Source organism: Myzus persicae, unplaced genomic scaffold, assembly GCF_001856785.1.
Source record: "Myzus persicae strain clone G006 unplaced genomic scaffold, MPER_G0061.0, whole genome shotgun sequence".
Taxonomy (NCBI): Eukaryota; Metazoa; Arthropoda; class Insecta; order Hemiptera; family Aphididae; genus Myzus; species Myzus persicae.
This window is the reverse complement of record NW_019102320.1, coordinates 1-144,179: the sequence shown is the minus strand read 5'-3', so window position 1 is coordinate 144,179 and position 144,179 is coordinate 1. Positions and strand designations below refer to the sequence as shown.

Below are 144,179 nucleotides of genomic sequence, written 5' to 3'. Positions count from 1 at the left end.
ATATCGTATGCGTAATATAGTTGTAATTGAAAGTGCTTATATTATACTTCACAGTGTACATTAGGCTTATTGCAAAATAAAAAATAGTGATTACATTAAAATATTAACTAAGGTATTTGTTTATTGTGCATACAGTGTTATTGTACACTACAATGTTCAATGTATTTATTTCATCTTAAATTCGTTATAGTACGTAATATCTGTATAAAATCAAACACCTTTTGTAAGAACTACTGAATTTTTTTTCTAAAATCTGTATGTTCCCATTATTATATACAATGGGACTTATTAGTTATTCGAAAATGTAATCTCATGGAACAGTTAAAATAATATTTATTTTTTTTTTAATATTATATTTCGTATAAGTACATTTAAATCATTGCAATAGAGATAGATCAATATTATAGAACTGATTTTTGTAGATATAATATAATTCAGTGCTCTTCTACCTCCGTGGCTCCGTCCACGCAACATCACGGAAAGTATACCTCCGTGTAGAATAAGCAATTGTTATATATTTTTTTAGTCGAAACGTATCGTCGTCGTCGTCGGCGTTGCCGCCGTCCAGTGGGCATTGACACGCACAAGCGAATCGTTTTGAGATACCCTGGTTATCGGCGGCGGCAGACTCATGACCTAGGGCAGCCGAGCGCATGTTAACCCGGTGTTTTTTCTCTCATTTTTTATTATTATTATTATTATTATTATTGGTTCGACGTGGAAACAACAACCGGTCCACAAAAGTTGTTTTCGTCGTTGAGCAATCCCCCTAGCCAGGCCAACACCGTGCGCATACGCACACGCTGCCGTTAATTTTTTTTCTTCTTCTTCCTGCAGCTCCTCATCCCCTCTTGCGCCAAACGATGCACTCCACTTCTCCCTCTTTACCACTCTCTCTATCACTCTCTCTCTCTCTCTCTCTCTCTCTCTCTCTCTCTCTCTCTCTCTCTCTCCCTCTTTCATTATTATTTCATTCTTTGGTCTAAAACAAAACTATGTATATATACGTCGCCGTCGCCATCGTCGTCGTCGTCGTCGTAGTTGTCGGCGAAAAAAACCGTATAAAAAAACCAGTCCCATTGTACGAGAGGGCATAAACCCGACCGACTGTCGTTCTCTTTTTCTTCCCGTGTGTCAAACCCTCCAACGGCCACCGGTGGTATTTGTCCAGTTTTTCGAGAAACCGGATTCGAATGCGTGTGTTCGTATGCTAGCTGATACGGACAAACGCTTTTTTTTATAAATACTTAAGCAGCTTTAAGTGTCATTGTCCCCTCTCATGGTGCGATTATTATTATTATTACCCAAAACCCAAAGGGGTATTATCGATGTGTACATTATGTAGGAGGTACCAGCTACTCTTCACACGACTTGGAACGACCTTAAGCATGTCATTAAATTACACACACACATAATATTTTTTAAAACAATTTGCGTATATAATTTAATATTTTTGAATATTAAACTGGCAGCCTTAGATTTTTGCAATTTTCTCGTAGATAATATTATGCAATATTATTATTTTAGTTTAACGAAATCATATAAAGTAGAAGCAGTTTTCCAAATAAAAAGTACCACAATACGTATTTATACAAATATAATTTTATCCAATATAAGAACCTTCCAATACATTAATTATAATTATTACCTGTGTATTCAGTTATAAATTATAATCAATAATTTTACAATAATTTTACAATAATCTAATTAAAAACCTAGTGTCAGTGTAATGTTTTTAAATATAAATTGGTTTATTGCGTAAGCAAATTTGCAATGTTACAACATTATATTATTCAAACAATTAATTAACTAAAACAATATATTAATTATTTCTTATACAGGAAATAATTAAAATGTTCAATACATGCCTCATATCTACATTTTTTAATTTGAACGATATTCAATACCTAATGCAAAAAAAATCTGAGTAATTTGAATTACTACAGTTAAAAAATCTATCATTTCACTATTTTTAATTTTTAGTGCTTACTATACTTTATTTGGACTTAATTTGTACCTATATAATAAGTATACTATATCTATTTTGATATATTTACTTATATGGTTTCGAAAAGAAGATTAAGATACGTAGGAAATATTATTTTTAAATAGGTAAGTAGGTATCTATACAAATATATTATTTAAAATCACTTATGCTAGAAAACAGAAGTAGTGGAATACTAGGAAAAAGTTTATTTTTAATTTTTACATAAACTATTTTATAACAATGACCGTCAGTTTTTTCCTTATTTATTACATTTATTATATTTATTAAAATAATTGTATATAGTTTAAAATGTAAACACCCAATTAAATATTTTTATTGATTTTAGAAAAATGTAAAATTATTACGTATACATTATATTATAATAATATAATTGATGAGAAAATGGCAGGAAAGTGAGTACCGTTCTGTAGCTGTATAATATTTGTCAAGTGGGTCATTGTAATGGATGTGTTAAGTTTGAATTCAATGATAAATCATTGCATACAAAAAACGATTCTGAGCGAAGATGGTCTGTCAGTCTATATATGGTACCTAATGTACCAAGGCAAGTATTTTTATGATATATTTATATTGTGATTAAATTAACTTATTTCATTATTAGTAATACGAGGTAGATTGAAAAAATGTTGCCTTATTATTTTGAAAAGTACTGTTCATTTTCAATTTTACTCCTCAATACTAGATTCAATTTTCTTCAAGAAAGCTTCTTCAAAGTTGAAAATCAAAGTATTATTTTAACTACTTTTGTGTATAATGACACACATATCATTGTAAAATCAATGAACTCATCGATCCCCTCTGAATCTAAAATGCAAGTAAGAAATAAGCATAGGCAATAAGTTAGTAATATTTACTTTGGCTATGCTTACTAAGTATTTATTGGTAAATATATATTATAATATTAGTTTGTTTTTCAAATTACCAAAATTATTTTAATAAAATCATATAAAAATAATTAAGCTAAAAATACAAAATTTATTGATTAAATTTCATAACTATCATTGTTCTTAAAGTACTCTGGAAGATAAGTAGAAAGAATGTATCAAAGATGTTTTCAATATTTCTATTTTCAGAGGAAAAATATTTTCAATTATAATATTAATTATGTATTTATGAGTATTTATCATGTATACAATGTACTTTGCACCTATTACCAATATTTTTGACAATAATTGTTATTTAAATGTATGAAAAGTCACACAAATGACTACAAAGAAACTAAAAGAAAAATAGAAAAAACTAAGCTCAACATTTATTTTTATACTTTATACACATTGTTAGCTGTATTTTAAAATAAAGTTTTCGTTGGAATATTCAACATTTCCCAAATAATAAAGCTGAAAACTGTAAAGATGATTAGGTACACTCGGAAACGGTTTAACGGTTTTCAATGCGATGGCAATTGCTTATAAATGTAATATGAAAGCCCACTCTACTCTAACATACCCTCAAAAGTAGCCTACCCAACGAATAAAGAACCCTCTACTTATCACGTATGAAATAGGTCTACCCTTTTAGTATTTACCTTATTTTCCTCACATGGATAATAATATATTAAATATTTATGACCTGTTTTTTTTAACCCAAGATCATAGTTATGACGTTCTTGTTACTTTAATGTTGATTTGAAAGTTATTCGATATTTTTTTTTTATTAAATCAGTTTAGATATTTTTTTGTACAAATTATTTATGAAGAACACGATATTATATTTGTATTACAATATTGATTACACTTCTTATCTATGTTTTTCAATATTAATAACGCATCTTAGTTTAATACTTTTTTTTAGATAGTTAATAACGTATTATATCGTTTTATGTACTGATATATATAAATGGTAAAAAAATGAGTTGTACCTTTTGTATAATATATAAGTACACCATTTATGATAGCTAATTTGTTTTCTTTAAATTTCTACATCATAAAAACTAATTTCTGTATTATTTTTCTACTTACAACTAGGTTAACTAATTCTATAATTAGCAAAAATATATAAGATAATAGATTAAAATAATAGCATAAGCTAATTAAATGTTTAGTGCTAAACAGCAATATAATAATACATTAATTCTCAACAGTTTTCATACAACAAATGGTGATATTTATAACGCAAAAAAGTGTATCAACCGGTATACAGAGTAAATATTTGTACCTACCTATATGAAATGAGAACAAAAACTCTATGCAAGTCTTTAGACTATCGAGTTTGGAACACTATTTTTATTATAATTGATATGTGTTATAAATCGTGTATTTTGCATGTATGTAAATTCGTGCATTTCGTTTCGTAATCACACTGCGTTTACTTTATAGTTTATACATCATTTTCCATTAGATATAACATATATTATATATACCTACATGCTTATGCTAATACACAATTGACATTCGAACGTGTACGGTATACGTATAATATAAAAAAAAAATGTAATATGGTTTATCCTCATTCGTATAAGAGTGTTTTTGAACATCTCACCTGACTCGTGAAAAGTGTTGGTGAACGCGAATCGACTGAAATATTCACAAACAACCGAGCGTAGGCCTACCCGAATCCGACCCCTCTTTGTGCCGGACGAACCCCACGAGGGTTTAACACACGGTTCCCCTGTGGCGTTCTGCTGTGTGTGTGCCGCTGTTGAAAGAAGATTGTTTGCACAATGCCAGCAATTTGTGCCAGAGGGGCACGCAATAGTCCCTTCAATTTTCAGTAGGTATTCATAATTTCACAGCTATGGGAAGGAAACATTAAAAAAGAAGCGGGAAAAAAAATTGTTGTTCATCCCCCTCAAGTTCGACGAACTCTGCGCCTATGAAGTTTACTTGCGTATACACATGTACAAAGATAAATATATATATATATAATATATATATATACGCGTGTGAGCAGGTTTTCATATGTTTTCGTTCTTGTAAGATATCAAGGAACAAAAAATTGTTTTATTCACTTTTTTGAAATTGAAATGTAAAAGCAATTAACAACATAAAATTCACAGGACAGTGAACTTCCTCGTTTAAGCTACTAGATTAATATTAATATTAACTTAACCCATAAAACTAGTTATAATGAAACTTCATCAATTTTCTGCCTGTTTTGGATACAGACGAATACGTCGGAATGATTTGTAAAACTTTTTAATTGAATATTCTTATATTAAAAAATAATGCTATTACAGAAGTTATATTGTATAGTACACGGGTATAACTAATGTCAGAAATTCATATGAATCAATATCTATTGACCTGGTTTTGTTTTAACAAATTTTATAAAAAAAATTGTTTTTATAAAATTTCTATTTGGTAAAATCTTTTAAACATTTATACACTACATGCACCATTATTCATGATTCTCCGAAGGTCATAACTTGAACGCATATTTCTGATGATTATAATTTATAAATTATTTTCTGCTTTCTTTAAACCTATTATAGACCTACTAACTTCTAAAAACTTATCGGTCATCACAACTTTTAAACAAATATTAATAATGTTTTTGAAAAATCCTTATTTGCAGCATAATAATGATAAATTGATATAAGTATCATGACATTTGTATAATAATCTCTCCTTTATCAGAAACAATTTAAAACTTTTAAGATGAATGATCGTTTGAAAAATATTTTATGACTTTTTTGATCCATACTATAACTAATTACATGATCATATATCAATACGATGTCTTACTTTACTTTTACCGAAACACTAAAATTACTGGAATATGTTTTCCTACACATGAGCTTAAATTAAACCTTTATATCATTTTTATATATTATTTATAAAATTATATATAATGCTGGATCAATACATCAAAATAGGTCACATTTTATACTGGGTCTGTTGAACTTTTAAAATATCGTTGTAGTAAAAAAAAATAAAGCTACCAGTACTGACAGGATATACGCAGACTAGTTGATGAGCGTTCGTACTTCTTTTCGTTAGCCAGCCCGGAGCAAAGTATAATAATAATAATAATCGTTATATTATTTTCAGTTTTTATGAAAATACGAACAGAATAATATGTCTTTGAAATGGTCAAGATTCTAAAGATCTTTTTATGTACTATCGGTTTATTGGCTTCAATAAAAATCGGTTAAAATGTCGAGTTATTTCTTGTATATGAGTCATTGGTCATTATTTTCCGAATTAAAATACAACTGCAGAACTATCAAAATCAATATTGATAACGAAAATGATGCGAGTTCCGATCGTGTTATGTCAGGTTAACCAATGATTTTATAAAATTTTCATGAAAAATATTGGAAGACTTTTAATAAGAAACTAATGATCGGGATTACTCTAGCAACGATAAAATAAACATGTGATTGCAAAACAAGCCCAGCTCGCAATCGTACAGCAACCATGTAATAAAAAAGTATAGAAGCTATGCCGACATACAACCATCTACTAAGCACATTTAATACTATACATTAATTAATCAATGAAACGACCAATAATTGGATTCTAAAATAGTTTTTAAAAACACCAGCAACGCTTACTATTTTCTAAGTCGTTTTACTTGTTATTTTTTCGAATCAGTATTTAGCTAAAGAACTTGGAATTTTTCATATTTTATTGCTCAGACAGAATTCCACATTTCCATCCACAACTATATTATATCATACGTATTTGTATTTTGTACTTAATTTTCCGGGGAATACGGGAATTCTAGTTTTCTAGTTTTTAATAACGTGCAGTTTATTACATCTATTTTGTCGGCGCACTGAACTAAAAATAAATATATTTTTAAATTCTTTACCAGCAGTTGTGTGTGCTTTTAATACTATAATGTACATTATTATACTCGCAGCTGTGACGGCACCTTAAATCGCTCGTTATCTAGGTAGGTAGGTACGTATAAATAGCTCGTACTTTTATAGTACCTATATATTATTACAATGCGTTTAGGTATATATTATAATAATATAGGTCCCGCGATAAATTTTTTTCTCGCATTTTTCGCCGTACTCCGTGTAACCCTACACTGACCGTTCATAATTTTCCCTGACCCCTCGCTTCATCCGATATAGACTTCCCAAAGCGATTACGTGGTAATTGAATACTCCACCGCTTCGCACTGTCCGCACGCCACTCCGGCACAGTGGAACGAATTTTTTTTTTTTCATATATTTTTCGCACGTCACATTAGATTACCCACTTAGACTTATTAATTAACGACGACAAAATGCGAAAGAAACGTTAATTAAAGAAACGACATTTATTTTTATTTTCTCAAAAAAACAATAAAATATTATCCATGGTATACTTAGCCAAGAATTATATTATGTTTAAAAGGAATCGATAATAATTATTTTTACCGTCTGCGCCTGTATTTACTTTATAATACTACATCGTTATGATTCAATCAATAATTTTAGGTAAACAAAAAAAATGTGTATTATATTTTTTTTTTTCCCCCAGCAATTCCCAAGGTTTAGTATAAAAGTTCGATTACTAGGAATAAACTAAATAATACGTTTATAAAAGCCTAAAAATTAAAACTCTTATAAACATATCCAAATAGATAATCAATGCCATACAAGAGTGTGTATTTTAAATATTTATCAAAGTAAGTATATTCATATGTACTTAAATACTTTTAAAAATTCTTTTTTAACAGACCGATACTACCTACCTAGGTATATCTATTTTGTATGCGGTATCGCAGGTAAGGGGAGCACTGCCTTAGCGTTACTTCCCCTCAGCCACTTAGAATGGTTTACTATTTACTATCACTTACATATTATAAAATAATTACAAAAGTGACATTTGCATATAAAAGAAATTAGAACTGATATTCAACTACTTACTGCTTTAAAAATATTTAAAACGTATCTACAAATAGATATAGAAATCCTTTGGTACGATTGAATTTCTCACCGTAATTATTGTGAACTATATACAATTATCATCTATCAATAAGTGCAATATCACATATTGTTACGATTTTTATTTGTTTTTGAAATCAAAGCTATACGCGTAACGCACACCAAACGTATTTTACAATAATTAATAGACGTTCCTAATTGTTTCCATCGTATTTTATGTTCTCCGCTATACATACGATTTGTACCTATATAGAATCCTAAACTAACTGCAGCACGGTTAACCAGTAATAGGCACAGACGATTTTTTTTCACCGTAATATAAGAATGCGGTTTCCTGCGATTCTAAATCGAACCGAGCACATCAAATGAAAAGTATTATTGCGTTAAATAAAATAAAAACTGCACTATTTTGCCATTGAATACAGGATTTTATTTTCTCAGCTGCATGTAATATCATTATATCCGTTTGATCGTATCGAATTTAATCAGAAAACCACAATTTAAGTGGTTCCCAGTTTATTTGTCGGACGTTTACGACAAAAATGTATAGAAACGATTTCGTTAGCCAGTCGTGTAGCTTATACAATTTTTTTTTTCAAATAAAACGAAAAAACTAAATTACCACAAAATGTTCTATAACGAAATTCATATAGGTAGGTATAATGTATATTTAACGTCATAAAAATAGTTTATTGCATGCGCATGCAGTCTCACTTCGTATGTATATATATAAGAATACATTAAGAACGATAAAACGTAACATTAGCTGATGAATTTATTATAGCCTGTAGCCTGTAGGTATATGTATTTAATATGTGGCACATAGGACAAAGTATAGAAACGTCAAATGCGATAAATCATTATTTTAAAATGCATTACGAAAATCGCACTAAAAAACCACGAACGCGCACAATAGTGCATCGTATATCACGGTGTTATAGGTACGAGGTACCTATATCGCCAGAGTACTCGACATACTCGAGTACAACAACGATATACGTTTACCTTATATCTTATACTCTATATTACATAATATTATGTTTTTTATCGGTTGAGTCTTGACCAAAAAGAAATCTGATGAATTTATACATAATTTTTTCCAACGAATAATTACATAGGTGCCACATTATTACAGTATTATACGCAGTTCATAATGTACAGAGCCGCACTGCAACAGACGTTTATTATTATAATCTATGTGTGATTTTTTTGTTTTTTTTTGTTCATACAAACAATACATATACCCTGGCGCAGTTATGTTATTATATATCAGATGGAAACAAGTTCGGATCATTTTCCGCGAACGACTTGTACGGTCGATTTGCCGCTTATTTTTTTTCCCTCGCACGAAATCAACTATAATGGCCGGCGGATTATTTAAGCGCGCATACGTAGTCGTAAAAAACGTTTACATAATTTTCCATACCCGTTATTTGCGATCAAACGTTTGAGCTGTCGTGTTTAACATTTTCCAACAAAAAAAAAACAAACGTCGTACCTACTTACCTACTTAGTTAGTAACTACCAACTATTTTTATTTGAAATGGTATGAATTTTATTTGCAAAATAATTATAGATTGATGATGATGAGTTTCGAGGAAGTACATAAGCATAAAAAATGTTTCACAGAAACCAAGAAGTTAGTTTTATTATTATTATATTAATACTATAAATTCAAGCTATTTTGAAATTAAGTCATCATAATTAATTATTCACACCATTATGTATAGGTATTTATTATGATTAATTATGTACCCATATAATTTTAAATTTAATAGATGAATGCGTCGCTGATGAGTAACTTTTTTTCAAAATTTCATGTGAAAATTTAAAAACTAATAAAAATATTCTTATTTTACGAAAAAACATGATGTACCTATAAAGTATAGATCGTATATGACAATTAAAAAAAAAATAATAACTTTTAATACGTGTACTACACACTATGTTATGTACTGTGTCTATAACGCGTTTGAATCTACATTATATAATATTATAATATTAAGGAGATTTTATTTTCGCGTATTTGCAATTGTTTTGAAATACTTGAGCTATACAGATTGCATTTTGTCTTACAAATCTAAATTATTTACGATGTAAACGTTGTTCACTTAAAATCGTATTTTTACAGTCATAAACCGATAACGACCACCGACAATGGAGAGGGAAGTATTATTATTTATTATGTTTATGCATATATACACGTCATGTACATTATACCGGAAAGCGTATCAAACTAGAAACTTTGATTTTTACAATGCACAGCGAACGAGCAATAAGAAAAACTATCGGACGTTTTACGATTTAATACAATAATATATTATATTAGAGCGAGGTCGAGTAAAATTCGAACTGACATCGCATGATGAATAGGAGAGTGGTGTTATTTGACAAATCTCATTAAAGTTGCCAAAAGAAAAAAGAAAAACGGAGATACGTATACAGTGTTCTTCAGCGAGTGTTGTAAGTCGCGTACTTAAGGATTTTTTTGAGGACGGTGTAATCATAATCAACCCCTATAAAATACTAAAAATAAATATTAATTTACAGCATATCGTGTATGATTTTGTAACACACAATTTTTCTTTTATGTTGGTACCAAACAACAAAATATGAGGAACATATTTTTATGTTCAAGAAAATATGTAGTATAAATACGTATTGAAAATATCATAAATTCCTTGTGGGGTAGAAATTATCTACACAACCCCCACACAACTTACAACTATAAACAACACACAGTGTTGCACATAGTGAAATAGCTGTACATTAATAATAGACAATATTTTTCTTCTTTAAATATCAATTTATTTGAAAGTAGAATATTTTTAATACCTATTATATATGTTTATGTATCCTCAATAAATGTATCTATTAAAAGAACAAAGTGCCATTGATGATGCAAAAAAAAACTAGTGAAGAAAGTCTTACTTTAATGTTATAAATCTTCAGATGGAATGGTTTGAGCGGAAATTGAATTTTGAATAAAATCTTAGGCAGGTGTATCATTAATTTTTGGCATTATCTCCTATTGTTTTTAGATTTAGATTTGGATGGGCAGATACAATTGGAACAAACCACAGCCTTTTGGTGATGATATGGAGGCATATTGACTGAAAATATCTTGTAATATCATATTTTGTTGGAGGGTTTATTTAACGAAGCCCCGTGGGCCATAATGCAATTATTCAGACAAACATATAACACGATTACATACATACAAAACCGGCGTGCAAACTATGTACAGGTTTGACGTTTTGAGATTAAACGTTGTCAGGGGTAGTGTGCCAAAATGTTTTTGTTCGTAAAATATTATATTATGCTCGCCAAAACCAAAATATTAATTAATGTTTGTCCTTATTTGCAAGGACGATAGAAACTGGTTGATGCCTATCACACATACCTACCTATAAATTTTGCAATGAAAAACTAAACGTTTTTTATAATACGTATGCAATATATTAACGTGGAAAATAAGAGCAGGTATAATATATTATAACGCGTTAGTAATTTAATGTTTATTACAACTTTCGTTAAATTTATTTGCCAAATCAATTACACAATATTACATACATTATTATAAGAATACTATTTATAAGCTGCAGTGCCGTCCTCATTGTTTTAAACGATGTCCAGTGGTGATAAAAAAATGTATAGTGGCCTGCAGTTGTATTTTTATACTTATATCCTGTGTCTATATAATATATATAATATATTATATAGGTACTTATATAGAATTCCGACGGTTCGAGTATGAAGTAATATTGAAATAATAACAAAATAACAGCGCAACTACAAGCAAGCACAAAACGTCCAATTAAATTTTCAAATTGTATTCATCGATATCAATAGGAAAATCACTGCTCGTCGAACTCATTTTAATAAAGTATTCGTTTATTGATACTCCATTCTGACTGTACCGAAGGTACGGTGTTTATTATATTATGTTGACATAATAGTATATATAATACATTTACATCGTGTAATTGATTTAATTTATTCGCATAATATAGATTAATAATATTATATTTTATACTTATAAGTTAATAATAAGTTATATTTATATGTTAAACAGGAGGTGCTGTAAGCGAGTAAATTGTTTTGAATCATACACCATCGCTTGTTAAATAGAGTATTTCGCCGTGGTATTTTGTCCCCTTCACTATAATATAATATCAGCTATGATGCTAAATGTTAAGCTGTTAATGGGTTTACATTTTGACATTTTGGAATTTTTTTTTCACATTCAGCTTGCATGCATTTCGTTTCCGTCACTGCAGCCAAGCCTTTTTCTGGGGATTGGTGTAATCATAAAGAATAATTATATAAACACCTATACAATGTACACAATGACAAAATTTAAAGAACATACTTTTATGTTCGAGAAACTAAGAATAAGAATTAATATTATTAATTCCCTACTGGGTAGAAATGTCCATTTGTTTTTATTATTCCAACTCAAATTATCATTAAATTATATCAAGTAACAGAATATTTTTAAATAGTTTGAATAGATCCACTTCGCTATAGCTACAGTAGAGTAATATAACAATAATTATTTTTCGTTACCCACAAGGTCTAATATTCTGTGGCATTTGATCTCACTCATTCATTGTACCACATATTTATGATTTTTGTTAAATGTTTGTGTTATAAATACTATATATATTATTCTGTGTGCACGTCGAAATTAATATTGATTATAATATTAATAACTATTAAATTTAAGATACCTGTTTTGCACTTGATAGATTTTTATATTTTTAAATTTCAACTCTTTAGTCTTTACTATAATTTAGTGCATTTTCTAAGGTTTCTTATGCATTCAATCTAGAGCCCTACTCATGACTTAATATGATAAATATCATGTCAAAAACAAAAATAATCTTAATTATTATAATATATATTGATGTATAAAAGTTTTTCGAAACGGCGAGAGTGACGATTTGGCCGTTGGACGATTTTGCACATTAATATATATAACCGTAAAAACTAAATAAGAATATTATCAAGACCGTCGAGACCGATGTACACATAAATGGCCGCCGCTCGATATTCTCGGTGTGATAAAACTTTGCGAGAGACCTACTCCGCGGTAGTGGCGGTGGCGGACCCGAAAGCGAATAAAACCGATTCCGATTTCGAATTCGAATTTTACGACGAAAAATTTGGTTTCTCATCGTAAATACGAACCCGCAGTTCGATTTAAAAGCGAAATATAATCGGGCACACACGCGAATATAATAATATAAACGCATTTACGTATGTCTGTCCGTATAGTGTTTTTATCGGGTCAGCCGTAAAACTCGGGTGGCGTATATACAACGTACACGTGTGCAGTATAAAACAACCGACAATAGTTATGCAGGGTCCGGCGGCGGGGTGCGCGTGTTTACGGTATCGAAGAGCAAAAAAAAAAAATTGCGTGAACCGAAACGATCGAGCCCTTACACGATAATAATAATAATACTATACCGATCGACCTAGTGCAAACAATATTGTTGAAAAATAATAATAATTATTGCAAGTCTGTAACTAGAAAACGGAAATAGACGAATAATAATTATATACGTTAACAGAGAAAAACACACATATAATTATACTATCGTGATTATCGCGTGACACAAAACTTGCAAAGTAAGTAGCTGTATAATTATTAAAGTATAGTACAAGATATTTTTGGAGAGGAGATTCTTTTGGGTGTATGGGAAATTTTTAACTGTAATAGTTGCAAAATCAGAAGGGAAATGTTTTAAAAAAAAAATTTAATATGGTTGCATTTTTTTTATTACTGAAAGGTGTCGTTTATCTTTTTTTTCTTTAACTAACTAACTTACGTTTTGTTCAACATTTTTGAAAACATATTCATGCATATATTCAGAAGAGATATTTAAAAACAGACCCTTAAAATTATTTTTTTTTAAATATTTAGTATTACAATTTTTTTTTATACCTACTCATGTTAACTAAATGTATATTAACTATAGTAGGTAAAAATATATTAGATACAATACATAAGTCATGGAATGTAACCAATATAAAGTCCATGGAATATTAAATGCGAGCATATACTTATGTATATTAGAACCACGTGATCTGCAGCCATGATCTGAAGTTATTTTATTTTTATTTTTTACATACATACAATTATGACAAGGGCGTCCGCAGAGGGGGAAGTAGGAAAAGTTTGCCCCCTTGGCCTTTTTTTTTTTGGTCAATTATCATATAAAATATCACAAATTTTTTTTTTTAATTCTTTATTTTAAAAATATTATCATTTTATGATAAGGCTACTACTAGCTACTAGTTGCAGCTGTTTACAGATATAATAATTAATATTAAATAACTGGAACCGGCTGATATATAAACCTATTAATAAGTATTGTATAATGGTATCGTAATAAGTTGTTAATAATAAAAACTAATTTTGTTTATATTTAACGTTTTATATCTAATAATACTAAAATAATTTAGTGGTTTTTGCTTCCACATCTAAGTATCATATTTGTTTTATAGGACCTTGACACATTTAGTTGAATAAATATTAATATGAATTGAGTGTTGAACAAAAAAATGACTCTATGTTGGTTCCCAGTTTCCACAATATTCAAATATTTCATTTTCGTATTAGTTATCGCATTGCGTTTTCATTCTTTGAGAATATTTGACGGGATCCGATTTTTTTTTTTACTTTTTGCCCTCATGCAATCTTCTCCAAAGCAGCACGGCCGTGTATAGATGTATAGGTAGGTACCTCTCAAGATCCAATGTGATAATGTGAACTAAAATATATACGCGACTAAGCCCCCAACAACTGTTGTAGTGTTGTAACACCATTATTATTAATATTTTTAATCATAAATGAATAAGCACAGATGCTTCTACACATATGCACGTCATATTGCATACTGTAATATACTAACTGTAGCGTTATTGGCAGAAAAAAAGAGCTCTATATAATATGGTAACATATAAACCTAATAATATTACCATTTTGAATCTTGTTTAGACTTTTCGTTTGTGTAAAGGAGTGCGGATGGAAGATTAGAAGCACATAGTCAAAATGAGATCGGACTTATGAATTATATACGATTATTAATGTACATTTATCTCTAAAATGTCTACAAGAGGGTTTTAAAAAACCTAATTTAACAAAAGCATTATGTTTAATACAATTTAAAATGATCATTGATTGAAAGTTTTGAATCATATTTTGCCCGAGATCATGTACTGTAGTCACTTTTAACAAATTATTATTTCCTAGAGGATAATGAAATTGAATGCGGTTTTTTTAAGAAAAAGTGATTGTAGAGCATTTATTCACATGTATATGCAAATCATTCTCTTGACACGGCTTATAAATATTATTTAAATCAAGCTGTAGTTTAATAGCAACATCGTATTCATAATACATGTAATATTTTTGTAAATGTTTGAACATAACAATAAACTATTCTGATGTCAAATTACTTTTGGATTATTGTTGATAGACAAAACAATAATTGCAGATAAGATATGATCTCCATGAAGGATTTGATAAGAAGGTAGTTTGCATACTTTGCTATCTGCGTATGACCGATAACAATGAACAAAACCACATGAAATATCAAATAAGTGAATCACCAAATCCATAATCCTTAAGTTTATTGATTAATAGAGTACGGTAAGTTCACTCAAATGCATTTTTCATATTTATATAAATAAGGTCTCTTTATGATTAATTATAAAAAGATTCCAAATAAAATTAGAACATCAAACTACAACCTACCTTTATTATATATTACTATAGGGTGCATATATACATTTTATCTAATAATATGATCCGATATGCTTTTGTAAGGTATTATAATAGTATATACATATTATTCCAAGCTTTAATTAGGCGTACGAATATAATTCTGTTTATTTTAGCTTACATATTTTTAAAATGTAAAAAAAATCTCACCCCTCTTCACAATCAATACATATTGGGGACGCTTCTGCTGACGAGACATGTAAATGAAAATCGTTTATTTAATAAATACATGAAGTAAATTCCATGAATAAATATACAATAAACGTATTGGATTTATTGTATAATGTTAAATTGGGTAAAGCAAAATATTCTACTAATAGGATTAAAGTGATGAAAATTATTCTATATTTCTTAAAACTCACATGTAACAAAAACATGTATAATATATATATATATAAATAGAAAAATACAATTTTAATAATAATAATAAGAACCGATTGGTGACAAAAACCTTAAGCTAAATAAATATTGTACTTGAAATCATTTCTTGACACAAAAAAAAATCAATTTAGTTAACAATTTATTCGCTATTGAGATAATTCTGTAGAAAAAAATGCATAACCAAAGTTATTATTGTAAAATAAAACGTGAAATAGATTTGTGAATCTTGTACAGCAGAGTTATTAGCTATATATTAAAGGCAATTATTGAAGGTAATTCTGGTGAATCAACGATGCTATACCTATCGTACATGTAAATAGTACAGAAGACGTAAGAAGAATATATCAGCAACTTTCCTTCTAGATCCACATGATGGCATCCCCTACAGAAATATGTTAATTTTTATAATGTAAATTTTATAATTTTAAATCTGACATCCAAACAGTTGTCGAGTAATATATGAGAATACTTACATACTTATCGCAAAGCGATTATTATATTTATATACTATTTTACAGCAACCAAGTAAAAAAATATTATTGCATATAAACTTTCATTGTTACTCACAAATGCATTCACAAATATGAATAATTAAAAATTACACCAACAAAATTTCTTAAAATTATAATACTGCCCCTTCGTGTCTTATAACTCATAAACGAATTTCTCGGTATCATATACAAGGTAGTATTTCTTATTTTAAATAAAAATACGTGTTTTCGATTGCATTTACTGGCAGACCTTTTTCTAACATTCTTTGAATTCAATATAGAATATTCAACATTGCACTTTGATACCATCGAATGTAGTTTTCCTTGCAGCGGAACAGTTTGAATTATTATTATAATACTCTTATAGTACCTATGTATACCTACTCTGAAGTAGAATAAAATTTCAAACGACCGCGAGAAATCGTGTTTAATAATAATAAAATAATATTTTTGTAGCGCTAACAGCCAAGACGGTGAAGTGAAATAAAGATCAATTAAAATAATAATAATAATAATAATAATAGTAATAATATTCAAGCCAAACTCATATTTGTTATGAATTTCTTATTATTATCAAGTTTACCAGATTCACTTGCGTTTTCGTGAATATTTTTAAAGAACTCATCGTGCATGGCATAATAAATATGTACTATATAGCAATAAACTTTAGATTCACGAGGCTGACATTAAATCGGTAAACGAACTTTTTAAATTTAAGTTCTTGAAACTTTTCTTTTTTGATAATTAAAACAAAAACTTTTTATACTTATATATATTATCAGGGGGAACGTGAAAGGCAATAACAGCATATTGTTAAGCAGTGGCATTCACCAAACACGCTCATCATAATTTTATCTTTTAATTATGCATATTTATTCAAATTCTGATTTTTCTGAATTTGTTAAGAATGTATTTTTTTAAGGGTGGAAGAACTTGGAGCCATTTTAAGTTTTGAAAGGCTGAATGAAATATTAAAGTAAAAAATCATGTAGGACTTCTGTTGTTAATGTTTTAGGGCCGGTGATCACAAAAGCCTCTCACAAATGCATTTAAAATACGTACATTGAAATTTAATTTTAATATATTTATGTATTGTTGAATGTCGATATTATAACTATATGTGGTGATTAAGTCTCACTCCAGATAACACTGACTATTTGTATCCATATAATATGAGATGTGACATATTACCGGAACATCTTATTCCCACATTATAATACTACCAAATTATGAGCTGTAAGCTTCATATACCTAACTTTATACATTATAAATACCTTGTAATAAGTTATTTCGAAATTGGTACATTTTTTTGAAAATATTACAAAACTATGACAACTGAGAAGTACAACAATAATACACACCAGCAGTATTATACTACACACATCGTATGGGGGAGTAGTGGACCAACATTATTCGGCAGGGTAGGTACAATAACTCTTGGAGTGGCACTCCACTTCACTCATCTAAATCTTATCTTTTAAGTGCTCATAACTAAATAACTGATGGTTTGAAATTCGATTTAAATATAGTGTGATTATTAGGAACATATATTTTGAAATTTGTACTTTGAGATTAAACTTGATAAATTACATATATTACAAGACTATGACGTGGAATATAGCGTGGAAAGATAACTAAAAGAAAAATCATTGATGGAAGAAGCCACTAATTAGTGACATTTCAATTTGATAACATAATAATAGGTATTAACTTCCAATTTGGTTTTCGTGCAAATCATTCTACAACCCACCAGCTACACCGAGTCGCCGACACAATCTCTACTGCTTTGGAAACAAAAAAATACTGCGCTGGAGTATTCTTGGACGTTGCCAAAGCCTTCGACACCGTCTGGCACGATGGATTACTCTTCAAATTAAAAACTTTATTTCCCGCCCCTTACTATCTCCTCTTAAAATCGTACTTGGACAACCGCACGTTCAAGGTTCGCCACTACCTCCAACATTCAAAACAATTTCGCATTGCTGCTGTGGTCCCGCAAGGCAGTGACATAGCACCTTTTCTGTACATAATTTACACATCAGATCTACCCACCTCAGAAAAAACAACCATTGGAACTTATGCAGACGATACTGCGCTCTTATCTACGGCTGCTGATCATATTACTGCAAGCCTTCAACTACAATTCCACATTGATACTCTTTCCCAATGGTTCACTAAATGGAAAATTAAAGTCAACGAATCGAAGTCTTCCTTCGTCACATTTGCTCTCAGGCCCCATAACTGCCCTCCTATATCAATGAATAACACCATTATTCCTCACTCAAACGAAGTGAAATACCTCGGCTTAATATTCGACAGACGTCTCACATGGTCTTCTCATCTAAAAGACAAACGTAAAAAGCTAAACTCAAGACTTCATCTGCTAAGGCCACTCCTACGCTCAAATCTAGCACTACCACTTAAACTCATACTATATAAAACTCTTCTGCAACCTCTCTGGGTGTATGGGGTAGTAATCTGGGGTTCTGCTAAACAATCTAATAAGAGAACTATCCAAGCCTTCCAGAATATCTGCTGTCGTTTAATAACTGGAGCACCCTGGTATATCTCCAACAATGCAATTAACTCCGACCTAAGAATCTGCTCTGTTAACGAAACTGCTACCATATACTACAAACGCTTCCACGCAAAACTCCAATCCAACTCCAACCAGCTCATCAGAGACCTTGCTACACCAGCACTACCCGGAAATCCAACCAGACGACTCAAGCGGAACTGGTGCCGCGACTTAAAAATTTTATAAATTGTTTAAATTAAATGTTATTGTATAAATTGTAAATGTTATTGTAAAGCCACTAGGTATCCCTAATGAGGGATTTCCTACCTTGTCATTAGTTCATAGTTTTTCTTTCACTCACCATAATTATTACTTATTGTACACCCCTGTATAGATTGTAATATTCAAAATAAAGTCATTTTTATAAAAAAAAAAAAAAATAATAATAGGTATTCAATGGATATTCAGGAACGGTATTATAGACACCAAGCTCTTTTTAACCTGCGTCGGGGGTTGCAGGAGATGGTTGGTATGTTCATTTTTTTTATGAGTGGGTTGTAGTGGGAGGCGAGTTTATTAAAGAATCGACTATAGAAAAACTTTCTTCTAACTAAGGAATCAAAAATGTATACAGTCATTCAAAAGAGTAAATAAATTATTTAAAAAAACTTTAGCTTAAACATTTATTGATATAACTTTTTTTCATCAAAATTGTTGTTTTATAATGACATCAAATTACGAAATAATAATGTCCCAAATGGCTAAATTGTTAATATTATGTAATTTCTTTGAAAATGAGTTAAATGAGCTTTAAAAGAATCCCCTTATATACCTACCTAACAATATTATAATAATATTCTATCAGAATTCCACGTCGTGTCGATGTTATTCGCGAAGAATTTCACGTTCACGAATATTAACGATCATAATATATATATTTATAATACCTTCGCGATAACGGGAATCGCATAGTTTTTCGTCATTTTATAATTCAGAAGCGAAGAACGGTCCAGACGAAATTCGCGGAAATCAGATTACAATATCGTACCGCATAATCCACAAGCATAATAATATATCATTATACGAAATCACGGCTTTCGTCCACAATAACAGTCAAACAGCTTTTCAATCTAACCACCCAGTTAAACCGGAAACGTATAATAATTATAAAAATATGCAATAAAGTCCATTATAATATGTGCTTCATTCGTTCATACAAAATAAAAATATTATTATCGCAAGCCATCCGAAATTTTTATCATTACCTAATCGAAATAGAACCTATACCGCATGTGATTGTATAAAATAAAATACGACGTCCATAAGCATACAGTTCTGAGCACGGTGGAAATTAATATTTTCTATTTCCCGAATACTTGCTCATCATTTATAAAATATTTGTTTCAGAACGTGCTTAGATTCGTTGAATTTAATGATTTTTAGTATATTAAAATGTATCTTATTGATATTTTTTTCTACATTTTTTTATCGTGATGGAACTAAAAGTTTACAAGGTTCTGGGTAAATGTTCAGTGTATCAAAAAATAGACGATGGTAGCGACGTCCATATTACTATATATCCATATATTATATTCTGTTATTTTTTAGGCAATTATTTTTTGATTGACTATCCGTGTTTTTAATATTATTATTAGTTGTGACTTGCAAATTGATCTATTCGCATGTCTTGTATTTTACATGTTTACAATGTATATTAAATTTTTTTTTTTTTGGTATTTTACTATCTTGTAATCGAAGTGCAGTATTCTGACATAATGCAGGAAAAAATTTTCGTTTTAAGGTCATAAATGGATTTTTTATTGAGCATTTTCAAATAATTTATTTGGTGTCATTATAATCTTCGCACCATAATAAACCATAACACTCGAAATAGCTTTATGTGGGCAAAAATAATGTTCGTAATAAAAATGTCTATTACACACGCCTTTCCGATTTTGGCACTTCTTTTGACGATCGTATCTTAAGCCATCCCCGCAATGGCACAGTACCTATACCTAATTATATACATATCGACATTATACATTCGTTAACATATTCCATGCACTGGATATCACCCTGTATGCGCCAGTTCTGAATACGTATAGGTATGCGTACATATAATTTTTTCGAAAAAAATTCACAGGTGGCTGACATTATATGAATATTAATATTTGAGTAGGGTTAACGATTGACATTATATACGAATTGCATACAAACAAAAAAAACCACGGCGAATGGCGGATGGAGTGCTGGGTGAAAATCTGCAGTTTCAGCAGCAATGCCAATGGCCCCCTCCCTCCAAATAACACCGGATATGCGCCAAAGTCAGGCGTGAGAAAGCGCGGTGTTTATAGGCTTACCATGACAAATTTGGCCTCCAACCAAATTGTTAAAAAATTCTTTCTTGTATTTTCCGTTGTAATAACATTGCAATAGTTCTCCGACATTAATAATATTCATCGATATTTTTTACCCACATCTTCGAGCAAAGTGTTTCCGCGTATTACATAATATTCATAAGTTCCTAAATCTAAATCATTTCGGTGCATGCAATGATGCAAATAAAAAAAACCAACCCCATAATATGGGCATAATATATAAAATGAAAATGCCATACCTACTTTTGTTTATTTTCTGTATACAGAAAGGGTATACCTAACAATTGTGTATTCCAAATAAAATTCAAAGTGTTGAGTTGTTACTATTAGTCCGTATGTATTATGATATACCATGTACGTCTGCAAGACTAGGAAGGGCATTGTTATAGATACTTGAATTTTCGTCTTATAAAATAATTAAAAATATATCATAACTAAAATTAACAATTCAGGCAGTGTATACTGTAAATATATCTTTTTTTTGGGGGGGGGGGGGGTGCCCACTATTTAGCCAGTATGATCATCCACACTTACGAATAGTTCTCCAGCTATCTTTATATAATATCTAGATACAAAATCTTTAAATTTGGACCACTTTCTCGAGCTTGTAACATTACCGATTTCGCAGCGCTAACTCCTCAGCAAGAGAACTTAACAAATCATTTTAATCATTCTCACATACTATCACTATTTACTTAAATCTGTTCTTCTTGTCACATCCATATCGATCCAAATCAATATCGCCTGCCAGCTGATAGCCTATACCTGCACACCCACTCCTGTACTCAATACACAACATACATATACACATTACACATAGACTAATAAATCATAAATATGTTATAACTCAGTACATATACAACGCTGCCGATGATTTCGTTTACTTGTTCCTATACCTATACCAGAACCAGCATGGTTTCACAGTGTAATTTCGTATATATATATATTTTATTAAGTGTGTTAAATAAATAATGCAAGGTTAGATTACAATCGAAGCCCCAGGTAAGAAGTCACGAGAAGTGAGCAAGTTGTGGCATTGGAATCGTGGTAAATTGTAATTACATATTATATTATTTAATAGAAAATACATACTATGTCATATATAGTCATATTTATAAATGTTGCCATCCTATATCCAAATCCAAAATCCTAAAATGTACGTATAATGTTCCATACAGTATAACCTATTCATGACAGTTGCATCAGAATGTCAGATCATCACTTACACATCAAATATCAAAGGAAAATTTAAAAATATAACAGCAGCGATGCTGTGGTTGAAATTAAAATGCAAAGGTCGTTTTCATAAAACGGTACCCAATCAATTATTTCAATATTAAAACTACATCTTATCAAACAAGTCCCATCGCCATACACTTCAGAATAATTTCCCAATTCGTTCTTATTTCCAATATGTTTTTATTTTTTTTTTTATTAGCTAATAGCTTTTTCCAATTTCTGATGATAAACTAATCGAATAAACTTTAATCAAACAATAAATACCCAGGTAGCATATACTATCACAAATCACTCAATGTCAACGTCTTATACTCGTATATTATGAACTCTTCATATCTGTCACAAATTCACAATATTTGTAAATGTTATTATTCCACGTAATACAACATCCACCACCCTCCAAAAAATATGCTCAGTACGGCACTCGATAATACACAGAATTACTTAACACATTCAGTGGCCAGCATTTACATATGTATATAATAGATATAGAAATATATTATAACAACATGAAGCATATTTTTAATTATGATACAATACACAAATAAGTATAACGTATTACGTAACGACTGCTGCATCAAGTACACTTCCCTCTGTGATTTTGACAAGTATTTATTGAAGGTGAACGGCTGCAGCGAGCGAGTTTGGACTTTGTGCAATTATTATCATTACTATTACATCGTGTTTAATGAGCAATAACTAATAACAAATTAATAACACTGTTAGTTAGTACACACACACACACACATACAGTGGTTTGTTATTAAATGTATATGCCTGAGATTATTAAAATATCATTAACGCCCGTAAAATCTAACCGAATAGGGTCATCCAAGGCTTTTTCGATCCTCATAATAATAATATGTGCATTATTATTTCAATCGATGGCACACTGGCACTCGTTAAAATAAAAAAAACGCTACGGCCCGTCTTATGAAATAATATTATTGATTATTCCATGGGATTGTACATAACCGGCGGGTTGGGAGGGGGTTATTTTAATATAATTTAATGGTAAAGTCTTATATATACAGTGTGATTCACCAAGCCCTCTCAACCCTCTAGTAAAAATATTTTTAAATACCTAGATTTTTACCATTTAAAGCATATTATTCCTGTGGTTTTTCAAATGAAAACCAATCTTATTTTATGGTAAATTATTAAGTGGATGATTTTTTAAATTTTTTTTTTTTTTTGATACATTTAATATAGGTATCCATGCAATTTTAACAAGTAATTTTCGAGTTAAAATGTTAAAATGTATTTACTAACATTAGGTTAATGGCCTTGATAAATATTTTAAATAAAATATAAAATATAGGTATTGCGTAGTTGAATAATCTTACCTACTAACTATTTGGCACATATTATACTCAGACAATTTTCACAAATTTTAAAATGTTTCCAGATTAATTTTAATTACTATATAGTTTTCGAACATTCATAGCCCCCATTTTATATTCCAACCCTATTGTCATGATCATGAATATATTACGCTCAGTAATCAGATTTAAGCAATTCAAAGATGATGGTTAGTTTAAATTTCGATCTGGATACATCAACATTTTCAATAAAATTGTTGAAACATTTTTAGCAAGAAAGAGCTCTTAAATGTTTATATCTCCTGAGAACGAAATGGAATAGATCCTAAATTTTAAGTTTTGGACGATCTATATTCGAGAATATAGTTCTCGCGTAAGCTTAAGAAATCGGAAAATTCAGAAACTGAAAAAAATATGAGTTATGAGAAGAAAAAATGGCGGTGAGCATGCTTGGCGAATCACACTGTATATTATGTATATGTGTATAATATATTATATATGTATATCATTTTCGTACGAGTGGCCCGCGCCCGCACTAAATACACGCGCCAGAGTGTCTAGACGAGACTTAAAAAAAAAATCGCAACTACGACGGCGATATATTTATATGTATATGTTTACCTATAGGTATACCTATATGTGCATCATGCCATCATATATCAATTTCATACTCACATTTATATGCGAACATAATATTATAATATGTGGGGACGGTTCTCGTAAGTTTATATTATAGAATAATATATATGTTTTACGCCAAACGACGGGATTTCATATTCCTGCATTGGCGTCGACGGTGATTGGTAGGTAGTTACAGACCTACATCGCCTTTTCAATAACACACTCAACATCACTCACCACTGTTTAATAATAATCGTGTGATATAATTAATAATTATTTTTTAATTATATTAATGTATAATATAGGCGTATTTATGCCTGCAGCTACTACGGATTTAACGCCAACTTAAGCATTTTCAATGTGACGCGGAATCTTGATTATATAACATAATAATTCAGGGTTCGGTACTCGTAGGGTGTAGCACTGAAAATAACGTAGATAATTTTCACTTGCCTGTGCACGAAAAAAAACGTAGAAATAAGCTCAATAAGTTGTTAAAACTAAGACATTTTTAGTCATTACTTCACGAGAAAAACTAATACACAACATTATAGATTCATATGGCTACGGGGTAAAAGGATAATAATTTAAAAATGTAATTAATATTAAAGTTAATATTACAACCCAAGGCTAATATGAACTTGCTTATGGATATTACATTCTCACAGCATAGTATAAAATGAGTATCAAATTCTGGACGGAGCGAACAATGTAATTTTTTTTCATAGCACATCAATGTTATTTTAACATGTCAGTATAAAAATTAGGTTTTTTTATGCTTAAAAAGTAAAAATAAATATTTTAAAAAGCAAGTAAGTGGTATAAAGCTCTGTTATGCATTAGGAATCTAGAGAGTCATTGTAAAGGATGTGTTAAATTTTAAATCAATGATATAAACATTTTATGAACATTTTAAGTACTAAGAATTACTAGTTTTTGAATAACGACAAAGTAAAAAATTCGTTGTGTGAAAATATTTGTTCATTCACCCGTGAATATCCAATGTCTAACTTCGAACATTCGTCAAAAAATATATTTTTTTCTTGTTTAACTGTAAGAAGACTTAAGAGAAATCTTACATTACATTTGCAAAGCTTAGATATAAATAAAAAATTGTTTATGAATTTTTAACTCAAAACAATTAGCCGAATTTTGTGATTTTGATGAATTTTGTCAACATTTTAAACTCAGACGCTCATAAAAAAATTATTGTGGATTTACACTTAACTTTTTTGAATGTTATGGAGTATAGAAATTACAATCAGTGAACATTTTATCTACATAAATGGTAGTTTTTTTAAATTACATCGATCTTTTTCAAAAACTGATTTTTCGTAAAAATGTCAATTTTCCCAAATTTTGTTTATTTTTCCTGCCGTTTTTGAAAACTATTGGAAAACTTTTACTTTTGACCCCCAAGGCCCAAAGTACCAACTAGATTCACTTTCCTACCAGAAAATATGCTGCTGAAGAAAGATCGAAGCATTTTTACTACCCCAAAAGGTGAAGACAGAAACAAAAATAAAAAAAACACTCATCATTTTAATAAATTTTTATAAATTCAATGCATTCATCGCTCTGCTCAGATTCTAAAATATTTTAAAAGACAATACTATTCCTTAAAATTGACTGAGTAAGAGTAACTATATAAAAATAAATTTAATGAAATTAGAATGGGAAAAAAAATTTGAAAAAGGTTTTTTTTCAATAGATAGGTCATAGCAAGGTTGTAGGTTATACCTCATAAAAAGTACCCATAAAACACGAATAATCACAATAAATTGAAAAAATATTTTTGAATTATCTGACCAAACTTATACTAATTGAGACCTTCTATTTTATCTAATCTCTATAACTCGTCAATAACATTTTAAATTGATAAATTGTTCAACCTCTATTCATCATGAAAAACACGACGGTGAATGTGAAAAAAAATAATTGAATATAAAAAACGCATAGGTAGAGCACGAAATGTATATATTTTAGAAACTTCATAAACGTGCAAAATGGATTTTATAATATCACGTATTTATTGTATTACATTATATTTTTATTTTCTAACAAATGTTATTACACTATCTTATATGGATATGCAATAAAAGATATTATATAGTAAGAATATTATATATATATTATATTTATATACATCTATCGCGGTTATTATTTTTTCCAAACCGTTCAATTGAATCGCGTTTAAGGCGTTAATTATTATTATTGTTATTAAACTAAAACTTTTATTTTAACTATTATACTATCGTCCATGACTGGCGCTTATATGGTTAATCGATATCGACTAGTTGAAATATTTCAGTAATTCTCACATACGTCGAGGCCCATTAATGGTCGGTTGTAAGTAGCCATTTTTTTTTTAAAGAGACGTCTCCTTTCTCAGAATTTTCTCAGGATTAATTTTCTGCAATAATAATTGTTTTTGGTTTTTAATTGTTATCGGTAAAAATAGTATAATCGATATCGAACAGGATTTTCAAATTGAGTAAATAAAAAAAGGTATACTTTGGTATTGGTAAATCACAATAAAAAAATTGTATATTACACGTGATTGTTAAAAATATCATCGGCTCTGAAAGGGTTAAAAAAATCAAGTGAACAAAAAATTATACACGAGTTTCGCGACAAACCTTTTACTCTCTAACATTGTATTGTTACTAAGTATCGGAAGTTTCAGATAGTTGAAATGCCGATACAAATCATTTAGAAGTATAAATGTACATATTATTATAATGACGGTATTATATATTGTAATAGTTATTCGATAATATAGGTACAGGATACTACAGGTACTTCCTACATACAAATACAGTGTGTTGTACTTGATGTTTACCATATATGTTTTAATGTTATAGTCTTTTAATTATTATGATTTATTAATACGTATGGAATTTTGATGTTTTTTAATGTACTTCTGGATGTATAGCTTTTCAATTAAGTGCAATATGTATGATATCAATAAGATCAATGAATTAAAATATGCAATTTATATTTGCCTATACTATTTCACTTACTCTGTTAGTTGAATGTCATTTTAAAACATGAAATCTGAAACTTTTCAAAACATTGCTTTGCTTGGTCGGAGCCACCAAATTTTTCTGACCATACCTATAGTTTTTACGAACATGGCTAGGTGACATGACCTCTCCCCTCTATTTTAGTTGATATTAATTTTTTTATCACTTGTAAAAACATAATAATCGTATGGGGTGATTTGTTCGACTTTTTTTACTGTGCCTCCCCCCCCCCATCCCCCGTTTTAGATGTCTGCTTCCACCCTTAGGTAAAAATCGTTTAGTCATACATTATAGTATTATTAGATTTAGTGGACATACATCATATGATCTTATTATTGGTAAAGAGTAATTACAAAACAGCGACATCGTGAGTACTTGTACGTCCGAACTAGTGTCCATTTCATTTTTATAATGTTTAATCATTTTTGTAGATGATGGATTTGTATTTTACAGTAAATTAAATGTAATACAGTTTTCAGGTACCTAATGAACATTTTCATTTTATTTTAGAAGCCAAGGTTTATCAATTCGTATATTATTATAAGTGGAATGTAATAACTTGTCGATATCATCGTACGATTACGGTAGCGCGGCGTCGTGGATAGGCGACTTGTAGCGCTTCAATCATGACTGTTGGAGGATCTGAGTAAGCTATTTGTCTTCATTTTTCCTAAAAAGTGACTGACCCGTGGAGCTTTGACACCACTCCCTAATCATTATCTATTTTTATTATAAAATAAAAAACTAACTAAAATAACTTTCAAATGATTCAATTTTAAAAACCGCGAAAGCCACTCTGATTTATTGTACTTTTACAGATTTCTAACGTAACTCGTCATTGAGTAAGTCACTATCATGACAGATTCTGGCATACAAAATTATTCTGAGCAGAGACAACATACCTATCACACTTATAACTTACAAGTGTACTTATCTCCAAAAAAAATTGTATTATTAATTTATAGAAATATTCGTAGTTTATTTTTGGATTAGTAATATGTTAGGTTGAATAATTTTAAGACTCGAGGAAAAACACCCTTTCTCTCGTTCAACAGAGTATAGCATTAAAACATAATGGTTATTTAGATTTGGTTAGACTAAATTATCATTAATGACAATAATTATTTTTGGATCATTTGCATTAAATAAAATAATAATAGTGTATTGTTACGCTATTCTACGTAATTCTTGTTAACGTTACCTACGTTGATGCTCAACTTATGTCTCGTCTATGAATACTTATATTCATCTTGGTACACTACTTGCTGGAGTTTAATCTATAATACATATACCATAAGCGTATGTTGAAGAGGGAGAGAGAAAAATATCGAGGTCGACTTGATGCTGCGAGTCCGATCACTGCAATATAATGTAATTATGGCGCGAATGTTTATGCATATCATTTTTTTTTTTATAAAACCCAGTAGAATAAGATAGATATTCATTTCATTAACTAAACAATTCAAATTAACAATTTAGTATGGCATAGTCTTGCATATTTGTTCAATTTGTACTTGCTTGATCATATTTTTATATATTTTATTATGATTTTATTGCATAAAAATGCATAAATATGCACTGTATTATGGTATTTATATTACGTCATATACAATCCGTAAATTTTTTTCTCAATGCCTCAAGGGCTAGGAGCACAGATTCAAACAACATGCTAATAATATAAAAGACAAAGAATACAATTTAGAAATACTATTTTCTTAATATAAAAGGGGCAAATAATGTAAAAATTAATCCACATCAGACTTATTATTATTATAGCGTGTAGAATAATCAAGGGGACTTGCAAAACCCAATATTAGTTCAGTGAAATTTAATATTAAAAATAGATTGGTAGAAAGACGGATAAAAGTAGTCGTGATAGCAAATTAGGAGACCCATGCAATAATTTGTAGATAAACGAGTTGTCAAATTATCTTCGTGTATCCGCAAATGATTTAAAAGCCACAGTATCACCACATCGAAATGCAGAGATTCTTATGCATTTATTGCTCATTTTGTTTGATCGTTCAATAAATATCAATCGATGAGGATACCAAACAAAAAATACATACTTACTCAATAATAGAACGTACAAGTGAAAAATAAGTGTATTCATGGTATAGTCTGTATTAATTATTTGTCTGTAAAATTGCATTTGGTACTTGGTATTACGTATTTAGAGTCCAAGTGCTTTTGAAGCTTTATTACAAACATAAACAATGTTCTCAGAGAATAGTAAATTATCTAGAGGAGAAAAGGACACTAAGGTCAATAATTGATTTAACTGATGCGAGCGGGACTCGATTGGTTTCTAATATATATTATAAGTATATTTTTTTCAGATTAGAATTGTTCACAAACTTTAATTTTGAAAATTATTTACTGTTTTAAATTTTTAATGAATAAATTAAAGTGTTAATAGATCAATTTAATTTAATTTTTATAAATAAAATACAGCTTAAATTAATGATTTATTTATTTATTTTTATTGATGCATATTTCATATTAATTGGAATAAATTCCAAGCATATTTTTATTCTTTCACATAAATGCATACCTATCTTTCGATTTTTTAGAGCATAAACATCCTCACTTGCTGGTAATGATATTAGGTTCTGCATCGGTGGGTCCTACGACATCATTTGCAGGGGGGTAAGTTGTTTTATTTTGCTTTAATATTATACTCATAAAATATACCTATATATATATTTATCGTCTTTCTAGCACCCACCCCCGTTGCCCTCTCGTCACGAACTTAAAGACACACCGTAGTCATAGGTTTAAGTAATATTATATATTAACAGAAATCGTTTTTATGCACTTTTTACACTTCGACGAGCAGTGTAAAACAAAAACCCGTTTTTTCGTTCGAATTCTACGCATATGTTATTAGAAGCAGATAATAACTATTATTGTTTTGTCGACAAATCTAATCGTACACCAGCTCTATCATAATAATATGGCCATTAGCCGCAGGAAACTCGAAGATGTTAATTACTTGCATTGGAACCATAAAAAAACTGACAACCAATATACACATAACATTATAAGTATGTATATACATGTTATATATTATGCGAGCTGCACACCATGAACCAAACGCTTAGAATTTTCAAAGTGCATCTATAAAAAATTATATTAAAACATTATCGTAATAACCCTTTTTACATAACTACATTATTTCCTTGATGAGTAGGTATTAACAGGTATTTGCAGCGTTTAAAAATAATAGAGATGATGTACGGTTATAGTTTATAGCTCGTTTCGGTATTGAAAAACATACCTTTTTCGAGCCCAGTGCCTCAGTGGTATCCTTACTCCATTAAACACCCAAATTTAATTTCAGTTACGGCCTTGAACACATAGGTTGACATTTTTGGAAATTTTTTAAAGTGCGGTCATTTATATTTTATAGTAAATAAGACACTTGTACCTAATACAAATTAGAAATACTGTCTAAACGTATAGCATAAAGGCGACATGCACAATACACTTATCATATTATATCAAGCAAGGTTTGAATCGTTGGGAACATACGCATATTATATACCCGTATAGATGCACCTAAACCTTGAAAAACCTTATCAGAAAAGTATAAAAAATAAAATAAGTTTTAAGTCAAATAAGAATTTTCTCCCCATATATAGGGGAAAATATATATATGTATCAAGGATTTTTGCTTATTCATGAGGTTTTTAGAAATAATTTTAAAAACTAAATTAAATTATTATTTTACTGCTTCCTACCTATGTATAGTCATCACTCATCACATATCTTAGGCACATATCTTAGGTTAAGTTCATTCCACTCATATTATAACTGTTTGGAGCTTTGAGTCTCATAAAGCCTCCCCCTTGATTTCCACTAGTGGAAACACACCGGTTAACCACATGCTGCAAATATATGATGTTAAAAAATTAACAATTTTTATTTTAATCATGATTCTTAAACATTATTATGGTCTATATTTTGTAAAACATTTAATTTATAATACGGTTTGCACATATTTATAACTTCCTTATATTGTTCTTATTTTTGGTACCATTTAATTTGTATAATTAATACACACTTTTGGGTAATCATAATTTATGATAAAATTAAATAATAAGGGAGGAGTGATTTAGATGTTTTAAGAATAATAATATAACACCAACCATTATCCCTTACAACAAGAGTGATAAGTATATTTATTTATATTTTATGTTTTTTGGTTTACTTATTAAAATGTTAAATGTATAAATACTACTCAGTACTCATAAGACATAATACGTGGTACTATTAACTATGTAATATGCACATTATAATATTATAGTTGGACGGTAGTTGGAATATAAGTAAAGTCGTCAAGATCATTACTTTTCAGTTTGAGTAAATGGTAAATGTGAATTGTAAAAAAATGTTGTACAAAAATAATTATTTTTCCATTAGAAAACTCAGTACCTACTATATGATGAATAATAACTTGTTCTATGGCACGCACGCGCAGTAAAATAATCAAAATATTATTTTACGATCGGAAATCCAATAAAACTGGTAAATACCCAGTAGGTATATTATAGGTATATCCATATAATTATATATATTCTTAAATTCCGTTAAACTTCGTATGTCTAATAACATCATGTGCATGCGTGAACGTAACATAGGATTTTCAAGGTGGTTCATTTTTAACTATGCAACTATATATCATCTCAAATATCGATGGCGGCATGTTAATTTTATATATTTATCAAGTATACGTGGTACGTCTAAGTTTGATTTAACTTTGGCGTAATATTCGATCGTGGTTGACTTATTCTGCACAAGGCGTTCAACAACGCTACTTCTGCTGCTGCAGTTGGGTGTATTCGAACGAACCATATTTTATAGTCGACTGTTATGATGCACTACGACTTACGAGGAAACTCAGAAATGACAACGACCTCTGTAGAACACGTTACCTAACCCGGGCTAACCATAATCACAGGTTTGTGATGAATTTTTTAAAATATTTTGTTTGAAAATTGTTCGTTATTTAAATATTTAAATTGAACAAAGCATACGGTTCAAGTGTAAAGTCGATATAGATTTGTTTAATGTTTCAGATGGATTCCTAGTTAAAAAAAAAATCAATCTGGATTATCTTGATTTTGCAAAATGTTCATGAACAACAAATAATATGTAACCTTCGCATTTGCTTAAAATCTAAATCGACTGAACAATACTTTTTGATCTGGTTCGTATTTAGATGCAAACACTTTTAAAATATCATTGTTAATAATAATTTATCATTTACTTTATTACCTGGAACAATCGATAACCATGTACATCCAATAATATAATATTATGTAACATACATAATATTTATATAATTATTATTAATTATTATACGCATTGAACGCACGACAAAGGGTTTCATGCAAGAACTAGGTTTAAATGCCAATGGGGGCTAAAAACGTATATTATTTGGAGCTGGGGCAAGTCAAGCAACATAACTACCACTAGGTCTAACTAAGTTTTTTTTAAACAATCAGATATTCAGATATACTCACATAATTTCATTATAGATCCAAGACTAATGTATTGTACCACTATTTACCTACATCAGTTTCATAATAGATTCATTTTCTGCGCTGAAGTGCTGAATAAAAACTTAAAACTATACCAACATAACATGTGCGTGCATTCAACACGTTCACAATCTATGCACACCGAATAATATAATCCAATTAAGTGATGTATTTTTGTTATGATTTTCCAATCAATTTAACATAAAAAAAAACTACATACTTAGTTATTTATTCATTTAATTTTAGACTTACTTCGAGTAACGAAAAAAAATTACTGTACCTACCTTCTTCTGTTTTACTTAATATATTCAATAAAAACTTGTAAATTTACTCGGAATCTGGGAGTCCAGACCCCATATACTGCTCCCCCTGGTAAAACCATCACTATGTACTGACGACGTAGCCAAGTACTTACTTACATATATTGTGATTTATGTTTTTATTGAGGATGGAAAATATTTTTAATATTTACCAACAAAACCGGCTTTGGCGTGACATAAACATATTTTATTATAAGTTAAATATATATGGCTATTGGCTATATACACAATAAACATCGATGATAGATGATTTTTGGCAATTCTGTAAATCACGTGGGGGTCATAAAAATATAGTTTTTATATATTGTTTCGTGATCCAAAAATATCTAGCTAGGCCTGTGTATTATTAAAATATTTTTTGATAAATATATTATTTCTGTTATAAATTTAAAAAATTAGACGTTTGAACTAAAATGTATAATAGACATAATCAATAACTATCAATTGAATTTACTGTTAAACACAATGGATTTATGTAAGGTCGTATGTGGGGGAAGGCTTCAAACGATGGCTAAATACTCGAGGCGATCTCTATGTTCTGAGTATAGTTTTTGCAACCTCTAAAAACAAGCCCACTAAACTTGAAATCAAGCAGCATTAATAAATTAATGTACAGATCAGCAATAAAATAAAATTAGAACTATAAATTAGAACTATGTCATATTAAGAAGATTGCTTCCTGAGTCCAGCTAGCTCATTTGAACAAATTTAAATACACTTGATTAACACTTGCCCTATTGTAGTGAATCGCTTCACTGAATATTATATTATTGGGGATGAATATGAATTTACTATTTAGTTATCATTAATGTGTGTCTATAAATAGATACATTTTATTTCTATTATTTTTCTCATTATAATCTAGATAAAAAATACTTATTTAATCCCAATACAGCTACTGATTAAGAATTTCAACAATACATTTGTTTATATTATATTTTATAACAGATCTGTTTTCTTAACCTACCTCGTTCTAAATAAATATTTATTCGTTTTAACAGACCAGTCCTCACAATTAATGATTAAAATAGCCTTAATACGTAAACAATTTAGGAATACTTATTTTTCATGGAAGTACAAAAAAAATTCACGTCAAATACCTATATAACTAAAGAAATCATATTATAATATGACATTACTGGTTGCAATAAGCGAGAGTTTATCTGGATTTAAAATGCATTATAATAATATTTAATATAATTTATTATATTAATAATTAGCAAGTAACCGCTAACCACATAATATAGCCATATATAGGTCGTGCAGGTTAAACAGTATAAGATATCATATCTAGATATGGGGATGATAAATTTATTGGACCGAAAATTTCTATCGATATTATAATCCACATAAACATAATATATGACACGTGGAACCGTAAAAGTACCTACCTAATTATTATTAAAGAACTGTAAATTAAGAACTTGAATTTGTATACTTGCTAATGTATAAAGCTGAAGAGGAATCAATCTTCTATAGTAATATGTGCTTTTTCTGAAAGATTCAGTATAGTGCTGTTGCCATTTTTATTTATTTTTCAATAACATATAAGACTTATTATTGCATTAATAGGTACCTATCATTATAGGTAGGTACACATAAACATATTTTATTATTCATGTTCGCGTATTATATTTCTCAAAGCATATTTATGTTTAAAAGAAAATATAAATAAATACAATTTAATGCACAATATTACATTTTGATCCCTAAAATCCTTCGGCAAGAAAATAATATATAGGAATAATAAAAAAAAAATTAGTATACAATTGACTTGTAAAAAAAAAAATTGGCTCTTTAAATTGTATAGCATAATTTTAATATACATTCTCATGTTACTACTTACTACGTAGGTATTCATTTTCAAAAGAAATATGTCGAGTTCTAGTCAATGTTGCATTATCGTAAAATATAATATAAAATCTTTTCAAAAATAATAATATTTCATTCGACAGAAAATGCATTTCCTTAAAATGATATAGGTACCTAAAGTTTAAAATATTCTTTAATAACCACTTAAATTGGGTAGGTATGGAATAAATAAATTATATATAGTGCAATTATTATATTGTGATATTTTTCTTTTAGCATTATTATTGTATTTTATTTATAATAAACTTTATTATCATGTCTAGTGTGCATATAAATGATACAAAAACGCATTATATCAAGTAGATCAAGTGAAATGTATATACATACTTAATATCAAATAATTTGACCATTATTATGTAGAAAGGATTTGAAAAAAATACTCCTACCAGCTTTTTTAATGATATATTGTTGTTCAATGGCTGGACGAAATTGCCGGTCACGATTGGGGGTAACTTACAAGGGTCCCAGCTGTCTAAGGAGGCTCAGCCACTTTGAAATATTTTCTTTTTAGAATTATGTTTTTGTACTTATATTCTTGTACCTAATTGAAACGTTAGACTATTGTGATTTGACTGATTTATGATAAGTTTTTTTCCAATACAAAAATGTTTGCCACGATACCGGTAGGTCTATATTATATACCGTAATACAATAATAACAGCTGCGCAATTTTTTTATATTTCTATAATATATGCATATACTATAACGCAGTGCTGAAACTACAATTTTGTTATTGGCATATTTCAAAAACTATACACGAGGTCTATATAAAGCTATAAATCAGAGACCGTGCATGGAAATGGACCGATAATTGAAAATATTTGAAGAGGTCGTTAAATATATTAAATATATAGATAGTTTTAATAAATGCATTCAAAAACTTCTAAAGAATTATAATTTTATAAAAATGAATGTTAGTTTTTACTGCGATAATACTGTTCGTACCGAAAACACTTCATACACATATATAGTATATGAAACATAAAGATTTTACAGATTAACAAGTTAATCCGGTGTACCTACCTATACCTACACAGATTAAAATTCCACAGTCGATAAGCAATAAAAGTTAACATAATGTACGTTTATGTCCATGTATATAGACACATTTTATAGATTTTTTTATAAAACAAAAAGGTTGAAAACCGCTTTAACGACCAATTGGCAATTTATATTTTCTAAAGACTCGAAACAATGATGCATTCAAACACATTTGTTACAAAATACATTGCAGTTAATACATAGGTAATTATAATATAGACTTATTATTTAAAAAATCTCCTCCCCTGTTATATTTTTAGTCTATCTGTCGTATTAGATATGGTGAATATTTTTGCTGTGGATGTAATTCGCTATGTACAATTATATCTATTATCGGCGAGTCGTGTATCATAACTGCTTATGTCCTATAAATTGGCTATGATATTCTTTACTTAAGTATCAAATTTACATGACGTAATAATTTCTTTAACTAATTTTTCTAAACTTTCGAGAAGGCAGCGATAATATCCTAACTGCGACCAGAAGCAGGCAATCTTAATAATCGATTATTGTGGGTTCATTATATAAGCGGCCGCATGTAAATTCCGCCTGAAAATGGTAAATTCCGCCCAAAATGAACTACAGGTAAAATAAGGTACATGTAAATTCCGGCCGAAAAAAAATACAGGTAAAGAAACATACATGTAAATTCCGCCCGAAAAAATGTATTACTGTTAATAAACATATTTCTGAATGTGTCTTATTAATCATATTATTATTACTGACATAACATAGATTAAACATTATAATTTAGAAGTGGGTATTTAAATAAATATATATTTCACAAATTAAGTCAATAATTACAACATAAATCATGTATAATCGTAAGAATAGTAATAATTATAAAAGTAAATATAACAATCATAATATTATAGTAAAATTAAATCATAATCAATAATTAGCACAATATATATAAAAGTATTAAAAATCGTAAAATAGTAAAAATTATAATAATAATAAATACGAGTTAATATAAAATCATCATCAATAATTAGCACATATCATTATAAGTCGTGTGTATTGTATAGCATATAAAATTGTTAAAAATTGTTAAAATAGTAATAATTATAATAATAAATACAAGTCAAAATATCACTTCCATACTATTTATTTTTTGTTCATGTTCGAACATTTTGTGACTTCCCAATACTATAAGTTATAACACGAGCCCGGGTCGCGAAAAGTACGGTCGCATCTTACAGTCACGGAACTCTTAGTTTAAAAATATTTATTTTTCCGGGCGGAACTATTTTTGTACCTGTATATTTTTTCGGGCGGAATTTACATGTACCTTTTTTACTTGGATATTTTTCCAGGCGGAATTTACCATAGACCTTGTTTTTACCTGTTCATTTCGGGTGGAATTTACAATCTCCCATATAAGCATACTTCTTGGGTCCTATACTCCCATAGTTCTATACCCGCATTGCCTTTTTTGTGGGAATGTGTGAGCAAGTGGCATTCCCAAGAGAGGTGTAATATAAACATTAACCTTTAACATAAATAAAATTGCAGTCAGAGGCGCCATTTTAGAAATCACAGACTATGCATTGGTTGCCCTATTTTATATTAGCCCTGTCTTAATTTTATGCAAGCGCCATGTACATCCAAAATTAATGTAACTAATATAATAAAATACATTGTATAAAGTATTAAGTACTGGTGAGTTGGCAGTTTTAATATTTCAAATTTCATTCTGGAAAAGGTCTAAATGAATACAAAAAAAAAAGAATTGCAGTCGCAATTTAAATGAGGAATGGGTATGGTTTATATGGTACTCTAGGTACCTACACTTTTGGTTGGTGGAAAAGTTTGGCCCACCTAAAAATCAACCAGCCTTATTTTAAAACTGAGATGGCCTCTGACCACAGTATTATACTTAAGTGCGTATAGGTGGCAGGTGCACATTGAGTGAGATGTGAAAACATGAAAACGTATAAGAATACTTACCTAAAAATGCTAAAAAGGTTAGTTAAAAGTTTCACTCATGAAGCATGTTAGAGTGTTATAAATGAATGGATTATGTACTTCGAATTCATTGTTCTAGAGTCAAGAACAATGAAATCTAGAGCACCAAAAAAGAATCACTAGGCATTGAATTCCACGCCCTACTCTTTCAATAATTTTTTTGTGTTTCATTTCAAAATTGTATGAAATAATTATATTTACTTAGTCCCTACTTATTTGGTTAAAACTTGAGTTGAGAATCTTAGCAGAGTTTTCTGTGGTCCATGTAACGCCATCCCTCAATCCTATCTTGATTATATTTGAGCCACTGCAGAAAAAATCAGCTGTGCAAGTGCAATAGTATTATCAGGGTAGGCATTATAATATTACTATTATAAGTACCTACTATAATAAAATTATCATCTACAGTGAATATTATTATTAACCGTGCAGTAAAGTGACTGCATTATGGGTACCTCCAGCGACATCTAGACGTACGCCCGCGACCAGTTGTTGTGCATCAAGCCTTCGAGTGTTTGAAAATCTGCTCGACTCGCAGACCCACACTATAGTCACATAGTGAGTGGTGACACGAGAAAATATAATAAAATATAATCTATTCCGATTTTTATTTCGTGATTTCGTATAGATTAAAATACCGTTTTACAGTCGTAAACTCGTAATTATCGAGTCCTCACGCGCTTATACGACTCAAACGTGATTAATTCAAAGCGTACCCATAAGACATAACTTTATATTATCTTTTAATATAATTTTAATATTTTATTCTCGACACCGCTGTTGTAAACGTTGAATTTTTTTTTTATCTATTTACGTAGAAAAATCTCCATTTACAAAAAACTGTGTATGCACATAACATTTTACATTTGTACCAGAAAACATTTGTATATTGTATATTCAGTGTATGAATACACAAATTTGTAAAATGAATGCGTAGGTAATCCTAGGTATATAATATAATACAAAAAAGCAACCTAAATTATAGTAATAATAATCATACATCATTTTATAACATTGGCAAAATAAAATTAACTTAATAATTTCAATCGTCACCATATTTTTTATAGATCCTGTATTACATTTAGTATAGATACATACCTAATAATATATTATACAGGGTGTTTCTGGAGGATTTAACTATTTATCACTCGTTTAAATAATGTCAGATCCTCCAGACACACCCTGTATAGCCACGTTATGGAATTTTGTGAGCCCCAAAACCTGACAATGTACATCGCAGAACATTTACGACGCGGTGGCTCGCGGGACATTCGACTTGGGGTGAAAACAAAACGAAAACGCATGCTCATTATATTATTATGTGTATGTGCCCAGTGTGCGGGGTGACGACGTTCACTAATATTTTCAACGGCCCCCTGTGGACGATGATAATAATAATATTAAGGTGTACACTGCAGTGAAGCCGGAGACGGTTATTTGCCATTCCCAGCACTAATAATCTTTTTTTCTATCCATGGGTAATTTTTTAAGACGTTATTTTTCTTGGCAGTTATATTATGCTTAATTAAAAATGAGTCTCGCTAAAACAGTTTAAATTTATGCTTCATACATCTTTTTTTATAATCATGAAAATGAGACACCAAAAATATACAAATAATAATGACGCATTTAGTGAAATATCAACGGTGGTGCTACCAAAAAACCTGCCAATAAATGAAATAGCCAGAATAATATTAATAAAAATATCCTTTTTTTAACCTAGTTACATAATAATATTTTAATGCAAATAATAATTGTCACTGCCAAAAATGTGATGCTCTAGGAGGCTGCCTATTTTTCCATTCGCTAAATTCGTCACGAGTGCGACGTAGGCGCGTAAAATAACTTATTTATTTTGGGGATTGGTCATTGGTGGCGGACAGTTTTTAAGGAGTTCTAAATAGGCAAATTGAGTGCATACTGGTCTTGTAAATGTGTGCTAAGTACTGTACAGCCGTACAGGCATAGGGTAATCAGATATATTGAGCAAGGGACCGTCGAGCCGTAGCTCTGCCATACATTTTCAATGTAGCGTTTCCTGGTGAGCTCATCCCCCCACCCTTTCTCTGGTTTATGATATAAAAATTCATTTGAAGCAATCCTTATCTATATACCTTTAATATTTTTAAATCGTTATAGAAATACATTTGTAACAAAAAAACTTTTATAGATATAAACTAAATGTCTATAGCTTAAAAGGTGACAAAATACAATATAATAAACGTAAAATGTAATATATTTAATAAAATATAATCATAAATAATTACAAAAGTGATAATATTAGGAAGTATTATTGTCGATCGCCACCTTAAGTTCAATATGATAAGCAGAATTACATTTACTGAACGAAATAGGCAAAAATAATTCTAGGAAGATTAATGTTCACATTGAGGGAAGGGCGAAAATCACGTTTTTCCGTTACCTCGTTTAATCACAACACTGCAAGAAAACGTGAAATCAATTAACCATGGTACACTTTGTTTAACGGAGCATAACTATATTTAAGTTCAGTTACGAATGCGATGCACACTGCCATTGTTTTCGGTTATATAATATATACAAACATCTAGATTTAAAATTATAAGATACCTTTTAAACTTATTTTTTTAAATTTATTTATTGGTCTAAAGTGCAACTCACCAGCAAGGGCCATTAGTTAGATTATTTTTTTGAATGAACTAAACAAGTGTAGTTACTGTCAATTTATAGTCATGAAACTAAAACGATTCTTCGTAATTATCAGGTACCTACTACTTAAATAAGCTAGTGTAAAAGATTTATATAAAACATTATAACTAACATTATAAATGTTAAGGTCAATTTGTTACTCATAATAAAGATTTTTTAAATATTTTTTATAATACATAATTTAATGTTTTATTTTTATACTTAAGCTTATTAAAATGCGATGGAATTAATCTTGCACGATAATTTCAAGCAGGATTTCAAGTCTGTAAACTGCATTAGTCATTAAATAATATCTGTCACTTGATGGTTTACCGATAATTATCTGAATAATGTAATAAAATTTAATGCAACGTGTTATACTGTTATGATATAGTTATTATAAATCCAGATGGTTCATATATTTCGAAATCCAAACAAACCATTTTAGTTATACTTATAAAGTTATTAGATATGTGGTTCACAGATATATGATCAATGAACTTGGTATTCATAGAATACCCTAAATAAAATAATATACCTTACCTTGATTTATCAACATGTTCAAAAAAGCCATCTGATTAATAATTTATAAGAAAAACAAAGAAGTTGGTATCGTCACAGACAGTACATATTAGTTGGGTCCGGATTCAAATGGTATACTAATTGGGTCTCTTGTTAAAAAAACATAGTTACAACATATATTTGTTGAATCCTACAATACTAGTTGGGTCCCAAGAAAAAAGCATTTTCTTTCTCACTTCAACAGACTAAGGATTCTCTATGGCTTATCATCTAGTTATAACAAGTATGGTTTAAAGGTATATTCGGAAAAAAAAGCCCCGGAAATAAAAGCCTCAAAATACGGTAAAAAAGCCCCGTGCCAACTAAATACCTACATAACACTTATTTAATATAGTGTACATTTTATCATTATTAATTTTTAAACAACATATCATTATTTATCTATACATTTTTTATGTAGGGATCTATAACCATACATATATATTTTTCTTTATTTGATATAAACAATCTGTGCCTTTGGAGCACAACAGGCTTATGTGACTAGAGTATACAGATAAATTAATTTTATAATCGCTGACACAGTTACGTTCAATTAATTAATATTTACAGGCTTATCTCGATGTGAGATGTGAGTTTTTAAAATTGTATTATACAAACGACAAATTACAAATTTTTTTCCTTTAAATATTTTTTTAACTGTGTAAAAATGACAAAAGACAGTTGTTGCAGATTACAACTATATGATTTTTAACTGTGATATAATTAGTTCTTGTTTAATGTTATTATTGAATCAAATAAATGTATTACCTATAGTATAATAAATTAGATGATATTTTATAATATTATATTTATGGTTATGACTTATGAATATGTTAAATAAGACGTGTTACGTGGATAAATGTAATGATTTTATTATGATTACATTTGATCATGCAAATCAAAATAAAAAAGAACAGTGTATTTAGTTGGTACGAGGCTTTTTTTTCCGGAGATTTTTTTCCTAGATTCGGTTTAACGTTTGTTTTCTCTTTTGAGTATTTTTTTTAAATTGAATTATTTAATTATTTTTGTGCTTTATCACCATTTATTATCTGATTAAATACTTCCAAAATCATTTGTTAATATAATAATATTGTTATAGCTAATTTTAGCAGTTATGTTAAAAATTATAAGAAACAGATTGAACAAATGCATAATAATTCATTTTTCAGTATTTTTCAACTATGAAATTTATTTTGGATATTATATAGAATAATTTTCTTCTCTCAGGACTTCTCATTTTAATATAAACGTCAATAAATTTGAATCAAAATTAAATGTGTATAAATTGAAAAAATATTTAGCAGAATTAACATAGAGATGAAATGTAATGAAAAGAATATAATAATCAAAGTCAAAGCATTTCTATGCGTTTGTAGTTCTTATTGTTGAAGGTTTAAATTCAGACCATAATTTTGTAGGGAATAATTACCCAAATAATAAAATAGTCAGTACGTTTTGTAATCGTACGTCATCTAGTTGAATCAGTAGGGTGCTCAGAAATTTTATATGGTGTAAGGATGTTATAAAAAAGGGTACCCAGTAAGGTGCTGTTGATTACATAACATAATATTATTATTATCAGAGTAGTGGCTGACCCCATTGGGGGGTTATCCCTCATCACCACCCTCGAGACGCATCTGGGTTGAATGTTTAAAAAAAAGGTTTGTAAAACAATTTTCAACTACTTTAAGCACTTAGTAAGAATGGAAAAAATATTTTAGCTTATAACATTATATATTGACGCATACCTATTTAAAAACATAATTGTATTTAATGGTTTGGATAAGTAACGAAAGTTCGGAACTCATATATTCGTACATCATATTATTACGATAAGATAAATAATTTTATACGCTAGACCCAATTATGACAAAATATTTTATTCACCCAGGCCCAATTCGTACAGAATTTAGAACTGTAATTATTTTCTGATCTAACTCCGGTGCCATCGTTACAGAAAATTCCTTAAATGGTATAAAAATCTAAGTATTTAAAAATAATAAGATCCTTAAATATACAAATTTAACGTAGGTAACACAACTTGAAAATTCTAAGATCATAATTTGGGAGTGAGCATGCTCGGTGGATGTTTATGAACGCATAATGATATTATAAATAATAATGAAATATAACACTTAAGACATACCTACTACGATGTTAGCATGATCTAATCATAACAATTGTACCTAATCAATGAGCATATTATTATGGACTAATATAGCTATTAATATTATTATACTTATTATATAAACTATAGCCAAAGCCCTAAATAGGCACAACAGTTAATTTTACATCGAACCACATTATCACGGACATTCATCGCCTAATCATCTTAGAACATATTATATTCCTAATTATAGGAGGTAAGCATTTAATAATAGGTAATAACTTTTATCGCAACTACTAACTTAATTATAACCTATTTTTATTTGTTCTAAATAGTAAATATGTTTAAGTTCCGAAAATTATTATAGTCCGTTAATTATATAATATAACCATTGGAAGTGGGTACCTGGCTACTAATGCCTGTTTATTTTGGTGCTCTTACCAACCAATTAATTGGTAAAATATTTTTTTTGGTTTTAAGGGGACGCTACACCCGCATGTGTTGTCTCCGTCTTACAAACGTAGAACATAGCAAAAACATATTTTGCGCGGGAAAGAACTGAGAAAGCTACAGTCATAATTAAGAAACGAAATTTTCACCACATAAAAAGGAGAACGTTGGCTGTGCAATGTCGTTTTTATATTTTCGATATCGGAAGTACAAAAAAAGTTATTCAAGTTTGAAAAATACAAAAACAAATGTATTTTGAAACAATAATAACTTTTTTCATATAAGTGATATCGAAAAAATAAAAACGATATTGCACAGCCAACGTTCTCCTTTTTATGTGGTGAAAATTTCGTTTCTTAATTATGACTGTAGCTTTCTCGGTTCTTTCCCGCGCAAAATATGTTTTTGCTATGTTCTACGTTTGTAAGACGGAGACAACACATGCGGGTGTAGCGTCCCCTTAAGACTTGGGAATTTTACAACAAAATTACAAAACTAATTTAATCTTAATTTATAATTATGCGTCTTAAAATTTAAATGATAATGTATTTCGTCATTTCGATAATATCGACGATGAGCCTATTAAATAACAGTTAAATTAATAGGTTCGTTATGATATTATGGACTAACGATTATCATTACGGACCTCAAATTCCAACACCTGTTGACCGGTTCCTACAATATGACACATTGACACTATAACCTGCTATTCGTACAGTTACTATAATTATTAGTAGACTAGGCTCTAAGTAAGGTAATAATTGTATGGCCGTATGGGCATTAATTATTTTTAGGTTACTCGTCTTGTTTAGGTATACCGCACGTGTGTATTATGATGTCCGTGTGCATCTCATTTATTTATTTCATCGCGTCAGTGTTATCAGTACTATATACCTATATATAATCCAGATTTATGGTATAGACTATATAATAGTTACTACACCATTGTGTATTGATATATATAATATATACATTAACACTGTACCTACTATATAAAAAAAAAACACTGTAGTACTATAATGAACAAATACTTAATAATTCTCAAATGTTTTTTTTCATATTATAGAGTATGTATAATACACGCTAAGATAATAGGTAACTGAGTAAGTAAAATAAAATCAATAATACAGGGTGGCCCACGGTGATTTCCCGTTTTCCTATGTTAAAGTTAAGCTATAGAGCTTCAGGCCATCCTGTAGACTTGTGTAAGTACTATATAATATTATAAATAATTGTATTATACAATGTAGAGTTCAGTAACAAACCATCATAGTTGTCAAAAGTACTTTTCAGAAGTATTTCAAATACAAAAATTATTTAAATACTTGAATGAAAAAGTGTTAAGAGGACGCCACACCCGAACGTGTTGTCTCCGTCTTACAAACGCATGGAGACCAACCAACGACTGACACCACATAAAGTTTACTTTGAATTTTTTTCAGCATTTTTAAATGTAGTAGATCAAACATATTTTGAATACGTTTTTATAGACGCATTTCAAAATACAAATAATTATTTAATTACATACCTATTCAACAAGTATGTAACTATTTAGATTATTTTTACTATACTTAACATAAATTGTAGGTATATTATGATGCTCAGAGCCGGCGCTACCTCTGCGAGGCCCTGGGCAAAACTTATTCAACCAATTATAACCATAGCCACCTATAGCTTATAGACTATAGGCCATAACTAATGGCGAAAAATTATCAAAATTGTTTCAATTAACTTTAACATATTATTATGTCTCGAAATGTTGACCCTGTGTATACTCTATGATGTTCATTGAAAATAAAAATACATTAACAACTATCAATTTTCAACTTTTTAATAATTACTATTAAACGTGTCAATAGTTGTCGTACACTTATCAACTAACAAACATAGATCAAATTGATTACTTTCATTTTAAAAAATGTGGTCATTGTTGGTTAGATAATATTATCTATTACACTTAGGACATAATAACACAATTAAAAATTTGAAATTTAAGCAATAAAAAAATTTAATTAATATTTAATATTTCAATTTTTCTTGATCTTTTGGACGCAAGCAATTCTATTACGTTTTTAAAATCCAATGTATTTTCTGTGACGTTTTCCATTGCGGTTTTAGCCAATTCAGTCAATCGTTTTTGAGACACTGTGTTCCTGAGGTAATTTTTGATTATTTAGAGTTTTGAGAAACTTTTTTCTGCTAACGCTGAGGTTATTGGTATGGTTAACGAAATTTGGAGTGAAATAACTAGGTATGTTAGAAAAAGCAATAAAAACACCATGCATTGTTTTAAAAAAAAACTGAGTTTTCCTATAGGTGTAAATTTCCTTTCATTGTATGACGAAAAACTAGTAACTCTTCAAACTATCAGTTAAACAATTTTGCAAATCTAAATAGTTCTTCATAAGTTCGTCAATTCGTCATCAGTTATTTTTCGGAGTTCACCAGTATTGAATATTGTATGAAAACTGAAATTGTTCTTATAAATTTTAAATTGATTAAATCGTTCACTAAATAATGATATAGGCATATAGCTCCATCGACAATTACATTAAAATAAAATATTCGGAAATTTTTTTTAGATCATCATTTATTTCATCAGTATTTTCATGATTAAATTTGTTTTGTGTCTTTCTAATACGCTTCTTTTAAAATGTTTTATCAATATTCATGATATCTGCTATTTTTATTAGCTTAAATTTTTGAAGATTCAAAACCACTCTTCCGAAATAATCCTCAAAATAGGTACCTAAGTTAAATTGTACTTATAGTTATCGTATTGTATAGCCGGCACAATGTTTAATCAGACTCGGCGACAGCAGCTGCTTGCAATATGGGGTAATGACTAATTAAATTGAAGATAAGATACACTTTCTAGGAACCCAGGTTTCCATATCGTGAGGCGTACCATATTATAACCGATCGACTTTGATGTCATATTTGATAAAATATAATAATATAATATTGTTGTTTAGTTTAAACCCGACGGGTTTCTAGAGGAACCGCACTCGCCGGGCGCATTCACACATGTCACGTTTTATTCCATGGGATTTCCGTACAAAATATTCTTTCAATGTAAATTTTAAGCGAGAGGCTCTTGAAGGCGCGACGCCATGGACAAAGGCCCCGGTTTGCCACACTCCCCTCCCTAACGTGGGCCTCATGACGCTAGCAATTATTTATACATCATATTTTTATTAATATTTTTAATATTTGTATTAATACTTACACATTTAGGTATATTGTGATCAACGATCCCATAGAAAATTACAGTCTGTATACCTATTTAAATATTTGAGAACTATTATTTTTTTTTTTTTTTTTTTTTTGAACTTAAGCTTCGGCAACTGAGGCCATTAGCTGTAGTAGGATTTGTATTGTAGTTTGTATTGTATATTTTTTGGAACGGTAGGGGGGAACACGTGTGTGTTTGTTTTTTGGCAGAATTTCGAATGGGGCACCCGTAGGTTTCTGCCATGCCCCGGGGGTGGGGGATGGCAGCACTTGTTCTCCGGTCACCGCGACTTGTCCGGAGAAAAATGCCGCCCGGTAGCCGAGGATCGAACCGCGACCGGCTGCGTCGCAGCGGACGCGTCAGACCACTCGGTCACCTCATCCCCCAAGAACTATTATTATTTTCAAATAAGACGATTATGAGTGAATAATATGAGACGATGTGTAAAAGGTACATGTGTAAGCGTACATATTTACCACTCAGTAATAACAGCAGAGTTGCACCCAACTTGTATATGAACTACAATTATACCTCAATATTAATATGACGGGTATATTATCTGCTGTATAATGTACCTAGACGGATTAGCTAGGTAGGTCATAAAATCCATTCGACAAAACCGAGGCCGACCGAGGCGTAGGTATCATCAATACTCATCGTATAGGATTCATCTGTAGGTATTATGCTATACCTAAATACTATTATTATGTAATATACTGATAGAACACGATTTTAAGTATAAAAAATATGTATGTTTGTATGTTATTAGCATGTATTTTAGTGTCACAATATTAAATAACGTTCCGCTTGCTTATCGTTATATTCATATCAGGCCTAGCCAGCCGGCCCTTATGACTTATAAATTATAATACTATAGCTGTACTTATTATTATTATAAGCATGTATACGAGCAAGGATAACAAGTCATGGAATCAGTGTTACTGGGAAATTTGGACGTTTCCCAGATGGACTGTTTCATAAGTAACAAGCGATTTTCGATTTTTTCCTAATTATCGTTGAATTTATCAAACGATTGATTAATAAGTTTTTTGATAAACGCATATTCAGTGCTATATATACCGTACTATATTATATTTGAATAATCATATCCTAATCAATAAGATATTTAAATATTCAGGTACCTACACACATTTTTTTTTACACTTTGCATCCCACTTCTAATATTTTACCAATTCAAGCATTGGCGCGTATGGGCTAAAAAAAATATTACTATCTAGGTCCCTCTCAAATAGTTATTAAAACTTGAGTTACCTAAATAGTAAATATCTACTTATTTTAACTATGACTCCCGTCTCCTCTGCCGATTATGCGTGAGCACGCTTATGAACTCTGCGTCTCTGCTTACAGAAAGCATATATTATTTTTTAAGTAAAAAGTAAAACTAAAAGCAATTAAGTATATTAAAACTATTTTTGATTTTAGACCATTTCTGAATATGTATAAGTGGAAGCCGGAAAGTATTGATGATAATTATATTACATTAAAATACCTTGAAAATACCTAAAATACTCGATCAAAAACAAATTTCAAAAACGCTTTGATAAATTGTGAACATTATTGTTGTTGTAATCAATTATTAATCACTAATACAATTTATTTGGGTACTGGTTTAGTTGAAGCTCACCACTTATACATCTCTTATGGTTTCCATGTTCTAATTAATATGTTAATATATTTTCATTTATTGAGCATGGCAAGAATATTTACAGTCTGTAATAAATGTATACAATATGTAATATTTGGGTTGGGGCCGTTGGGGGTTACGAGTATACAAAGCTTGATGGTGTTAAAGGGGGGGGGTCGGGGTCCAATGACCCTACTTCATATTTCTAGGCTGTTTGAGTGTTGTAGCTTTTAAGTGTTGAGCAGGTCGGTCTCTGGGCCAATTACGCTTAAGGCGGCATGGAGTGTTGTCTGCAAGAAGTGTTAAGGAATTTATTCGAATTTACTGTTAATATTTTATGCAATTTTTATCCTGCAGATAAAAAAGGTACGAAATACATAGTTAAGTGCGTTAGGTATACGTGTGAAATTAACTTTTAATAGATATTTTAAGTACACCTTAATGTTTGATAAAATCATTATTGCAAAATTATTATTAATGATATAAGATAGGCTAAGTGTGTAATAACGATACCGAATAATTTATGCATATATGTATATATATATACATTACTATAGCCAAGCGTTATCTTAACCAGAATGGGTACGTTTGTTCGTTAGTTTACTTTCATTTTATGTGCATAATATTAAATTAGCCACTAAATATTAGTTTTCATAATACTGTAGTTTACCTAACAATTTTAATGTACAACTTTGTTCTAGTAAAAATTAAAATCAAGTTTTTCTTTGACGAATCAGATAATGAAAACAATATATTATATTTAACAACGGTCAGCGACCATGCGCCGATCTATTTGTACAGTTTTCCTAATCGGCCCCCGTAGATATAAAGAATTCGATACATGTAATAACGCATACCTATTATAAATGTGTATACAATATTATTATTAGTTATTACTATTATTACTATTTACGCTATTTATAATAATTGTATACCTTATAATAAGTTTATTTAAAAAAAAAACATTATTTGTTTTTGTAGACATGATTTTTGATTGTTGAATAAAAATTATAGAATAGGTAGTTTTCACCTATGGTATGGGTATCTCCCGATTCAATAGGATTTAACCAAGTGAATATAATAAAATTAAATTAGGAAGAATAACTATAAACATGCTCCAGTAGTCCCGTCGAATCAAACGATGTACATAATGGGTGATCAAAATAATAAATTATAATAAAATCTAATGGCACAGTGGCCAAATAATAAAGATAATAAATTTGAAAGCAACAAAGATACCTAAGTCATTGAGCATTGCTCAACATAGTACCATTGATTATAAATACTAGTGATTGATACTTATTATATTATAGATTATCAAGTATGTATTATTTGTAGGTCACACCATGTACACCGTTTTTATGTGAACACATTCGCCACCAAAACATATTCACCAACCCTCAGGGGTGAGGGGAGGCTATCTCCCCCCCTTGAGAACCAATGCTGCATACCTTTCAATGTTTTGAGTCAGGGCTTTCAGGACTGCAGCCAGGAAATTCAAAAATAGGTTAGGTAATTTTATAGTCTCGTCGACTCTGTCTCGTGTTCCTGTATTCTGTAATATAATGTGCAAGGTGCGTGATCATAAGTTGCTAGTATATATTATAAACCTACGTTTGATAATTCGTGCTTAAATCTATATTGCTTACAAACATTTTTGTTCCGAAATTAATCAATTTCACATTTTCACGTGACACTGACCAGTGGCCTTCCTATATCTAGGATTTTTATCTAGAGGGTGATATGACCAAAACTATTTTGCATATTAGGAGCCAGGGACACAGATTTCCCCCCCCCCCAGAGTAATCCATGGATTTTATAATTTTATAGCCAGTATTAACAATAATATATATCACCCCCAACTGTGACAGCCACGAGGCCGCAACTTTAAGTGGTAAAAAAATATCAAACGCAATGTTTGTTATTATATATTTTTGTTCTGTATATGACTCGTATAAAAAATGAGACTATCGTTTCTATTTTCAAGAAAAAATAAACCCACATCCTTATAAATGTGATATTGGCCCGGGGCATGGGCATTTCAAAATATCTTTGTACCACGAACTCAAAATTGTAATCACTATTCTGTCTATTTTTTCCCTGTAATTATAACAAATCACTATTTTTTATTTAGGTAATTCAAATGCGTGACATTCTAGATTGGACAAGGTTTATTGAACAAGTTTCGTGAGATATCTCAAAACGTTCAATAGTCGGTTGTTCGGTTTTTAGGCATTAAGACTTTTTTAGAGGATCAGACCGGCAAATTGTGTACTTATATGTATGATGTAGGTTTAGCTATATAGATATAGGTATGCAAAAATGTAAAGTACCTAGTAAACCAAAAAAATAAAACGATCGACGGTTGAGCTTGGTGCCTTGGTACGATGGATGATGGAGGGTTGAGGGGTAAGCGTCGCCGCGACGGTTAATTTTTTTTTTCAAATATTAAAATAGGGAACTATACAAAAAATATAACTATGACGACGAGGGTTTATCAAAAAGACCGTTACGCGTTTTACACCGGTGTGCCAGACGCCGGGCCCGGTGTGTGGCGGCAAACACAATATTACAGTGTGACCACTATGGCGAGCATATACCTGGGCGACGTCGCACTGATGGTTCCCTGACGGGAACCGGCAAACGGTTGCCGCCGAAACGACCAAAATTCAAAATCTTGGTTAAACATAGTCCCATCCACGATTATCAAATTTTATTATATTCGATGTCATCATGAATACAGTTTATATTCTAGTATTTTAAAAAGTCAACTGACAAGAAATGTATACAAATTAAGGCTTACTTTCGACTTAGAGCACAAGGATAAAGTTCCCGCCATTTTCAAAAGATACCTAAAATGTGTATTGCAGAGCATAGATGTTTGCATCTATGGTCTGCAACTCGCGAGTTTTTCTTTGATGTGTGTACTGTTAATCCACATTTTGAACACACAAATAATGTTGTTTTGCTTCAAGATTATATTTTTCAAATTGATTATGATATAATTTTTTGGCGTTTCGTGACTTCGTCGACTATAAACATTTTTAATGGAGCAATAATTGCTTACAGAAGCAGACAATTTTTATGAATATATTTATATTAGTATGGTAAAATAGGTATTATCGTAGTTTGGGATGTACAACATTTGGTTGTACAGTTTGTCAAAAATAAAATAAATATATTATATTGACAAAAGGAATGAAACGAAAATATTCTAAAATAAGCAATTATCCAATATTCCAACATAAAACGATCAAGATACTTATGAGTTAAAGCAGTAGAAGAATTGATCGTGGGCGAGTTGCAGAAGCCAAGAATAAATGTTAATGCACACATTTTACATTTGTAGTAAAATTGTTTGCTTGATTGTTTAATATTTATTTATTCTATTATTCTATAACATACAAGTATTATAGTTGTTCTCTATAATAGTTTATAATGATTGTGTTCTTAACTCTTAATAATATGTATAATGCAAATCGACGGAATTCCTTATCAATAAAATGTATCCATAATCGTTGTCCCGAGCCGAGACGGACATTCAGCCAACATACCTCTGAAAAGGACATAGGTCTTCAATCTCTTTATATAATCTTTAAACTTTATAGCCTTATAGGCATTATTTAGGTTTAGCCGGTTTAGCCCCCAACGATCGGCCGTGAAAAAAAAAAATTAAGAACGCGAAACGAAACGGTCGCCGCATTGCCGGACTGTGGGCGTCCGTGGAGCACCGCATCCCGACGGCCGGTCGCACATGGCAACGTCGCGATTACCGTTTTGCCGCCCCGCACCCCGACAGCCAGCCTACGAGCGCGCGCGCGGCGGCGGCGGCGTCGTCGTCGCCGCCGCCGCCGTTGTCTATACGCTATCGTTCGGCCGCCACCACCTCACCCACCTCACACTCTTCACGCACACACACAGACACTAACACGACTCACCGCCGCCGTTCATTTCGTATATCCGCTCGTCTGTACTTGGTTTTCGTACGCCGAAATTTTCGCGGTCCGCCACTAGTGAATTAACCGTCGAACAACTGCCGGCCAAACGTCTGACACAATTGTTTTATAATCTTTTTTACGTTTTTCACGCAGTTCCGCGAGGCAACTGAAAACCGACCGACGCCGATACAATCATCATGTCCGACGTGTCCAAAGAAACGCTGAAGAAAGAGATCGCCGGTAATTATTGTGCACCAACATTTCTTAATCTGTTCTATGCTTTGCAACGGTTTTTCGCAATTGTTAGTCCTTTAGTTTTTCGTAAGCTCAACTCGCGTCGGTTTCCGTTTGAAACCGCGCGCTCGTGTGGCGGTGTCCGCGATGGTTGACGGCGGCACCGTTTGAATCGTCAATCTCTATGTGTTTTTGTTCAGATGCATTTTTTTGTAACCGGCCGCCGATCACATCCTTTTTTCTGTTAGTTAGCAACGATTTTATTGTCAATCCCGAACGCGGTGCGCCGCCGGCCCGCGTCCGGACGACGTCCTAATGGCGTCGCCGGTGTTTTAGATTTTCAGGCCTCCCGGCCGTTGGCTTGACCGTTTGGACGGCCGTTTTGTGCTAATCCGTTTTTTACAGCCGATTAAAGTCTTGTCATTTTCCGCGCGGGGGACGAATTATTGTTAAAAATGACGTCTGATGTACTTCCAGTGTCCGCTAGATGGCGCTCCGCCCGGCCGTGGTGTAAACAAAAGCGGCGTCCTAAAAAATAAACCGGCGGCGACGCTACCGTTCCTATTCCACGGTCGAATATCGTAATGATATTCGCTTCCACGACTACGGCGCCGCCGTTTTCGTCTTTCGGTTACTCTTGTGATTTTTATCACCGAATTTGCCAATGTTCATTAAAAATTATGTCCTATTCATAATTCATATTCATTTCACTGTCTATTAAAAATATTATTACTACAAAAACGCTGCGATTTTAAATTTTAGTTTGCAATTTATTGTAATTTTTGTATATGCTATAGGTCCCCATCGAGTTGGATTTCTTTTCAATTTATTACTTAAAAGGTATCTATTTGATTATTATAATTTTATTTTTTTTTTCGATATTAGGAAATGTTAAATGTATCCAACCTATGAAAAGTTACTCAATATACTTGTATTATGTAAATCATGAGTATTAGTTTCAAATTCTATTGATTTTATAATATGGTTGGTTGATAAATTAATCATACCATCATACTTATATTGTTATTATTAACTAGGCATCCAAATTTAGTAATTCTAAGTTGTGACTATTAATCATTTCAGTGCTCATAATATACTTTGTCTCTGTTTTAATTTTGAAATTATTTTTATTTTTAGCTCTCCTAAAAGCAGCAGATTTGACAAAAACCTCTGCTAAAAAAATTAGACAGGAACTTGAAAAAAAATTGGACACAGATCTTGATGATCGGTAATATTTTTACTTTTCATTATTAATTAAACTTTTTTACTTATAATTATATGGTATTTATTGTATAGGAAAAAAGAAATTGACACATTAGTAATGGAAGCTATTAAAAAAGCTAAAGCCACCAAAAAGAATGGTAAAGGTGATAGCGATGATGAAAATGATGATGATGATGATGACGCAGAGAATGATGATGATGATGAAGAAGAAGAGGAAGAAGTGAAACCAGTCAAAAAGGCAGCGGCTCCTAAGCGTAAGAAGGCTGATAGCAGTGATGAAAGTGCTGGTTCTGACGATGTAAGTAGTAATTCATCACAATGAATAGTTTTAGTTACTTTAAATAATTCCAACAAATTTAATTTCATGTAGGATGATGGTGACAAAAATGACGGTGACTATAGTCCTAAAAAAGGAACTCCATCTAAAAAGAAGACCCCTGTGGCTAAACGGGGACGCAAGAAGAAAGATGACAGTGATAGTGATGAAGACTGGAAAGGAGCCAAAAAAGGAGCAAAGAAAACTGGGGTACAAATTTAACTAATTAATTAAGAAATTATAAATGTTGTTTTTATTAAATAACAATTAAACTTTTCCAGGCAAAACGAGGAGGTAATAGTGGTTACACTAAATCAGTAGCACTTAGTCCTGAACTTGCTTCTCTCATGGGATCTGAAGCTTTACCACGCCACGAAGTTGTTAAAAAAATGTGGGCAATCATTAAAGAGAGAAATCTTTATGTAAGTTTGTCAATAATTCTAAAATTATTATCAAAATTGTATTCTTAATATGCATTTGTATTTTTAGGATCCATCTAACAAACAATACGCTATTTGCGATGATGATTTGATGAAAGTTATTGGAGTTAAACGTTTCAGAACTTTTGGTATGATGAAGTTCTTAAAAAATCATTTTATATCATAACTGTTTTACGTACTAGAAAAAAATGTTTACTGATATATCCTACTCCCTCCCCTCCCCCAATATCTTCATTTTTCTTAAAATTGTGTTTACCCTTTGTGTTTCTTCAATAATTGTGGAAGTTCATGGTAATTTTTTTTTTTATCAATGAGAAACTGTTTCTCAAGTATTATAATTTTTCATTCCTAAAAAAAAAAATTTTAATTAAAATGGTGGGCATGCAATTTAAGTTGATGTCATTTTTGAGTGAAATATATTTTTTTTTAAACTTTTTTTCATACTTTGCACACTTGCTAGGTATAAATATCTAGCTATAAATGTTTGAATGTATAAACGTATTTGTAAACAATTATAACAAGCATTTTTGTGTTTTTAGAATACTTTTACAATAATTTTAAGACATTAATCTACATCATAATTTTTATTATAATTAATTTATAATTGAATAATAATAATTTAATGCCTATGATGTTGTTTCAGTCTTTCATTTTTGTTAGACAATTGTTAGTGGACCTTATTGTAGTTAAGCACCCTAAACTGTTAACATCATCATACTCTACAGCTGCATAAAACTTGTTTTTGAACCGTACGGAAGTATGAGAAACTGACTGATTTGTGTTGGTGGCTTTTTCACTCATAGTGTTACTGCCAACATCACATAATTTAGTTTGTACTTGAACTGATTTGTAGACATCTATAGTTTGTGCACTTTGAGTTGCTACTTTTGATGTTTTATTGATAGAGTCAATTACTTTCTTTTTCTTACATTTTTTTATTTCCTTTATAATATGAATGTTTTTGTTTATTGCACTTATGTCGTGTGGATAAATTGCTGTTTGCACTTGTGCATCCTTGTACTTATTCTTTTCACCCATTCTATACAAATATAGATTATAAATTTGCATTCTATGAAGGTTACGCAATGTGCTACTTACAGTTCATTGGAATTGTGTTGCATTTCTGTCATTTGTTCGTATAAGTGGAAAATTGATAATAAATGTGGTTTAGACCTCATTAAATTTAAAAAGCGGTTCAAATAGCTGTGAAAATGTTATGTCTATATTAAATATGTAATCTATAATGTAATAAATATTGATATAATTATATATAACTGCCGTTATGGTTTTGAGAATCTCAAAAAGTTTAAATACTTTTAACCATGTTTACAATGGTTGTAAAGAAATTTTAGAACAAGTTTTTTTTTATATCTAGTAGGTATCAATTTAACAAACTACCATTTTATTTTTTTAACCTGTAAAAATTGTTGCAACTTACTATGTTGGTTTAGTACCAAAATGCAGTGCTGCTTGAATACTTGCAAAGCCAAACCATTCATCAGAATACTGTATTACACCTATGCTTTTGTCATGTTGTATTAATATTCCATCGGTTTCAACTATCATAACCACACAATATCCATCTGCCTAAATAAATAATTTTGATCACTATGGTATAATTTTGAATACAATACTAAACATTTACAAATAAGTGCTTATTATTTGCGCTGGTAGGTGGATGCCATTCACACATGGGATGTAATGGATATGTTTCAATAATTGTAAGCAGTTCTTCACTGTCAATTAGAATCGTGTCCATGATTGACGTATTATCTATATCCTCGCTAATATTTATTACCTAAAAATAACATGTTAAGGCAATATTTTTTTTTTATGTTTCACTATAGTAAAAATTACTTCATTTGTCAACTGTTTCATGGATGATATTAAACTACATGTAATGCTCAGATGATTCATAATCCCTCTAATTTCACTCCAAATAACTGTTGCATTGTTGAGCTCTGGCTGTAAATAACATAATATTAACGGCATTTATTTATGTAAAGAAAATTAAAATATTACTAAAGTTGCACATCAATCACAAAAATTAAATCAGAAACTATTACTTACATAGATTGTATCCTGGCCAAAGTCATTAGTATTTTGTAGTTTTTTTATTTCTTTAAATGTTCTGTTGAATTTAATGAGTAATGTGGGTAATTCAATTTTTAATTTACTTAAATCTTCTTTGATTATTCTAAAAATGAAATTATATTAATATTTAAATATTAAATTTGGATAATAATACTTGCGTTGACTTACTCTAGATTTTTCTTATACTGTAGATAAAATACCAGTACAGTTTTATAATCGTTCAGTTTTTTTATTGTAACAGTTGCAAAATTTATCCGTATAACAAATATTGGAGCTAAAATGTCAGTGTACACTTTATAGCATTGAAGTATCCACGAAGTCGTCATCATCACTTTCTTAATACTATCTCTTAACTCGTGTTCAATATTTTGTAGAAGCAACTCAACAGCATTAGGAAGTGTATCTATCACTAAAAAATTCGAAGGTAAGTATTAGTAGATAGTACTATGATAAATATGGAACATTGAAATCTTTGGTGTTCTTTTCGAGTACGAGAAGCTGGAAATATAATTGTATATATATTTTATTACTAACTAAAAATTACACTCGGTGACATAGGCCTGGGGGTTGGGAAATATATTGTTTTAATAGTGATGTGTTTTTCTCTGGAGCATAAAAATTGGTTCAACGTGGTTTCTGATATCATTTTAGATCTAGTTGCTACGGAAACGGATTTCTGCAGGTTTATGTATTTTAAGTTTAAACATCAGTTTTGACAAAATCAATTTTTTTTTCTAATTTCGAAAGAAATAATCGTGAAATCGAAAATTTACTAAATTAACGTATTTGTTGGACATAATATAATATAATTTTCAAAATATTTAGGCTATTTTAAGCTATTTATATACATTTAACATTTTTCAAATTATATAACCTAATAAATGTTTTGTTAATTTCGGTCAAAAATTAAAAAATTTAGGTAATACCTTTGAGTCACGAGGTTCCCCTCACTCTGTTTAAGCTTAATTAAGCCTATACTACTATAGTATCCAACCATAGCTGATATAACACAAAATAGATTGGAATTGATAAATAATTAATATATGGTAAAACATTAATTAATTAAATACTTACCGGCTACATGGATACCTATATCTACTTATAAGTTATATAATATGTTGTACAAAATATTCCTAGAAATATAAGTTTTATCGTTGTTTGTATACTGCTACGACTTATTGGGTATTATACCTATCTATGATTAAATTCAAATTCAGGACATTCTTTGTGGTCTACAGTCTATAGTGATTAGTAGGTAAAGTGGCGTTAATTGGATGGTGCAAATGTAGCACTTACACCACCAGAAAATCATACAAATTTGTATACCTATAATTTTAATTTTCAAAAGTGTATTCTTATTTGTTAAACAAGTAGATATCTATAAAATTATAATTTTAATCGTCAAGCATTTATCGTTTTTTTATTCTAGGTACCTAATTGTTAGTATTGTACTAATGTAAATTGTATATATATGTATCTCTCATCGCATGTACTTATTGTGCCTCATAGGTACAGATTGTATATTTCCAATAAAGTAAAAAAAAGGTGGGCAAGTGGATGTCGCTCTGCTGTACAGTAGGTTACAAGTGGGTCACTGTATAATGGATGGTATTAAATTTGAATTCAATGATATAATATCATTGTATAAGAAAAACGATTCTGAGCGGAGGCGGTATGTCAGTCTAGGTATATGAACATAAATATTTTTAAAAAAAATTGACTTATATAATAAATTCCAAATTAATCATATCAGAACATTCAATATCCACTAGGCATTTGGTAGTTAAATGCGTTATACATCAACAACAAACCGTATTTTGTAGATTTTTTGGTTACAGTATGAACTATTTATGAGAATCTTTGTTTTAAATTTTCAATCCTTAGTTATAAAAACTGAACATTTTATAATTTTTAATTACAGTGATTAATAATTTTCGAGATTTTGATAAATTTTGTCAAAATTCGAATTTTAAATGCTTATTAAAAAAAATTGTGCCTATGTATTTTAAATATTTTACAATTGCTATTGTAAAAATATATCAGGAGCCTTGTATTAAATTTTCAAGCTTTTTCGCCCAATAAATAAAATTTTATTGGTATTTATAGAAAAAAAAACTAAGAAAATTGAAAATTGACAATGTCCGTAAACATCTCAAAAAGAGTCAAATTATTTTCAAAATTTTATCGTGTTTAGAAAATGCTAATATCAACATTCAGTGAAATTTTCAAGTGTCTACAGCCATTCGTTTTTTGCGTAAAAATTCCCGTTTTTCCTTAATTTTTCTTTTGTTTTTCACGTCGCTTTTGAAAACTACTGGGAAATGTTTACTTTTGACCCCCCAAAGTACCAACTAGATTCACTTTCCTATCAGAAAAGTTGCTGTTGAAGAAAATCGAAGCAGTTTTACTGCCCTTAAAGGTGATGACAGACACAAAAAAAAAAAAATAAAAAAAAAAACACACATCATTGTAAAATCAATACATTCATCGCTTCGCTCAGAATCTAAAAAAAAAAAAGGTACCTAATTAATTACTAGGTACAATTAAGACATTAGGTAAACAGTTTTCCAGCGGGAATTTCCAAAGGAAGTCAGAGTATTGGTGGGTTCAAAATTAAAATAATTTTCGGCACCACCAGACATTGAGGTCAGTTTACACCTCTGCTTTGTGGAAACACGATGCGTGGTAGGTCCGCGTTTCACGCAGACGACTATTATACGCGACGTACCGTTCTCGTGCGTTTTTAGTTGACATTAATTAAGTTCGTACGCCTATGAATTTAACCAATGAAAATGCGCTCTTACGTACAATCGAAGGAGTCAAAACCTGAATACCTGGTATTGTTCTGTGGACTGTGATACAGCAGAGCAAGTAACTAGAATTTTTTTTTAATGAGATTTAGGTACTTACTATCCAAAGTTTCTTCTCTTTTATCCTTACGATCCATGTTGTAAAGCCAAATGCCACATACCAAGTTTGATATTTCTTTCAATTGGTTTATTTTTAAAGATGGTAATTGGTTTTCAAATTCTGATGATTTTGTTCGATTTAAAACGTTATGTAATGCATCTGAAAGAATGAAAGGTACTAATATTGGTTTAAAATTTTAAATATCAAATACTTAAAGATTATATTCTAATATTAATATTTTACAAGTTGAAATAAGTATTTTTTGTTCTTAGAGATTTTTTTTATTGGTTAATGGTCATACACCTACTCGTATAAATGTATAATAATTAATAAGGAAGCATAGGTGTATAATTAGATTGTGGATTGTCCCGCAGAAATCGGAACGAAGATTGCAAAACTTGCAGTCTTATACTAGTTAGGTATTATCTAGGACCCCCTCCCCTCCAAAAATTTGCTTAATGCCAATACAAACTTCACTAATATAAATATTAAAAATATTAAACACTATACAAGTACAAATTATAAATACTTATACAAATATGATATACCTAATTAAATAATACAAGTAAAACAAAACGTAACTTATACTTTTTATCTGGTAATATAATATATGTAGTATAATAACAACCTTTCTGCTTTCTCTAAATTATTACGAAAACCTCCGACTCTATATATTAAAATGTCTATTGATGCGCTTGAGCTACTCATGTGAAGAGCTTCAATAAAAACGCGAATGATGATAGTCAATAGATTATATTTCGGGTAAAACCAAAGAACCTATTTTCCAATCTATTATATTTGTCTTATTTATGTGTAACAAAAACAAAAATATATATATGTAGTGATTCAGGTGGGAAATGTTTCTGTCCCGAGGGGGGGAACGTCCAGTACCGCTAAAATTGATGAAAGGGGAAGGCACGGAGAGGAAAACCTCTAAATACCAATTTAAGGGGGTTGGAGAATATCATATATGAGTAAATTTAGGCTGTTCATATTACACGTACATTTGAACTGTGTCGTCATGTAAGTAGTAAATTAACATTAGTGTGAAGTGAATATTTATACTATATAAAAAATGCTTTATCGACCTGCAAGATAATGACTGCATTATGTATTTGATCGTCTAAAATTTCAAGAACAGTCTCACACACGCAAGCAAAGCTCATAAAATTTAGTTTTTGAATTTTTTCTCTTTTTAAATCAATGACATCACAGCTGAAAGAAAAATATTTATTTTGTAACTTCCCGTGACGGAATTTAAATGTTGAAAACATTTTTAAAATGTCTTAGAATTTTATGGATGTGTACAAATTAAAAACACTTTCACGGTTTTTGAAAAAGTTACATTTTCTGTAGCCTAATTGAATGCAAAAATTAAAAATGTATTTTCTGCATAATGTCGGTGCTACAGATGTTTGCACCCCGAGGAAAATAATATCTTTGCCTCTTCCTCTTCCAATAATCAATTACAAATTTGTTGAGGCGGCCAATTTTATAACAGGATCCCTGGTCGCCCACCCATAACGCCAGTCCTGTTCCTTTATAACCTAGAAAGGGATGATGAATTCATACGTATGCTCAAAACAACAATCGGACATGGGCAGGTACTTAACCCTAATCTACCACTTATTAGTTCAAAACCACAACAAATAAGGCTTGTGCTCCAATCATAGACCTTATAATAATATAATACCAATAAATATTTTTCCTCCTATAAAATTAGAAGGACCGCTTACAAGAGGCTACATTAGGTAGGTAAGTACTAGGTATCCATGTGGCCTATGTATTATTACCTATGTATTATTACCTAGGTACTATACCTACTATGTATAATTATATTTTATATTGTGGCCTGTGATCAATTACTTACCCTATGAACCGGATGATATACTTACTATTTACTAACCAGAAATTTCCTGAATGAGTATTGGTGAAGTCGGGTCTCCCATATAGTTGGATAAAATTATGTACTGTATTATTTTTTGATAGTAAGTGCTCATTGTGTTGCCAGTGTCATCCACGTTATCTAAAATGTCGTTTAACAATGGTCTAATTTTTTGATCATTTTCTTCATTAACTTTATTTATAATAAATTCTGTGAATTCAATGTTGTTTAAAGTTTAGATAAGTATTATAGGTATATGGAGGTAATTATACAGTTAATTGTACAGGTACCTCTGTTTTTATAGTCGTGTTCTATGAGTAATTGCATTTTAATGCATAATATAGATGGGTCCTTTTGAACAGACAAACGCTGAATACATTGGTCTATAATTTTGTCCATTATATTCTTTAATGGCTGTTTTTGTAAATTCTTCACGTTGGGACTCAACAGCCAGCATTTAAACTACATTATAATTATTAGAAACAATATAAAAGTGTAATAGGCGGGTAGGTATTTAAATTTGACTTATAAATTGAAATAAGTGGACTGGTAGGTACCTATATAGACACATAACTCTAGGCGATAATGATATAGGAAACTTAATTTGCTCCGATCGTTGTTTATAATAAATAATAACTGTATATTTGTATAAAATAAATAAGCGTGCACAGAGGGCAGTCAAGATGGTCTGTTGACTACTCTGTGAAGACGTGTAACTTTTTTTTTAGGTGTACCCTAGGTACTCGATTATAATATATTTAAATAATAATATTTAGACAAAACAATTTAGCCATATAGGTATTAGGTACGTAAAATAAAAATAAAGCGTTCGGTACCTATGTGGCTATGTTTTATACCGGTATTAAATATTAATCGTTCATTTAAAAATATCATTCCAGTTATAACAAATAGTTGTAGTAATGTGTCTTATTCTAATCTAATAATATTAATCGTATTATATCCTTGCTCCTTAGTATGGAAGGTAGGTACCTACCAATCTAGTGACAAGTTGTGTTTGATAGGGATATTTGAAAAATAGTTGATTCTAGAAAGTGGTAAAAAAAAATTTTCCCCCACCTAAATAGTTGGCTTATTATTAATATTTATATTATTATTTTTCATGACTATAAAGTATAAGCAAATAAAAATAATGAAATAGGGTACCTAACTAATAACTAGTTAGGTAACTACACAGGTCAGGTACCTATTGTATTTGTTCATAATTTAATCCTACTCGAATGAGTTAAATTTAGATAGTTATAGATACGAATAAAAATTATTTGTTCGTCAATTATTTAGTTTTTAAACAATGGTTGCTAATATAAATATTTGTTATTTAATAATTATTGTTGCAAATTGATGTTAAAAAACATTTTAAAAATGTTTAGACAAATAAGATATAACTATAACCCAGTATTAAAAAATAACACCCGTGCGGAAGTGCATCTGTCATTTATTCAGGTACTATGTATGCTATTTGCTTAGTATACATAATATTTATCAGATCGTCAGAGCTACACAACCGTTTTGATCGCCCATTAACGAACATCGATGAAATGACACTTATTGTAAACGTTAGATTAAAATACGAATGTTTAATGATTCAATTATTATTTAATTGCTGATTACAGAGAACACTTACAAATACTGATGCCAGTTCTTCGGAGACTTGCACCCCTAGTTCGAGGCATCCTTGGATCACTTTCCGAATATATTTTTCTTCTGGCAACATAATATACGTTAAATTGTGATGATTGTGTTGCCGAACACGCGCCCGCACACACCGCAATAATACAACACAGGTGATTGAAATTTCAAATGTTATATTATTATTTCCATAGCAACACGATTACCACAAAGAACATAAACAAAAAACAAAAAAAAAACATAACCGATATACGCAACACAAATCAATAGAAAATGACATACTTAGTTCTCTTTCGTTATTGTTAAGAACAAAGTAGGTAAGTAACTCATATTCACTTTTTTCCCTTAGCAAATTAAAAATATGACGGAAACTGCAGACTAAGCACTGTGGTGATCGGACCAATACCTATCGAAAAATGGTGAGTTATAATATTATTTTTATAGTCAACAATTTGGTGTCGTTATTAAAATGTATTTAGTATAATAAATACTATTTATAGTATATATATTATATTTTAATATATTTATATAAATAGTAAGCTATAAACTATAAAGGAATCTAATATGCATATAAATATATAAACACTACCTATACTTTAATACATTGTCTATACATTGTGGCACCGTGAACATGTTAATTTAAAATAATGCACACCAAAAATGGCGTTAAAAAAAATTTCATCATATCGGTTGGGTAAAAGAAGTCACCTCGCATTTAATATATATATATATAATATATTGTATGATAGGTAAAGATATTTATTTAAAATAATGTGTCGTAGTCTTAAATTTGACATTATCCACTAGCACCTAAATTATATATTGTACAGTTAGTGTAAAATTCATTGACTTTAAGTAGGCCTATTTAACAATAAATAAGTAGAAAAACGATTATATAGGTACTTTTTAGATACAATACGTTACAACGATCAGGTTTTAATGTGTTTATTAAATAAACAGAGTTTAACAGAATATCCTGTCCAATATAATATGTATTGTACACCAGGTGATCCATTTAACGTAGGACGCTTATTATTCCAATAACAGCTATTAACGTTATTGAAAATAATTCTTTTTTTACACAGTTATTTTAAGTCATTAAAAAACAAAATGTTTCTGAATAAAACCAATTATTTACTATTTATTAAAGTTGTTATTTTTAAAAATGTTTACTTTTTTGAACGATAACATGCATTTTAATTCCTCATTCCAAAGCACAGTATCGCACTTTTCCGCTCGAAGATACCTACTTTAAATACGGGCGATAATGTATTATGGCATATCATATTATACTTTATTATAACTTATAATTATTAATAATAGCTACTTGTCCGAAACACTTCTGCGAATATTTTGACTCGAAAAACATAAAAACAGTAAAAAATATTTTTTTTTCAAAACTGTTGACTTTTAAAGAATTCGAATTATGCGAGAAAAATATTTTCAAAAACGTTAGTGTTTTTTTTTTTTGGAATAAAGAGTGTCTCATGTTAAATTTAACGTAGTATTTATATTACATGAATGGTGTTGGACGCATGATTATGGGCGTTGTGATTTCATTGTTGTCGATTATTAATTATTATTTATCAGTCTATATTTTAGTACGTAATACACGTGTAACAATATCGTCAATATTATCGAACGACAAAATGATGCAGGGGTTGTTGTCGATGCTGAAGCGGTTGCGTTCGTCGCCGGACAAGGAGCTTCGCATCCTGCTGCTGGGCCTGGACAACGCTGGAAAGACGACGCTGATGAAGAAACTCGCGTCGGAGGACGTGTCGCACATAACGCCCACACAGGGTTTCAACATTAAGTCCGTGCAGGCGGATGGCATGAAACTGAATGTGTGGGACATTGGCGGGCAGCGCAAGATAAGACCGTATTGGCGCAACTATTTCGAATTCACTGACATACTAGTGAGTGCCGATACCAATAAAATACTACATTATCGAGAGTAGCAGGTCACCTTAGCCACCGCATAAGTGTTCAGTTGGCGAGAACTGTTTGTTGAAACTTGTGTCTCCGCGAAATTCGGTGGGTGGGTCCCTTGTGGTCGGAATTGTAGATCAGTGAGTTTGAAGTAATAAACTATAATGAGTAAACCTTATATAACTAATACAAATGCAATACATTTAACTTAGGTATCGTACAGCCAATACAAATGTAGGTTATAGTATATAACTATACTTACTAAGGACATTTAGTCGTAACAAATCTAACAAATAGACAATATTGACTTACGGGTTATATTATGAATCTAAGATATATCCTATTTGACTGCCTGGTAGGTATCTACCTGTATCAATATTGCATTTACTTAAGCATATTTCGTCTAAAGTTGGCACATTCTACAGCTTAGCATTTTTGGGACCATTATAATGTTGATATTTTCATTGTATGTTCAGGTATTGTGCAATTTCTGTAGTCTGAATATGAACGATTGAATGCAACGGAGTATTAAAACTAGTAACAAAAAATAATTATTGTATTTTACTCTACTACAGTCGTGCTTTTTGATCTTTTTTTTACGACTACACTTCAATTCAGATCCATAAAAATAGCGACTTAAAAATAATTAAAGATTTTTTTAAAAAGCAACACTTTTAAACTTAAATGTAAATAGTCAATTCAGAATGTTACTTCACAATTGTTTTTTCTTAATTGTGGTTTTGACTATCACGTTATAACTTCATAATAGAATCATATATTTATACTTTGAACACTTACAATATCTTTTTCTACTAAAGACTTGCCTTGTCGTTGCTTAATTTTTGCGACCATCAATGAAGTGGTTTCCCGTCGCCTTGTACATCGCAGTGATAAATCTTATTTTTTAAGGGGTATTATTCAATTATAAATAAATCTAAACTTGATACAAACAATGCTGTTGCCCGTTGTTTGGTCCATTTTGGTCGCTTCTGATGACAGGAGGTGTATTCTAGTCCTCACGGCCCCACCCACAGAACAATGCGTACAACATAAATAAACATTTTTTTTTGGTGACACGCCGATTGAGAACCACTACTCTTCTAGCGATAATCACCAACTGGGTAAAAGCAACTATGGTATTGTGCAAACGGTTCACCCCCATGTGGCAATACCATAAGAAGAATAGAAATTTTTAAAATAATTGTTGTAATGATCTATAAGTTATTCAAAAATATTCTGTTACTTGAATACAATAGAATTTGAATAATAAATTCAGTTTGATTTAGTAAACAAAATGTTTTACGTGTCCTAGGGTATACTGTTCTGTACTTATGGGTATACTATAAATAACTGTCCAAAATCATTTTCGTGAGCATTTAAAAATGGAGTACTGAAAAATCATTTATTTTTAATAAATACCTATACAATCATTGGGTAAAATATAGATGACCGTATTACACCATCTGTCCATTTAATATACGGAATTGGGACAATAACAGTTATTGTCGAGTTTATTAATGGTTTTAAACAGTATTTTTTTTTTTTTTTTTTTTTTTTTTATTTATCATTCAAACAAAATTACAAAAACATATAACAAATTCGATTAACCTCTCTCCTTTAAGCTAGGCTTGTGATGAAGAGAGGGAGTTATTGTAGTTATAAAATTTAATAATATATAATATAATATAACAAAACGTATACTAATATGATATGTTAATATAATAGACTATGAAATAAAGTAATATAATGAGAATAATGAGAATATATAATATGATCTACAAAAGAAAAGAAAAATACATACATAAACACTCAACAATTATAAAAGCATAATACATAGTAAATAAATTTAATAAAGTTATAACATTTCAAAGTTTTATAAACAAAGAAAAATGAAAATACTTTACATACATAACGCGTTCTTCTCTAATTCCAAAAATAAAAACTTGTATACCACATATTTAATATTAATAGTATCACCCATTATCACATTTTTTTTAAATTCATACGGCATAGAATTAAAAATTGTCGGTCCCAGATAGTCTACAAAAGACTGTCCAAAAGATTTATTGGTGTATATAACAGGAAAGTCATAATTTCTAAATTCTCTTTTTTTATCTAATTTATTGTAGTGATTATCTCGTCTAACATGTTTCAATAAATGCATTATTACTATTTTTTTGTAAAGGTACCTTACCGGTAAAACACCAAATTCCATGTAATTTGCTTTTGTAGATCCCGTAACAGTACATTTATTTAGACAAATTCTGATTATATTATTTTGATTAATTGTTAATGCATTTAGTATGTTATCTTTAAGGCCACCCCATACTAATATACCATATTGGAAATTAGACTGATACAGTGCATAGTAAATTGTTCTTAATGTTTGTTTCGGCACCATACATTTAATTTTTACTAGCTTGTAAGTTATAAAACGTAGTTTACCTAATAAGTTGTTGATGTGTAAATTCCATCTCAAGTTCTTATCGAATATAATACCCAAGTATCGAATTTTTTCCACTTTTTTAATAGATTTACAATTTTGCGAGTCACAGATTTTGTTTATATCACAGTCATGAATTGTAATATTATTGTAATTAATATCATTTTTTATAATTGAGAACTGCATGAAAACAGTTTTTTCAACATTTAAGATAAGATTTCTATCTTTTAATCTGTTACTTATCTGTCTGAAACCTTGGTGAGCTTTTTCATACACACCATCCCAGGTCTTATGAGAAAAAAGCAGACATGTATCGTCAGCATAAGTGATTATAGATCCATCAATATTGACTTCACATATATCATTTATATATATAATAAAGAGTATTGGACCCAAAACACTGCCTTGTGGTACACCAGATTTAATTACACATGTATTACCATTAACTTCATTTATTTTAACTAATTGTTTCCTATTATGCAAATAACTTTTAAACCAGTTTAAACTTGAACATTTTATTCCAAAGCTGGGTAGTATATTCAATAGAATGTCATGGTTGACTGTGTCAAATGCCTTAGCTAAGTCTAAGAAAATTGCCATCGTTTTGTTATTGTTATCTAAATTACCATAAATGTACTGAGTGACTTGATATAGTGCATTATCCGTACTTAATCCCGGTCTAAAGCCGTATTGATTTTTTGACAACAAACTATTTTTTTCTAGAAAATCAATTAATCTAATTTTTATAATTTTCTCGAATATTTTGGAAAAGTTACTTAGCATGGATATCGGTCTATAGTTATTCATAGACGCTTTATCTCCGCTTTTAAATAAAGGTTTAACAACAGCCAATTTTAGGTTATCAGGAAAAATGCTTTGTTCAATACTTAAATTGTAAATGTAAACTAGAGGATCAATTATATTTTTACTTATAGTTTTTAAAATTTTTACTGTAACTCTGTCCGAACCCGCTGCAGTATCTTCTTTGAAATTATTGATTATCTCTAGAATAATTGACGGCTCGATTTTTTTAAGAAAAACATCATCAAATGAGATATTATTATGTTCACAGCTCATTTTCAAAGTAATTGGCTCTTTAGATAAGTTATTAGCAATATTTATAAAAAAGTTATTAAACATATTGGAAGCTACAATTGGATCTTTTTTGACATTTAATTCAATTTCGTTATATTTTAATTTGATTATTTCATCTTTTGATCTACATTTGTCACCAATTACTTCGTTTATTAGTTTCCATGTTAAATTCGGGTTAGAACTTACATTTTTAAATTTTTGTTCATAAAATTTTATCTTTGCTAACCTAACGGAATTCGTAAAGTTATTTTTATATTTTTTGTAGTGTAAAGCTAAACATTGATTGTTAGGATGTTTTTTACATTTAATTGATAGATATTTTTTACGTCGGGCTGAGATTAATAATTCGTTAGTCATCCACTCTTTTAAACGTTTATTTTTGGCGCTAATTAATCTACAGGTTGTAGATGTATCAATTGCAGATTTAATTTTAGAATCGAAAACGGAATAGCATTTATTAACATCACTAATTTCATTATATACTTCAGTCCATTTTTCATTAGCTAATATAGATAACAGAAGATTGTAATTAATTGTACTAAACATTTTATTTTTTTGAACAAATTCAGTATTGATAGGAATTGAGGTACATATAGTACAGTGATCAGTGATATCAGTTAAAATGACACCGGCATTAATTTTAGTCATTAGGTAATCGTTCCCATTAATGAATATATGGTCTAAACACGCATGATTAAAACCAATAGGTAATCTTGTGTAAACATTAATAAAAGAGACATATTGATTTTCCGAAAGCAAATTTAAATAACCGTTATTATTTTCTTTTATACCAATTATGTTAATATTCATATCACCAGTGAGAACTGTTATCGCATTATTTATTTTGGAATCATCAATTACTTTCAATAAAGCATTCAAAAAGTTATTACTATCCGAAATGGGTGACCTATACATACATACTAAATTTATAGGCACTTTTATATTTGATATATAAAGTTTTAAAATATTAACATCTACAAAATCATACTCAAAAAATTCAACAATTAACGTGCTTTTAGCAAAAACTATAACACCGTCATTTTGGTTTCTTTTTATGGAGGAACAATACATACTATAGCCATCTATTAGATAAGCACACGATAAAAGATTATGCCACGTTTCGGTTAGAACAATTACATCAATGTCCCTATATTTAGCATCATTTTCCAAAAACAATAGAAGCTCATCAAAGTTAGCATTTATACTCCTAATGTTACAACATATTATATTAAGATAATTACAAGACGCATTATTATTTATATGTACAAATTCAGAGAAAGATTCATAATAGTTTGTTCTGTAATTTAAATAATCTTCACAGACGTTTTCCATAAGGGAAAATAAAATAATAAATACGTTACAAAATAGAGACAGAAACTAAAAATTAAAAATTATTTTAACTTATTTAGAGATAACTCACTATCAATCACTATCGCTTTTGATAGTTCGTTTTTTTTTAGGAACAATTTATTGTCTTTGAACCAGACAAATTTGTAACTAAAATCACGGGCAAATGATTTTGTTATAAAAAATAGATTTCTGTTGAATGGCGTTAAATTATCGTTGATATAAATAGCTTCATTCTTCCAGGTAACATCGACACTATTACCTGTTGGTTTGATTTTCCTAGCGTTTTCAATCAGCTCTTTCTTGTCTCGTTTTGAAGATAGTTCAGCTACAATTTTCTTAGATTTGGTGTTGAATTTCTATTGAACACGATACGCATTGATGACATCAATTTCCACCTTTAATGATTTTGCAATTTTTTCAACTGTATTTTTACAAACTTCATTAGTTACTTCTGGTACGTTCACAATTTCAACGAAATTGTCAAGCGATTTTTGTTCAAGGATATTCATTTTTTTCTGAAGTATACTAAGATCATTTCCCAAGTTATAATTTTGTTCTTTTAGAATTCTGTTTTCCTCCCAGTATGAATAATAATAGGTACCTGAGTAAATATTTATTTGGACTCGTGTTGCAGATTTACGTAGTAGACAGTGCAGACAGAAAACGTGTGGATGAAACAGGATTTGAATTGAACGAACTGCTCAACGACGACAAATTATTAGGTGTACCAGTGTTGGTATATGCCAACAAACAAGATTTGGCACTGGCAGCGAAAGCTTCGGAAATAGCACAAGAACTGAACTTGCATCTCATTCGTGATCGGCCGTGGCAAATACAGGCGTGTTCAGGTATACGCGGAGAAGGCATCAAAGTAAGTCATTGTGATGTATAGTATATTATGGTTTTATTTCGGTCAAAATAAAGATACGAAAAAGAAACGAATATAAAAAAAAAATTTACTACAAGTAAAGATCAAATATTTCAATTTCTATCTCTGTGCTCGCATAGGCTATATAACATGTAATTGAAATACTACAATTAATATTCTTAATTGTGCAATAATAACTGAAAAATAAGATAAATATGAGAGAGTCAATATATAAATATTAAAATTGGGTGTTAAAGTTAAGAACCTGTATGATTCTCTACATTTATAAGTGATGAAGAACAATATCACTATATCAGTTGCAAATATTAAAATTACACTATAACCTTTCTCTGTTTATTCGAAAGGATCTCGAAGTCAAATATTCAAGAATTAAATCAAATGCAATATATACAGTACAATACAATTTTATGTTAGTTACGTATAATGTGATATAATATGTAATGACTAAATATTATATTTCAAATGTCTTACCTGACTCTCAACTATGCAGTATAGAAGTATTAGGTGACACAAAGTAATTACTCAAACTACGTGAATCTAAATAACAAAACACACTGTTACGCTGCTCATTAAAATGAGTTCAGTTGTCGCTCACAGGATTCGGTATTGGGAGGTCGTAACTGAGACGACTGGTGCTCATGTACTGGCTAAATAGACGATACGGTTGTGATGCTGACCAGAGACTAGAGAGTGGCACGCTGTTTTATCAAAAGGTTTTTGCGTTTCCGGGAACTACCTACATTTCTCTTCGGCTGCAGCAAAGACCTTTTCAACAATTCCATTACTCTGGCGGCACAAAAGAAAACCACACGCCCTCCGTGGCTACGTTTTACCGTTGCAAATATCTGTTGCTTCCTTAATCCGTGATCGAATTATACAGATCGTCCCGTTTTGTTAGTGACAATGGTTTTATTGATGTCCGATTTCCACGAGGGTCTGGCCGTTATTTATTAGTCCGTTACATTTTAGTTTATTTTTTTATTAAGTACTAGCTGGCCCCGTGCAAATTTGTTGCCCCTTAAAAATGCCAATTCTATAATATGAGACACGATGGTGATAATGCGAGCAGTTTATTATGCCTACCTGCTGTGGATTTCGGACCCCGCTTGATGAGTACTTTACATAAATAATATGTTTTATTTTTATTTTGATTACGGACACGCCGATGAGGTGCAACTCGACCACCTTGGTGGGTAATGTGCGGAAATTCAATTGTATGCATGCTTATAGCTTATACCTGATCTGACCGATAGGATACCAAATGCTGAAACCGGCAGTTAATTCCAATAATATAGTAAATATTAAATTAATGGTTAGGACGTTTGTTCAATTTTAGTCCAACTATCTACAATATAAAAACTTTTTATATAATAATATATTATGTTACAATAATATTTTAATAGCGTTGTAAATATGTGTTCTCTAGAGACAAAGTCCTGTTTTTATCTGTGCATTTATATAAAATAATTTGATTTTCAATAGAATATTTCGTCCAATTTTTTTGTCTGTATATGGCGGAAAAACATCTTTTGGGGGAAGTGGCTAATTTAAAGTTTTGGGAGACTAAGCCTCTTTAATCCATCCTCCCTGATTCACATCTACGATTATAGATTATAATGTAATACCTAACGTATAACAATATATTACCTACAATATAATCTGTTTCACTATTATTTTGATAACGATTATTATTTTTTAATTGTTTTTAGGAAGGATTGGAATGGATCAGTCAAAATGTAAAAAAGAAGTAATGATGTTAATTTAATGAATATTTTTTTCACACTAATTACTATAGTTTGTTTCATAGGTATATGTAAGAATTACTAATTAGTGTAATATTTTATTATCATAATATTTTTTTAAACATGTAAAATATATAAAAATAAATAAATAATATATTATATATTTAAAATACGTTTTTGCTTATATCTATCCCTGCTATATTCTATACAGTATAATATTATGTTAGTTTAAGTGTATAATAAACTATTACTATGTGTACTATACTACCTACAACTCTTATAGCTGAATATTTTACTGATGAAAGACTAATGTTTTATGATTAAAATTAAATAATTATTTGACTTCTCTGAAGTCAATAAATCTTGGTAAAACATCAAAACAATAATAAATAATAATTATTACTAGAATTTGATTTATTTTAACATTTCACAAAGACATTGCATCGGTGTAGGTAGGTACCTATTATATGCATTTCCTAAAATAACTTATACGTAGGTAAATACGTGCATTTGTATTGCCTTTTATGTCAGCGTGTTCATTTTTAAAATACATTCAAAATTATAAAGAAATATTTGACTGCGTATATTAGATTGATTTGTAAATCGCTTATGAACAATTAGTATTCATTTAATAGTTTGTGATAAAAATAGTTTGGATCGTCATTGACAAGTGCATCACTATAGAATCGAAAAAAAATTGATTTATTGAGTACATACCTATTATTATTTATCTCGTTGCGTTGTATAATAACATCAAAAACAACGGTACACAAATAATTTAATCATATATTATAGAAAACGAATTACAATATCAATTGAATATTCTATGGAGCTATTAATTGGTGAACCAATATACACTTTATCGATAATAAAATATTGTGTTAGCTTTTTTGCCATTAGGACGGTGTATTATCAACAAACGGTACTTGGAACTAGTCCGAAAGACATAATTATTTTATGAAACTCTGTTATAAAATGTATCATTTGAGTTCCATCTGCACTTCCATAAGGTTCCCTATTAAAATATTTCGGGATGGTAAAATACCTATATAAAGTGAATTGCAGTTTTGTTCTGCAAAAACATTAGCTACCTAATAGAAAATTATATGCTAAAAATAATTTAGTAAATGTAAACATAATACATATATATATAAAAAAAAGATTATAAAACAAAATTAAGGTAGTATATCAATGGTGGCTTAAACTAGGTTTAAGTACCCGAGTACCTAGTGTACACCCCGTTTAGAGTTAAAATACATATTATATGAATTATAAAATGTTCAAAAACCGAAATTGATGAAACAGCCTTTGAAATTATGCATATTATGTATATCCGCAATCATTGATAGTTTTTTTGTTTTTGTTTATTTTAACACTTTTAGAGCTCGTTGTGGAAATATTCAGTCGTTGCTTTCAAATCTTCTTCGTGGAATTCTTGACAATTGGCCGAATATTTAGTCTAAACAACACATACAAATTAATCTTGGTGATGAAAACAAAAATCGTAATTTCACCGGTAAAATAATAACTTACGGAACAGTTGTGGTCTTCGGTTGCAGCGTTGTAAAGTTTCCAGAATGGTGTTCCCGTTTTTCCGGACAGGAACCACGAAGCGATTAAACTATTGAACAAAATAAATAATAATCGTAAATGAGCAATAATTTCAAAGCTATCAATTAATCTATATTAATTTTATTAAGTATCCTAGACACCGAATGCAGATAATTTTAAGTATTCTAAATAACGTTTTATTAGTTGTAGGTACTATCTGTTTCAAATGCAGTCTGAGATTATACACGTGTAACGTATAAATTAATTGTAACGTATTATCTTTAAATCAACAAGTACAACAGCCATAATTAGTTTTATAATTTAATTGCGAATTATATTTCTACCATATTTGACATGGGTCAACACTGCACATACATCGAATCAAACATCATACATTTATAACGTATTATTATTCTATTTATTTGCTCTATAACCCAAATGGGTATTAAATAATACCTACACTGTAGTAGATTGTCCATTGATTATAAACACTGTATTTATATTTTATAATCAATAATATAGGTATGTAAGTATTAGGTATTAGATATATAATAAAATATTTAGATTTTAAATTCGATAGATATATATTGGTAACTTTTTGATTATTCCTTGCATATTTTTAAGCTATAATGCGGGTATAGAAAGTACTTTTAAATTTTAATATTATTCATTAAACATATTATAATTAAGTGTTGTAATAGCTCGATGATAATGGATAATGGATGATCATTTATGGTCCATTTTGTGCTTTAACTATGTGTTTAAAATATAAGTTTCATTAGATAACACATACCTGGACAGTTTTGTGACACCTGGTTTGAGTCCAGTTTTGCTATCTGGATACTGGCCTTTGCGATTGATGCTGCATACTAAGTAACGATCACATTCTGGTTTCTTACCCACGAACCTGTACACCCTCCACACCCTGAGTATCGGGTCAATTAGCTCGTGATTCAACAGCTCCGATAGCTTCTCTTCGATTTCCTTGGAAGTTAAATGCTGCAAGCTCAATCCTTTGCTTTGGCCCAACCTAAACACATCCTACACGAACAAGCGAACATACACATATTTAGATACGTATTGTGACGTCTCATGACATTTTTTTCTAATAGTAACTCCTAAAACGTGTTGTACATACTTGTAAATATGCTATCGCTGGTTTGATGTACGTGGCGGAGTTGACTTTGAGTCCAAACTGTCGTTTAAACACCGCGTCGGCCAGGAAGCTCAGCGATTCTGCTGGTCGTGCTGAGTCGAACTGGGCAGCTTTAGAATAACCTTGAGACTTTAAGAATCCATTCATGATGAATTGAGTCGTCGACAAATATCTGTAAAACATGAAGTATAGTTATATGTAGGTACTTTAACAAGTAACCTGAAGCACCTAATGAAATTTTAAACAAAAACCGTGTTTTATTCTTATACTATATACGTTTAACATTTTCGGATTCTCTGATTTTACATTGTATAATGTATTATACGTAGCTAAGTGGGTATAAGTAGGTAGGCACTATAAAATATTATCATCATATCACAGTATGGATCTGGACTGACGCCATAAATAAAAGGTAGGTATAGTACCTACCTGTGTCTGGAGACATTATCACCGGCGCACATAACAATATCGGTGTTGGGAGTGAATCCAAGATGCTAATCTTATTTTACTTACACACACATAGGTATTGGGTACCTACGCATATTGTCTAATCAACAAAAAAAATCGAGAAAAATATGTACTGCAACCGAGTAGTATAATGTATTATACATAAATAGAGCATATTGTTGGTAAATATATAATCGATCACCTAAAAATATATCTAACTCCCTTAATTTCAGTTTCATGAACCAATGTAATTATAGTGCGTGTAACGTCTATGTAAAAGTATGCTTTCGTCAAGTGTAAAAAAAAAATTGGCCCAGAAAAAAGCCACACTCTATTGCGGGCGACGATAACATTTCCTCTGCAGTGTCGTCGCACTTGCCAGTAAACTCAGCTAACTGTTATTACGTCGGAAAACGCAATTAATTTTCGAATCCTTAAAAATAATGATGTAATAATATATATTACAGCTATGACTTCACCTTGAAAAAAAAAATAGGGACATTGACATATAGTGTCTACATGGGTGTATTTTACAATAAATTCCACAGCGTTTTATTATTATTTTAAAACTACGTATTATAACTCGATACTATATAATGTAATATAGGTCCAATGAAACGAGGAGGTGCAGCTCGTATGTTTATAAAAAAAATAAATAACCAGTTAGTTATTATGGTTATGTATATAACCATACAGCTAAAAAAATACTAAATATAAACTATCTAAGAATAACATACTTTGCAATGATTCAATCTTTAATACAATACGGTATAGTCGCTTGGGGAGGTTGCAACACTACATTAATACATAAATTATCAATAGCATATAATAGTATACAGAGGCATGTTTAGATGTACCGAAGCGAGTGGAGGTGTTGTTAATATATATATATATTATATATTTCATATTATAAAGGTATGAGATAATTTATGTTATTAAATTGTTTGGCCGCGACTAGAACATTACATTATTTTTGGTCGCCATAAGTGTTCAATGAACTGTAATGGGAGTATATAATAATTGTATATATTTTATATTCACGCACGTAGGCACTGCAGAAATCCTGCACGCCTATTCATAATTAAAATGGTGTGCAATAAATAGAGTACATTAACTTAATAGTTGTCTGACTTAAATGTTTAGTAATTCAAAAAACCGTATACTTCAATAAAGCGAGTAGCAGTACTTAAGAGTTTTATTCCATGGCATCACTGTATTGTCAATGTTACGGTAAAATAAAATGTATTACTGAGAGGGTGGTTGTCAGTGATCTGAGTACGATTTTAATGACAATTATTATTTATTCGCATGATTACATGAATAAAAAGGGCTGTATGCTGGTATCTCAATAATGCAGTTTTTAAAATAATTTATATTACATATTTGCGATTAAACCTAAAGTTTAACTGTTCATTATTGCGACAAGTAAAGTATAAAAAGATCAAGTACTTATTTACAAAAATATCAATGTACAGAATAGTACAGTATATTATATTTAAAGCATTACTATAAACTTGACATAATATATTGTTTTTCTATTTATATTTCATGTAATTTAAGGATGAAAATTTATATCATTGTAGGTACTATTATTTTTAAAAGCGTTTCACGTATGACCTTGACCCAAGAATACTAACTATTTTGCGTTGGTTAAGATCAGAACAACTGTTTATTTTACACGGATAACTGTAAACTTCCTACGCGCGGTTAGCACACGTACCTATACCGCATATTTGGAATAATATTATAGTAAGTAAAATACAGCTAATAAAAGCTATCAATGTTAAGGTCGTATACTAAGTAATACTAAGCATACTATTAATTTTTAGTGTTAAATATTTTATTTTAGGAAATGTGAATAAAAGCTTCACTAGGTAAGTTTATTTAGTAGTTGATTTTTATAAGATTAATTAATTAATATTTTAATGCATATTTCATATTGATATTCGATAATTATGTGGTTTGTGAATTTAGATATTATAGTAAAGTAATAACCGACGAATAACCTACATTACATAAAACGATGTACCTACGATGTATTGAATAGGTGTAAAATAGAACTAGTAACGCCGAAGTATATAATTTTAGAAGGATGTAAGGTACATTACCATCCGACGTTACTACATAATTTCTTAGAATAGTCTGATACATCTAATAGATGAATAATATAAACTGTGAATATTTCCAGGATAATATATGTACAGGTAATTCCGTTTTCATAATCAAATTTTACGCTATACTAATATACAAAATACATAGTATACCTATTATACGTATTGGTACCTCGTACCTGCCACGCGTTATCGAGTAAGACGATTTTTTTTGTTGTATTAGGAATATGTACCGCTGTAGTCATATATTATTATAGAGGTAACAGTGGGCAACGAACTCTACGAGCAAAACCAGTTCCGTTCGTTTGAAACAAGGCGTGTTTGTCGAGTTACGATGATATTATTGTATACCCACGCTACGATTATATTACATGTTATATCTATATTTAAACGCATGTGCACAATGTATATTATACAGGCAGTCGGCTGCGTGTACCGGGTATGCGATTATTACCTGGCCTGTGTGTTCGGATCTGATACGTGTTTCATCCATTCGGCGACGAAGCTGGTCAGACTCCTGACCCACCGCCGTCTGAACGTGGAGTTTTCCATGGACTCAAATATCTTGTCTACCTGGAAATGGCCGTCCTTGTCGATGAATAGCTTCAGGATGCTGCCCAGGCCGCTGTTCTTCCACAGGGTCGTGCCCAGCTCACTGTTTTTGAAATGTTCCCAGTACACGTATGCGCTGCTCAGAAAGGGCGGCAGGAAGGTCGAGGCCCTGGCGTGCCGCTCGTGTTCTTCGTAATCCTCCACTTCCGGATCGTCGGAGTGCTTGTGACCACCACTGAATGCGTTCACCAACACCGGAAGTACGTTCATGAAACCCTCGATCGACGAACCTTGTCCGCCCGCGCCACCCGTCGACGACATGAACCCTGAAAATAACCAACGTAAATCGTTTTTTATTTCGTTCGAAATATTATGTACGAATGTGAAGTATAATTACTGTTCGTATTTTATACTCCCAACTTAAAGAAGATGCGCACACGGAACCGCCGGAACATTGCCATTGTATTATATAATATTATGCAAATGTTACAAAGTTCTGCTTCAAGTAAAAATAATTGGATTCAAATTTTTTTATCCATGTTTTTCAGATCACAACTACTTCGGTAAGTTTATATATTTTGATAATATCCTAAAGAATTCAATACCCACGTCCCATAATATACCAATTATTATAATAGTCATGATTTGGTATGATGAAGTAAACAAATAGTACTGATACTATGATGATTTTGTTTTTTTAGTTATTGATCGAAGTACGTATACATTTATAATTATTTTCATATAATAAAGGTTAACAATCCAAGAAATACCTTTGGAAAATTTTCAACACCATCATCCATCGTAATAATATAAATTATAATCGAGTTCCTATCGGCTATCGTATCTGATAAAACAATTATATTATTTTCAATTTTAATTAAAAAACCGGATCAACAGAGTTTTTGTTGTATTATATAATAACTAATATTATAAGATAATAATGATCGACTAAGTTCGTAAAAATAAGATTAGACAAGAGGTTGTGTAGTTTCAAACAGGTTAGTATATTATTATATCGATACGGTTAGTTTACCGTTGGACCGTTCGACTAATGCGGAATTTTTTGCACGTAAACTATGGGTCGTGTACTCGTGTATAGTTGTACTGCTTGCCAACTACGGTGGAATATAAATGCATGGCCTCAACAACCGTTGTGACTAAACGATACACACCACATTTGTAAAATAGAAATAACGACACTATCCGTACACCTAAATACATCAAGTATAATAATATAGAATAATATTTTATCATTCGTCATTGAATCGATAGCGAATTTTTAGATAAATATTGTCTTTGAAACAAAATCATCTTTGTGATTTTGTTACCAATATTGCTTGTACCAGAGTATTATAGTCGTAATCATAAATACTAAAATACCTCTGAATTGGTCAGGGGTCGGAAACCTTTGAGTGTAAATGAGCCATTTACACATTTTTTTGCAAAATCATGATTTTTAAAGAGTCGCAATAGTTAAGATAAACGAACTATATTTGAACCAAAATATCACATCGGGCAGATAATAAAATTGATTAGTAGAGCTAGTTGTCTGCAGTTGCCACGATATTGCAACAATAAATTGTATCTATACGATTGTAATCACGATCACCTATGTATATTATCAGTACAGCACCGACCACCGAATAACATATAGTATATACATAGGTATATATTATGTTTGTATTTAAAGTTAGTTCATTATTGTTATGTTTATTAACATCTTATTTAGGTACTTATATAATTTAAAAATGTTGTGATATTTTTGTTGTAGTTTATATAAATATTTTTTTGAAAATATTAATCAGAGAATTTAATTTATTTTTCTTAATGAACAATCAATAGTAAAATAATTAAAAAACAATACTTTTCACCACATAATTACGATTATATTAGTTGCCATACGTGTGGCGAGGATGTAAAAAAACTAGTCAAAAAAAGTTCGTAAAGTAATAAGTTGTATACAAAAAATGGTAGGCATCTAATTCGATAAAAAACGAAACTATTTTTTTTGCATTTTTAGATATTATTGCCACGATTAAGCATTATCCAAATGTATAATATTAGTATGTATAGCATATTTTCGGTCTAGAAAATTTCAATTTTCACATGTAATGAAATTTACTGGTAGGTAAGTATCAAAAAAACAGGATACGATCTAAAGAATTTATGCAGCGATATTCAAGAACGAATATTTAACAACATAACCATTTGGAAGGATTAAGAAATTATATAAATAGATAGTGTGTTACGAGATTCTCGAAAAAAATAAAAAATAAAAATTTCAATTTGGTCGTATTTAAAATTTCTCAAGCATCCACAGAATAATGCAAAGATGCACAACAATGTATAGGTATTAATGATAAAAAAAAAAATTAAAGAAGTTAAGTTCGAGCAGTAGAGTTGGAGCAATCCGTATCAAGAGTTCTATGAAAAAAATGAAACTCTTCAGACACCTTTTTTTTGGTATTATATTTCATGTTAGTAGTTACAAAAAACTATTAACACAAATCATTTATTTACATCATACAAATACTTAAACAATTGTTGGTTGTTTAAAAAATGCAAGTGTTCATGCATAATGACGTGTAATACTATCTAATTTAACACGCGTAACAAATGAGAAAAAAAGGTCAAGTACCGAAAATTTTAAAATAAGTAACTATATTATATGTAAAATATATGTTTGGTTTTATTTGCAAAGACCGAACGCAAAGTATACAATATTTATTAAAATCATGAAATTAGAATAATAAAATCTTAAACAATAAACTTGTATCATACAGGTACTATTATAAAAAATGTCTAAGGATTTGTATTAATCTAGTTTTGAATTTTTCAATGATATTGTGATTTACGAGATGTGTGTACTAGGTTTTTAATTTTTTGGATAGGTGATATAAAAACGTTTGCCCATGCGCTAATATACTATACATAATTTATAATATCAAATTATAACGTCTATTTCTATAAACTATCGGTTAACGCCGTTATAGAATGTGTGCCAAGTGTTCATAATATATAGTTAAAAAAATAACCGAGTAACCTAGTTGAAAAAATCTAAATGCAGTGTTAAAATAATAGCGTAAACCACAGTTCCACGGTTCGTTGACATCTGCAGTTGGACCGAAAAATTACACGGAATACGAGACGATTAAGTCTAGAATAGGTATACTTTTATGTGTACTAAATACAACACTGTATTCACAGTTATTCATAATGCTCCAGAGCATATTATCATCGTTGACGTAAACTCGACACAGTCCCAACTCCCAAGTAAATAAGAGAATTCTAAGCTTTGATAAACAAAAAATCTGATATATTCTCTTGGAAAAACAATGAATCACAAATATTATGTTGTATAGTCTCATTTATAAAGATGAGTTATAATGTAACTATGTAAGTATTACCTATAGCCCAAAATAAATTTGAACAATAAGAAAAATTGAATTATGTGAATAATAATTTTTAAAAATGTATCAACTGTTGCTTTGATAAAGTAATTTCATTATATTATTCATTGGTGTCGGTTTCAACTTGGTCAGAAAAAAGCACAGCTCAAAAACATATCAATGAAAAAATAAAATAGAATTAACCACATAGGTATCTTAAGAGGACGCCACACCCGCATGTGTTGTCTCAGTCTTACAAACGCGTAACACACCAAATTTACGCTCAGCAGTTCACGTTTTATGCCGTTAGCTTAAACATTTGAGTAAATCGATCTATTATGAAACTTGATGGTAAGAACTTTATCTCAGTTTTTAAGCGAGGTATGCTTGTATAATAAATGTAAATTGAAAATGCTCATAAGTCATAACTCACTTAAAAACTGAATTATTGTAAAAAACTTCCAACAAAACACAGATCAAGTTCTTAACATCAGGTTTCATAATAGGTCGATTAACTCTAATTTTTAAGCTAACGGCAAAAAGCTTGAACTGCTGAGCGTACATTTGGTATGATACTCGTTTGTAAGACGGAGACAACATATGCGGGTGTGGCGTTCTCTTAAACCTATAATATAATATACAAGCTATTATACGATTTACAAGAAATTGTGATCTGGCCCCTTCCACCCACTAGCAACGCCGATGAGATGTAACTATGTAAGTATGTTTACCTATAAAGTGGCTATAGGTTAACTCGACGAGATTTCAAATTGTCCACATATTAAAAGCATATATAATTTATCGATTTTTAAGACGCATTTCAATTTAACTGATTAAATCGTCGATTTAGTATTTTAGTGACTCACCACACACCAGTTACCACAATGATTATACCTCTACGGATAAACATAAAGCGTTATAAAAGACTATTATTAAACTTGTATAGTAACTATACAACTGTTGTATGTCAAGTCCGGTTTACAATTCGAAGCGATCTATTTGACAACTTGTAGACGTCATATTGTTATTTCCGCTGCATTATAAGTAAGAGGTCACCGCTCTCAATATAGGTACTAATAATAAATTTACGTGATGGGTGATCAAGAAATGCCTGTTGTTGCCATCTCCATCATATAGTTAAGATGTCGTAGCCCGTAGGCATACTGCTAGTGTCACACTCGCACAGTAGTATGTTGGTGTTTTTACAGTATTTACCTACTATAAAGTCAATAAAATACATACGTACTACCATTAGTACTAACCATTTATTTTGAAACATGATTAGTGTACAACACACGCAGTACGCACATTTATATAAATATTATTATTCATTTTAATGAGTGAAAATTTTCAACAAAAAACACACTGTTGTGATGGTGTCGTAACTCGTAGCATTGTGGACATTAAATCAAATTAACATTAATAATATTTTTATAATAAATAGGTATTCGTGTATCTTTTGTCATTAACCACTCGAAATTAACATGATTTACATAAGTAAATAGGTATACTATTGTAGATTACGTAAACAAGCGAACTTCATCATTAACTTCGTATTTTACAAAGGTGTTTTAAGATATCAATGGGCCAAACCTCGAGAGAAGCTGACTCACTGTTTTTTCTTTAAGTATTTATTATTATATCTACCTATGTATATTACTAGCTGATCGTGCACGGCGTTGCCCGTGACAAATTAAAAAATATTCGCGTATTTACGACTTACCCTGTCTTAAACTCCATTAAATGAAAACTACACGTCATATTTTTAACACGGCCATTTGGGTGGTTTTGGCTAAATATAAATTACAAGTCTAAAATCATACACAGTTAGGTATAATAGCTATTTTATTTTATGTAACCAAAGGCAGCCCTATAAAAACAATAAAATATTTGATTTTCGAGAGTTAACAAATCCCTATATGAGGAGGGGTTCCTCTTTAAAATGAAAATGAAAAAATTGGCTACGGGAAGCATTCTTCGGGTATAAACGATAGGATTTAATTAGGAACCAAATTTCAGTACCATAAATGCCTATAGACTTAGCTGCGGATCGCTTATACACGCGCGCACACACACACTCACATTGACACATTGCCTCTTATTAATTTAGATAAAACAATATTGTCATATTAGTTTAAATAAAATATAAAAATGATATTACTACTGAAAAAAAGTCGATCAAGGTTTATATTCGCTACTACAGACGTATATATTAAATATTTAGTTCTGAGTGTGTTGGTATTTAGCTATATATTATATATTATAGGAATTAAGGAGTATAATATATTGTAAGTGCGATGGAAAATCCTGTGGTTCCGGTGCTGCATCGCATGATTTATAATATACTAATACCTATACACCAGAGATGGACTTACCAGAAGCCAAGTCGATCATTGAGCTCCAGTCCACGCCGGGCCCGTCGTCGTTGCCGGACGACGACTTGTCCGCAGCCGAACCACCGGCAAACATGCCGACGAGCTGGCCGATCATCTGTGGATCGACGGAACCCTTGGCGGCCGCCAGACCGGAAACGATCGATCCCAGCCCAGACTTGGCGCCCTCCGTCTGCATGAACGACTGGAGCACGGAGCCCAAGCCAGCACCGCCGCCCTGTCCGCTGGCCAGCGAGTCTTGTAGCAGCGACTTGGCCGCTTCCAGGAACGGGTTTTCTTCGCCATCGTCAACGCCGTTGCTGTCCACTGAGGACGTGACCGCGGACCCGGCCAGCAGCAGAGCTAGCAACAGCGCGGCGTTGAACGGTAACCGGATCATGGCGATGTCCGACGATGGATGGTATCGTTCGCGACGAGGGACTGAAAAATATAGTGAAATACACTGCTTGACGGCAGTAAACGCGACGGAATACTACAAATGCAAATTGGTGGTAATGTTATAAACTTATAAAGAACCGTTTTCACATAGTCGGCACGGCGAATATCTATAGCGAGCTGGGCGATGTGGCGGGGAAGACGTCGAATTGAGGACTGTGACGGTGCGATGTGACCGAATGGCTGACGGACGAGTCCATCGTTGCCGGAACCTAATATTCAGCCCCCCTCTACCACCGCCCCCGACACCGCCGCCACCGATGACTGTAGCGGTTACCACTTCGGTAATGGTGACCGTCTGCAAAAAAAAGAGAGGGTACGCAGGACGCGGACGTAGCGGTAAACTCGACCACGCGCGGTTGGGGGCGGCGGAACGAGTATAAACCAGTTATGGTAGGGCCATTGACATACCGCTGGACTACAACAACAGACCAGGTTACTGGTTATAGCTATTATTATTTTTTATGTTCGACTCGTCATTTTCGTAGAAATGTGACGACCACGTAGGTACGTCGTTAAATATTAATACTGTATATACATTTATATATTTCGCCCGAAATACCTTTTCATCGGAATTCGGTCAATTATTATTATAACATTATTACGTCCAAAATGTTATATTTATTCGTACAATACACTCAACTATATAGTCTACATTACAATATTTTAATGTAAACACTTTTTAATGTAAATGGCAGGGGTCCTGGGGGACTCCACGACTTCAATCATAGAACACCTACAATCTACATCTTATTTTTTTATCATCTTACAACTATTGATATGATTACATGAATAATATTTGTTAAATCGTTTTCATATAGTATTATTTTTGTTTGCAAATATATATTTATAATTTATCATATTGTAATAATAAATAATATCTATTATTATTTTATTTTTTTATAATACTTCACAGGGACATTTTTTTAACAGCTTAACACTTCCAAAATGTATAAGTTTTGATCTGTCATCATTATGACATTATTATGTTTGTCTATCGATCGATCTATATATATATCTTTAATTTCAGTTTGAAACGGAACACTTTTCTAAAAACGTTGATTTATAGTTTATACAATATAATATTATCCTTTATCGTACCACCGAAACATTAGTCAAGATTTCTTATGGTGAGACGAATAAAAGTTACATGCTTGACAGTTATTCTCTTATGCATTCGTATTTTTGTATGGTATATCCAAATTGTTGGACTTGATGCTAAATACTTTTTGTGTGAAAACTAAGAAAAAAAATATTTCAAAATGAGACAAAATAAATCATTAAATTTGAAAATATTATTCATAAATATCGTCCGTGGTTGCGTTTGGATAGGATGATGTGATGATGTCAAGGTCGTTCGTTGGCGTCTCCGAGTGACCTTCTCGTTCTTACTTATATATATAACATATTAACATTACCACATTACTACGCGTATAGTTTACGCAGGGCATGTACCTCAGACCGTCGAAATATATCCTGCATGAACGATATCGCAATAGGAAACTATAATTATGTATTATTAATTATTATGATACTTTTTACTTTGTGCGGGAAAACTTTCAACCAAGGAAATTGTAAGAATTATGTAATTAGATCGATATAATATTATACATATTATGAGATGAATTATATTTGCGTCTCGTGAATGTTATAAAAATAAAAATATATAATATCACAATCGGTATACTGCTGTTTGATGCGCAAAATGTAAGGGTTATATTATTATTTATTTATTACCTTTTAATGCTTTGTAATTTGCATATAGAAAATCGTTCCACATTTTCAATTGTGTTATCCAGTAAATGTTCTTGAGGAATACCTTTTAACTTATATTATCTGCAGTAAAATAATAGTGATACTTTCTCATTATTAAATCGATTAGCTTAATCTTAACGTTCAATTTCGAACATTAATACATTGTTCTTACTTATATTTTTGCAATTTTGGCCAAACTATATTTTAATTTTTATTATAAAACCATTAGATACGTTTCTCAAATGAACCTTACATTAAATAGATCTATTATTAATAATGTATAATTAATAATTATATAATGTACCCAGTACCACGAAAAATTCGAAAAATTTTCTGTGTTATTCATTAATAATACAATATTATAATTTTTTAACAATGTTTCATTTCATTGTATCAATTTGTTTAAATATAGTAAACTAGTAAGCTCAAGATACTCAGGATATCTCTATATACACTAGAATACACTAAAATTGTTTAGGTAATATTATAATATAGCTATACATAACCTACAGCTGTTATATTAAAATGGTACAAACATATTGTATTGATTATTGTTAAAATTAATCAGTCTTGTCATAAGAATTAAGGCTCTTATGTAATTTAAATGATTATCAAGATAAATAATTACTGACTGGGTAGGTATGTGGATTTATTTTAGAAAAGATATTAATTCCAGGGGCGTAATGCTGATAGTGTGAATATTTGAATCACTTTTTATGATTTTCCAATAATGTAAGACAGACATGGTCAAACACCGCTAAAAGGAATGACAATGGACATTGAAACAATTTTCCTTTCGTGTCACAACTATATGATAGTGAGACTGTGTGAGAGGTAAACATTATGTTAATTTTTTGTCTTATCTTCTGATTAACTGTGATTGATCAAGTATAGTATAGCAATAAATTGTAAGTAATGAATAAAATTGAAAATTCGCATAAAATGTTATATAAATTAAAAATTTAATGTTGTATATATTATACAATTTTATGTTTGACTCTCACAGTAAACTATTCAATATATTTGGCCCAGTTAATACAGACAGAGTTAGAGTTTGACATAACTACTCTAAGAGGATGATCCAACATTTTGAATTGCATAATCACCAATCACTAATCATTAGTCAAAATACTAATAGAAAAATGTAGGGCTGTAGCAACCCAGTTGCTTTTATTGATATTACGTACCTAAGCTTTATATTCTTATACAAACAATTAAAATACCTCGATGAGAAGTGTCCTGTATTAAATATTTACTAATAAATAGTAAACATCTGTAAATTGTGTTTGATATGTAAGAAATCGTAGTTCCTGTATAAAATACTCATGGAATCTAGGACGTTTCCTCGAGAGGCCAGTTTAGACCTTCTGAGTTATCTAATAAAGATAAAAGTGATCCTAAGATGATTGGAGTTTCAAATTTGGGTGATTTAAGTGACAATATTAATTTTTAAAAAACTGGAGTATGAAAATCTGCGGCACATGTCAATAATTTGTTTGCTACACCCTCACTTGCTACTGATAGTTACATTTAAATACATACATAATTAAATAGTTTGATTGTTTACAATGGTGTGTGTGTTTTTTTGTGTCCTTGTACACGTTAAGTAGTCAAAATAATGATTCGATTTTCAATATCAGTATTTTATCAGGTGCAAAGTGAATCTAGTTGGTACATTTGGGAGGTCAAAATTTGAAATTCCTCCTATAATTTTCAAAAGCGCAGAAAAAAAAAATGTAAATGTTATATACGTGTGTTCACAAAAACAGGATACAAGTTGTTGCGCATGCGCAAAAGACGAAAGTAAAAAAATTGTTAGTTATTGGAATTTATGATCTAACTGTTCATGTACCTGGCTAACCTACTGCAAACATAATTCAAATAATATATCTATATTCTATAAGGTGCTGGGTAAGATAAGTAACTAAATTATAGAGTGTACTCTGTTTCTGTAGACACACGGTACCTATATTATGTAATATTTTTTATTTATTTATGTATTATGTATACATCGACGCATCAAGGGTATACGTACAGACGCACAGTACATATTTTGATGATGTGTTAAGAATACAAGGTAAAATAAAAAAAAGTGACAAAGCTAAAAAAAATAAGTTAAGATAAATATTAATTAATACAATTTTTGAACTATAGATGGAAAATAACCGTTTGAAGAATTCTTGAATAAAAAGAAGTAATTGCTTGATGCATGTTTAAATAAAAATACGTGTATTTATTTAATGTTCTTTAGTTAATGCTATTTAATAACTATTAGATAATATAATTTTTTTAATAATATAATAATAACATTTTTGGTTTTGCAATTTGTATTTTTCGGATTAGCCGTAGAATTCACTAATCAACCGTGAGATTGCCATGCCACTCAGCGGCCAATCAAGAGTTTAGTGTATGATGCCGGGACCCGGATAGACACATTTCACAGTTAATAGTTTAATTCAATTCGTTGCCACGAGAACAAACAAATCATGTATTTAAATACTACGGAAAATAGCTAAAATGTCCGATGGCTTTGTCGATCAAAAATGTGTTGATTCAACATTGTTGAAACTAAATAAGCTCTCTGAAAACTAAACCCTCTGGTGCTAACTGCATTAAGAAGTATGAGCGCTGTTAGAGAGTTAGATTAGGGATCCACATCCCTTTTCACATTTTTTGTTCAGTAAGTTTTGGAAAAAAATGGCTATTTCAATCCGTTTTGAAGCTAGTAGCTTTTTTTATCAACAGATAAACGTCCGTGGTTCGACCCCTGGCAAGTAACATCATTTTTACATTATTTTTGAAATTTATTTTATTTTTTGTTTTTTGATTAACGTTATATTATATTAAATTACTATTACGTGTTATATGGTAACTATTAATACGTTGTTTATCTTTGCAGATACGATGTATCAGTGACATATTAATATCAAATAGAGGAATATGTAGAAGGAATTTGACGTCAATAATATTAGGCACCTTGTTTTACATTTTCAACTCTTATAGCTATAAAAATTAAATATCTTATAAATTTGTAACTACAAAATAATTTGTATATTTTCAGTTTGATAAATTTGAAATTTAGATATTTATAAAAAAATCTTGCCTATGAATTTTTCATATTTTTAAACTAATATTGCAATATTATGTGAGGAGCAAGATTATTTTTTCAAACTTTTCGACCCAACAAATACAATTTTATTGAATTTTAAAGTTAAGCAAAGTAAAAAATTGAAAATTGAAAAAGTCCGTAAACAGCTTAAAAGCAAGTCAAAATATATTGAAAATTTTATCATATTGTATAGAAAATAATAAAATTAACATAAACTATTAATATATACCTACGGTTAATCATTTTTGAATAACGAAAAAATAATAAAATCGCTCCATGAGAAATCAAGTAATATCCAATGTTGTAGAAATTTAACTTGATTTTTGACAAACTTGTGAGGATTCTTATATTAAATTTTCAAATTTCAAACATAAAAATACAAAATTTTATAAATTCCTAAATCAAAATAATTTTCACATTTTCGTGATTTATTAAAATGTTGTCAACACTTGAACTTTAGACGCTCATAAAAAATTGTAGTGGATTTAACCTCAACTTTTTTAAAATTTTCTTTAACAACTTACGAGGAACCTTGTATCTACGGTAATTTTTTTTAGAGTCACACCAAAAACCAAATTCGGTTTAGAGTAATAATTCCCATTGTTCCTTAATATATTTTTTGTTTTTCTGGTATTTTCGGAAATTACTGTACATTTTTAATTTTTATATCATGAATGCACCACCTAGTTTCACTTTCCCATCGGAAGGTTAAAATAGCTATAAAACTTCAAAACAGCTTGGCACAAAATGGCTATTTTTAAAACGGTTAAAATTATTTATTACATAATATGTAAATATATACAATAATATATGTTGGACTATTGGAGGTTGGCCAATAAGATTCCCTCAAAGATACCATTGACTTTATAATTTCATGTGATGTAGGCACTAACGGGTCACGAATGTTTTCAGAACTACCTGGACCGTATGGGTAGAGCTACTATCCTACACTGATTTTAGTGCCCCAGTACCTAGAAGTATACCTAGACAATCTGTTCCAATTATCGAGATGGGATGCAATAAACTGATGTAAACGCGTCTTCCATGATAGATCTGCTTTGTGTACCCCGTTTTTACCGACCTTCAAAATGATATTATCGAAAGCATAAGGCACTGCAAGAGTTTAAAGAACTCTACAGAGTTCTCTATAAGTCAGAAAATGATATCTTGTCCGTCAATGAGGATGAGAGCGTGCTAGACAACTCGTGGAAAGACGGCTTAGGTGAAACATTGAAGCTGAACTCCAGTCATCACGATGCTGTCGGGGGAGCCGTCAACCAAGTCTCTTCATCCTCCGTTCCTATATAATCATGGGTGCAACGGCAATCACGGTAGATCCTTCACGAAATCCGAAAGTGGTGGACTTCGTTCGGGAAAATTGGAAATTTAGTATGAGGCTTCGGGGACGATAGACTCCGTTCGTCCCGCCGAAATATCAAGTCAAATTGATCTCTGGAGACGGCATGCAGTGGGTCTATTCTGTCTACCAATCAACATTTTAAAATGTATTGTAATTTGTAACAATATTTGATATTACCAATATTGCACGTATGATTTGTAGTACAAAAGACCATGCAGCTAAGGTATGGATGTAATGCTTACACAATTGCTCAGTTGCGATAACACAAAAGAGATAATGTTAACAAGATCAATGATCTATAATATTTATTAATCAGACAGAATCAATGTACAGTTTATAAATGTCGACAATACCTAATAACGAATTATTGGGAATGAAATATTAATATCCCGATTAAAAATATAAAAAATAAAATAAATTTGTAATAGAACAACAGCGATAAATTCTACGTTAAAAGTCTCTAGTCGTAGATATTCTATAACATAAATTGTATAGTTGGTTTATCCAATATCAGCGGTATTAGACTTGATGAACGTGACATAAGTTTTAACAGTTATGTGTTCAACCGCAAACTAATAACTATATGAAATAGGTACATATAAATTGTTTAAAATACCTATATCGGGTTGCACGAACAATCACTAAACATTTAACGAACCGATATTGAGCTACTGGTCCCTTAAACATGATTTAGTGGCCCATGATTGGTCCATTAAATTTGATTGAACCATTAAAATATTAATACATTTTTCATACAACCCGGCACTATAGTATGTTATGGTGCTGTTCAATTATTTGAAGTAATTGTTTTTTTAAATGTCATGTCTTTAAAAAATATCAAATTATTTATTTGATTATTTCTCATTCAAAATAAACAACCCTTAAAATACAATATGTATCTAGTACCTAACCCACAATCCAAGCTAAATCTATTAGTTCTAGATGATTTAGGAGGTACACCACAAATATATAAACAGACAAACGCCAGTTGTTACAGAAGTTTATGTTGCTTGATAATTTTGAAACAGGTGTAAGTACAGAACTATAAAAAATCAGATATTGATATTTTACATAGGTAGGTAGCCAGGTAGGTAGGTAGGTATATAATTGAAGAGTGCTAATGGCATAAAAAGTAATAGACTTGAATAATATTTTCGTACGTAGCAATAAATATTGTATAGCTGACTTTTTTAAGTAGCACCTAAGTAGTATATTGTGTAAATAAATAATTCCAGTCATTTTAAAATTTGAACTCATTCAATATTACGTATTTTAGCTAGATATTTTATGCTTAGATATTTTGTCATCGATGTTTTGATGTTCGGTATTTTGGTTTCATAATTATGGTGGTGACTATTGTTTTTTTTTTTATAATTACGAAATAATATTTAATTTTTAAGTATTTTAAACAAATGTCTGACAAAAATATATGATTTTTATTTAAAAAATAATTTTTCCGAATCTCGGGTCTATATGATCTTTCATTCTTTCACTAAAGTCTCTAATTAAAAATTAAATTTTATAAATGTATAACTGTTTAGGTAATGAATATTATTAATATCAAGTATCAACATCTACATAACTATAAAAACGCTGTAACTACAACGTATTGATAATTAATATTATAAATAAAAATAATGTGTATGAGAAAAAAAATGCAATCATAAATAATAACCTTCAACCTTCCAAAAAGTCATTTTATTTACGACATTGTACTTCCAGGTCAATGGACGATTAAAATACCAACAGAGAATTGTAATGAAAAATATGATAAACCGGTCGGGTACTCGGGTAATCACATAATATTTTCTTGAGTAGGAAATCTGGAGTTGGAAGTATGGAGTTTGGAAATCTTTTCTTTTCACACAAGTTATTATATATATACAGGATGATTCACCACTTCACCAGGCATGTTTACTCTATTTTTTTCCTTAAATAGTTGTTAATTTTACTTAAGGACCATATTATTTTAAAATACTTAGATTTTGTAAACCATTTGATAAGTGTCCTGTGGTGGTATTAACTTTTTTTTTTCAAATCAGCCTTTTTCCTGTAAATTGTAAAGTGTATAGCTATACATTTATTAAATGTGTATGTATCGAAATTAAAAGAGTTGCTTTTGAGTTATTTAACTTTGTGTATACTTATGAACTATGATAATAGTTCCATGACAATAAAATGTTCGGAAGACGCTATGAATCTATGATTATTTGAAAAACATAGTAATTGATATTTTGAAATTTGTTTACCTTTTGAGTATCTACAATGAGCACTATATATTATAGTATAAGATCTATCTTATATTTTTGTAAACCATTTTTAAGGGCTATTATTCTTAGTACTTTTATGTACATGGTAATAACTTAAAAACTGCTTGTTCAAATTTTGATTTAGAATATAAATTACAACATTTTCAAAAAAATTGTCTGCTTAATAACTATCAGTAAAAAGTTAAATAAAAATTTTGATTTGAATAAAAGAAGTTTGTACCACCATGACATGGTATTTATTAAATAGCATATATACATTTAAGTATTTGATAATGTGGTAATTATGAGTATACTAAAAGATTCCAAAAATCATAATTTTAATGAAAATTATTATCAAAGGAAAATATGAGGACGTGCATACTCGGCAAATCACTCCGTATAGGTAGCTGTTATCTACATTTAAACAGCTGCTACCTATTGAAATATTTTGCTTTATTTATTATGTTCCATTATTTTTTCAGTAACTTTTTTTATGAAAAACTTGGTCGTGATTTTGATATTGACCTCATTTCAGTTGACAAATTAATAGAAACATCTACGAAACGCGGTGCTGGAGTAATTGTGTGGAAAATTGTGAAGCGTTTACTATGATGAACCATGACTATTTCAAAAAAATCTAAATCGGTGTCGGGATCGATTATCGTTTATATCTATAGTCAACATACATTAAACATACAAGAAGTAGTGTTTTAATATGTACAGTAGAAGTGTAATAATTTGCCTTTAAGGCCATATAAAATATGTAGGTACCTACGTTTTATTTTTTGAAATAAAAACATCAAAAGTCATTCTTTTAAAATATGTAATGAATACAATGAATGCATTTTTCCAATATTTTTAAATTCTTATCAGATCAATAGTATTATATTTTTTAGCTTTTGATCGCAAAAAATTTGAAATCCTAAAAGCGATGTACTAACCCTTTACAGTTGTTTAATTTTAAGAGATTTGTAATTTGTTTCAAGTTCAATATTTATATAAAATTATGTTTATTGTAAATAGATATAACACAATATTTACTTATGGTTGTTTAAATAAATATAAAAGAAAAAGTTTACTAAACCTTTATTTAAAATATCGGTGATCTTTCTGAATAAAATATCTGTTTTCGACTTTGATGAAGCTTATTTTACCTAATGGCTAGTGGTATTATTTAATCTGTGTCATCCTTGTAATTTATTATTATTGATCTATTATGTGACATCAGAAACTATAACCATTACTTAAAAGACTAATATGACACAAGTGTATTATATTATTTACAATTCTGTGTAAACAATTTGTCATCCTTCAAAATCACATTTTATCAAATATTTCATATTTTACTATTTAATGCATTTGGGTTTTCTTGACGACCAAATCCTTTTTTTATGCTCAATTTAATTCCTGCTAAGTACCTGTGTATTTAATCTACTATGTATTTACTAAACTGAAATAACTTAATTCCAAACTATTGTATTTTTGTGTTATATTTATGGCGTGTAAACTTAGCCATGTAGGTATATTTATTATTTTGTAAATAAATAAATATATATATACAAATATAATATTTGTAATATTACAATTACAGATTGTCTTAAGGTTTTGTAACTTCAACATAATATTGTTTATGGTTTATCGTATGACATGTATTGAAAAAGTATCAATTAAATATATTTAGTTAGTTAAATTTGTGTTAAACACTAAACCCTTACCTGCAGTCTTCATGTATAATTTAATTTATCCATTATAATTTGCCTTTTTTCTCGACACATAATTCTACTTTATTGACAGTTGACACACATCGATTTCATTCAACTGTTTACTCCTTTAAGCAATTACTAAATTCTATGCATAGAATGCTTTTTATATTACAGTCTGATAGTCACATGCGTCGTACACCGCGCGCACTAATATGACTGACACATTACCATATAGTAATGATATCCAAACAGTCATAAAATTTATATGCCACCTGCAATCTGCATGTCACCTGTACCATGGCGTAATAACTTAATATTATACGCAATATTTTCCGGCGAATATTAATTTAGACTACTGCACCGTAATATGTAACATACGTGTTGTATGCGCATGACGTTTGTTATCGTCCACAACATTATTATTATTATTATTACCTTAATCTACTTAGTACTTATTAACATTCATTCAATGTTTTGTGTACGCGCAGGTAGGTTGTATGCATGTACTTATACACGGAATTTCAAATGTAATTCGAGCACCAGAAATTATAGCAATAACACGAAAATCAGTGATTTACAATCAAGCCAACAAAATATATTTTTATGGTAGGTAACATAACAATGTAATTTATAAACACTCATAATGTACGATATAGGCAACACAACATGTCAGTAAAATCGACTATATTATTATAATAATATGCAGTTTGTAGAATATACTGCAGCCGTGAATAAAATATTTAAATTAAAGTTACGAAAATTCAATTTTTTTTACGATCTAGTTTGGACATATTGGTACCGTTTGCTGCAGGTGATTTAACTAAAAAAAAAAATAAAATAAAAAATACCGTTGTAACTTCATGGATATTATGCTGATTATAATACAGTTTTAGAGATGAAGTGCGCTCGGAATTCACTAGATTGGTGAATTATTATTTATCCAAGGAAATGCAAAAATATTACATTTTACGATAATATGGTAGGTATATTACAATACATAATTGCGTAAAAGTTATTAAATAAAATATTTTTATTTCAGTTAAGAGACATACAAGATTTTTATACAATTACACGGTAGTAATAATTATAACCCATAAATAACTTCTAGAAGGGTTCCATCGCTAGATGACTTTCCTCATTGTCCTTGGTGTGTCGTTTTATACTTTTATATCAGTATGTAGGAATATATATTATGTCAGCCATCTTTTTTTACTTATTTTGTTAACAAATACAGATTGTACATTTTCGGACTAATAATAATAAAACAAAACCTCTATTAGTATCAACTTTAAAAAATATTATTTCTAAAAATAGTAGGTACACTATTTGGCAAATATTATAGTTATAAATTAAAATACCAGCTATGTAGGTATAGGGGGATCATGTTTAAAAATAATAATTTATGAACCTTACCTATAACATTTGTATAAACTGTGGGTAGTATAATAAGTACTAGACTAAATATTACAACTTACTACTATTTTATATCTGATATAAAACCATTTAAGATTATGATTTATTATTTATAGTTAGTACATTTATAACTCAGATACTAGTATATTACTCATTCAAAAATTAGATTTAGATACATCAAGTAACAAAGGACGGTTACTGATTTGCATTTTAAAAAAAAAGTTTGTGTCACCACAGATAGGACATTCTTTAAATGGTATAAAAATCTAAATACCTATCTGAAAATATGATTTTTTAATTTAAAGTAATAATTATAAAAATCAAAATTTAAATAACTGCATTATTAATGGATTAAAACTTAAAAGGAATGACTGGGTAAACAGCTTGGTAAATCACATAGCATTATGTACCTATCAATATTACCAATACTTACTGTTTACCCGTACACGTTTAAATATTTTATAGTTCCCTCGTCTAATAACATTGAATTGTCATCAGTATTTTTTTAATATGTTATTTTACTTTTTTTACCGTATATTGGGGATGACTTTGATAATAGGAGATTGATTTTCATCAGAATTATTCATTGAGTCGTGTTGTGTGGCTACGCTTTTTGAATAATGATGATTACAATAATTGTCTGTATTTATAAACTGTTATCATGTGATAATATAAATCACCGAGTTAATCATATTTTTGAATTCTACTACCTGTATTATTATATTTACAAACGTTCGTGTTAGTCGTCACCTTTTGTTAAGTCGAAAAAATATCGCAAAGTAAAACGTTGTAGGTATAATTAGTTTGTTGCTAATGTGGTTCAAATGCTACTCAGAAATGGAACAAATCTGAACTGTCATTTAAGTTAAAAAAAATTATCTTCCGTGTATGATAGTAATATCATTGAGTATATCTATACTCAATGGTAATATGTATCCTGTGGAGAGGTTAATAATGATAATGGGGTGACTTATCCTAATACAAATGCATTTTAATAATTGTAATATGTATTTTTTGTGATTTATAGTGACTTTTTAGTACTAAAAAATAATTGAGAAATGAGGTGTCAGATTCTATCGGATGTAATTTGATATAAATTATCACAAAAAAACCAATTTGTCTAAAAACCTTAAAAAAGTCTGAAAGTCTTCCCCTATGAAAATTTGATGCAATAACTTTTAAACTACTCCCAAAGTTTCAACCAAATATTATGTGTGATGAGATTGAGTTGTTTTTCATAGGGTATTCAATTTTCTTTAAATTTACATGTTATTTAAATACTGTCATCATTTTTAACTCGCTTTAATTACCTATATAAAATAAGTAATACAGTTACACAACATACCTATTCAAATATATTACATATACTGCATATAGTGGAGCTATCTAGCGATCAAATTACAATTATTATTTTATTTTAATTAATATTATTATAAATATTTTTCATGACAGATTTAATTTCATTATTACCCATATTTTATTTACCTATACCTACGTGCCTAGTGCCTACCTTTAACTATGTACCTACCTTTACCTAGATATATCTGCCTATTTATTAACTTTGTTATAATAATATACAGGCTTTAAGCTTTTTTTTAAACTATTTAAGTTTTCAAGATATAGGTGTGTTCTATATATCCGACATTATTATTTATTAAGTTTTCGGAGTACTTTTCTGTTATCTCTACTACCTCTCGATGCCGCGGCTACCGCGTCTAGTGACTACTCAATCTGTTATCTCGACTACTAAAGTACTATCCAGATAATTCTATATTTTAATACATAAAACACATGAATAATATTATATTATATTTACATAATAATGTATATTGTATTAATTTTAGTATAATGTCATCAAAATTATCACAAAAAAATTATAATATTAAAAATATCATCAAGATATTAAATATTACGTATGTATAAAAAAAAAATTATCACAGTTGCGTTTAGTTAAAAATTCTATTTTTGGTAACCAATTTTCGGAAATATTTGTCACTAAGTTATCAAATGGTTCTCCTTCGATGTTTTGTCTCCAGATAAACTCCGCCAAATGGGACTCCAAATGATGGCGTCTCGCGTCTGGTTCCCCTATGTTTTTTATTTGTCCATTTAGCTGAGCCCCAAACACGTTCAATACGCCGAGTATGGACCCCTGCAGTAACTGGGTCAGCAAAGTTATGAGTGTGATTGACTGTACCATGCGTATATCCGACTCTGGTTAGTTCGTGTGTATCGTATCCACGCCAACAGTCTGAATATATGGTTGCACCTACCTACCTACTTTTATATATTGTTTTATTACAGTTGAAAGCGTTTCCTTTGAACGATTAGGAACTAGTATTAAAAATGTCTCCTTTGTTTCACGACAAATGCCTCCAAGTATCCACTGTTGTGGTAATATCCCTCCAGCATAGTTCTTCCTTTTTGAAAACATACTCTCGTAGATTTGTCTATTTGTATTTGTTGATTTTGACTAATTGTTATCGTACAGACTTCGCGCATGTAATTATTCCAATCGACAACCCTACAATTACTCATATCCAAAAGCTTTTCATAAAATTTAACGGAGGTTAATTCTGCACTCCAACAATGTATAAATCGGAGTATTATTAAAAAAGACAGACGACTAATTTCAAACCAACTACCAAAAGAATATTGGTTTTAACTATATAAATAAATCATTTTTAAACTTTTAAAGTTTACTTGTTTGTTAATTTTCTAATTAACTTAATAACTTCACTAATTAAACAATCCTTTGTAACAACTTAATTATTTCCAGTTGAAAATATTGGATCAATCTAAAACTGTACTTTTACATATTGTCTATAACTAATAAGTTATAACTAGGTTAAAAAACTTTATGCACTGAAAAAATAAATAAATATGTATGCACCTACGCAATAAAAAATTTTAAAATTTGCATTAAACATTTTTATATTTTAATTATTTAATGAAAATTGAAGGTTTTTAAAAAAATATGTATAATTATTATTATAATTACAAGTACACGTTTTTCCTTTATTATTTGTATCGAAAAAAGCCAAAACATGTACACGCTAAATTTCAGATAATGCAAATTTATACAAAATTAAATTTTGATATTTGAATCAAATCATGAAAAAAATGTCTATCTAAAATTCGCGCAATAGCATAACCTAAAAAGACGCATGCAAAATCATAAACATCCTAGCATTAATTATAATTAATTAATTCATAATTTTTTTGCTCGGTCACTGTATATAAAACTATTTTGAATTCAAATACACAAATAAATATTCTGTAATATAAAAATGTAGTTGACACAAACGTCTAACTATAGTTGCTAGTGTGCAATAAAAATGAATAGTATAGTTTACATTTTTAATGAAATCTTTTGTTATAATTGAAATAAATTTAAAGTTACACAATAAAATACACAATATTACTATACGTTTTGAGTAAATCTATCGGTGAATAAAAAAAATGAAGGAATGACATTTTTTTTTCCGAGTTAAATGTTAAATTTTCTTGATTAACTTTTACAGTTAAGTATATTGTTTGTTAACTAATAACTTATAGTTAAACCATCTTAACATTATTGATTTAACTTAACTAGCTCAAATTCATTAATTTTACTGACTTGCTTAATTTTGATTGAATGTAAATATTGTTCATGTTATATTATCTGTTATCATTTAAATTTTTATCTTCTAGTTATATATGTATAAGAAAAATGCAATATAATATTGTAGTTTATTCATTGTTATATGGTCCGTCCTTTTTTAACATACCTTTTTTTGTTACAGCTAAACAGCTTCTATACGCTTCACAAAATTACTGCAGTTTATATATTTTAGGGTCAACTAGTGAAGGGTATAATATGAGACCGGACGATTTAAATTATTTATATTTGAGCACTAGGGCAGATTTCTAAGCCAGCTTCGATTTGTCTACGTGAAAAACACCTGTACTGCCAAACAGTGTGACACCGATCTGAATCGTAGTCGATAAATTGTGTAACCAAAAAAAGGTCACAGTTATAAACTCAGTAAATTGTGACTCAGGTATTTTTGAAACGTTTATTGGCTTGAGTATTTTTGAATAGTACTTAGCATATTATGTTTATTTCTAATCAGCAAAGCAATTTAAAGATGAGTAATAATCTACGACGTAGAAAATATTCGTAGCAGCCAGTGTGCATTTTGAATTTTGATCATAGATCGTGTGCAGGGCAAAGTCAATTTGTGTGTATTTTTTCAATTCAATAAATATGTTTGTTATGAAAAGCAAAAGAAATAAAACATCAAGTGTGATTGTTGTATTCAAATGTAGTTTTACATATTTCTTAAAAATTTTATTCAACGTTCGTCTTACACAATTAAAATGTGCATTTGTTTGTCGACATTTAATGATAATTTATTTGGATAGGTAGTTGTGATGATCGCAATCATCCAGAAATATCAAAACAACAAATAAATCAACAGAAACTTAATAATAGTTTAAAAAGAAAAAGCCGTTGACGGTTGACGATATTATGTTCACTGGGCCATTTAAAATTATTCGTTCTGAATTGCAAAAGCTGATGTTGAAACATTATCTTCTCAAGACGTAAAATTACCTAATTAAAAGAAAGTTGTACAACACTCGAGCTTCTATCGTACTAAAACAACCACCCCTTTTTTCGGGATTACATGACGTTTTTGACCATAATGTGTAATTTAATAAATAAATAAAAATAAAAATGTTTTTTTAGTTAATAGAAAAAAACAAATATAATAGGTTTCTCCACATTGAAAAATTTAAAAGTGTTATTATGCAATTCGATATCTACTGAATTCGTAAATCGTATATTAAAAAAAAGCAAAAAAATTAATTGCTTCACCAAATTACCCGAAGCCGACCTCGGAATAACTCTCGACCAAATCCAATAATATTTTAAAATAAAATAAAACTTTTTTTAAAGATTATTCATTTTGCATATAATTTAAAAAAGCGTCATTATTTGCTTGTCAATTTCGTCTCGCTCGAGTACACAATAATTAAGACATTTTTAAGCATTGTCTCAGTTCACTTATCACAGTATTACACGGTACATGCAGTATCTATTTGAAAATAAAATCGTTTAGCGTACAAAGCATACGTAATTAAAAATCAGAATTTGGATGAATTCATTTTGAAATCGAAAAAGTAGGGTGCTCATGCTTGGTAATAATCACTCTAAATCATTGTGGCAAATGACGACTGTGGCGTTGTGTCTGTGCAAGAAGAATGCAATGATAACTGATACGACTACGTAAGTCATGAAATTTGGTTACATAATTACATTTATTGCGTCTTGTGCCAAGGAGGACTTCTAAGGGTCGTACAAAATGTGCTACACACTGTCTGAACTTCTGCAATAATATAAATCGAAATAACAGCAAAGATTTTACGTTTAAAATAGTAATATGTGTTATAAAATATTTTTAAATCATTGCAAAAACCTCATATGTTTTGTATTTTATAAACTTTGGAAATTGGACTGGCAATAAAAACGATTTTAAGCGCTCAAATAAATGAATTTTTAATGAAAAATAAAATAAATCATGAATTACATATTTTTTTTAATAGCATGTGTACCATAGCAAAAACCTGTTTTCTTTTTAAAACGTGTTTTCGAACTGTATAATATTAAATATAGGTAGATGCATCGCGTTGAAGTTGTTTTTTAAAATATTTGCACGCACAGTCATCATCTACTTTAGTATGCACCAACTTTTTAATCCAACAGCAGTTCTAGGCTTAGTTTGTCATAACTTCAACTCATAACCAACAAATCGATTAAAAGCAAGTATTTAGAAGAAATAAATAGAAGGTACAGATATACAACAAGATACAGATAATTCAACGTGTGTCGAGCATTCATCTCATTGCTGGGTATATAAAATATTATTATGTTACATAACATGTATTAAATTGTTTTTGGATTTTTATTGTAATATAATTCGGATTAATTAAAACAAACTGGGGGAAAAACCTGTCCGTAAAGTGCACTTAAATAATAACACTACTCAGGAATTCAAAATACGGAACAAAAAAGAATGAAAAATGTATTGTAGTTTTTTAACTAATAACTATATAGGTGCATTACATAATATATTAAAATAATTACTAAATATTATAATAAAACATAATATTAAATACCTATACATTCTATAAAGTATAAAACATAAAGTTTTAAGTCATACACATTACATATTATATTACTTAATCATATATTATTATTTTTAAATTACATTATGCTGGTAACCCATATACAATTGCAAAACTAGGAAATTAATGTTGATATAATCATGTAAATTAATTTAATTTAATGATAACCTTGACAATATACTGTATTATACTGGTTACAAAGACTCTAGGTACAAATCATAACGCGCAGTCAGGGTGTGTAGGTATAATGTTAGTTTAATACTTATATATATTTAAGTACAGTAAGTAGGCAAATAGTTATTAGGTTTATAGTTTTATATATTATATTATATTGTAGGTATCTACAGATGCAAAGATGCAGTTCTGCAGTGTTCGTTTATCAAGGGGTGTTTAAACTTTAATTACACATTTTCTAATTTCTCATGGACATTTCGACGATTGTCGATTTGAGATTTGAAATTTTACATGCAAATGCATAGTTAGGCACAAAAATACATCGTTCAATTCCATTAAATTCATCTATGGGTTTTTAATACTTTTGTTATGAAAAATATGGAAGTCCTAAACTGCTCTAAACTATGAGTTAGAATTCGTATTTATATCTGTGATACTATCATACACATGAGTTTGTAAAACCAAACTTACATGAGTAGTGAGTATCTATACCTATTATTGAATCAAAGATATTTGGCCATCTAAATATTATTTTATGTTTATTATCGTGTTGTTAAATTTGTATTTGTGTAATGTGTTACGTTATTTAAATTTTTTTTTGGGCTCAGTGTTCAAGGTAAGATTATTGTATAGGCCTCGTTTTGATTCACCTGTGTGTATCCACCGTAGTGATGGTAACTGGTATAAACTAGTAAAAAATTAGACTAGGCATCAAAATATTTTCAACCTCGGTTTGTACAAACTTCGAAGGCTCTAAAACTTGGAAATAATAGGGTCAATAATACAGTACTATCGATTGGCCTTGATTGTCATCTCATCCCACAAACACAATGAATCGTGAATTTACAGCTGGTCCTATCCTATGCGATTGAATATATATATGTACAAAACGATTGTATTCAATTTTATACTCCTAAGATATTCTTGATGAAATCGATCAGTAATCATTAATCATTTAAGAGGTGACCATGAATCACCACAAAAGAACCTTATATATTATATTCAACACCGTTAGTGTGGTTTGATTTTTGTGTATTTTTTTTTATTTAAGCCGCAACTATATCAATCTGTATAATCATCACATACCGAGATGGTTGACTATGATATTTTGAACTTTCTATACATCAACAAAGTTTTGTTTTCCTCTTTTATACACCCACCTTCTATATAGTTGCCATACATTTAAATTGTATTTGCTTATGATGACTATAAAGTATAAAAAATTTAAATAAATTACTATTCTCTGCAGTAATCATAAGGATTTAATATTATATAAACACCACAAGCCGTGCATTTATAAAACGCATTCAATGACAAAGTAGAAATATTTGTTAACATATATAATATAATGGGAATACCCTCTCCAGAACACAGCACGCCTCTATAGAGATGTATAAAAACAGCTATCATCTCATGTTTTAGAGTTTCTATTGAACAAGTCTCCGAGCATAACCATACCAGCTTTACGTGTAAACATGGCTGACATAACGTATTCGACTGTGGACAACGAAGTCTCCGACATTCTAAATAAGTGTTTCGTTACCAGCTTTCGAAATGGATACATTAAAGCTAACGATGTCGTGTTGCCCGTGTACTTCAAGAAGTTTGGACAACGTATACAGGATATGGACATCAGGGACGATGACATTTGGGTCTGCAGCTATCCAAAAACAGGTTTCAGTTTATTTAAATATCCAGTTAAAAACGTATGATATAGTTGAAAAATATCAAACAAGACTTTTTATGAACAATTTAATTGACATCACATTCCGTACGGTTTAAAAGTCGTCAGAATGTAGGTATCGACTTGATTATATAGCACTGCATAATAATAATTAAAAATGCAAGTATTTTTTGTATTGTTTAAATATATTTATCAAATTGTTAATAGTACCTACTGTTGTCATTTAAGAATACTTAATGATTTTGACCAAACTATAATAATCTACAGAAGACAATGAACATAAGTTTAAAACCAAATAAATGAACTTGATTTTGATTCGATTATTATAATAATATAATATGAACATGATTCGAGCAGACAACTTCTAAACATGTACAACGTATATTGTACAATTATTTATATTTTCTATTGTTTTCATCTATCTTAAGCATGCGCGATTCAGGTTAGACTAGTAGATTCGTTATTGAAACACATTCATCAATATTATTCTTCTATTGTAAATTTTGATAATTTGTTCTATTATTTTCACCAAACAGAAAGAAAGACCCTTAGGCGATAGATCTTTATTAAAAAATCATCACTATAGGTACCTAATTATTTTCGTTATAATTCTAAAACATGAAATAAGGTCAATCGATTGAAATAGCATACGAAATACTTACTTTAAATACTATAAATGATAATTAGTGAATGTAGTGTATACTGTATAAGTTATAAAAAATGTTGAAAAAGAAATAATATTTTCAGAAATATTCTACAGTACCAAGTTGTATTGGTTATAGATTAAATACAAAAATAAATTAAATAATAATTAAAACACATAATAAATATTAAAATTATTTATCTTTATTTAAAATGCATTGTATTTTAGGAATGTGAACATGCGATAAATAATCGTTTAAAATTTTTTTAAATAAACAAAAAACCATTAACGTTTATACTAACACATATCATGAATATATATATACAGTATACACTACACGTAATATACGACCTATTCAAAAAAAATTTTCGGGATGATCGAAGCGAGACGAATACTTGACACCGGCATTATAATATCTTCACATTTTAAAAGGCATTGTAACAGAAACAAATTACAAAGTACCCAACAAGTATTTAAAACAAGGCAATTACATTTACGACCCATTTATTATAATATTGGACACGTTTTCCGGAAAAAAAATCAAAATAATAATGTATAGATATATACGATACCCGCCGTCACGATAACGTGTTATTGGTTTGAAAAACATTGTTATTTATGTGTTTTTAATTTAACATAATTATACCTACGCCATTATATTATGTAGTATTATTACTTTAATATATATTTTATATGTATATAAGTATAGAACTGTTGAATAGGAGGTCATAGATGTAGCGAGGCGATGATTGACAAGCGAATATCATGTCATACCGTTAATCAATAATAATAAAAAAGAAAGTGGTATTCTTCTTTTGTTGTCATATCATATTGCTTGGAGGCTTTTGTTTTTCGTGACTACAACCGAACGTATAAAAAAAGAAACCTATTGTGTTTTAGGAACCACGTGGTGTCAGGAGATGACGTGGTGTATTGCAAACGATTTAGATTTCGAAGGTGCCAAACAATTTCTGCCCGAAAGATTTCCGTTTTTAGAGTAAATATATACTACGTATCTGTCACTTTATAGAACAGGGATGGTGAACCTTTCTATACTTAAGTGTCAAAAAAAATATTGGTAGGATTTTATTTTGTCAAATAACGTAATGACCATTTTTGTAGACCTATACAAATTCCTACATCCAAAGCTAGAATAATAAAAATACAAGTTGAGTGTATTACTAAAAGAGCGTAAGAGTGTCACTCCGTGACACGCATGTCATAGGTTCGCCATCTCTGATATAGAAGAAAGCATATTTTTATATAACGATTGAAATTATTGATTAAATTTTAGCCACACACCACTATTTGACTATGAAAAAGTGCTGCCAGAAAAACCAGACCTCAAGCTGCCGTTGTATGTGTCCGATTCGATCGAGTTCATAAATGGATTAAAATCTCCGAGATTTATCAAGACTCATTTGCCTTACAAACTTCTGCCAAAAAAACTTAGAGATCAAAGTACCAAAGCAAAAGTAAGACCTAACTTCTAGAGTTTTTTCATATCATTTCAGATCATTTTTTTTTCGACAAATACTACATAAATACTTCAATGTTGCATAATATTTATATAATATATTACATGTTATTCCATACTTTTTTTTGAAACTCACATGAACGCAATCAATATACCTTATAGTTGTATTAAATAATAATATGGAAGATTTGAATAATTTAAATAGGTATATTATAGTATAGTCATTAGTCAATTATCTTTCATTAATAATATTATTATTTACTAATAAGTATATATTATGTTATTTAATTGGCAGTTGGTTACATAGTTTCGTTAAAAATTATATGGGTAGGTAACAAAAAATATGATACTGTAAGCCTCGACCCGTTATTTTGTATTGATAAAAACACACAGTTTAGATTTTAGAGCAGAAATTTACATTTGAAATTAGTTGTTATTTAAATAAAAGTTAATTAAGCCAAATATTAGGTATACTAGGTATTGTGAATGATGTTCTTATATTTGGGTTTAATGGTTTATCCGTTTTGAAGGTTTGGTTCTGTGATTTTTTTTCCGTATATTTATCATCGAATATTATAAATTGCACAATATTTTTCAGTCAATATTAAAATCCAAGGATTCCTTTCAAAGATTCAATGTAAATTATGACAGTCACCCAGAATTTTGTTTACAATTTTTTTTTTTCTGGTAATATCACTTATTAAACAAGATTTTAAAATATTAAAAATTATTACTAAATATCATACGTTGATTATTACACAACTATTTCGCTTAATAAGCATAGAGTTTTGGTATTTTTTTTTTTTAATGTAATACAAAACAATCTGTACAAAAATGTGATACAGTAAGTATCTATTAAAATAAGTTGGTATACAATTTAAAGATACGTTAGTGAAGACGTGAAGTAATGAGGAAGTTATCTACTACTGAGACCGTTATAGATTCACACATTGATTATGGCGTACTTATATTGCTGACTCTCTTGGTAAGAACTTAGTTAGTAATTAAGTTGCACTCAAATGTTTACTATAGTCTCTACTAAAATATATTATGATAATATGTTTATATTTGTCACACTAAATTCTCCGTCCTTGTAGTCACATTTTAGATTTTTTCTTAATAAGCTCTTGAAGATCGTCCCATGATATATTATGAGTCCTTTATTGGTACCGTAGTTTTGTACCTATACGTGTCAATTTTGCTGGTCAAAGATCTTGGGCTTGAATAACTCCATACAAGTGTATTCACTATTTAATTTGGTGATTATAATTAACTTTGTTTTACTAAACCGTTTAAAAATTACCATAATCTAATGTAGCTTATATGAAACACATTATATAGTATATACAATTTAACCATTTCATTATCATAATCAAATAATATTAAATACGAAATTTCAGATCGTTTACGTGGCCAGAAACCCAAAAGACACTTGCCTTTCATATTTTCACCATTGTTGTTTGTTAGAGGGATATACAGGAAATTTTGAAGATTTTTGTAAATTGTTTACCTCTGATTCCCGTGAGTAAATTTGCACAGTAAAAGAAATGTAATGTCAAGTGTAAAACAACGTACACTAACAACTTGTGCAATTAAGTCTGTTTTAGCCCATTTTTTGATCACATTCTTGGCTACTGGAACCGAAGAGACGATTCGCAAGTACTTTTCTTGAAGTACGAAGACATGAAACAGGTAATTTATCATACGTATTATTTTGATTTGTTCATATACATGTGTTATAGATAATGTCCGACCCTTGGCTAATGTTAGGGTTAGCACTTAGCAAAATTTAACCACGAGTATTGTCTAATGATCAAATAACAATATACAATTTAGCAATCTTTTACAAGTAATGGTTACATTTTAAATATTTATAGTTCACCATTTTATCATATTATATTTATTTTTCAATTTAGGACATGATAATTTAAAAATAATAATAGGTTTAATTTGTTGCAAAATAAAAATAAAATACACAATTAGGAATAGTAATACAGAAATTTAAAAAGTTGCAACTTAACCAAATAAGCAATCAGCTTGTATGCGAATGAGTTGAGTCAATAAGTTATAATTTAAATAAAAAAGAATCCATACATTGGAGTATACTGCAATTATTTAACAAAAGGAGAAAGAAAAGACATCTTAAAATTTAAAAAGAAATAATATTAGAATTATTAAATGTAATGTGATCAAAAATATAAAAAAAGTTTTATCAATATTATATGTACGGTAAATAATATTAAACCTTTAAAAATTAGACTTTAGGTACAGTTGAACAATAACAATACGATGATATTATATTACAATTTTGTTTAAGTCTTATATTATAATTTAAAATAAATTATGTTTTGGGCTAACTATCAGTTACATAAATTCTAAACATATACAATAATAGTGGATGTTTAAATTTACCATTTATTTTGGTCGAATTGGATTATATTATAATCAGTCGTATTTATTGATTGGTCCAAATTGGCTTTCCCTTTTTAAACGTACTACGTACTACTTCTAAAACATCAGATTTTTGGCGATAATATAATTTTAATTATACAATTAAATAATGTATACAAATTTACAATTAAAGCATTTATGAATAGCTGTCTTGTGCGATCCTGTGGTAGTATGACGTAACAAACCCTACTGCAGTTTGCAGGTATCGAGTTAAATTAATCTTTTTTGATTTATCAGATTTAAAATTAAACAACATACTGTTCGCAAATATTTGTAATTATATTTACCTATTTTATAACTTATCGATCATTAGCCAAGTGTATTTGAATAATGTTAATCATTGGACACTGAATCCCGAAAGACTGCATGTCATTACCCGAAAGTCGTAGTTAAACTTACCATTCGTCAAAGATTGGACATTATGGTACACATCACCCATATAGTACACCTTTATATACCACTTACACACTTAAATACTATTCACTAGTGACTTATGACACTATTTTAACAACATTTTTAATTTGTTTGAATAGGACCTACGTGCGGTAATTCGTCGAACAGCTGAGTTTTTAGGCAAAGATTTGCTTGACGATCAAGTTTTAGTTTTGGAAGATCATTTAAGTTTCGAAAGCATGAAGAACAACAGAGCTGTGAATTACGAGCCAGTTATTGAGATTAATAAAACTCACAAATTAATTGAAGCTGATGGAACTTTTATGAGAAGTGGTACAGTGGGAGGAGGAAAACAAAAAATGTCACCAGAGTTTGTAAACATTTTTGACGAATGGGAAGAGAAATGTTTAGGAAAAAGTGGATTAAAGTTTTAATGAAATTAATTAAGTACCTAGTAAACAAGTGCCTATGGTGTTAGGTGTTTAATGAGAATTTAATTACAAAACTAATGGTATATTTATTTATTTATTTATTGGTTACTAAGCTTTGTATACGTTCGGTGAATTATTTTATAGATACCCATACAGTAAGTTTCACATAATGTGATCACTTATTCATAGAATAAATCGTTTATTGAAATCAAAAATTAAAAAACCTAAACCTATTTGGTTACCTAGCTGTGAGTTATATCTTTATAAAGTTAAATTGATCTTTTATTAGATATTTGAATCATTTTTATGATTTTAAATATACAGATAGTCAAAATCAAAGCTCATTATAATATCATAAAATCATATTTATTTTTAACATTTATTCTCAATAACAAATTTATTTAATTTTAGGATAGTATAGAAAAATAATTACATAATGGTCAAATGCAATTTATTATTGAAAGTTTATTTTCTTTATAGTAAACTGTTTCAATTAGGTAGGTACCGTATACGTACAATGTGATTTAATTTTGTTACTTTTTTAAGTATCATAATAATGAATAATTACAAAAAATATGTTTCATGGAATCAACCAGTTAACAGCACAACCTTACCCGCACCACTTTCATCACCTATCAGTTATCAAGTTATCACATCATGCGGAACTCGCTATAATACCAATAAATTATTATCATAGTTCATTAATATTAAATAAAAACATAAAATGTTTAAAATGTTTACTAATACTAAAACATTTATAAGTAAGACTTATGAATTTTGTTAATATCTATACATTTTAACTACTTGATATTAGAATAAGAATATACTAATATGACAGTGTTTAGCTGTTTATTAGATAAATATAATTTTTATACATTTCATTATTTTAATCGATTATAATTTATTATATTTTATTAAAAACTGATTGAAAAAAAAAAATATATTTATGATATAAAATCTCTAAACCTATAACTTATAAGGCTGTAATACAAGAAACGTATTAACATTAAAATGATTAAATATGATAAATATAATTTATAGCATAAAAATGATGCCTGTAAATGTTTGAAGAAAGCAGTCACTCTCAGGTTAACTACAAAATGTTATATTTTCTTTTTCATTTAGTTCATTTTGTTTTAAGTGGATAGATCTAAATTCAGAAAAACTGTATGGTCTTAGATTCTAAAAGGATCAATAATATTTTTTTTTTTGGAAATACAATTTTTTAAAAATAGCATGAAAGAAATGTTATTTAATAATATAATTTGTACATACAACGTTTTTTAGATGTTAATACGTAGTTCTTATTATCTGGATACTTATAAACTAAGAGTGATAAAAATAATACTAAGGTTGATATTTTTATACAAATTTAAAATATAAATAGTGTCAATGATATCAATATGTTTCAAAAGCGAGGTCAGTCCCTTTCAAATTTTCCTCTGTGAATTTGTCAAATTTAGCCGATAGCTCTTCCGACATGTAGTTTTTCCAGTCACCAACTTTTCCCTTCCTTATAAATGTTTCGTCGGGATTCGTCTCTTTCGATGGTTCTTTTTCCATCATAGCAAGGATTGGTTCTAAATTCAAAGCCGGGTTCTTCTTCATGCTGTTGAAGCTCAAATGATCTTCGAGAGCGGAGACCTGTTCATCGGTCAAGTGTTTGTCCAGAAAAGCTGATACTTGTCTGATGGCTCCTTTCAGGTCCTGTAATATTGTACAACCAAGCCATAACTATTATTATATATTTTTAATACCTCTTATAATTGGGATAAAAAAAAAATAACATTTTCTAAATAAAATTCAAAGATAATGTGCCTGAAAGAGTGGTAGTATGCTACTAAACATGCATAATTTATAATGAATGCAGACAGTAGTGACGTATGTTTAAATTTCGATTTTTTTTTTTCTATTTAAATTTTATTATACTGGAGAAATCTAAAAAAATATTCTTGTTAGAAATTAAATATTTTATAACTTCTTAATATTTTAAATACTTTAAAGGAAAAATACTTTTTTAACAAAATGAACAAACTTTCATTGGTTTTCTTGGTGTTATATAAAAATCATCAACATTTTGCAATATTTGTACACAAAGATTAAAAATGTTGAATTTGGATTTTAAAAAAAAAGTTAAATTCTTTATGCAATAAAACCAATAAGAACCTTTACAATATTCCTTGAAAATAAAACCCCGCAAATATTATGCATTAAATATTTTTAGATTTTAAATCTAGACGTCTCGAGAGTCGAAACACACATTTTTATCAAATCAGGCTCATTTTTACATTTCGAACATAACATATTATGTAAGTACAGTAGTAAGCTCCGCTTGAGACTGCATAGTAGGTAAGCATAGAGTTATCTTACCACGACAACGGTCATCTACTACAGACAACTGCGACCACGATTCTCGCTTACCTTTTTCATGTCCTCGTATTTGATGAACAGCACGTTGGGTTCGTCTTTTTGTTCCCAGAAACCCAGAATGTGATCCCAAATGGGGCCAATCGGCGTCTTTCCCTGTATGAAGAGATCGCAAAACTCTTCAAACGATCCGTGTAAGCCGTGTATTAGTTTGCAATAGTGATAATAAGACACACACATGTCTTTTGGGTTGCGTGTCACGTAGACGATTTTTGGTTTCACGTTCTCCAACTGTTCGGGTAACAACGGGACTGGCAAATGTGTTTTTATGAACCTGGGCGATGGCATGTTCTCCACTTGTTCTACCGAATTGCCTAGTTCGTCTTTCAGTTTGCTCGTGTCGTTGCCCATAAGTGCTGTCAACCTAAATAATATATTAATATATTGAATCAATGCATAATAATATAAATTATTCCATACTGTAATAGATTACGACAAACGTATCAATACCCGGCGTATAGAATACGGGAATACTGTCATTAGGATCGTTAAGTCGGATTGGACCGGTTCAACTTATAAAGGTAGGTTTGTGACTAACACGCCAAACCAATCAATTTTATGTCATTAATTATTTTAGTGCACTATTATTTTTCACGTTAAAATAGGGAGGCATATTTTATAACTTGGCCAATTGCATTTCTTCATTATTTTTAATTAAATAGATTATGTCATATATGGATATATAAATAAATATATTTAATTATTTATCTCCACAAAAAAAAATTAAAAAATTTTGGTTTTTCAATTTTAGTTGATTTGAATTGTTAAAAAAATACTTTATTTTAAGTCAATTTAATGTCAGTCATAATATGTTTTATACATTTTTATTATATTTTATAATAATAGATCAACAACAATGTTTAACTTTAAGCTTAGACATTATAATTAATCAGTACGTAGTGCTGTAGTTAAATCGTTTTTTTATACTATAAACTGTAAGGTAAATAATTATGAGAAATATTTTATATAATACGATCATTAAGAATTGTAGATATTATTTCAGTATTTATAATTATATATTAATATATATATATATACTGATGGACGCCAATGAAAAGTTTGTTTTATAGTAAAATATATGCATAGTATGCTAGAATACGTAAAATGTGTTGAAGGTGTCTCTCACTCTAATAACGGTGTCCTTAGTTGTCCAATCATGCTCTTGGCTTTAACGAAATCCAAGTCATTGCAAATACACCAAACCATTTCTTGAGCCCAAGTACTTCCTATAAATTTAACAGAGATAAAAGAGTTTTAGTCGATGTTAAAGTATTAGTCATGCGCAAAAACAACTCTGCACTATCGTTTGAAAATGCAGTATCGTAAATCGTTGCTCACATCTTATTAAGCATCCGGAAGTAAATTAATAAAATTATTACCTGTTCTTGGATACGACACAAGCCATACATCATCAGGTCTGACCTCCATGTTTTTAATTCTCTGGCCCAAATCCTTGTACTTGGGCGGAAGTATACATTTGCCTGGGTTGACTTCGATCAGACAGTCTTTAACGCCGAACAAATCGTCCAGTCTCTTAGCGAATTTATCCTCAAGATTTTCGTACTTTATATACATCTTTGAAAATTTGTATACTATATGTGAAATAAACTTTAATTTTTTTTTTAAGTAAGCGAACTACGATGTAGTCCAGTTGTGCTGTGCGATTCGACTCAATTGAATTTCATCAGTATGTACCTAAACGTTTTCTTCTTTTAAACTATACTTTCTCCTAAACTTGTTTCTTGGGGGAAGTGAAAGTAATGTGTATTCACTTTCTCTTGCGTAATTACGAAGGTCGAAAATATGTATATATTTTATTATTATTTTAGGTGCTTAGACTATATATGGTTGACACTATAATAATATTATAAACCGTCGGAAACAAAATTATTTACATTTTGATAACTTAATTAATTTTATAAATTAAAATTAAATGATCTGGAATCAATTAAATATTAAATCTTTGTAATTTTGTAGTAGGTAATAATTGGAGACACTGCAACATGTAGTGGTTCTAACCACCGTTAGTCTATCTGCTCTTTCGAAGTTGGCTTTCACTATTTCGTAATACCTTCCATCGCTTAAAAAGAAAACAAACATAAGTACAAAAAACGTACATTCGTGTTTAAAAATAAAAAATAATTTGTTTTGATTGCACAAAATTATATTGTTGTTGCACGTTACCTTAAAACCAAACATTTGAGTTTCAAACATTTCACTCGGAAAATATCAATCGCTTTTTGACTTTTATCAGAAAATCTTAAATTATCCGGATCCCATTTCAATTCGAGTCTTTCTAATCTCGGACAATTTGTAGCTATACCGTCCATAAGTTGATCTACTAGCACGTTACCAGATAGCCTCTCTTGAGTGCCCATAACCATAATTCTGTAATAAATCATATTTACGAACTTATATTATTTTTTCATCTTTCGAGTTTTTGTATTTTTGAAATATTTTTCCCGTGAGGTACTACTAATAAGTTATTAGTCATTAACTCGATAATTTATAAAATATTTATATGGTAATATTTTATCCAAATGCGTTGCATTTTATTTTATTATGATTATATTAAGCATTTGAAATTTGAATAAATACTTTACGTGAATGATATAATATATTTACATGACATTGTTGAGAACCGGTAGGACTGTGTTCCACAGTTGATCGGTAATATGTGGCATGCCGGCCAAAGAAAGCCCCTGTAGCTGATGTCCATAACGGGACAAAAATTTATAAAGTCCTTCGTCCGACAAATTGTCCGAATAGTCCAAGTTTAGTGCGATCAGGCTCCTGACGTTACCCTGTTCCATGAACGAACTTAACACAGTGTCGTTAAATCCGTTCAACTGGCCTGCGCTCAGAAACTTCAAATTCGGTATCCGAATTAACATATCAATTAGACATTCGGTAGAGAGATCGGTCCCAGATATGTCTAATTCTTGAACCGAAGATTTTTCCCATTCTACTTGCATTAAATACTCGCTGATGAGATCTAAAGTAAATTGCATTCGTTAAAAGAATTATAATTGTGCGTTACTGTGCCGTACAAGTATAATATTTTAATTACTCGTTTGATTCATTAAAAGACATCTGAGCCTTTTACTTCTCTGAAATAACGTTTTCATTGTAGATCCCGTGACCTTGGAACAATAGTTCACGGCCAAACACTCAAGTTGTATACAATTGGAGCTGAACGCGTCTATATGACTGTCGTCGATGAAGTTTATCCCGTACAAATTGATGACTCTTAAGTTCGGCGTCGCTGATTTGAGTTTGTGCACGTTTATCACTTCGTAAATCTCTTCCTCTTCCTCTTCAACTTTTTCGTATGTACCTGCAGGGGTGATTTTATACTTAATATTAATGTATACATAATAATATAATATTATGGTATAAACGGTGGCACCCGACTTGCCTATCAGGTGAATTATTTCCAGTCCGTTGATGAAGTTGTAGATCTTTCTCATGAACCCTTCCATGAAGATTACTTCCGACAAGCACACGCAGAGGTATTTCAACTTGGTGGGGAACGCTTGGAGCTCGCTGAAATCGTGCAGTTGCATGGCGGTCGAGAAATCGAGTAGCATATGAGTGAGATTTGGACACCTATTGGCCAGTTCATGCAAGACAGTGTGCGTTATGAGCTCGATGGGCAGCTCGATGTAGCGTAACGAAGATCCGAATCTCACACTAAATAATATTATTACACACATGTTGAAAGGAATAGTCAAAAAAACGCAGGCGCAATATTTGTAAAAAAAATAGGCATATACATTATACATATTACATACAAGTATACAGTATACAGATTATAACAGAAAGAACTGCAGATAGTGTCACTAACACTCACTTTATGTAATACATTTTTTTCTAATTAAAATTAAAAAATGTTTGATTTAAAATATTGATTATTAGAACAAATGTTTTTACATAAATAGGTATTTTGTCACTTCTTTATGTTACACCTTTAATATAATATGTATTTTTTTCCTACGGCCGAAGCGCTAGAGTCACCTGATAAGAGACAACAGAAAGTCCAGAGACGTGACGTGGAGTCCCGATATTTCCGGTCTCAGAGATACGCTGTACCACAGGGATGTGTTATACGCAATTGTGCGCCACTTTTTACACACTCTTGACATACTACATATTTCTTTGTGGCTCAGGTACGAAAATATGTTCAACAAAACTTTATCCGGCAATTTTTCGATCGTCTACATATAAGAAAAAAAGTCACGTAGGTAATAATTAAACTTTCGACAGCAATACAACAAATTATATTATTCTCACATACATTCACATAAGCACGACTACAATACTATAATTGTAAAACTTTCCACCAACCGCATTGTAAATAACGATCAATGTATTTTTGTCACGACATCAAGCTTGTAAATTAATCTTTACGTGAGTCGATACAACTATAGTTGAATTTAATTTGGGTGTTTTTTACTTTTTACATGAGTAAAAGTCAAGTTCAATGATAAACAAATGTATTTTACTGTGGATTGCATATAATTAGTAATTACTATGATTATTATATATTATAATCATAACTTTTTTTATAATTTTAGAAAGGGGAATCATGTGTATACTCAATGAATATATTTTAGAGCTCATCCATTTATATTTAATAGGTAGTAGGTAATAATCTTGTTCACCTTCGAAAATTGAATTTAAAAAAATAACACATCCTTATAAAATACATAATATATTTAACTGAATATTAAGTATTATGTCTTTGTTTATGTTTTCTTTCAGTTTAATACCTAGTTAATTTATTATAATGTGTAAATTAATTTGTTATTCATAAATACAACTATATTTTATTTTATACAGATCTTCTAGTATAGTTTTAATTCGTCTCAGTTTAAAGTAAATTGTATTATGAACAACGTCCGTTTTATACAAACAAATACTTTCTAAGAGTATCTATTGTTATATTTTTTCAGCAATAATTTTTGACTGATGGAGTGATGCAATGAATGTATTTGTTTAACAATGATATATAGGCAAGAACCTATTTTTTTTTTGTGCCTGTCATCATCTTTTTGAGCAGTAAAAATATAGGTTGTGAATTATATCTGGTCGTTACTTTGGGAGCTAAAAGTAAAAAATTCTCAATACCTCTAAAGATAATCGGGATAATCAAAAAAAAAAAAAATTGAGAAAAATATGTAATTGTCTAAAAAACCAGTTTTTGATAAAATTGTTTTTAGGAATGACCTGTAACTTGATCCAAATACTCATATTAGACCTTAAAAGGCATGATAAAATTAGTCTGACAGACCAGAATCGTTTTTCAATCGTTTATTCGTTTGATTTATAATTGAACTCACATTGAACACATCAATTACAGCGTGGTCAGTGACCTATTCAATAACGAAGTTCATTCAACATCTATTACAAAACAAAACTAGTTTCCTGATTTGCTATCTTAGTCTTAGCGTTCATATATACCGAATCATTAAGTTGTTGAAAAATTATTCACTAGGTATCCTCACAAAAAGTGTTGTGTTTGTTGAATTTCTTCAAATGCGTAAATTAATTAATAGCTTGATTTTAATATAAGCCACCTGCAGGGCTGCAGCTATCTACCATACGGCACAAATTATTAAAAACGTTTATTTTGTCATCATTTTCATAATTAAAAAATACTAAGCTGGCGCAGAGACCTCATCAAAAGCTGGGTATAATGTATATTATAATATACTACAAAATAATCAATACATACTATATACTAAGCTGGCGCATAGACCTCATCAAAAGCTGGGTATAATGTATATTATAATATACTACAAAATAATCAATACATACTATATATTATAAATTAGACAGTATGGAACAGACCAACATAAATTAATATACACACTCGACAACATTCGGCTCTTTCTAAATAAGTATAATATATTATTAAAACGATACAATTGCAGTTAGTTTGACATTCACCATCAACACTAACGAATTTAGAGGAACATATTATTTTAGTATTTACAACCATTTCAGATCATACGGTAAAGTACTAATCAAAATATACAAATAAAATAGTTTAAAACCAAATATTTCTTCTTAATGATAAAAATCGCTTGCAGTCGTAATCAAACCTCCGAGTTACGAAAAACGTATCCATAAGGTTATATAAGGAATAGTAACCCTCCCTTGGATTAGATTACTAATATATTGTCCACAAATATAGGCATTATATTATGATGTTAAATCGTCAACATTTAAATAATATAAATGTGTAATGTACACACTTTTATTAATAAGTACCCCATCAATTGAAAAACTGCTATTATGTTTTTAATTTATATTTATATTGACTATAATAATAACTAATAAGTCTAGTCTACAAACTACATGGCGTTGTTTTTATGACTTACCTATTGGCTATTTTATATTTTTCTGTATTATATAATATATGACAGACTTTTAAATACGATTTTTGACTATATGATAAAGTGAAATAGTTTCAGTATGTGAGTAAACGTATACGATGTTAATATTTTTACTTTGAATATGTTCACCATTTTTAGAGCATTAAAGATTTGCAGGTCACATTACAGTTAATAATATACAATTATTTATTATGATATGGACCGCGCGATGCAGACATCTCATCATCGTCTTACCGTTCCGGCGTAAGGGCTCTTGGCGGGTCCTCCAGTACCGTCATCGATATACACCTGAGAAGCCTCTAATGCTAACTGCCCCCAGACCTATATAATATGTTTATATGATACGATTCGATTATATTATTATCATTGTTGTTATTATTATTGATAAAATATTTAATACTGACGTCTGACGATATATCCATTGTCGGCGGTGGAGTCGAAGAAAATATATAGGTACGCTAGAGAATTCGAAACAAAAAATTGTGTATCTGATATTTAGAAATATAGCGCACTTTTACGAAAAACTAGAAATATGGCCAGCGGATCGGAAAGACGAGCAGCCGAATGCCGCGGTCGCGTATACCGTCGTGGCGCAGTGAACGCGGGCTAAGTTATTTTTAAAGATCTATCTAAACCGCAGCCGCCACTGATTTCTAAGAGGAAAAAATCTCGTTTTATTCGTGCTACACACTATAAATACACGCAAAACCGGGTACCCACGCCAATGATCGGGGGACCCATAAAACTGTGCGCGTGTGCGACGATTATTGTTAGTCTTTTTTTTTTGTATAAAACCACGAGAAAACGGAGTGAAAACTCCGGCGGCTCGTATACGCATAGGTATATTATATTATTTATAATTTTACCGTCTTGACTCCGCGGACGGATCCTCGATTGTCTCTGGACAGGACATTGGCCGTTGTCACGTCCACCGACAGCCACGAATCCATTACAATTAGTGTATAGACTATTTCGTATGCCCATGCAGTTGACACTTGACACGGCTACAGGATGTGCGCGATATGTCCTTATATAGTTATAATAATATATGATATGACGATTATTGATCGCCGTGATATTATAAAAAACAAAACAATTTTATTGTCATCGCTATTGTTATGTCATTGGTCATGTCCGATCAATATGCCTGGGCCGGAAACACTGATCGCCGATTTTCGGGTGTCGCGAATGGGCCAGCAGGAACCGAACGGAATCGAACAATCGAATCCCATCGACTGTGACCGCCTCTGAGACGTCTGAAAATAGATTAACAGATGAACGCGAGCACCGGTAGAATACTATAAATACGACATTGTATGATAAATCGCGACTCCTCATGCCGATTATTATGACGTACAGCCGTACAGGACACATCGGAGAATAGTATAATATATTAATATACACATACGTATAGCTCGCTTTAATATGTACCTGATTAAACTTTATTAAATGCCTTTATTAGTCGCATCAATCTCGGACGGCAGCGCCAAATACAATTGCGCTATAATTGATTAATTTATCTATACAAATTACTCGCCAGTTGTGACTGCTGAGACTTATTGAGAGCAAATTTGCTTTCGCTATTTGGTCAATTCAACTATATAGGGTGCCTCACTGCTTCGAGGCACAAGAACACAATCAGTACAACAGTTGTCATGTAAAACGAAACTACAATATTTACAGATAGCCAGATAGGTATAGCTACAATATTCAAAAAATAATCATATGTGTTCTGTATAAAATGTCTAATGATGTGAACAAACACAGCTAAATAATTTAACTTACTTTAGAAGTGTAAAATCATATAAAATAAAAAAAGTATACCTGGTAAGCATATCACATGTGTCCATATTCAGTATAACAGCAGATTTGATATTATAATAGGAGTAGGCCAGTAGGAATTACAATCTTTCTTTCTATTCTTAATTGTAGCAAATAAAATGTAAATACTGAATGCTGATTGATAACCGTTTTCAAAAATAAATTGTACAATAAATTCTATATTTTGCATTTATAATGATTAATTATATGATGAATGCCTTTAAAATATATCATAAGAAAAAAATGATTTTTTTAGTGGTTTTTAGGACTTAATAAGTGTAAACCATATAATAATATTATAATTGAATGACTTAACTTATATACGAATATACAATATGTTTTTTTTTCTGTTTAGAACCGCTAACATAGGAAAACTGCGTTAGCATTACCTTCGCCATACGATATGGTCAACTAGATACGTGACTTTTTACATGATTTATTAATTTAAAACATAAGTAAAATATAAAATATAGGTAATTTGACAAATAGTTTTTGAGTGTGATATTACACAAGGGTTTAACATACATACATTTTATAATTATGTCAAATATAAACAAATGTCTACATTGATATTTAACCACGGTGTATAAAAAAACATTGAATAAAATATAAAAAAATCGGAGAATTCGATGCTATAGGACTTACTACTTTAAAAGTATGACTAGTGATGTAATTAAATAATTGAAAAGTCATCTAATTTTTGAATAACTAACAATTTGTCCATTATGCGTATTGAATTAAATGTTAATGAAATATTAATTACTTTAACCAAGTGGCCTAACTATCGTAATTACATAGTAATTAGAAGGTACTCATCTACGTTTTACCTGGTACATACACAACTACATTGAAATAAAAATATCATGATGTTTCTAAAATATCAAATAATTACATGCTTATCATTTTTCAAGCTGTAAATACTTATGGTATTAATGCAATATAGGTGGTAATAATAGCATGAATTATATAAAAGGTGACTATATTATATAAATTATAATAGTCCTTAGGTTTCCGCAAGAGTACTTCTCGGTGAGGTCCAGTATAGAAGTATTTCTCTGTAAGATAAAGAAATAAAATGAAATAAACAAATACATATTAGGTACATTAATACGAACATCGGATTCTGAACTATTACGAATATGTACCTACAAATCAATTATAATATAAACTAAATAATCCATACATAGGCACCTTATAATAAATAGTGTATTAACGTGTAGTTTAGACTTATGAACAATGAAAATTGTTGAACAATTAACTGTATATTGTTTATTTATTTAGAGTACTTATATATAATATGTATGCAATACTAATAAAATAGTATCAACTGTTTTCCGAACAGAGTAGGTACCGCCTATCAAAATATTTCGTCTGTTTAACATCTACCACATTGTCCATTATACTAATATACATATATTACATATACATAATATTATTATAATTGATACCTAATGAAAATATAAACAATTTATATATTATAGATATACCATGGATATATTTTTACAATTTAAATAAGCATTTACGAGATGACTGTTGCTCTGAACGTATTAGGTGAAAGATAAATATAATATGATATATTATGTACCTATAGGCTATAAGGCTATATGGCTATATCATAAGTTATAGCAAATATGCAATAACATTCAGTTATACATAGTTGCTAATTGTTATAATTCGTAGTTCAGAACTGTTCATATAGGTATAAAGCAAAATTATTAGTCATTCTAAATGTATAGCTTTAAGCGTACGTCATAATGAAATATGTATACAATAAGATTATTATAATATTATTTCTATATTGAAATATTTGTGGCTTATTATTTAGGAATATATTTAAAAATTACTGCAGTATTACATAGGTAATATAGTACTTAACACCTAATACAGTTAGTAATACGCTTAGATAATAGCAGTTGCGCCGAGGTTCATTTGAAGCTATAGATATGTTGCAAAAAATTTTATATTGACACGCATTACCAATTTTTTTTCTATTGACCCGGAAAGTTTTTGTACCTAACTATGAAGCAACGTACTGTTTTTTTTTTTACCTTGGATAAGTGACTAAGGAAAAAAAGAACTTGTATCGTTATATAATCATAACAATGCATACATCATGACGTAGTTCTTATTATAATCAAAATAAACACATTCTACCTGCATGAGCATGAGATATCTTATTATTATTATGTATGTTCAACAACTTGGCAGATGGTAAGGGGAAATTTTCCTTCATACCCTCCTCCAGTCCTACCCGATATTTTATAGCAGAGGCAAACGTATGATTGTTTAAAAATAGATTCAAATAATATTTCCCAATTCCCGTAGCACTCGTTCCCCACATAGAAATGTATTGCAAGTCATTAGTCACTGAAAAACCAACTAACTTCCGAATAAAGTATATAAGTATATAATTTAATTTTTAAATATATAATTTTATTTTAAGTTAATAATAAAATTTATTTACACATCGAAGGTGATCGAATGGAGGTTTGGTCCTATGAAATAACCCCAATTAGTCAGTGAATAACTGTCCTTGTTTTTTAAAAGTATAATAAAAGCGATAAAAAGGTACAAAAACCTTTATCATTTCACATAAAAAACTGTAACTTTTTTTATACCTAGTTAATATATTTTTTTTTTTTACACCGATGAGGTTTCCACCTAAATATTGTTCTCTATAAATTTAATGGTATGCAGATGTTTTATTTTAAAATCACTTTTTAATACCGTTTGTTTTGGTTTTCGTGGACTTGTTTTACAGCTGAAAATGGTCGGTATATTAAGCGTCCCCTCGACAACTATCACAACGCCTGACACAAGTCACATGATGGCAATTACACATACAAACAAGTAAATACTATGCGTGTGCCGTGTAACATGCATTGTGTACCGACTAATAGCACAAATACTCACTAAAATATATACAAATATAAGTAGTACCCATACATATACTGTCGTTTGTTTCAAAATGATAATTAATAACATAACTTTAAGTAATTTATGATATAATAATTGTTATGATTAAATTATAATGTTGCCATGTTGGTACCCGTACATAAATAGTAAACACGTAATAAATAATAATGAATAAGATATGTACCTAAGTATGCTGTATATTGAATAATTTACTAATATTGTCATTCATCAGAATATTAATATTGATTGGATTGGCCATTAAAGCGTACAAAACAAAATACCGATACATTTGATATTTTAATCAGTGGCGTACACTTGTTTTGTACCCATGGGTGGGAGTGTCCAAACATCTCCCACCATGGCTTTGGCATCATATTATAGTCAGAAAATATTGATGCATAGTAATAATATACTCATACAATTTTAAATATATTAAATTTATGCAATCTGTGATTATTTATTTTTACAATAACCGTACCTATGTCTCTATGTGATATTGTGATGACTGATGGCTGATAACCGAATTAAACGTCGACAGAAGCCATGGCATTACCGTTGCGTTATTATTTTTTTATCGAATTAGAAAGTTCAGTTAGAAGGAACGACACCATTTCCGTTAGGTTTAAATTTTAAAAAAGAAGTATACGAAGTACAGAAATAGTAAAATTATAATATAAATTATTATTCTAATATTTATGAAAATATTCAATGTAAAAGGTAAACTTTACCAAAGTATTGTATTAATTATTATAAGTAATGTTATTTGATTTTTGGTTTGGGATACAGTTTATAATTTATTATTCTATTATAACTATTATAGATAGTATCTTAGAGTATATATATTTTGAATGTAAGCTCGCCGAGCACCTCTCCAAGGCGGACACATACCTAGTGCTAGGGAAAGTCCGTCTGGTAGTGGGGTAGGGCGCATCCTAGGATGCTTGTTGCTGTGAAAAAACTTCTGTTTTTTTGCACAATAAACGATGTGGACAGTGGGAGACCCAATGCCAACACCAGTTCCTCCCCCGGATTTGATAACGCGATAAAAAAAAAAAGGTAGTACCTCTCTAAGTTTTTATCTAAAAGGTAAGAACAAAATATAATAAATGTAAATGTTTTGTTAAAAATTGGTGTAGTGGTGTGAATATACCTACATTGCAGTAGATACAATGTATACTTGTAAGTTGTAACTGTAATTTCATCACTGTTTCCATAATTTTCTCAAAAAATAAAAAATAATAAAAATATTATATACGTTTGAATTGAAACTGCAGTGTTTCCAATCTGTTAAAAGGGCGTATTAAACTGTTACAGTCTTACAATGTATTTATTACTTACAAATATTTTACCACCATAGTTAACTATTATGTAGTATGTACAATAATGAATAATCATATAATATTATAGGTATCGTATATAGTTATTAATAAATGTGTTAGGAAGTAATGGAAATGTCCAATTTTCGTTATTATTTGAAGTGTTTTCGTAAAATGTTATTGAATATTCTTTTTTACTACTTAGCACAATATATTATAGCATATAACAGTTGGCGATTAACCTTTTTTTAAAAACACCTAAATTTTTTTACTTACAAGTACATCACATAACATTTTATATGATAGAACGAATCAATATTGGAAGATTGTAAATTCAATACCTATATGAATTAAATGAATTATAAAAAATTATAAATTATATAAATTCAATACCTCAACATACTCGCGATTGTTCCTATTGGCAATTCATAGTACCTATGTAATTAAATTAAAAACAATAATAATTCTCACGTTACCTTCACTCTTTGTACCATTAACATTAAGTATTGATTTCCCCGTGTGCCTTTTACATTCTCGACAATTAAAATAATATAAAAATAAATAAATCACCAAGTGAGAAGGAAAATATTAATTGTGAACGTTTTCATAGCGTGTCTGTGCTTAACATTTCAAGTTAAAACTCTAAACAGTTGGTTACAATATTTAATTTGTGAACATTAATACATTATAGGTAAATACAAATATAATATAATGTTCTGAAAATACGATTGATCTCTAGTTGTTTAATCGGTTAGATATAATTAATAATACTAATTATTTCAGATAATGTCTTATCATTTTCAATAGTTTATCTTGTCTTATATTCTCATATAGACGTATAGTTTTATATTTATAACCACACTATGTCTACATTGTACTACTTATATACAATTATCAAGTTCTTAAAATGTTTTGTTAAATTCTTTGGAACTAAGCCATTTTCAAACACAAAAACTTCAACTAGAATTTTTTCATGCGTATTAAATAATTTACATCTATGACAAAGGTGCCCACATTTCATATTGACTTAGTAATGTGCATAAGTATAGTCAGTATTATATAGGTAATAGATATACATATTATAATAAATACCTAATAATATGATTATTAATGCAAAATACTATTGCTTGATAAATTAGATAGGTATGTATTTACTATGTAAGTAATGAATTATGGGAATTGTTGGACTTTGAATCTAAATCTACGAAATATATAAAAATTAGGAATAAATACCTATACATTCTTATTATTGATAACTTATATGTTTGTAAAAAAGTGGTCTTGTGTGAGTTGATAATAATTAATTTATCAACAAAAAAAAATACAATTTTAATATGTGTATAAAATAGTGTAAATATTAAACGCATAATGTATATACCTAGTAAAATTATATGTGTAATTTATTATTTCTAAGTGTTAACGTTTTTGTCATTTGTATAAAGTTTTTTAATAACGAATCGAATATGTATATTTACCTATCTTACAAATTATAAATTAAAATGTACAATTATCAAGTTGAGATATGTCTTTTGTATATTTATACTTATTCGTTTCTAAGACAATGAAAAAAAAAACCAACCAACAAACAAAAAAATTGTAATAATAAATAGGTTAAGTAGGCAATTGATTAAAATGGGTACCTATAGCACTAGTTAAGTAATCTTAGTATTTCAATATTGTAGATGATTAATTATTATTATACAACAGAAAAATTTTCGAAAATAGAAAATTATTTGTAAATATAATTTTCTAAGAAAATAAATACATAATATGTAGCAATATTATAGCTATATAGATTTAAGACCTACATAGCTACTGCACATTGTATTCGCTGTGCATATAGACCTTTAGGCCATAGCTATAGACACAAAAGTATCTAAAACCTACAAAAATTAATTAAACATGAAATAACTTTTTTTTTAGAATATTGATTTTTTTCATGCATAATATAGAGGTATCAAAATAAATCTTTTTTTCAAATTGATAAGAATAATAGTTAATAGGTGCATAGGTTGGTAGTTAGTTAATTACATCTATTTCTGTTAGGTACATTTTGTGTGTAATTGTATAGGTACTACTCATCTCGTTTTAAATTGTTTTCTAACTATTTTGCAAACTCTTAACAGAAAAAAACAATCAGTTAGAGGATTAATAAGACACTACTTATAGGTAATTTGTTTTAATTTATCAATAATATATTGAATTTACCATATTACATTTTTAGTAAGTTATACAATGTATTTTTAATAATTATATATAATGTAGGTATATAAACAGTAAATAGTAAATACGAAAATACCTAATAAAATTATTTGATAAGCAACACTGTTTGAAATATGAATATATCAACGCAGATAAAAAGGGAGTTGGTATGCATAATACATTTAGGCACTATAATAAGCAGTGTTAAACTGTTATATTTATCGTTTTAATATTTCACACTCCATAAAAGCTACTTAACACTAAAGTACTAAATAATTTACTTTTTACACAATAATTTTACTAATTTACACATGCTAATTTTATGAGCATTTGTCCGCAACTCGTATAAATGTTTACTACGTAAAAATATCTACTTTAATAATACAATTTGAAAATGTTCTATTCAAAATCTATTTCCGTTTGAACAGTTTAGGATAAAATATTAAAACTATAGGAAATCATATTTCTTATGTAGATAAGGTTTATCTAATGAACGACTTATCTCTAATGATTTTACGAACAAATTAATGGAAGAAAAGTTTCTCAATAATTAGTTTTAAATCACTAATTTAATTATTTTATAACCCAAAGTGTTTGTTATTAAAAATAATGTGTTTTCAATAATTTTAAATATAGGTACTGCAGTTACTTTGATTGGTGGTCAACGTCTAATTGAGCACTGTAGATTAAATATCGAAAATTAAACAAAACATCTTACTGAGTATTTTTTTTTTATTACTATTTCATAAGACTGGTATTTTTATAAAGATAAAAAACTCACAAATAGATGTCTCAAATATTAGTTACTTACCTACCTTTTCATAATTTTTAAATATATTACCCATTGAATCATTGTTAGGCACCTATAGGCTATAATACTACCTTCTATAAAATTGAAGAACTTTTATACTTATCTAAAGCCTAAAGGTTGACAAGAATAAAATTAATATTAATTACTATTTAGAATATCTACTAAGTTATTGTTATTTTAGCAAATTATTATTACAATGTAATGTTACATAATAGTATAAATGTAAGTTTATTTGTTCCTGAATAAGATAGGTATCTCGTAAGTCGTGTTATCAAACAAATTAAGTATGTTGCTGCAGGTACTTGCTTCGTATGAATGCCATTTGAAGTGTTCGCAATACTCTGTATTTAATTCACTTTGTCCACTTAAACCCCAGTACTCTTTGCCCGGGCTCTCTCGTACAATGCCTGGTCAATGTAAAAAAAATTTGTGTATTTAAATAATCATTCTTACATTGGCAAAATGTTCGGGTATTGTATTTGTATACAATGCCCGGATTTCCTACTTTGCCTGTAATATATTTATATATATAGGTATAATTACATATGAGCAGTTTAATGTCCAAGTTTTCACGAATACCTAAATATACGTTGGTCATCACTCATCAGTCATCGCTCATCTTACACTATTGTCGATTCTTCTTACTTACGACTTAATACTTAGTCCCAGCGTAGTCTTCACTCTACATATGGTCATAATTATATAAACTTTGCAAAAATAAACTGCAATTTGTAAATATATCTAATCATATAACATATTATATATTTTATAATATAAACACTTAAGAGGACGTAACACTGGCATTGGTTGTCTCCGTCTTACAAGTACGTAACATAGCAAATGTACGCTCAGCAGATCACGTGTTAGCAGCTTCAATAGTTTAAAAAATTGAGTGAATCGACCTCTTACGAAACTTGATGGTAAGAACATTATCTATGTTTGTTTGTATGTGGGTTCTTTACGATAATTATTCAGTTTTAAAGTGAGTATGAGCATTTTTAATTTATGCCATATTATATACTCAAAAATTACTAAAACATTGAACTATCGGAAAAAATCCTTCATACATACAGTCCTACAGATAATGTTCTTAAAATCAAGTTTCAAAAGAGGTCGATTCACTCAATTTTTGGACTAACGAAACTACACGTGATCTTCTGAGCATAAATTTACTACGTTACTCACTTATAACACAGAGATCCCAAATTCCAGTGTTACTTACTAGTTACTGTCCTCTTAACACAGTGAGTACTACATTATAATGATGCTTACAACTTAGGCAAGCAAAAATAATTTCGTAAAAATGTAGGTAAATTATTCTTGTTACGACATTTTGTGCGTCGATATTGAATGCCTATGACATTATAATTTAAATAGAATATCTGTATAGTATATGTGTCTTCAGTATACGTATGTAAATTGTATCGATAAAATTGCAAATTAGAATTAAGTGCATTGAAATAAAGATAACTAAACAAATTATATATTAGCTATTAAGTCAAGAATTCTCAACCTCTGTGTGTTGGTAGTCCCCTATTATTGCGGTTAATGGATATTATATTTATATAGAGCGTATTGTTGTCAATTGTCATATTATAATATTGTGCATAATTGGTAATACTATGTAATCTATCATGGTAACCGGGGAAAAAACCAATGATAAAAACCAGGTCTCCTGGTCAGTTGGATTATTGAACTAAACTTGCTGTAATTAGAAAATTAGAACTAAAGTCTATCGTGATTTGTTAACTATATTATTGGAACTCACGCGTAAGTTGAAAAAAATATTACCAAAATATCCACAGTTTTAAATGTTTTAATTTACTAATTGTTAATTTTAATTTGTGAATTATTTTTTAGTTTTTTCATGAACTATGTATGAAAAGAAAAGTAAATTTCTAAAATGGTAAGTAGGTAATAATTAATAAAATATAAAAGTCATTGATGAATACCTAAAATACGTATAAATGTACATAATATTTATTTTGATATATAGGTACATATGAATACATTTATAATATATTAAGTTCATTAAGTAAAAATATTGCGTAAAATCTTTATCTAAATATTCTAAAATTAAAAATATATTACGCGATTCTGCAGTTTTGGTCTCACTGATGTTAAATACTTATTACCTAACACTAGGTACTTGGTATACTGTATACATGTATATTTTGTGCACTGCTTCTTGCATGCCATATACTACATGCATAACAACATGTATGCGTGTATAAGCCCCTAGAGGAGTTCTTTAGCTCAGTAATATATAGATACACATACCCGGAAGAAAAAATAGTTAATTTTCGGTACTTTAAAAGTTTAAAATTTAAATGTATATTAAATGTTTTGTATGTTTATACATATAAAGCCACAAATAGGTTTAATATAATACTGGTACCAAGCATATAACATTTTTCACTCGCTATCGTATATCCAGGAATATATAAAAGAAAAAAACAACTATTCAAATCCACTTTTTAATTTCCACAGATAGGTATGCGCAATATTACTATGTTGAAGCATGGTGCATCAGTATATGGGTACGTCCAGCAGTATGTGCATATTATGATGTGCATAGGAATGTATATAAATTATTTTCAGTTTTCGGTGACTCTAAATGGATTCACTTCTTTTGTGCGTCGGGTTAGTAAGGTATTAGCTAAGATCTCTTATGAGTATACACCTATATTATGACTATATATTATAGGTAGGTTCAAGCACATGTTACGAAATATTTCCGATAACAAAACCGGGTTTGAACTCGACGGACACCGGTTTCTATTTCTTGATCTTGAAACTAAACATTTTATCTTAATGCCGGAGAATATTATAATATAATATTATTTTAATACACCTACTACTTTATATATCCAGCTGACTGCAATGATAAATTTCACTCTATAGACTTTAAGCGGCGAACGCTTCTCGAACTGTCGTCATAATATAAGCAACAGTTTGCAGGTTTATGCATGTGCGTTATATTAAAGACATAATATTGTACTATATACTGTTTCTAGTAGTGAAAATGGTAATTTTGTCTCTTTTAAATTACACAATATTACTATCTCTAATATCCATTAAGTACCTATATTATGTTACATAGTTAAGTCAATTAAAAATGAGTTTTCGAGATTATAATGTGCATAATGCATATGATAATAATAAATAATAGACATAATATAATATTAATATACTACACAATATGTATCGGCGTATCGCCTATCGGTATTTATATATATTATTATATTTATAGTAGGTACTGAACTACTGTGCAACATTATACCACCAGTCGCCAGGTAATAAGTGTCATTTCACCCATTATCTCTTAGTATAATTACATTTTTTTAGACTCATATCTATTCTTTTTTTATTGATTAAATATGCTTGGAAAATTGGTTATTACTTATAACTGTTATATAACATATCTAAATAGTTATCTCTCTATAAAGTGTAGTTTTTTTCATTATTGATTGATTTACAATTGCTAAATGATCTTAAAAAAATCTGTTTGCTTTAAAAATTGTGGTCCTACCTTATTATTTTGTGTAGTTGATCGTGAATATAGTTTCTTTTTCTTTATGTTTCATAATATTGGTGACATTAAGTTACGGCCCCCCCCCCCCTTTTTTTTGTACGTACCCAAAAAAAGATTCTAAGCCTAGATTGCGTATATAAACTATGTACAACTTTATTTATTTCTCAAAGTCAATATCGATGGAACTACCGTTGAACGGTGTTTAAGTTCGTGGTAAATGAAAAGAAATATTTTTAAAATAATGTCATTTTTTACAAAAAAGATAATTTAAGCAATAGTGGAATTTTTTTAATTTCTATCCTAAATATTTGTATAAAAATAACAAAAATTGTTTGAAGATAAATCATTATTATATACTTTTGAATACCCTGCAATAATGTATTAAATTATAACATCCAAGAGCTCATAAAAAACTTTACTCAGTTACTCTAAACTTATTCTTTAACTCCAGTATAAAAACAACGTATGAGGATCCGAGAATTATATATTTTTAATCTTATGTCAGAGCTTAATTTTTCTTATCAATAAACAATATTTATAGAAAAAGGGTAGGTACCTTTAAAGAAAGTGGAAAATGTCAAATCTCTTTAAAAATTCGTAGGTAACTAAAAAGAAACCAAAATATTTTTAAAATTATACCATGTCTAAACTTTTGAGGATTCCAACATATATTTTACAAAAGATTTAAGTACCTTGTTATTCGTTTATATTTACAACCAAAACAACCAAATCAATTGAATAAAAAATTATAGTTTAATAGCCTACCTATTTCAGTTTTCTATGATTTCTTTTAATTTTTTATTAATAATAACGTTTTTTTTTTACGTTTGGTCACAATTACACGAAATACCAACTATAACCAATTTGCTAGTAGAAACAGCCTTCGTAGTTGACGATTGAAGCATTTTTTACTAGGTATATATGAAAGAACACACATAATTTGTTAAACCAACACTCTTAAGGGCTAAGAGGCAGTTTTTATAACCAAAAAAGTTGATTAGACTTAGGTAAGTGTTAATGAGTACGTTAGTATTGAAATTATAAAAACGGTGTATCTAATGTTTTATTTTTATTAAATACTCGAAAAACATATAATTTGATTGCTATTTGTTGATATCACAGGTAAGTAAAATTATAACAAATTACAATATTACCTAAGTATTTAGGTAGACTATGCTACTGTTAAAGACAATCTGCCTTCTGTAGTGGTATATTTTGTTCCTAAAACATGTTGAGTAAAAAAATGTGAATCTCTCGACTCTCACAACCAATTTCTAAGACTAGATAAAATAATCGTCCTGAATCATGATTATTAATATTCTATTATAGTCAGCGATTCGCTTGTGTGGGGAGTGTGCACGAGATCAGATTGACGACCGCTAGATAGAGCGATCACGACGACGGTCCGATCTTTAGATCATTTTCAAATTGTGAATTCTAATTTACAATAATCTAAAATAATTAATATTATTATGTTCGCAGTAGTTATAGTAAATAATAATATCAATAATAGAAGTTATGGTCCGAACGAAAGAGGAAGGGCCGTCTCGCCTTTGTCCGTTCATTTCCTGTCATTGCGGCGCGGCGAGCTCTGCTCGTCTCGCGTCGCGGTTGGTCGATCGTCATCGCGACCTTGGGGCTCCTATCACCACCCCCCCATCACCGCCACCGATAACACAACAACAACAATAAGTAATAACACCGCAGTCTGCAGCAGCCGCGCTGTGCGTTTCGTGTACCGATGTCTGATGTTCACTGATTGTACGCCGTTTGCCTAACTCTGTCGTCTCGTTCGCGAATTGAGTATTAGTCGTCATTATTGATATTGTTTTAATATTGGGCACCGACCGATAACGGTTGTTAAAGCACAAAATCATATAGTATACCCAAACGAATAACCTGGACCCTACCAGGAAAGACGCGCTCCCCGGAAGAACCCTATATTATTGTAGTATCGAAAGCGGTTTCAAGTGAAAACAATTTATAATAATAGAAACATGGCAATCGGCTGTGGCGGACGTGCCGGCAGCGACTACAAATCGCCCGCCTAGTCGGAAGACGAGTGCTTCGCGGCGAGATAACCCGATCATTGGTAATAATAATAATAATAATATGTAAAAGGTATTATAATTAGCCGGTTTAATCATCATCGGCTGAACGCGAAGTGCGAATAGGTAGGTCGTAGGTGCAAGACAAAAACTGACTAGGTAGTAATAATATTAATAACTACTCTTAATTACTACCTATTTACCTACGCTCATTTATGTAAATATTGCGTATTGTCGTATTGAATAGTAAACATGGCGGTTAAGAGAGATACCTATAGAACTGCTGTGTGAGAGATATATAGAGAGAGAGAAGAGAGTGGCATGTGTGAGAGTCTATTAGAGACGATTATAAATCATTTATTTGCGTTTTAGATTAATATTGCTGCTCTTCTCATGTTATTATTATTGGGTACTTTTTTTTTCAGGTGAAGTGAGCTGATAAAAATAAAAAACAACTCGACAACCAATTCTCTGTTGTTGAGATTGCTGTGCGGTGTCAGAAGCATTCATAGCAGTCTTGGACATCCACCTCCCCGTCCAACACACACTTATACTTGGATTTTCTTTTATTTGAAAATTTCACATAATACATATCAAAATTGTATTCCTACGCTATGAGTGCATATCACATGAATACTGCTCCCGTTGTATACGACGTCCAGAACTCTACTCTGTTTGGTCACGGATTGTTTGGCGATTGTTACTCAAATATCATGGGAACGGCTGCAACAATGTTCCTGTCCACACAGTATCAGCCAGTCTTTATGTCTGTGATTGGGTCCATTGTCGTGGGCCTCAGTGGACTTTTCCCCCTACTCATATTGCCAGTCAATGACTCAATTTCTCTAAAAACTGGACGTAAGTATTTATATTCTGAGACAAACTTATTTTCTATTAATTCATAGTGAAACTCGAGGTGAAAAGACTGTTATGAAATCATATCGAACTAGGTTTTTAATCAAACTGAATAGTTTTGGTTTTAATCAATGTTTTTATTCTAAACTAGATAGTGATTGTTTAGTTGTTCTAACATTGACATAATATATTAACTGTTATCTCAAAAGTAATAATAAGATAAAGGTGCTCTTAGTTTACCAATAGAATTTTGTAATGAATGTTAGAATAGGTATAATTAGTTTATGTAATTTTTACTTGGTATACAGTACATCTTACTCTACTGGTGGTGTGATTATGTCCTCTATAATATAACATATAATATTAGCTTGATAGTTAGATTTTAGATATTAGCAAAAATGGGAAAATAATTATACTTATAAGAGTATAATACTTAAGTATCTAATAATTATCATTTTATTTACGTAGATTTGGTATGGTGGTTATTTGATTTATTGAATGCCTGACATGGATATTTTAATAGTCAAATGCATGTACTAATCCAAATTATTATAAGAATGTTCATTGTTCAAGTTGCTATTTTTCTATAGGTAAATTGTTATGTTTTCTAGGTCAGTCTTTGTCTATAAATCTTGTACAATTACTATGCTGTACATATTATAAATACAAATTATAAATTTCAAACAATTAATTTGTTATTTCACTTCAAATAATGTGTATATAACTTCTATAACTAGCCATATTTGTATATTATAGTGGCTTAACATGATGAATTAACCATTTTCAACACAATTCTTCTGTGAGAAGTAATATATTGTATTTTAATAAGTAATAACTAATAACCATATACCTGAATATGGTTTAAGACATTTATACAAAGTCTACTTTCATGTGAAGTATTAAAATTGATATAGGTATTTTGTATAAGTTGAGCTATATTTTTTAAGGTGTTCTTACAAATCATAATACAAAAATTGTGTCAACAAAGAAATCTATAATGGCCTTATAACCTTACAAACAAACTTAGCATAAATGTCCAAAATCCTCTAGTTGGCCTTGATGGTGATTGACAGTTGTGCATGTCTACAGATTAGATACACTTTCGATTAAATACATCCTGTTTGAGTTACAGACTTTAAGACAAATTAATTGTTCATTATTATTTAAACAGCATATTCAACAGACACTTTCACAGTTTCACGTTGATTATATTATAAAATATTGCTCACCTATCTACAAATTCAGTAAAAAAACTTGTTACTTGTGGTAGTACCACAGATAACCAATAATTTTGGCATTGAATAACTAAATAATATTAGTCAATAATGTGTGCATTCAGCCATACAATTAAAACTGTGGTTTTGAGTTAAGATCAAGGAATTGAAACTTAATTGAGTCTGTGTCTTTGTGAGTAACTATGTTGTAATCTATTGTATGATGCGTTGTACTTAATTACATGATAATGTCAGTAGTAATCATTAAACTAGCTTAAAGAAAAAACAACTTGTTCATGCGTATATTAATTACTCAGACAGCTTTATTTGAAATATTTTTTGAATAATTGTGTATTGTTCCATATGGTTTATATTGTTAAAATGTATATTCAAGTTTTAGTTAGGTACACAACAAACTCTAAGTCTAGAAAATAAACGGTGATGTTCAGTACATTTTTTGATTTGATATAATAATAAATATTATAATTTATAACTTATAAGTAGGATATTTTTGGGTATATTCATTGAGTGTATACAGCTTTTTGGGACTTTGGAAGTGAATAATGAAATTGATTTATTGCAATCAAATTTGCAAGATTTGGTTTTCTTTGTATTTTTGAGAATATTTCAAGGGTTTGAGAATTGAGAATATTTAGTTTCTTTAAAATAATTATCTTGGAATGTTTTGTAAATTGTGAGAAAAAGTACTAATTATTTATTTTCAATTATAATTATTAATTTTGAGGTGCCTAAATAACTTTTTTTTTTAGATCACCAATTATTGGATTGTGTTTGTTTGAAAATGGTTTTTAGTTAGTTAGTTGTTATGTTAATAATTGTAGGTACATCCAAAAACTTTGACATGTCCTCAATGATAGAACTATCAAGTCATCTCGTTTTTTTTCTTATTTTATATTTTTAATAAAAAAATATATATTTAAAATTTTCTTTTAAAAGCTTATTTGATGTTCATAAATTAACTATCCATAAAAATCATATTTTTTAATTTTTTAAGAGAATATAATTAGAACTTTTATACCTTTTAGACTTTTAAACCATATATTATTAATATTATTAGCATCATACTTCGACTTTTTCTGACCATAAACATCTGGATCCTACTAATAAGGATACACTACTAAGTAAATACTAAACCAAATAGTATAATAGTATTTAATATACCTAACATAAGTCTAATATTATTTTACGGCTTTATATAAATTAATAATACATTTATTTAGTCTTTAGATTTTGTTTGAATAGATTAGTTGTTATTTTTTCTTTCATTAAACTATAGCATTAATCTAATTCTAGTGAACTATTTATGTAATTTACATTGTCTTTACATTTTTACAAGGTTATTCAAATAACAAGATCATTTTTCTGTGACTATTACAAATATCTGGCATGTTTCAATTATTGAAATTAATTTTTGGATTCATAATTAGTTACTTTTCAAACTTGAAACTATTATAATTTCCACATTAAATATCGCCTTTATATTGACGCAAGTACTAACTAGTAAATGTAATAGATTACAGCTGTTGTTACACATGTGTTACAATTTATGTTAGTTTATTAAAAGGTAATTACTAATTAATTGAAATTAAAATTGTAAAATATTGTTACACATGTTAAAGCAGGTACTTACGTCATACTATACTGATTTTATTATAATATAGTTTTTCTGAGTTTAATTACAACTATGGATGTGACCAAAAGACATTTGTTAATCAAATATATTATTAGAATTTAGAATAGGTATCTTGAAAATTTTGTTTATTTGAATTATAATTATTGGCATACTGGTTTTTATGTCGAAAGTTTTAACACGGGGCTTTAATAATAGTTTTGAATGACTCATTTATTTATAAAAATATTAGCTCTAGCATTATATAAAATTTAGTAGTAAACAAATAGAGAAAAAACAATTGGATTTTTTTTATTTTATTGACTGCGACTATTTTTGATTTGTTAAATAATATTATCATTAATTTTAAATATTACATAGGTAATCTACATAGGTAGGTATTGTAGAAATATAATAATTGAATAGATAAACCTTCATTCAATTGTTATAAATAAATAGAGGAAATAAAAGTTGATTAGTGGTTTTAGTTGAAATTTTATTTCAAATTATTGTTGATATGTATTTAAAAATAAATAAATCTATAATAACTTTGAATTAGAATATATTTGAATAATGAAACATTTTTATAGCTGGCAGTAAACATTTACGTCTGTTGTTGAGTTTTTCTGTTGGTGGTATGCTGGGTGATGTATTTTTACACGTCTTACCTGAAGTATGGATTTCATCTAAAGGTATGTTTCATAGTAAATGTCTGTTACAATTGTCTGATAATCACATTTTATTTGTTTATTTTTTAAAGATAGACATGGAAACTGGATACGGGATGGCTGGTGGGTTCTGGCGGGTTTATTAGTATTCATCATAGTTGAAAAATTGTTTTCATTATCAGACGATAAAGAAACTAATGAAACAATTCAAAATAAAATGGCGTCTACTGACATAAACTCAGTCAACAACAACCATAAGGATCTAGGAAAAACAACTAAGTCCAATAATGATGTACTGACCAAAGGAAAAAATCACATTCTAGTGAGTTATAATTAGTATTTATGTTGAATTAACATACAATGACCGTAATATAACTGTTTGATGTATTGTTGTAGATAAGTGGTTATTTAAACTTATTGGCCAATTGTATTGATAATTTCACTCATGGTTTGGCATTAGGTGGAAGTTTTCTCATATCCCCAAGAGTTGGTATGTTTACCACATTGGCAATATTAGGTAATGCAAAAAATATTTGTTAACCGTCCTATAAAGACTATTGAATAGTATGTATATAAAAATGTCATTTATTTTTCATTATAGTTCACGAAATTCCACATGAAGTTGGTGATTTTGCTATTCTTTTGAAGTCTGGGTTTAGTCGTTGGCAAGCTGCATGTGCTCAAGTATATACAGCTTCTGCTGGCATATTTGGAGCCCTTACGGCCATCTACTGTAGTGGAGTGTCTGGTGATGTTGGTAAGTAAATCACATTTTCCTCGTTTTATTTTATTTTAACTTAAAAATGTTAGTTATGGCTCGTTAAATATTTTTTTTAGCCTATAGAAGTAACTATATAGGTTATGAAATAATTGAAATTTGTAAAGAATAAACTTTGGATAAACTCTGTATCCTTAGACAAACTTATTTTTTTGGCAGCTTCATTATTATTCTGTGGATAAGAAATTTGGATATTAAATATGACTATAAAACAATCAAAATATTTATGTATACTGCATTACTGAAAAAATGCTCCAAGATTAATTTATATAAACCATAAACTTTGTAGGTACTATTATAATAAAATAACTACTTTTATCTTTAAATCTACTCTAAATTACTTTTTTTAGTTTGACTGTTTGTACTCGGATTCATGTATAGCATATTGCACATTGAATTAATTCTTATGGATAATGTATATATTTACTACTTGAATGCATGACTGAAAAAGCTATTTTTATTGTACTGTACTTGTATTTTATTTTTTAGAGGCAAAGACATCTTGGATTATGCCGTTTACTGCTGGCGGTTTCCTTCACATATCTTTGGTTACTGTTTTGCCCGAGCTTCTACTTGAAGAGAACCCAAGAGAATCAATCAAACAGTTTACGTTAATAATAGCTGGAATATCAGTTATGTTTGTCATGTCTCATCTGTTTGAATGATAAAACATAATTTTTTTCCCTGTCCCACTCACCCATCTTGTATCCCATTTACAAAAGACTATAATTTAATATTATTATTATTTGACATTTTTACTGTATAATCACATCATTAAGTACCACCTACTACTATCTGTTTAGTCAATTTAAGTTAATTATGTATTGTTTTTATATTATTCATGAAAAACTACCGATTTCTGAACCAATTTCTTTATAATGTTACCATAAGACACAGGCCAACACATTACTATTCATATTTAAAAAAAAATCATATCCTTAGAGATTAATAATTGGTTTTATTATGGCTGTGCATTGTTGATTTTTTTTTTTGTCAATACTGCATTATTTTGATAAAAAATTTTTAAGTTTAACACAATTTATTTTCATTACCAAGCCATATTATATTTAAGTTATTTATGTAAATATTTATTTGTTATCAAATATTATGTACAACTAACCTTAACTATTTATTTTACTACTTAAAAATGTATTCTGTCGATTTCTTGCTTTAAGAACAAATAAGATTTGTATTTATTTTTGTAAATATATATATTTATATGTATGTCACATAAGCAAAAGTTTTATAAAAAAAATTACAAACTATCATCTTCGTCAGAATCTGTTTCTTCTTCTGCGTCTTTTAACCATTCAATTAGTTTATTTGCTTTTTCTCTAATGGTTCTTGCAAACTGAGTGTCTTCTTCCTTTTCGTGCCATTTGAGAATTGATTCTTCGCTCAGTATGTTCATGTTGTATAAATGATGAATTACCTTGACTATAACTGTGTTGAGGAGCTCCTCACCTTTGGCAATGTCTTCAATTGCAGACAGACAATCTTCACATGAATCCGTAGATTTGATGTAATTCTTCAGTACTGGCAGAAAGTAGTCTAATTTAGACTGCAGTTGTGCATAATACCGTACTTGGTTTAGAGCCTCGAGCTCGGCTTTACTGTTCAGTGTCAACATTGCTCGGATTACTTGAAAATTTGCTTCTCTATAGTTGATATTGTATGCATACCGTGATGAATTAATTTCTAATATTAAGTTATCACAGTGCACGTGGTCTTCAAAACCTCTGATCAATGAATCCACAACCTCAGAGTAGAACATGCACGTGTCATCGGGAATGGAAGCTGCGACTGATGCAGTGTCATCATTGTCTGACGAAGAGCCACTATTGATTGACCAAGTTCTCTTACGAAAGGTCAAGCCTCTCACATCTTGTTCGTCATCCGAATCAGAATCGTTTTCCGCGTCGTACGCATAGGCTTTAGCACTTAACTTTTTGGACTTGTTCGTTGAGTCAGAACTGAGTATGCGTACCTGATTCAAATCTGTGTTTGGTTCAATTACGACTCCGCCGCCAAGAATACAGCTGTCTGAGATGGTGCTGTTCTCTTTGATCGTACAGTTTTCTCCAACAACCGAAAACCGTATGACGGATCTGTCCATGATGGTCACACCATCGAAAAGGTAAGAGTTTTCTATTGTGACATTATTGCCGATTGTACAATTTTTGCCAATGACCGTGTTGGATATGCGAGTGCTGCTGCCGAATTTCGAGTCAGATCCCACGACCGTATCATTACCCAAGTTGCAGGTCAGGGCCAGCTTCAAGTTCTCGCCAATGTAGACGTTTCCGTACCTGAGGCTGTATTTGTCAACCACTTCTGGAACCTGGGGGTAAGTCCACCGATGCAAAACGTCCCGGGTGACCCGCTGGTACGACGGCCAATCGAATACCTCGCCGGCGTACCCGTCACCGTCCACCACATGGGCGTAGAGTGTGCTGTTCAATATCTCTTCGTTAATGAGTAACCCTTTGACAAAGTCGTCCTTGGTTTGGAAGTCAAAGTTGTCGGCGAACAGCGGCGGCACGGCCGTCGAACAGATAACCACGTTCGTGTCGACCAAGTCACGCCTGATGTCCACCGTGCTGTCGAGCACCAGCTCCAGTGGTAAGCAGATCTTACCTCGGGCCCTATTGTGAAACAGCACCCTACCCGTGTCGGAGGACAACACGATGGTCTGGTCCGCAGTCGAGGAAGCGTTCGGGTCACCGGATCGTTGATAGACAATGGTCATGACGGCGCCCCTGTCTTCACTTTGCCGCAGGCTCTTGAAACGCTTGACGAGCGGCAACAGCGGCAGTCGGCCCACGACGTTACCCCACAGCAGCACGAAGTCGTTTCGGACAAGCGCACATGCGTCCAAGTGCCGGAGCACGTCGCCAAATGACCGGCATGTGTCCGAAGTGGTGTAGACGACGTTCAGCCGCCGGGCGCCTGAAGCAAGCTGCACGGAAGCCTTGATGCGGTCTGCGCTTCCACTGGAACAGAACACGATAACTTCCACGATACCCGAAGACTCGAGCATGTCTAGCGTGTAGTGGAGCAGCGGCCGGTTGACGAGCGGCATCAGGCACGCGCTGTCTCCATCGGCGGCCGGCCAGAAGTTCTTGTGGAAGAAGCTGGCCACCACCACAGCCTGCAGCACGTCCTGCTTCTGCACCTTGTTGGTGCTCATGGCGGGCGGCGACCAGGTTACACTTGCTGCTCCGGAATACCGGATGAAGAGGTTGACGGAGTGGATAAGGCCGACGAAGTTTCCAGGCTCAAAGCACTACGGAGTTCGTCTTCGAATCGCTACGTACTTTTTTAATTTTTTGGACACATAGACGTGATACGCTGATAACGCGCCAGAACTACAACAAGTCAACACATGATACTGTGGCGCGATATACCAGTGATAACCATAGATAGAATAAATCAAATTAATGAATTGATAACTAACTTCTATAAACAAGAGTATTATGAATGATGTGAAGCAAAACATGTCGGATTTTGTTTCCAATAGCTTACAACGCAATTGATAGATAGCGCTGATTTTCAAGTTTTTTTAAATCTCACCAATTGAATATTTTGATATTTCATAATACTTTCTACTTAGAAACTATTTTAAGAACCAACCTAAGATGTTGATGTGTTAAACAATTAAAGTATTGATAGTACTGACAATTTCGTCATTAGAAATTACTACATGTTTATAACTTATTATAATAATAATATTTACTATTATGTATACGTATATTATACTGTTATACGTATTATTTACATAATATTATACACTTAATATTATATATTATATTATAAACTTATAACAGAAATATATATTATTGGTAGGGATAATGTATATTATTGGTTGAGAGGCAACGCCTCACCTAAAATGTATAAGTAAAAAATACTCAAAAAGTATACTTCTTGGCTCACCGATAACACATATTTCGATAATAATTTTTAACGTTTTTATAATTTTATTTGAGAAAAAATTCTTTTCTGCCAAATTTTTTAAGGGGCTGGAGCGTAATCCATTCTAAAGAGTAAAAACTAAGCATTTTATATTGCAGTATATTTGGGCCTCGTCAATGTGTTGGAAGTAAATGAAGATTAGTGTGTGTAATTCGTAAAAGTGTACTTTCCGGTACTTTCCGAACTACACTATTGTCTATTCGTCTAAAACCCAGTTTGATATTTTGGCCGTTGTCATTAAGACATGCTGCAATTTCCCCGAATCTACAATAATACGAATGACGATAACATAATAATATTATTATTATTTATACCTAATTAGTAAATTGATTTATAGCTAGATAACAAGACCACAATTCTAATAGCCGGCTACCGTAATGTACCGCACACAATATATTTCCTCCACATACATTGAAGTGGCGGTAATTTTAGCCAGACACCGTCTACGGGTACTCGTACTACGATGACACCTCATAATAATTTTTAATTCGTCATTAATATATTTCTTCTTTTATTAAGCTCGGCAAAAACATAGTAAAAAAATATAAAAACCAGAAAAAATGAAAATGTCAAAGCATAAATAATTTAGTAACGCATACAAATTCTGGTTCAAAATTAAAATTAGAACATTATATTGGGCGCAATGAAAGTCGTGAGCTATGTTTTCGACCGAAAATGAAACACGCTCCAGCGCCTCCAGCCCCCCTTAGAAAATAAATTAAATTACCACCTTACTCCTTTAATTCAACTCTAACCTCCAATCAATGATCTTTTATGTAAACATGGCGAGTATGTTGGCCAATCAAAGAAACTTTACTCCTTGTCAAACTTCTTCATCAGAGAAAATGTCAAATATTTCATAATCAATGCTATTGTCAATAATCTTATACTAATAATAAGTAATAACCTCAGGGCCGTATTAGGGCATAGGCACTGTGTCTAGGGCCTACGAAAATGAAATGTATGGCTACGATTTTTATGTAATATTTTTTTTTTAAAGTTAATTAACTATCTGTAGATTTTAGCACAACAAATAAAATATTTTGTATAACATTTCTCATATATTAAAAACTCAATGTTCGTTATCGTAATTCGTAATAATTACTTATTGAAATCAGATTGGATAAACCATAAACCGATAAAATGCATACGGTATACAGGCAATACTGTGTATCATAGGCGAATCTACAGGGTGTGCCTGGTGTGCCAGGGCACACCCTGCGACTCGTATAAACCTGTGTATAGGGCCCATAATACTCATTTCAGTTACAATGGTATTGAGTCTAAACATTAAACAATTTATATTTTAATTTTAAGAGGACGTGATACCTGCATGTGTTGTCTCTGTCTTACAAGTGCGTAACATAGCAAATTTTACGCT

General features: G+C 29.9%; 9 protein-coding genes across 11 annotated transcripts; 4 read left to right on the top strand and 5 right to left on the bottom strand.

Moving 5' to 3' along the window:
• Positions 1 to 52,902: 52,902 nt before the first annotated feature.
• LOC111031873 (upstream activation factor subunit spp27) lies at positions 52,903 to 55,483 on the top strand. The gene is made up of 6 exons (XM_022311985.1): positions 52,903 to 53,196; positions 54,328 to 54,418; positions 54,487 to 54,712; positions 54,785 to 54,940; positions 55,012 to 55,152; positions 55,220 to 55,483. Exons 1-6 carry the CDS (start codon positions 53,154 to 53,156, stop codon positions 55,334 to 55,336), a joined length of 774 nt encoding a protein of 257 aa, XP_022167677.1. The 5' UTR covers positions 52,903 to 53,153; the 3' UTR covers positions 55,337 to 55,483.
• Positions 55,439 to 63,819, bottom strand: LOC111031871 (cilia- and flagella-associated protein 206-like). The gene is made up of 10 exons (XM_022311983.1): positions 63,702 to 63,819; positions 62,350 to 62,521; positions 62,081 to 62,269; positions 60,175 to 60,333; positions 57,433 to 57,673; positions 57,241 to 57,367; positions 57,028 to 57,135; positions 56,816 to 56,968; positions 56,609 to 56,757; positions 55,439 to 56,373 (listed from the first exon to the last, which is right to left on the bottom strand). Exons 1-10 carry the CDS (start codon positions 63,789 to 63,791, stop codon positions 56,265 to 56,267), a joined length of 1,497 nt encoding a protein of 498 aa, XP_022167675.1. The 5' UTR covers positions 63,792 to 63,819; the 3' UTR covers positions 55,439 to 56,264.
• On the top strand, positions 63,755 to 74,080 carry LOC111031874 (ADP-ribosylation factor-like protein 3). 2 transcript variants are annotated; one of them, XM_022311988.1, is made up of 5 exons: positions 63,755 to 63,861; positions 64,056 to 64,125; positions 65,365 to 65,625; positions 71,161 to 71,397; positions 73,125 to 74,080. In XM_022311988.1, exons 2-5 carry the CDS (start codon positions 64,123 to 64,125, stop codon positions 73,164 to 73,166), a joined length of 543 nt encoding a protein of 180 aa, XP_022167680.1. In that variant the 5' UTR covers positions 63,755 to 63,861; positions 64,056 to 64,122; the 3' UTR covers positions 73,167 to 74,080. The 2 variants fall into 2 exon arrangements, with proteins under 2 accessions (XP_022167680.1, XP_022167679.1); XM_022311987.1 differs by having other exon boundaries at positions 65,297 to 65,625.
• Positions 73,839 to 95,588, bottom strand: LOC111031872. The gene is made up of 7 exons (XM_022311984.1): positions 95,380 to 95,588; positions 84,739 to 85,176; positions 78,877 to 79,300; positions 75,847 to 76,036; positions 75,502 to 75,749; positions 74,691 to 74,778; positions 73,839 to 74,616 (listed from the first exon to the last, which is right to left on the bottom strand). Exons 1-7 carry the CDS (start codon positions 95,390 to 95,392, stop codon positions 74,536 to 74,538), a joined length of 1,482 nt encoding a protein of 493 aa, XP_022167676.1. The 5' UTR covers positions 95,393 to 95,588; the 3' UTR covers positions 73,839 to 74,535.
• A 6,872-nt stretch (positions 95,589 to 102,460) lies between these two features.
• Positions 102,461 to 111,094, top strand: LOC111031866 (sulfotransferase 1 family member D1-like). The gene is made up of 7 exons (XM_022311977.1): positions 102,461 to 102,675; positions 104,548 to 104,799; positions 106,353 to 106,449; positions 106,747 to 106,927; positions 108,330 to 108,450; positions 108,527 to 108,621; positions 109,914 to 111,094. The coding sequence occupies exons 2-7, from the start codon at positions 104,601 to 104,603 to the stop codon at positions 110,205 to 110,207; spliced, it is 987 nt and encodes a 328-aa protein (XP_022167669.1). The 5' UTR covers positions 102,461 to 102,675; positions 104,548 to 104,600; the 3' UTR covers positions 110,208 to 111,094.
• Positions 111,095 to 111,376: 282 nt separating this feature from the next.
• LOC111031867 (sulfotransferase family cytosolic 1B member 1) lies at positions 111,377 to 114,317 on the bottom strand. Its single transcript, XM_022311978.1, has 4 exons — positions 114,011 to 114,317; positions 113,758 to 113,857; positions 112,626 to 112,995; positions 111,377 to 111,911 (listed from the first exon to the last, which is right to left on the bottom strand). The coding sequence occupies exons 1-4, from the start codon at positions 114,204 to 114,206 to the stop codon at positions 111,603 to 111,605; spliced, it is 975 nt and encodes a 324-aa protein (XP_022167670.1). The 5' UTR covers positions 114,207 to 114,317; the 3' UTR covers positions 111,377 to 111,602.
• Positions 114,202 to 120,243, bottom strand: LOC111031865 (F-box/LRR-repeat protein 2). Of its 2 annotated transcripts, XM_022311975.1 has the most exons (8): positions 119,437 to 119,679; positions 119,267 to 119,353; positions 116,649 to 116,848; positions 116,050 to 116,324; positions 115,702 to 115,968; positions 115,257 to 115,626; positions 114,816 to 115,019; positions 114,202 to 114,711 (listed from the first exon to the last, which is right to left on the bottom strand). In XM_022311975.1, the coding sequence occupies exons 1-8, from the start codon at positions 119,452 to 119,454 to the stop codon at positions 114,576 to 114,578; spliced, it is 1,557 nt and encodes a 518-aa protein (XP_022167667.1). In that variant the 5' UTR covers positions 119,455 to 119,679; the 3' UTR covers positions 114,202 to 114,575. The 2 variants fall into 2 exon arrangements, with proteins under 2 accessions (XP_022167667.1, XP_022167668.1); XM_022311976.1 differs by lacking the exons at positions 119,267 to 119,353; positions 119,437 to 119,679 and adding an exon at positions 119,899 to 120,243.
• A 13,071-nt stretch (positions 120,244 to 133,314) lies between these two features.
• Positions 133,315 to 139,788, top strand: LOC111031869 (zinc transporter ZIP13 homolog). Its single transcript, XM_022311981.1, has 7 exons — positions 133,315 to 133,725; positions 134,107 to 134,539; positions 137,971 to 138,072; positions 138,141 to 138,370; positions 138,445 to 138,565; positions 138,650 to 138,805; positions 139,316 to 139,788. Exons 2-7 carry the CDS (start codon positions 134,296 to 134,298, stop codon positions 139,489 to 139,491), a joined length of 1,029 nt encoding a protein of 342 aa, XP_022167673.1. The 5' UTR covers positions 133,315 to 133,725; positions 134,107 to 134,295; the 3' UTR covers positions 139,492 to 139,788.
• A 230-nt stretch (positions 139,789 to 140,018) lies between these two features.
• LOC111031868 (translation initiation factor eIF-2B subunit epsilon) lies at positions 140,019 to 142,243 on the bottom strand. The gene has a single exon (XM_022311980.1). It carries the CDS (start codon positions 142,014 to 142,016, stop codon positions 140,082 to 140,084), a length of 1,935 nt encoding a protein of 644 aa, XP_022167672.1. The 5' UTR covers positions 142,017 to 142,243; the 3' UTR covers positions 140,019 to 140,081.
• Positions 142,244 to 144,179: the final 1,936 nt, after the last annotated feature.

Excerpts from the sequence above, each read along its gene's own strand:
- LOC111031872 (XM_022311984.1), bottom strand. Across the intron at positions 75,750-75,846 it reads CAGCGATAGCATATTTACAA|GATGTGTTTAGGTTGGGCCA; the intron begins GTATGTACAACA and ends TTGTTCGTGTAG. Across the intron at positions 74,617-74,690 it reads CCGAAGACCACAACTGTTCC|ACTAAATATTCGGCCAATTG; the intron begins GTAAGTTATTAT and ends TGTGTTGTTTAG.
- LOC111031869 (XM_022311981.1), top strand. The coding sequence starts at position 134,296 with ATGAGTGCATATCACATGAATACTGCTCCCGTTGTATACGACGTCCAG. Across the intron at positions 134,540-137,970 it reads AATTTCTCTAAAAACTGGAC|CTGGCAGTAAACATTTACGT; the intron begins GTAAGTATTTAT and ends ACATTTTTATAG. Across the intron at positions 138,566-138,649 it reads TACCACATTGGCAATATTAG|TTCACGAAATTCCACATGAA; the intron begins GTAATGCAAAAA and ends TTTTCATTATAG.
- LOC111031867 (XM_022311978.1), bottom strand. The coding sequence starts at position 114,206 with ATGTATATAAAGTACGAAAATCTTGAGGATAAATTCGCTAAGAGACTG. Across the intron at positions 113,858-114,010 it reads TGTGTCGTATCCAAGAACAG|GAAGTACTTGGGCTCAAGAA; the intron begins GTAATAATTTTA and ends TTAAATTTATAG. Across the intron at positions 111,912-112,625 it reads AATACGAGGACATGAAAAAG|GACCTGAAAGGAGCCATCAG; the intron begins GTAAGCGAGAAT and ends ACAATATTACAG.
- LOC111031871 (XM_022311983.1), bottom strand. The coding sequence starts at position 63,791 with ATGTTGCCAGAAGAAAAATATATTCGGAAAGTGATCCAAGGATGCCTC. Across the intron at positions 57,674-60,174 it reads AAGAGAAGAAACTTTGGATA|TGATAGATACACTTCCTAAT; the intron begins GTAAGTACCTAA and ends CGAATTTTTTAG. Across the intron at positions 56,758-56,815 it reads CAAATAATAAGCACTTATTT|GCAGATGGATATTGTGTGGT; the intron begins GTAAATGTTTAG and ends TTATTTATTTAG.
- LOC111031873 (XM_022311985.1), top strand. The coding sequence starts at position 53,154 with ATGTCCGACGTGTCCAAAGAAACGCTGAAGAAAGAGATCGCCG. Across the intron at positions 54,419-54,486 it reads GACACAGATCTTGATGATCG|GAAAAAAGAAATTGACACAT; the intron begins GTAATATTTTTA and ends TTTATTGTATAG. Across the intron at positions 54,941-55,011 it reads AAGGAGCAAAGAAAACTGGG|GCAAAACGAGGAGGTAATAG; the intron begins GTACAAATTTAA and ends AAACTTTTCCAG.
- LOC111031865 (XM_022311975.1), bottom strand. Across the intron at positions 116,849-119,266 it reads AGAGCCCTTACGCCGGAACG|ACGATCGAAAAATTGCCGGA; the intron begins GTAAGACGATGA and ends TCTTATATGTAG. Across the intron at positions 116,325-116,648 it reads TTTCTGTTGTCTCTTATCAG|TGTGAGATTCGGATCTTCGT; the intron begins GTGACTCTAGCG and ends AATATTATTTAG.
- LOC111031874 (XM_022311987.1), top strand. The coding sequence starts at position 65,356 with ATGATGCAGGGGTTGTTGTCGATGCTGAAGCGGTTGCGTTCGTCGCCG. Across the intron at positions 65,626-71,160 it reads TCGAATTCACTGACATACTA|ATTTACGTAGTAGACAGTGC; the intron begins GTGAGTGCCGAT and ends CTCGTGTTGCAG. Across the intron at positions 71,398-73,124 it reads TACGCGGAGAAGGCATCAAA|GAAGGATTGGAATGGATCAG; the intron begins GTAAGTCATTGT and ends AATTGTTTTTAG.
- LOC111031868 (XM_022311980.1), bottom strand. The coding sequence starts at position 142,016 with ATGAGCACCAACAAGGTGCAGAAGCAGGACGTGCTGCAGGCTGTGGTG.
- LOC111031866 (XM_022311977.1), top strand. The coding sequence starts at position 104,601 with ATGGCTGACATAACGTATTCGACTGTGGACAACGAAGTCTCCGACATT. Across the intron at positions 104,800-106,352 it reads CTGCAGCTATCCAAAAACAG|GAACCACGTGGTGTCAGGAG; the intron begins GTTTCAGTTTAT and ends ATTGTGTTTTAG. Across the intron at positions 108,451-108,526 it reads ATTGTTTACCTCTGATTCCC|TCTGTTTTAGCCCATTTTTT; the intron begins GTGAGTAAATTT and ends TGTGCAATTAAG.